We start from the raw sequence: 124,724 nt of genomic DNA, 5'->3' as shown, positions 1-124,724 counted from the left end.
GCCACCTCGGGGTGTCGGCACAGGTGCACGTGCTTCCGTAGGCACATAGAATTTTACCGCCAGTCTTCTCTCGATCGAGTACCAGCCAGTATCCGTGGGGACCGACTGTGGACCAGGCGCCGCTCAGCTAGGACTGCATATCATCTCATCTAGACCCCACAGAACCCCACGGCGGTGGCGCGGTGACAGCCCCCTTTCATGCCAGGGAGCTGGGGCGTGACCGCAGGCAGTGTGGGAGCACCTGCCCCTAGCTGCTGCTCATCAGGGAAAACAAAGTGATCCGCGAGCGGCCCACAGGCTCAGGCCAGAGGGGGCCACACGGTGGCCCAGCCACCGGGGGACAAGGGCGCAGGTCCTGACGGGTCCACACCCGGCAGCCTGGAGTCGGGGACCAGCTCCCAGACCCGTGGCACCAGCAACTCACGACCTTCTGGGCATCCGCTCTGGAACAGAGGGGGGGCCTGCACCTCCCTCCCTCGCGGCTCCGAACTGCGGCAGTTACTTCGGGCCAAGGCCTGAGCCCGTCCCACTGGGCTGCCGGCAGCCAGAACGCGGGTGGGGGCGCCGGCCCCTCTCCTGCCCCGCGTGCTCGGGAGGGTGCCGGCGGTGCTGGCGGGGGGCCGAGGCCGGGACACCCGGCCTGGGCTCGGGCTCTGCTTCCGCAGCTTGGCGTCTCCCGCCTTGTCGCTCGCATCTGATGGACGAGGGCGGGGTCACCAGCCACCCCCACTCTGCAGGGCTAGCGGAGACCAGGCGCGGTGGCGGGTCCACACCGCCCTTGAGACTGCGGAGAGTTGGGCGCGAGGCGAGCCAGAGGACACCCAGACGCAGAACCGGGTTTTCCTGTGCTGACTCGTCGGGGCTTCGAAGGCAAAACCTCAGGGAGCCGACCCCGGAGTGACGGTTCATTCGTTTGACAACGGGCTTGTGTGCCCACCGCGCACCGGGCGCCGGAGGACAGCGCACTGCGGCACGCCCCAGGAGGAAGCCGCTGCTGCACCCCGGAGCGCCCCGAACCCCTAGAGCCGAGGGGCCCTCTGGGCCTCTCTGGGGACAGGATGCGAAGAGAGGCACGTTGGAGCGACAGCCAGAGTCCAGCTAGGGAAGCTGGGGAGCCAAAGTCCTGATGCAACACGAGGCCACTGAGCCGGGACCAACGGCTCAGCCCCAGGAGGAGCCGTGCTCACCTCAGAGCCCCAGAAATCCCACGAGGGCTAGTGGCGACAGCCGGAGGCCAGGCGTCTGGGCGCGTCCGTGGGCGGAGGACGCTCAGCCCGCAGCTCTTCCGCGAGCCTCCACCGTCTCCCTTCTGGAATGAGGCACCTGCTGCGCCGATCGCCTCCGGCCTCTGTGGGAGCTTGCTTGCCCCGTAAATTAAGCATTTCCTTCTCAGTGTGTGTTCCCAGTCCACTTGGGCCAGAGGCTCAGCAAACATTTCTAACCATTTTGCCAAAGTTTCCGCTCTCAGCCTACGCCACACAAGCAGCGACTGAAGTGTCATCAGCTAGTCCTCAAGGCCAGGCCCTGGCCGGGGAAACCCAGGAGTGCCAGCGAGGCCCTGCGCTTAGGAATTTGTAACCTAGTTATTGAAACCTAACGGCATGAAGATGCAGCCTGCTGGCAGCCCCGCCACGCAGGAGCCGTGTGGACACCGTGCCGGATGCAGCTGGAGGGGGCGAGGTCACGCCCGGCCAGCGCACGCTTCTTGGAAGGGGTGGCACTAGATCTGACCTTGAAGGATGAGCAGGACGCGAGGGAGGGGAAGGACAGGAGGCATTCCATGGACGCCATGTGCAGAGTGTCACCCATCGGTATTGATCACTGTGGCTGTGAGCCGCGTGGGAGGAGAGGAGGCTTTGCCAGGTGCCCGCGGAATGGACGAGGCCACACACATCCCTGCGTGAAGGACGGGACGTCCTCGGGCCCAGAGGGCTGGGCCTCATGTCGATGACGCGATCTGGGATCTAATTCTGGGCATGGCAGCCAGTGCCACAGTCCCTTCCCCCGTCAAATGAAGGGACTAGGCAAGATGGCCTCTGAAGCTCTCTGCCGTTCTGGAGCAAGGGGAGAACGAGAGACAGGTGACTCCGGACTTCGAGGACCAGTCCCCGCAACGGGAGGCGAGGAGTCAGGAGGGGAAGCGGGTCTGGGGCGAAGACCTGAGTTTTAAGTAAGTCAGACGGACCCCCTCCGTGACCCTTCCTTCCACTGGTTCTTCAGCTTGTGGGGCCTCGGCCTCTTCCTGCCTCCAGGGGACCGTGACCCTGGCCGCATCGAGGCCAGGGCACAGGAGGAAGTGGCCTTTGCTCCAGAAGCTCCGTGCAAACACTTCCTCATCACCTACACTATCTCGGTGTGCCCGCAGGTGAGGGGGAACTCCCCTAAACTGAGGAGTTTCCATCGCCCCAGGGGAAGGAGCGCTTGGAAAGGAAACTCGCCAGGCTGAGAACTAAACCGAAGCTTGCCCCCTGCTCCTGTCGGGGACCCAGCTGGGCGGGGGGTGGGGCTGTGAGCCGAGAGGCGAGGCCCTGTCCCGCACCAGGAGCAGGGTTAGCCCCTTCTTCATCCACGCAGGGGTCCGAGGTCTCAGATGGGCCCGGGCCTGGGCCCGCGGTCGCACGGGCATGCTCGCACAGGGCCAGCCTCAGCCTGTGGGGCCGCCACAGGCCGCGTCTGACTTCAGGCCCTTGGTATGCACGACGTTCTGGCCTCTCCTTTGGCTGCCCTGCCCGCCTCTCCGGCCACAGTTTCAAATTTTGTGTCCTGATTCCTACCCTGTTATGTCGGCCCTTCTTAAGCCTGGAGCACAATCTGTCAAGAGTAAGTTGACACCAAACTGGCTTTCTCTAGAAAGCACCTAGAAACTGGCTTCCTCGGAGCGCAAGAGCAGGATTTCTATGGGGAGGAAGGCCCCGCACGGGCGGGCCTGAGCTCACAGTCCTCGGTCTCCAGTGACAGTCCCTGGAGGAAGAAGCCATGTCTTCAAGCTCAGGTGGTAGAGGCAGTCTGCTCAGCCCGGCCCATGGAATCCGGCACTTCACCTCCTCTTCCCCGCCCTGCTCTGAAAGGGGCGCCTTCCTCCCGCCACAGGTAGGCCCCCATCACCTCCGGAGCCTGCCTTTCCGTCTACCTCTGCTCCGCTCAGAAGAAGTCTTCACTTACTTCTACTTCCAGAGTCAGGAGAGAGTTTGGAAACTGGGCCCAGTTGTCTCACGGACATATACTCTCTCGTAGGAGCCTCTTTGGGGAGGGAAGATGGGCTTCTGTCACCTTTCTTCCTTACTTGGGACAAAATGCCCTGTTTCCTGTTCTTCGTTCGCATCTGCAGTTGATCTTGGAAGTGGTCACAGTGCTTGGTGTGGCCAGTACATTAAGTGCAATTCCAGACCCAGGAGCGAGACAATGGTTCACTCTGTTTTCTCAGCATTCTCAGTGTGGAGTCCTAGGCCTCGCCCGCCCCCACGGGGCCTCCCCTGCCCTTCTTCCTGTGACCTGGCCCGTCTTCCAGGAGCATCTTTGTCCTCTGCAGCTCCTCAACCTGTGCCAGCCCACAGCACCTCACATCCTGGTCCAGCACCCCCAAGGCACAAGGAGCCTGCCAGCCTGGGAGAACGTCACAGAACTCGGTCCTGGTGGCCCAGCTGCTGCCAGGTTTCTTAGCAGGAAAGACAGGTTGTGCCCAGATAGCAACCCCTGGCTGGGCCGCTGGCATCAGCCTGCTGTGAGGGCCCTTTACGTGCCGTCCCTGGCGCCCCCCTGCGGCATCTTGCCGGGCTCTGAGGGAGCAGAGAGCTGCGGGCACCACCTCGGGGCAGCGGCGTCCTCGCCCGACACGGCCTTGGCCTGTCCGGCGCATCAGCTGAAGATGAGCTTGAACAGCATCGTAACCGCGACCCGAGCTTGCTCTTCTGTGTGACGCCACAGACTTCACACACCTGCCGTCGTTTTTTATTTTGGCGTTTACCGTGGCCGAGAGAGTAGACGAGCCGGGTACCGTTGTTACTCTCCGACACCCTTGAGGACGGGCCGAGTGGAGGTTTGCGCTGGAGGGAGGGGTCCTGGCTAATTGATCCCCATCCCCGGTGACAGGTACCATCCTGTTAAATCTGAAAATCAGTTATGTCAAAACTATAACAAAGGAAGAATGTATCTGAGAAATCTTCCCAAGTTAGCAGACAGTGAATATCCTCGAGCATTCCGGAGGCTAAATCCAGAAGCTCCAGCTTATGGCCATGTTTGCCACACACATATGTAAGCAGCTGTGTGCACATGGGCTCAGACCACTTAACAGAGTTGTCATAGTACTGACGGTTTTGTAAACTTAATGGCTGCCGAGGTTATGGCCCATTCAATTCCATAAACATCTACTGAGCACTTCCTGTTTTCAGAATGCTGATAGACAGACATGGCTCAGGGCGGTACCGAGGCAAAGCCTGTCACCAAGGACCCCAGGACCTGCCTGAGGGGCACCAGTAGATTGAAATATGGAAATCAAATCAAGAAGAATTCTGGCTTTGGGAGTTTCTGACCAAATTTAGCATCTCCAGAGCAGTGACAGGGAGACCGGAACGGCCCATCTCATCTTGGTCCTCATCTTACCAGACAGGTCACATCCTGTTTCTTCATCATCTCATAGCCAGCTCAGCTATGACGGGGCGAGACAATAACCAGACAGCGCTGGCACGTGGCCAGAGCTGAGGCCATGCTCGCCGTTTCCCGTTCACGGGCTCGCCCCGCCCCCCACCGGCCCAAGCTTTATTAAATGCCTACTATGTGCAGGGACGGGTGGTGGATACAAAGGTAAACATGGCCCGGTGGCCCCCACCCTCCAGGTTCCTTGTAGAGAACAGGTCACAGCAGGCTGTTCTCCAAATAGCTGCGGGGTGAGCTAGCCAGGCCAAGGCCAAGCCGGATGGTCAGAAGAATGGCAGCAGCGAAAGAAAACAGTGTGGAACCGCATGCCGGGACAGCGGGACTCACCGGCTGGAGACCAGCCTGTGTGCAGTAACTGGGACCAGAGCGGCTCTTCTGGAACAAAGGAGCTGAGCGAACCATGATTCCGGGAGGTGGAAAGGCAAACACCAGGCTCTCGGAAAAGGGTCGCTATGACCACAGACCAAGAGACGGTCCCGTTAGTGTCTGGCCCCACCTGTATCCGCCGGTATGAGCATCCGTGTTATCTCGGAAAGGGGACAACGTCTCACGGGAAACATTAGTTTAAAAGGTTATTTAATTCAGCACAAATAAAACTTCCTTTGTTCACTACCAGAAATTATTAAGCAAGCTCAGGTAAATTTCTCACAAATTTCACTTGCACACAACATATACCTAGAATAGCTGCTAATTGTGAGATTTGGGGCAAATGACTGAATTTCTCTTTGTGTCTTTGTTTCCAAGTCTGTTACAATGAGGATTGCACACAAAGTGCTATGTACATGCTTTATTATTATTGTTATTTATTATTACTGTATCACTGTGTTAAGCTCAAAGTCAGACGAATACTCAGCTTGTCCCTGCTCTTTGTCCTTAGCTGTCCTATCCCTAGAGATACTTTGGATAAACATCTACTTATTACATAATCTTTTTTTTTTTTAAGTATTAATTTAAGTGTTTATTTTGAAACGAACGTTAACATGAGGTCAGGTTTTGTTTCATAGGTTGATGTAATCACCTGCTATTCACTGCCTTTATCACATAATCTTTGAAGAAGCTTCTTTTTATCCTTGGGACATTGTGCACAAATGCTATCTGCTACTTCACAGGCTGCTGAGGCATAGTAAATGCTTCACTTTATACAGTATTTTCAGCCCCCCAAGTCGGGGGAGGCGACAGCTGTAGTGTATCTCATGAGCTCTTTGGTCCGTGGCCACTTCTTAATAGAAGGGACTATTTCTGACCTTCAGTCCACTGCAATCACAGATGTCAAAGGCACTTTTTCCATCCTCCCAGGCTCCCTTCCTGCTCTGTTCAGTCCTACCTTCCTGTCCTGCAGCTTGTCTACTTGTAGATAAGCGAATGCCGATGGGGTGTGACTAGGGGGCACTGAAAGGTCCGGGACCTAACATACTGTCCTGTGCCCTGGGGCTGGGCATCTCCTCACCGCATTGGACTCTGAGGTCTGAGCAAAGGGGCTTCCCGCTCCAAATCCACGACTATAAATACGCCTCTGGGTTAGGACTGTGCGTCACCAACCATCCCTCGGTAAACTGTCCCTCCTGGCAGGGGGACATTAACCTGTTATCTTCCCAAGCTCTACAGGAACACAGGACCAAGACCGAGGACGTTTTGAGAGGCACAAACTTGAGGCCTACAGACAAATCTGACCAACAGCCATGTTTTACGGGGTGTGCTTGGTGCCTTTGTTGTTGTTTTAGTGACTTTTCAATATTTTAAAACCTAGGTATTTCAGAACTTCCCTCGAAAAATAAAAACAGAAAAACAGCAGCTCCAGCAACGTCGTCCCGCAGCCCCGCAAAATCACAGTGGTCTCAGGTGGCCCCAGTCAGCTTAGCCACCTGCCAAGGGGGCCTCTGAGCTTGGGTGGGGGTCTGGAGGGCAGGCCTAGGGACCTGGGACTCATTTGTCTGTTCTATAACATTCTAATTCACATATTTCTTTTACCCCACAAATAAACACACACAAACACACACACACACACACACAAATGCAATCTATGAAAAAAATATAGATGATACAAAGTAGCATAGTCTGTCTTGAAAGAACTTAGGGGTTTATTAAGAAAAAAATATGCATATTAAACATCAAATAGGCTACAATTCTTACATTTTCAAAGGCTTTAGTATTTTCACCTGCCCCATCTCTCAGAGATGCCGTTTGCTTCTGCCGCATCCAGCACTTGCCTCCCCATGGCTGCCTGTCTTCAACGAGGCCTGTTCCCGGACGCCACAGATTGTCATCTAACTGCGTCTTCCGCACCAAGTGCAAAAGGCGCTCAGGAGTGTCGGGTGGGAGCACCTGAGACCCTGTTATTTTGTGGGCATGCAGGACAATGTTGCTAGAACTTCCATTTTTATGTTTTTATTTTCCAAGAGAAGTTATAAAACATCCTGGTTTTAAAATATTGACGAGTCTCTGAAAAAAACAAAAGCTTTAAAATACTGAGTAGACCCCAAAATTACATGCCTGTGGCTCATTTTTAACTGGTAAAGTTTTAAATGGTAGTGACCATTTATTATCTACTTTATGTCAGCAATTATATATATATGTATTACTTTAAAATATAAATAATAATATAATAAAACACAGATAACACTTATGGTTAAAAATTCAGACATGGAAATCCTATTTTTCCTGTCCCGAACCCCGAACCCTTCCCCAAGTGTCGCCACATAGCCCGAGTTTGGGGGTGCATTCTTGCGGATGGGAATAGATATAAACGTTCTTCCAAGCCCGCCATGCACGTCACATCAGCCCCATTTCGCAGATGAGATAAGATAACGGCAGCACAGACAGGCCGGAGCCTTCATCCAAGACCCCAGAGCGGGCAAGGAGGTACTCGAGCTGGGATTCAAATCCAGATCGTGACCCCTAAGTCGGCGCATTCGTCCCGCTGCGCCCCGTGTACCAAGTTTTATGGGTGAGGAAACGCGGCCCCTGGAGGCCCCGGAGCTGTCAGAACCGCGGGGCGCACCGCCCGGCTGGGGGGAGGCAGAGAGGCCGGGACGAGCGCGCGAGGCTGGCGGAGAAGCTCGACCCACGCGGGGCCGGGGTCGCGCGGGGCCGTCCCGGCCGGGTGCGCGGCCCCCGCCGCCAGCCGGAGACCTGGGCTCGCCCACGCCCTGGGGACAGGCGCCACCCGCCCCCGGGCGCCCCTTGCGGCCGCCCGCCTGGGTCCCGAGGCCGGGGTCCCCGAGTCCGGAGCGCGGACACTGCCTCGGACCGGCTGGGGCCGCCTGGTTTCGCCCCCTCGGGCCGGCACGCAGGGGTGGCCGCGGCCCCCAGTGGGTGGCCGGGGAGGGGCGCGGGAGGGGGGCCGCGGAGGGGCGCGGGCCGGCGCGTGGCGGGCGGGGCGCGGGCGGGGCGGGGGCGGAGCCGCGGCCGGAGGCGGCGGTGTCCGGAGCCCGGCGCAGGGGCCGCAGTGGCCGCGGCGGAGCCAGGCTGCCTCGAGAGAGCGCCCGGGCGCGGAGGGCTTAACGGGCCGCCGGGGCCGCGCAGAGCAGGTACAGACCCTCCCTGGGACCCCCGGCCCCGGCGCCCTCTCTCCCGGGTCGCGTTCGGCCACCCGCCCGGCGCGCCCGCGCCGTCCCCGCTCCCTGCGCCCCGGTCGCGCCCTGACCACGACCCCGGCCCCAGCTCTTACAGCCTCGGAAGATCTTCCAATCCCTGGGGTCGAATTCCTGGGGAGGGGGCTCCGATCCCGTGGAGCTGTGTCTCTGTCACCCGGGAGGAGACTCAGCCAAAATTCCTACTAAGTCACATAGTAAAGTTGGAAAACATGCCCGGGACCTCCTCGCACGCGCCGGCGCCTCCTGCCCTTCCCGGAGGATGTGCGCGCCCCGCCACCCTCGTCGCTCTTAGAGCTGGGGGCCAGGGGCGCTGAGAGGGACACAGGTGGGTGCCCGTGACCCAGCTCAGCCCGACGACTGGGAAGGACACCTGTTGGGATGGTCCTCCAGGACCCAGGACTGGAGGGCGCAGTGCGGACCGAGGAGTCACGCTCCCTCTCCAGCCAGCCCTGAAACATGCTGTCCAGCCCTCGCCGCCCTGGCGGAGTCTCCCGTTCCCCAGAGGTGGGTCCCTCTGGGGGTGAAGGCGTTAGCCCTGCCCAGGTCTCTCATCCTTGATCTCCACTGGCCAGTGCGGAGGTGTGGCCAGGAGGAGCCCAGGTTTGTCCAGACCAGTGTCCAGCCTGGCACCGGAGTGACCACTTCTGACCTCTCCTTTCCTCAGCCTGGGCAGCGAGACACATCAGATGTGGGACATGAAAAGGGGTGAACAGGACAAATGTGTGTTCTGTTTCTGCAGTGGAGGGGGTGTCGGCCCCCTGCCCAGCTGTGCAGGGGGGCCGGGGTGGGACTTTTCCAGAGAGGGAGCCAGGCCTGGCCCCGGCCCCAGGAGCTCACGTCACCCCACCCCCCACCCCTCACTTCTCCAGGGAACTGCCAAAGCCAAACCCAGCTCAGGACGGGATTATGTGTACTGGGCAGACCCGTGGAGGGAGACAGCAAGATACAGGCCCGGGGTAGCAGAGAAGCCGAAACGGAGCGGGGACCCCATGGCAGCGGAGGGGCGGGCGATGCTTATGGCCCTCATGTCTCCTTTCCTTCACCCTAGAGTAGCTGAGTCAGGCAGACAGTGGACGGCGGTAGGGGTGGGACCCTGGCCCTTCCCCGGTTAGCACCCCCCCACCCCAGTCAGGGTGGAGTTGCTGACCTCAGTGGTCACCCAGCCAGGACAAGGCGCAGCCATCAGCAACCCCCTCCCCAACCCCAAGCATCTGGGGTGACCCTGTGGGTCAGGCTCGACCACCGTGCTCCGGCCAGCAAGTCCGCAGGTCCTGGGTCGCAGGGAGGGGCGCGGGGCTGAGTGCCGCCCTCCCCAAGCACACCCCGCCCTTCCCTCTGTCTTTTCCAGCCCCCGAGCTGGCCCACCTCGGCACTGGCTCCTTGGACTCCTTTCCCGGGTGCCTTTCTGATCCAACAGAAACATTTTTTTTTTTTTCCTGGAAAGCAAAACTAGGAGTGGGGTGAGGAGTGGGGGCAGGAAGGGCTGGCACTGGGCAGGAAGGGGCTGGAGGGCAAGGGGGAGCAGAGGCAGAGCCAGGCTTTGAGGCCAGGGAGGGTTCTGGCCCGTGCGGGACTTCGGGATGGACTGAGTGCTGAGTTCTTCAGGATGACAGGCCTGCGCCTGGGGTGACGGCCACTCTTGCTGCACCTCTCGTCCCCAGCTACCCCCAGTGAATACAGTTCCCCCAGTGGTAGCTGTGTGTCTGAAATAAGCCCTCGTTGAACCACCACTGGCCACCGCCCCGTAAGGGACGCTCAGTCGCAGTGGGAAAATCACCTGCTTCTCTAGAGATAAAGCCATCAGCCCACTCAGTTTATCCCTTGGCTAAAAAGTGTTAATGCGGGCAGACATGTGCCTGAATGTTCCAGAAGCTGCCTAGCAATGAAGGGCAGGAAAGGCTGGGAGGCAGGTAGGAAACAGAAAGCCGAAGGGGCTTCTCCTCACCTCCTCAAGGGGGCGTCTGGCATGTCCTCACCTGAGCCTCCCTCCTCGTCGGAGGACCAGATAAAAACCATCCTAGGAAAGATGCCTGGGCCGGCCTAGAAACAGTCCCTACCCAGACCAGGCCGGGCCGGGGGGTGGGGCCACGCTTGGGACCCCCGACCTCCAGCATTTCTTCTCCCCCACCCCTCCATCCTCACTCTGAGATGTCCTTCCGAGGAGTCATCCCTCCCAACCCCAACTTCCTGGAGACTGGAGGTAACCGGGTTTCTGTCTCTGCAGAGCGCCCCGGCTACGTCCAGATGCCCGAGTAGAGCGTTTACTTCCGGTCCCCTCCTCCCAAGCTAGGAGGAGCGATGGAGAAGTGGGCGGGCAGGTGAGAGGTGGGCTGCTCAGGAGCGCTGGCTCTGTCCCTGGAAGGGAAAGGAGGTCACTGGGAGGGGCGCGGGGAAGTGATGAGGAACTTGTGCTTTCGGGGGAGTTGGCTTCAGGATGCGCAGAGCCTGCTGGGGGTGAGGGGTGGTGTCGCGACGCCACCTCCGGCTCCCGGCCCACGTCCCCGTGCCGCCTTTGGTTTCTAGGCCCCGGCTGTGTCTGATGCTGCTTCTGACCTTCCCTCGGCTCTGCCTGGACCAGGAGGTGAGCCAGGGGCCGAGGCCGTGATCCCCTGACCGCCATCCAGGCCTGCGTTTCCCACAGCCTCCGATGGGCCGTGGACGCCCCCCGCGCCCCCTTCTCCCCAGCTCCCCTGCTCCTTGCCAAATAACATCAGGTCCCACCTGTGCCACTGAATGCGACCTTGCGCTGAGCCTCGAGCACTGGACTAGAGCCTCCACACCTCCCTTTAAGTCGTTCTAATTTTGACCTTTCTGTCTACATAGGTGTTGTCTGGACACGCTCTTCAGACGCCCTCTGAGGAGGGCCAGGGCCCTGAGGGCGTCTGGGGTCCTTGGGCCGCGTGGGCCTCTTGCTCCCAGCCCTGTGGGGTGGGGGTGCAGCGCAGGAGCCGCGCATGTCAGCTCCCTGCAGCTTTGCTCCACCAGGGCCGACCCCTCCCGCCCCGGCCCCCGAGACATCCAGAAACCCTGCTGCCCCGGGGTCAGGGCCCCAGACCTCAGACTTCCCGAGAAGCCCTCCCCCTGTACAGGCCACAGCCTCGAGGCAGGGGCGGCGCGCTCCGAGGTCCTGCTTCCCCATTAGCGGGAGAGGAGGCCCAGGAGTTTCAAGGAGCCAGGAGGTAAGGGGCGGGGCTTTGAGAGAAGGGGCGGGCCTTGGGCAAGGGGTGGGACTTCAGGGGAGAAAGGACCTATGGCTTAGGGGGGCTGATCCCCGGTGCTAGGACTGGCGAGGCAGGGTCAGAGACCGCCAGAGCTGTGACCCCCCATGTCTGCAACCCCTTCTCAGGCCCCGGATTCGAGACCCCATCAAGCCCGGAATGTTTGGTTATGGGAGAGCGCCCTTTGCTTTGCCACTCCATCGGAACCGCAGGCACCCCCCGAGACCGCCTCGGTCTGAGCTATCCCAGGCCTCAGAGCTTCCACCCCTGGTTCCAGAAGCAGCGCCATCCTCTGCGAATGACGCGCCTCTGACTCAGTTGCCTCCCACGGAACTACCTGCCCACGCCCTGTCCCCCTCAGCAGAACCCCCAAGCCCCGAAGCTGCTCAGACAGAGGTGCCCCCTAGAGCCAGGCCTGTCCCCACACAGCCCCTCCCCAAAGCCCAGGCCTCTGGCACAGAGCCCCTGTTGCCCACCCCCTCCCCACGAGAAAGTGGCCCCTTCCATGTGTCCCCTCAGCCGAGAACACCAAGTTCCCAGGGGCGGGCCAGTCCCCGGGGGGCAGAGAGACACCCTAAACCCTTCCTTTCTGTCCCTCGGGGCCGAGGCCAGCAGAGCCTGGAGCCCTGGAGACCTGAGGGGAATCGCCACAGGCCCCTCTCAGAGTCTGCCCCTCACTACCCAGACGGGTGGCTGCCTCTGCTGAGGCCTGGCCCCCAGTCCAGCGCCCAGTGGAGCCTCTTTGCTCCCAGTAGCCCTGTGCCGAGATGTTCTGGGGAGAGTGAGCAGCTGAGAGCCTGCAGCCAAGCGGTGAGTTCTTCCTTGGGCCCCCTCCCCTTCCATTTCTGCCTCCCCGAACCCGAGTCTGTGTCCTCAGCTTGTCAGGTCTGGACCTAGGGGCAGGGGCCTTGCAGCTCTTCTGTAGACCTGACTTCCTCCTTACTCCCCAAATCTAGCCCTGACCCACACCCCCATTTTCCTCCCCAGCTTTGACCCCTCTGTATCCCCCACCTCAGCCCTGCCCCCCTGAGCAGCCAGACCCCCGGGCCCTGCAGTGTTCAGCCTTTGACTCCCAGGAGTTCATGGGCCAGCTGTACCAGTGGGAGCCCTTCACAGAAGGTGAGGTTTCTAGCCCCCCGCCTGGACGGGGCGCTGCAGATCGGGGGCTGCTGGGCGGGGAGACACCCAGCCCCTCCGTTCCGCCTCTGCGGGCCCTTGTATTTCTGCCCTGTGTGCTTTCTCATTTCCCAGGGCCGGGGTGAGGGGCCAGCAGAGGCTCAGAAAGGGGCGGGGTTCAGACGGGGTCAGAAGTCGTGGATGGTCGGCAGAGGGGTCGGGCTGGGAGAGGATGTGCCCAGAGGTGCCCGCTGGCCGGCTTCCTCTGGGAAGAAGTCCATCCCAGGAGGTGGAGGAGACGTGGCCAGAGAGGGGCGTGGCGGAGAGACAGTGTCCAGTGGTGACAGCGGGGGGGGGAGGGGGACCATGATCCCGGATGGCGTCACGCCACTGGCTCCCTGGTCACCGTCCGCTCGATTTTAGGCCCGCGTCGACTCGATACCAGGAAAACCTCTCATGAGCTCTGAACTCAAAAATCAAAAATTTCAAGCATCCCTCCTCTGGTTTCAGTGACCTCAACTGACCTGACCCAACTTCCGTGTGACCCGCAAACCAACTTTTCAGAGTACAGGCTTGTCATGTTCCCTTCACCCACAGTGACTCGGGCAGCCTCCGGATGCCCCGTAGCTAATACGAGCCACACTTCTGCAGGGCCCTGGGGCCTGTCCCACCTCACGTCCCGGCAGGGCCCCCAGCTAACCGCCGTCCTACCTGCCCCCAGTCCAGGGCTTCCAGCGCTGCGAACTCAACTGCCGCCCCCGTGGCTTCCGCTTCTACGTCCGTCACACCGAAAAGGTCCAGGACGGGACCCTGTGTCAGCCGGGAGCCCTGGACATCTGTGTGGCCGGACGCTGTCTGGTAAGGGAGGGTGGGATGTGTGTGCGTGTGCGCCCACGTCTCTCACACACACACACACACACACACACACACACACACACACACACAGTCTCCTCATTCATCATTACAACAAACACCAGACCGAGCTCACAAAGGGGAAAGTTCTCGCCTGCCAAGCGGGCTGAGCAGAGCAGAGAGGTGGACCTCTCCTTCCCCTCCCGAGCCCCCTGGGGACGGTGGAGTGGATGAATGGTGGGGCTGGGGGCCAAACACAGTCCCACTCGTGTGAAGATCAAGACCCGTGGTGAGCAGAGGGTCCCGAGAGGACCAGGCTGGGGCGTGAGGCAGCGTCTGGCTTCGAGCAGCCCCCGCCTCACCCATTCCCCCCAGAGCCCCGGCTGTGATGGGATCCTCGGCTCTGGCCGGCGTCCAGACGGCTGTGGCGTCTGTGGGGGTGATGACTCCACCTGCCGCCTCGTCTCGGGGAACCTCACTGACCGCGGGGGCCCTCTGGGCTACCAGAAGGTCCTGCGGATCCCAGCGGGGGCCTCCCGGCTCCAGGTCGCCCAGTTCCGGCCCAGCTCCAACTACCTGGGTGAGCTCCTGGGTCCCCCGAGTCTCACGTCCCCACTGCGTGCCTGGTCTCTTGGGTCTGCCCTCCACACCCCCCGTGCAGCAGAGCAGACAAGCCCAAGGGAGGGAGGGTGGGAGGCAGCCAGGAGGGCGAGGGGGGTCTGGGGCGAGGACAGAGGACTCACCTGCCTGTCCTGGTCTCCAGCTCTCCGAGGCCCTGGGGGCCGGTCCATCATCAACGGGAACTGGGCCGTGGATCCTCCAGGGTCCTACGCGGCCGGCGGGACCGTCTTCCAGTACAACCGGCCTCCTCGAGAGGAGGGCGCCGGGGAGAGCCTGTCGGCCGAGGGCCCCACGACGCAGCCTGTGGACGTCTACGTGAGCCTGGGCCGGAGCAGCGGGCCTGCCGGGTGGGGGGCTTCCCCCGAGGCACAGGTGGGGAATGCCCCACCACCACCCCACACCCTCTGTGTCTCCCCAGATGATCTTTCAGGAGGAAAACCCAGGGATTTTTTATCAGTACGTCATCAACTCGCCTCCTCCAAACCTTGAAACCCCCACCCCAGAGCGGCGTGACCCGCAGCTGCAGCCTGGTGAGACTCTGGTCCCCAGACCTGGGGGCAAGGGAGGGGGCGGGAGGGGCATTCCCACAGTGGGGAGCATCGATTTGCCACTCCGCTTGCCCTGCACAGAGATTTTGGGGGTGGAGCCCGCACCTGCGCCCGCGCCCCGCCCGGCCCGGACCCCCGGCACCCTCCAGCGTCAGGTGCGGATCCCCCAGGTGCCCGCCCCGCCCCACCCCAGGACACCCCTGGGGGCTCCGCCGGGATTCTGGAAACGAGCGGGACACTCCGAGTGCTCTGCGTCCTGCGGAAAGGGTGAGCGTCCGCCGCCGGCCCGCGTCCCTGGCGCCCCTGATCCCGCCCTGCGTGGCGGGTCCGCACCTCGGCTCTGCGCTGGGCCCCCTCACACCCCCAGCTCCCCTCTCGCCCCCGTCAGGTGTCTGGCGCCCCATCTTCCTCTGCATTTCTCGCGAGTCAGGAGAGGAACTGGATGAACGCAGTTGTGGCGTGGGCACCAGGCCCCCAGGCTCCCCGGAACCCTGCCACGGCCCCCCGTGCCCCCCATCGTGAGTACGACCCCCAGGGACGGCTAGGGTCCTAGGAGCACAGCTGTCGCTCTGGGCACGCACATCCTCACTGCCCAGAGGGTCCCACGTTGACGCGACCCCCGGCTGCAGAGGGACAGTGTGCGATCAGAAAGGCTGATGTTGGCAGGCAGAGGACGACCCACGACCCGGACTCCAATGCCAGACAAGCCCCTGTCCTCTGGGGGTCCCCCCCCTCCACCCCCCGCGTGGCCCTCTCTGCACATGGCAGCCCCACGCACCTCTGGCTTCGCCACCCACGTCTCCGTCTGTCTCTTCCCCGCTCTGCGCGTGCCCACAGCTGGGAGGCCGGCGACTGGACGTCCTGCAGCCGCTCCTGTGGCCCGGGCACCCAGCACCGCCAGCTGCGCTGCCGGCAGGAGTTCGGGGCGGGTGGCTCCTCCGTGCCGCTGGAGCGCTGCGGGCACCTGCCCCGGCCCAACAGCACCCAGCCCTGCCAGCTGCGCCTCTGCGGCCACTGGGAGATCCGCTCCGCCTGGAGCCAGGTGAGTGGGACCCGACGGACCGGCCCGCGGACGGCGGAGGGCCCGGCGGGGACCGTGGGCTGGAGAGGTGGCTTTCCGACCCTTTTTAATCAGGAGAAACTTACAAGCACAGCCCATGTGGGACCCCAATCTGTAAGTCAGGTGGGAGGGCCGACCAGGACTGGGCCCAGGGTCCCCTGCTCACCCCGCAAAGCCGTGTAGCCGCTGGGCCAGGGGTCAGGGTGCCCTGCCGGTTCTAAGGCCACCGCCGGTCGGCTGCTGGGCAAGCCTGGGCCCGGCTCGGCCCGGCTCGGCCCAGCTCGGCCCGCCTCGCCCCCACAGTGCTCCGTGCGGTGCGGCCGCGGCCAGCGGAGCCGGCAGGTCCGCTGTGTGGGCAGCAACGGGGATGAAGTGAGCGAGCGGGAGTGCGCGACAGGCCCCCCGCGGCCCCCCAGCAGAGAGGCCTGTGACATGGGGCCCTGCACCACGGCCTGGTTCCACAGCGACTGGAGCGCCAAGGTGGGCCCCGCGCCCGGGCCGCGCTCCCCGAGCCGTCCCGAAACCGCCCCGAGCGAGCGGACCGTGAGCTGGCCGCTGCCGGGCTGAGCCCGGGGATGGGCGCAGACCCTCCCGGCAGGGTCTGGCCCGCACGGGGTCCCCTCCTCGGGCTGCACCCCGGGGCGTCCCCCCCCCCCCCGCCAGCCCTGACCCCGCGGCTCGGCGCGCAGCCCCCTCCGCCCCGCCCCCGCCGCCGGGCCCCGCCGCCTCCCTTCACTCGCCGCCTCCGCTTTGCGCTTTGCTTCTCAGTGTTCGGCCGAGTGTGGGACGGGCATCCAGCGACGCTCCGTGGTCTGCCTCGGGAGCGGGGAGGCCGCCGGGGCGGGCCAGGAGGGAGCGGGAGCAGCGGCGGGCGAGCAGAGCTGCGCCCCGGGAAGCCGGCCCCCTGACATGCGTGCCTGCAGCCTGGGGCCCTGTGAGATGACATGGTGCTGGTACGCGGGGCCCTGGGCTGAGGTGAGCCGCGAGCCTGGGTGGGGTGCCTGTCAGAGGGGTCCCCGTTGGCCGTGGGGAGCGATCTCTGCACCCCCTTGCGCACCAACGCTTCCTGCTCATCAGTGCTCTGCAGACTGTGGCCCTGGCACGCAGCGTAGAGACATCATCTGTGTGTCCAAACTTGGCGCTGAGTTCAACGTGACTTCTCCCAGCAACTGTTCTCACCTGCCCAGGCCCCCTGCCCTGCAGCCCTGTCAGGGGCAGGACTGCCAGGACCGGTGGTTTTCTACGCCCTGGAGCCCGGTGAGTGCCTGCCTCCCTGACCCTGCTCAGCCGGGACTTCCGGGACTGGGAGGCGCCTGTCACTGTAACCCACTCTGTGCCCAGGGACAAGGCCAGCTGCACTTTAACATTGCCCCACTTCCTGCACACCTGGAGCACAGGTGGGTCCCCTCCACGTGGGATGTCATAATGCTTCAGGACAGTCCCTCTCACACTCCTTTCAGAGGAGGAGGGGGCCTGGGGTTCAGGAGGAGGCACAGCAGGGATCTGACTTGGTAGCGGGGTCTCCCCAGTGCTCTCGCTCCTGCCAGGGTGGCGTGCAGACAAGGGAGGTCCAGTGCCTGACCGCCAACCAGACCCTCAGCGTCCGATGCCCGCCGCACCTGCGGCCCTCCAGGAAACGGCCCTGCAACAGCCAGCCCTGCAGCCAGCGCCCTGGTAAAGAGCCGGTCCCCAACTCCTGGCAGAGCGGATTTAGCCGCAGTCCGGGTGGAGGCGAGACAGGACCAGTGGGAGTGGGCGACGCTCCTCCAGAGGGATGGATGGCGCTGACCACCTTGTGCACACTGGCCTCTTCATCCTCAGATGATCAATGCAAGGACAGCTCTCCACACTGCCCCCTGGTGGTGCAGGCCCGGCTCTGCGTCTACCCCTACTACACAGCCACCTGTTGCCGCTCTTGCGCCCATGTGCTGGAGCGGGCCCCGCCGGAGCCCGCCTGAAATGGGCCCAGGAGACCCTCACCTGACGGTTTCTCACGCCACCATCAGTCACCCAGCCGTCAGCCCGCTCCGTACCCTCTAGCTCTCCAGCCTGTCCTGGCCTCACCTGCCCCAGGGTGGTTGAAGGTGGCGGAATGAGAGACAGTGACTGTCAGGACGTGTGGTTGGGTCTGTGCGGTGGCGTGGTGGTGAGCGTGCACACGTGCCCCCGTGCGTGTACCTGGGCCTGCATGGATGTGTGTGCCGCTTCTCGCAAGGATGTTAAACAGACCGAGGGGGAAGGGGGAGGGGATAACGCCCGCTTTCCTGAGATTTGTCTAGGCTGAGAGCGGAGCTGGTTTGCAGCTCCTTAGTAGCCTGAGCTGCTTAGTGACCGGCCCCCCACCAACCCCAGCCTTGCGCCCCAAATCTCATTTCTCATGGTCGGGCCTCACATCTTCTAAACCACCCTTTTGTCCTCCGCCCCCCTACCCTTACTTGGTCTCTCTGCCCCTACATCTCATAATTGGCAAGGGGTGGCGGCGGGCCACGGCCAACCCCACCTGACCCCGGGAAGAGAGGCCCTGCAGCCAGTGGGGACCAGCTGGGCAGAGGCTGGAGAGAGACAGAGGTGAGAATAAGGCAGCCGGCCCCGGCTCCCACCTCCCGAAATGCTTCCCGGCCCACAACTAATTTATTTTTTATTAAAGAGGATTATGACTAATGAGAAAAGGCTCTTTATTGTCTTCGTGGGAACCCAGCCGTGCAGGCCATCTAAATGAGCAGGGTGTGGTCAGAATGAAGGGTGGGAAGGGAACAGCGCTCAGAGCCCGGGCGGAGAGGGTTCGGGCGGGCGGGAAGGCTAACGAGTGAGCCGCATCACCGCAGATGGGAGGGAGAGGATCCCGGCTGGCCGTAGGCCCTGCAGCTTGGCCACTGACCACTAGAGGTCGCCACTCCCCCCAGTTTAGATATGGAGTCGGGAGCTCGGGTAAAGAGCGGGGGCGACGGGGGCCGGCGCGGGGGACGGCCAGGCCTACGGCCGTTGGGTGGCTTTCCTAGTGGGCCGAGCCTGCCTGGAAAGTCTCTTGTCACCTAGCAGCGGCGGGGAGACTTTCTTCAGTTTGGGGCTGAGCTGAATGGCAGCTGGCTTTTCCAGGCTCTTTTTTTCGTTTCCTTTCATTGGCCCCGCCTTCCTGCCGCCTCCATCCGTTCTGCCCTTACGCATTTCCCTATTAAGCTGTGGGTTTATTGCTCGTCGTGGTGCGGTGGAGAAGGGAAGCGATTTCCGCCCCCCCCCCCCACCTCCCCGCCCAACCGACTGGAGGCAGTACAGGATGTCCTGCCAAAGACATTCTTCTGAGATGTCTCACCCGAGTCGCCTCCCTCCTGCCACCCCCACCCATTTCATCTCTCAAGGTAAATAGCCTGCTGGAGGTGGTGGAGAGCCACAGCCCTCTTCATGGCACAGGTCCTCGCCCTGCTCCCACGGTTCTGAGGGCCCCGAGACCAGACCTCCACTCACGGAAGCCACGCTTCCCAGGGGACCCGGCGCCTTGGAAAGAGAGCAAGAGAACCCGACTCCTCTCCTGCCCACCCACCCCTCTCTGCACCTCTAATAAAGGCCTGCAGAAAGAGGTGACCTCAATGCCTACTGTGTCCTGAGCCCACCCCCACCCTGTGAAGGACAGGACTTGTCCACTCTAGCAGCTGCCTCATGTCATACTGTCCCTTTGGGAGTCAGGCTCTCCCAGGGCTCGGAGTGGCTGAGAAGAAAGACTTTGGACATCTCGAGAGTGCAGGATGCAGAAGGGAATGAAGGGAAAGGGAAATGCAATTAGCCCAGCGCAAGGGGCGAGTGAGGAAAAAAGGGGGTACAAGGAAACCCCAGTCTGCCTCGGTGTGTGCTCAGCCTCAACAGGAACACTAAAGAGACCCGTTCCTCTCTGGTGGCCCTGCAAGGGGATCAGAGATGTGGGGGACCAGGGAAGTAGACCTGAACCAGCACAGCAGATACCATGGTCTGAGGGCGGAGTCCTCAGCGAGGGAGTGGGTGGTGGTGAACAGCAAGCAGGGCCCTCCCAGCGATTCCTGGAAGCTTCTGGGCTCAGCTGACTTCTCCGAAGTTCTCCTCCCTCGCAGGCCTGTGAAGGCTGTTGCTGGGCAGGTTTGGAGTTTGGAGCTGAGGACCAATCACAGGTGGGGAACGCAGCTGCAACCCTTCTTAGGGCTCCCCCAGCTTCAGCGCCTCCCTTCTCCGCTCCGATGGCCTCTGAGCTCCCCTGAGGTCTCCAGTGCCTGACTTCTCAGGAAGTGGGCTCTCATCTGGGGGTGCCCCCTACCTCTCTCATTTTAAAGCCAAGATTCAGTGCAGCCCCTGAGGGTCATTTCCTCTGGTCCCTGAGATCACTACAGGTCCGTGTGGAAGTTTTTAGGATGAGGACCTTAACCTCAAGTCACCCCTCCTGCTGGGCCCTGACAGGGAAGCGGTGTGGCCAGACACCTCAGAGTTGACCTCCGAAGCCCCCTACAGGGACTTGTGAGAGAGGAAGCTGCAACCCAAGGCCAGTGAGGTGCGGTGGAGGGCCCCCGAGGTCTGGTGCACTGGGGGGCATTTAGGGAAGGACTCAGAGGAAGTGCACCCCTGAGAATGGAGGTGGGGTCGGGCGGCGATGGGAACAGTCTCGATATGCACCCCGAGGCGTGGCCTGCAGAAGGCCAGCAGAGCGCTGAGGACTGCTCACTTCTGAATGTCGGAGGGGACCAGGGCTCTATGTCACTGTACTTGGGGGCGAACCTGTGAGGTCTCAGTTCAGCTGGGTCAGAATTCCTCTCTCCTCCCCAGAGTAATTACCCAATTAGGCTGCGGTCTTCAGACTAAATTTAGCTCCTAGACTTCCCCAGCCCCTGGGCCTCCCCGCGAGCAGGTGCTCACAGCTGCAGGCTGGGTCTGTGGGGCGAGTCACTGTCAGCTCTGTGGTCCAGATTCGGCCTCTGGTGACCAAGAGTGGAGCAGAGCGCAGGGACGCAGTGGCTGGCCAGGACGCGGGGGTCTCGACCTTAAGGCACCTCCCTCAGGGGCCCTTTGGAGGCTCTCGAGGGCCCTGCGGACGGCAGAGCGGTTGGGTGAGGCCGCATGCCAGGAGCAGTGCCCCTCCAGGCTCCAGCCAGGTCCTCTCTCGTTTCCCCTTTTCCCCTTTGCCCCAGTTTTACGAAGAGGGACTTCGTTTTAACCCAGCAGCTTCCCGCAGCAGAGTCAACTGAGTCAAGGTGCTGTCTCCTCACCTCGAACCCTGGAGAATCATGCGAGACTAGATGTTGTAGTTTGCGGCTGTGTATGTGTGTGTGGGGGGGGGGGTTCCTGGGGGACCCCCACCGTCTCTCCTACCAACACGCCTCAACTCCACCATGCCTGGTGCCAGGAGTCACTGAGTGGGGAGGTCAGAGCAGAGGGAGCTTATTTGCGACAGGCAGGTGATGAAGAGGTGTCAGCTTTAAAGGGTTGAAGACGCCTTCTACAGGAAGCAAAAAGCCTCAGGAAAGTACCTAAGTCTAAGTTTGTCAACAAGGGTGATATTTGTGTTAACCTCAAACTAGACAGCACAGACCATGAACCTGACTTTGGGCTCCTCGAGCCAAGACTGCAGAAAACTCGAGGGGAGGGCATTCCAGGGCTGAGGGTGGAAAGAAAGGATTTGAGGGAAGGGTGTGCAAGACTAGTCCCGACCAGGTGTGAACCCCGCTCCTGAGGGGAGGATGGTTCCATTATAGGGAGGTCTCAGGTTGGGGTGAGGATGCGTCTGTGTTCTGAGGTTTGCCTGAATCTCTGTGATGAGACAGCTCTACAGTGACAAGGAACAGAGACTGGGGGAAAGAGTGTGGGGTGACCTGTAAAAAGGAGCAGACTTATCCTGGGGTCCCTAGGCTAAAAGGCAAGGGCCCCGCCCCGCCCTGGAACCAGAGTACCCTTCTCTCCTTCGTCCCCCTCGCTATTGATTCTTGGCTGCCTGCCTCTTTCATCACTTAGTAAGGCTCCTTTTCAGCTCCAGAAGAGGAGCGGGCAAACTTTGTCTCGAAAGGACAGGGAGTAAGTATTCTGGGCTCTGCGGGCCACAGCACCTGGTGCGAGACTTCACCTCTGCTGTGGCAGGCGGCCCAGAAGCAGCCGCGGCCGATACGCGAACGAACGGGCGTGGCGGCCGTGTTCCAATCGGACATTCTGATGCCAGAATTTTAATTTCATATACACATGTCACAAAATTTAAGTATGGAAAAACCGATCTTAGCGCGTCGGCCATACGAAGTGGGTGGCGGGGCCGATGTGGCGGGCAGGTGGTGTGCCGAGCCCTGGGACTTTGCCCACCTGGCTGAACTGCTCTGCCCAGCCCTAGGAAGGCCTGTTCATGTCCGCTCTGGGCTTCGAAATACAGCTGTAGGACCTTTTAATTCAGCCTCTTACATCTGTATGGTGCTTTAAGGGAAAACTCTTCCATATATTCTCTCTTCAAATCTTCGCAACAGTAAGACAGTTCAGTGCAGTTTACAGGGGAGAAACATGAAGGCCTGAGACCCCTGTCCGGTCTTTTCACCTTTTAGATTGTCGGGCTGGGGAACTTTCTGCCTTACTCCTTGAGCTCTTCTGGCTGCTTGAATAATTCAAATGACATACAGCAGATTAACAGGAAGAAATAGAATTTTAATACGTGCGCACGGGAAATTCCCGTAAGCACGAAAATTCTAACGAGAGTGAAGTAAAATGAGGTATACATGTCATTTTGTCCTAAGGAGGTGGAGGTGGCTGAGGAGACCAAAGTTTTCCCACCACAAAATATGCCTTTTGGAATATTGATTTTAAGCTGGTTTTTTTTTTTTTTTTTTTAAGAAACAAAAGACTTAGGAAAAAACGTTCACCTTTCAACTGCCTAAAAGTACACCTATAATCAACTTTGGACATTTTGTCCATCCGTAATAATTCTGGACATCCATAATAAATTCTAGGCATTTTCTCCTGTTAATCTGTCTGCTGACTGGATTATTAGCCTAGCCAGAAGAATTTTAAAAGGTAGGAAGAAAATTCTTTTCACACCTCCACATCGGCAATCCACAGGTAGCTGAGAAAGAGCAAACATTTGGAAAACAAATAACTTCTTGCAGGGCCACCCAGAAACAATGGGACCAAGGGGGACTCTAGCGAACGGATTTCTGCTGGGATCCTCCCAGCCCGCTACACTTGCTTCCTGTGCGCCGAGGCGCTACCGCTCGGGTCCCCTTCCAGAAGCAGGTTTTCTGCCTGGATCTCTGGGCAGGTGAGGGGGCGGGAAAGCTCTTTCTGGGTTCGTTGGGCTTTATTCCCGGCCGGAAATAATGTGAGAGCCAGGGTGGCCACGTTCTGGGGAGCCTCCCTTGCGACCCCTACAAAATCCTACCTAATTCCTTTGTACTGTTTCTCAATTTCACCCGCACAGCCGCCCGTTATCAAAACACTCAGTAATTTGGGCCACAGTGATCCAGACCTTGAACGGGTTTTAAGTGTTGTTTTGAAATGTCTTTCGTGACATTTCAGCATCTTAGGAAAATCCTGTCTAAATTTTGTTTTTCAACCCAAGGTTGTAAGGAATTAAAAATCCTTTCAAATGTATTCAGTATTTGGGTCCAAGGAAATGAAAAGAAATACAGTTGGTCTTCGTTTAAGGTACACTGTCACTTAAAACCAGGGCAGCTGCATTTCTTTTAAAATAATCCTTATCAGGGATTGCTTCCAAATCTTTTCTTTCATTCACTAGCATTGATAATAACCTCATGGGTCCCGATGAGGAAAGGAAGATTCAGGTGTCTCTATCCTTATGCGGGCCTCACCCCAAGCACCACATTTGGAGGTGGGGGGAAGGGGCATGGAGGCAGGAACACGTCTCCCCACCATCGGCCAAAGCCGGAAACAAGATACCTCATTTCAAAATACACAGACGTAGACAAAACTTAGTTCATTTCAACACAAAGTTGTTTCCCTCTTTCTGTTTCTCTACTTGCCTCATGAGGGATTTCTGAGAAATGAAAAAAATGTCACCTCCCACAGCCTCGAGTCTGGGTTTTTTTTTACATTATGAAAGGAGAGCGTTAGGGGAAAGGAACTGCTTAAACATGTGGTATTAACCCCAAACTTAAAGAAAAGCCCTTCCGGGCGAGGGTGCGGCCCCCCCCTCGCCTTAGATCTGGGCTTTTGGGGTCTAAGGAAATAAACAAGCGATCCTCCCAGGAAATTTCGGTGACCAGCAGCGAAACCGAACAGCTGCTCCTTGCAGAAGCCCAGCTGTCCCTCCTCTTCACCCCACTGCCATGGCTAGGAGTTGCTTGGGAACTGTTCCTGGCAGTCTCAGGAGCAGAGGTGTGAGCTAGGGATGGAAAGCAAGGGAGAGCTGAGCATACAGATTTAGGAATAAAATGCAAATGAAAGAGGTTTCCTGGGAAAATCTCCATTCCCCTCCCCCCCCCCAAAAAAAACCCCGAACACACGAGAGTCCTCCTACCAGCCTGCTAAGGGACACTATGAAGGGTGCAGCAAAATTTTGCAAACCAACCCCTTCTTCTTCTAGACAAGAAAATGAATTCTTAGGGGGCACAGAATTAAAGCGTTCCTTAATCAAAATGAAGTGGAAGGTCATCGAATCCAGGATGAAACCCGAGAGTTAAACATTCTTTTCCTCGTTTGTGTCCTTGGCTCGCTTTCCTAGCACACCTTGTCCCAGGCTAGCTTGAATAAACATCCACATGTGACCACATGAGGGCGGGAAGAAAACCAGGGGATGGGGGGCGGTGAAATTCTGAATGGAATGCGGCCCCGGCTAGTTAGGGCCGGGGCTGATACCTCTCTCTGGCTCTGGCTGTGGATTTAGACAGGCAGAGAAGCCAAAACAATGAGCTCACAGGCAACAAGGCAGCCGTGGGGAAGTCTGGGCAGTCAGAGCAAACCAGTTTTTGGAACCAGGATGGGACTGGCTGTAAGTCTCCCACGGGAACCCCACGGGAACAGGATTAGGGAGAGGGGATCCAGTTAAATAAGTTGCTTGTTAGAACTCTGTTCTGAGAGAGCACAGCACTCAGGCCCAGATTAAAAATCTTGGTTCCTTTCCCTGGTAGCTGCACCTGGGCGGGGCTATCCCGGGTGATGCTCTCAAGATAACTTTATTCAAAGCAGGTCTGCCAGTGCCAGCCCCTGCACATGAGCTCCCGTGGTGGCTGTGATCCTGAGACCGTGTGTGTTCACAGTCACCATTTTGAAATGATAAAGGAAACAATCTTTGAAGTCTACTCTCTTGACTTCTCAAATAAACACCGTGCACCCAGCTTGGTGCTGTCTGTAGCAAATTCTGACCTCGAAGACCAAAGAGACTTTTTTTCCTACCAATGTTATCCAATTTTTTTATATGTCGGGTCCCAACAGGAAGAAACTGAAGAGAGCTTTAGTCACTGGCCATGTATGGTGAAGAGAAAAGAAGTAGGAAGAGAAGATGAAAAAACTTATCTACAAATCTCCCCTTCCCCCAGCTGCCGGCCGCAGAGGCGCTTTCCCAACTCCCCCTGTTAGGTGTGTCCTTTCTGCTGGTCCTTTCAGATCCCATCTCAAATGCGTCTTTCGAAGTGTTCTGGGCCACCTTCTGCTTCCGAAGTTGTCACCCTGCTTTGTCCCACCCCTCACAACACCTTTACTATGGCACTTTGTGCACTGCATTCTAATTATTTTTATCCACGATTATCACTCTTGGATCGTGAGCTTTATTTAACATTTTGGCAGGAATCATTCTATGGATTCGTCATCCACACATTCTTCCTGATGGATCTCCTAAAAACAAGGACGTTCTTACATAACCACAATATACTACCTTCCGAAACTTAACACTGAGATGGCGCTACCTAATATATCACCAAATTAAAACATCCATGTCCTTTATAGCTTTTTTTCCATCCGGGATCCAAAGATCACCCTGCATTTAGCTGTCATGTTTCTTTCGAGTGTTCCCTAGCCTTTTATAACCAAATTTGAGGGGAAGAAACATTCTTTATAATTCCAGCATCCAACAGTGCACGGTATCCAGTAAGCTGCCCACTGCCATATAATGAAGACATTCAACATCTGGCTGCCTACGGCTCATTAAATGTCCCAGCTCCCCAGTGTTGAAGAATTCTTAATCAACTAAGGTAATCCCTGAACAGAGAATGAGGAGAGAAAGTGCAGTAAGAACACAGAAGCCAGTGGCAGAAACAAGCTGTGGGAATGGATACCTGGAAGGGATAAAATCCAGAGCATTCTTGGCCCCAACACACTTCCCAATGGTCAGGAACTATTATCCTATTATTCAGGTAAGGAAAGGAACTATAAGAGAAACCAGGTACAGTGTGGGGACGAAGCCTGCCACACGTGTTCTTTTTTTTGCTTCACAAGACTCTTTAGTAAGGAACACTGAATTCGGAGAAGTGTGTTACAGCTGCCCAGAGGCAGAGTCCCAACTCCCATCTTCCCACATGCTTCACATAACCAAGATAACACTGTAACAGCTTTGAAACAAAAGAGGGACAGTTTTCAAATCTTGAAACTGAGAAGCCTTTGAAGAGTGTGGGAAGGTTCAAGGAGTTCTGTATCACTGAACGAGCCTAGCCAGCAAGAACTAGGATCAATTAAGACTCAGAGGATCATCCTGAACCCCAGCAATGGCCTCTGCTCTGGGCGTCTGGCTGGAGATAACTGCTACCCATCAGCCGTACGAATTATTTCACTTTAATTTTGCAAAATCCTCCAGCTGTCACCATGGCTTTTAAGAAAATCGCCTCAGACAGTATGAAAGTTGGATGCTGGCTCTAAAGTTGCAAAACAGGAACTGAAAGAAAAAGTCTGCTTCAGTCAAATAACTATTTTGACTCCCTCAGCGACTCATGTTACCTGCTAATCCAAGTTTTGGAGAAGCCCCACCAAGGAGCGCTCACTGCCAGAGCTGGCTTCGTGTCAGAACAAGATCAATGGGGGCAACAGTAACACGCAGAGTTGAGCTCTGGCCAAGATTTGGGCCCTTGGGTCCTGTCACTGTCCCCTCCAGCAGGAGTGCGCTGGCACAAAACGGCCTCCTTCATAATGTCAGAGGTGCTGTCTTCTGCTATAAACGGGGGAATCGTGGGGGAATCGTGGTTGCATGATTAGCATTGGGTGCCCAGGGCTTAAAACCAATACGCAAATGTTCGTATTTGCACGTTTCCATGGTGACTCTGCTCCCTTTCAAGGAAGCAGAATACAGAGAACAGCGTTCCTGAGATTGACTTGCTTATCATGCTCACCTCCTTTTTGGCAGAAGAAAGGGGAACCAAGTACTGAACCATTAGTACCAAGAACTTTATCAAAACTCATCTTTGGCAGTTAATTCTTCTAGCTCCATCTCAAAAAGTTGAGTGAGACGGGGAGATAGAATCAACTGCTGTGATGAACCCTCTTACCTCAAACTTAAAACACCACTTGGTGACTGAAAGAAACTTTAGCACAGGGGTTTTGATGTTTGCGCTAAAACGTGCAGGACCTACTCCAAAGTCCAGCAGTGACACGTTCTATTAAAATCCCAGCACCTCGGATTTGAATGAAAGGAGTTACTCTGAAGGGAACTGTCCTTTGCTCAAAGGCAAATCAGCTTGATGGGGCTGCTTCTGCTTGTTAGCTCACCTATTATTTGCTCAGCTGACTTCCCTAAAAGGCTGGCCTAAGAGGGGGAAGGAAGACAGGCAGCGATTAGAAAACACCAGTACCACACCTTGCATTTGAATAAAAGATTTATTATTTTCTTCTCTGGAAAAAAACAGGAAGTTAGGGAAACACACTATTTTACAGCCCACAGTAACTGGTAATTGGTCCTCACCCCTCCTGGCGCAGCTGTCGACTGCGTTCGCTGTTTAACCAGAACCAAGCTGTTCACCCCCCACAGAAAGTACGCGGACGGCGCGAGGACTGCAGGTTTTTCCCTGAGAGAAGCTGCCAAGAGCCACCTTCCACGCAGCCCCTCCCTCTCCACTCGGGCGGCTCTGCCTGGAGCTGCAGCTGGTCAGCACTTAGAACACGTGCCTCCTCTCCCTATGAACCACGAAGCACTAGGGCTCCCCCCTAAGCCTTGCAGTCCCTGGCCCCAATTGCCGACTTAGACTCTTGTCCTTCCATCAGTCACACCCGGTAAGTAGGGACCCGGGGCCCCTCAACTCCACCAGTTTACTCTATGCCCTTCTGGATATGGGGAGACAAGCCTTTCTTTCAGTCACCTTAACCAGATCTTAAGATTAATTTAAAAACTACATAAAGTGCTTTTAGGTCCTTAGAGACAGAAGTGATATAAATAAGTGGTTTATGATCAAGAACGATAAATACATAAGCAAAAATAGCTCTAGCTCGATGACCTTAGGGAGACTGCGGGCAGGGCGTTCTTCCCCAGCACATTCTTAGTCATTTTATTCACGCCTATTTTTATCTGGAGTCCACAGACTAAAGGTCAAGTTCTGAGGATGAAGCTTTCAAACGACCCTGGTTCCAACACTGGGGCTTTCTTCAGTTTACCCAGTAGCTTTGTCATAGCACTCTGAGGCTTAACAGAGCCCTCCTTCTGTAATTTTAAGTGATCATATTCAAATTCAAAGGAACCTAGGGAAAGTCACTTAAGGTCAGGTCCCCTCTGAAAATTCCTACGGGGATTTTTTTGAACTTTCCCCCTAAAGGCAGGATGATAAAGCAACAACGAAAAGGAACACCTCCGCCTCACAACTGTTACTGTCACAGAACCCAATGTACCACCACTTCCCATACAATCCCTGAAGGCTGAAGGTCTGTGGACTCCTGGAAGGGAGTTACTCAGTTCCTAGTGCCCAAAGGACGTGGGCTAGAGTTCAGGGACGGCAGGGTTGGGATGTAGGGACTGATCTAAGTTATCTGTAGAGGGAGACGAACAAACAGCAAGGATTTCAAGAAAGGACAGGAAATGGTAAGTTCAACAGAATATCGAGTCTGAAATCCGGAGAGATGCCAGTGCAGAAATCTGAAACGAGGTTGGGGAATCATGAATAGAGGTGAAAATAAGTATTTACTTTATTGACGTACTAGGCTTAGACCTGTGTTTAACAAGCCAGCCTAAAATAGCACCATGGTCAGACTGTATAGCCTGCTTTTCCAAGCCATCATTTTACAACTTACAAGCAAACAAGGAATCAAATGTCTCTCACACACCTGATGTGATCTTTTTATACACATACTGCTAAGAAGTCCCATTCGGAACAGCTGAAAATCTTTTAAAAAGCTTTGCAGATGAGCTCAGGGAACACCAATTTCACTACATAAGTTACGTCAAAGGGAAAGAACTCAAAGGAGTAGTTGCCCAATCAGAGCCCATTATTTGTCAATCATTGGCCTGGAGCCCCAACCCTTAAAATGCCACCTTGACTCAATTATTGAAAACCTATGGGTAACGAAGTGAAAGGATTACTGTCCATTCCTCAATTTCTCAGCCCCAAATTAAAACAAAACAAAAAAAAAACACCTATCTAAGGAATACTTACCAAAATCAGATAGGAAAATTAAAGACTGCATAGTTATGAATCAGACTTGTTCCACTACAACCAGGGTTGCATACAATTACATCAGTTAGTTCTGTATACAATCTAGAACTGACCAGGATAAAGTTTAGAATAGAAAAGCTCTAAGAAACAGTTTCCTAACTAGAGAAGTGGTAAATTTCAAAAGGGCATGAAAAAAATAACAGAATTCAATTTTCCTCACTTTACATTTCAAAGAAATAGACTTTCTGTAAAAATATATACAATTTTTACAGACAAATACATTTATAAGCTGTTATCTTTAAAAATTGAGGCTGCTTCTACATTTGTAATTGCAATTATTGAGCCATAAGTCAAGTATTCTTGGCCTTCCTAGGCTAACAAACTACGAATCATTCAATCCATGCCAAAGTAGAACAGGTATAATAAAAGTCCTGAGCACTTGGACTTTGCAATCCTCAAGAAGCATACCTGGGAAAGCTAATAATAAAGAGGAAAAGCTTTTCTTCCTCTCTGTTGTACAGTACTGAGGCTTCTAGTCATAGTACTACTGTAGCTTAAATCCACCTTATACTCATCACTGGCATTGTTAGTGCTTCACTTTTAACACTCTAGGAAGTTATCGAAGTCAGTGGGCATACTTAATGAACTCTATGACTAGCCTGGCTACTGGCCACTCTCCTGTTCTAGACAAGGCTATCAAGTCTCTCCACCCTACCATCTCCACTAAATCTAGTAAGTCCTCCTCCATGGCTACCCAAACAACTTTGCCTGTTGCTGAAACTGAACTTTGCTTCTTTCAGACAGTGACTCTCCAAGGGCGACCATTTCCCCATGTATTTATTCCTGTTAGCCATAATCCTCTCGCCACTTGCTCTTGTACGTTGCTTGGAGGTTACAGCCTGGACAGCTTGAAGTCCCACTTCATAAATACATTGATTTCACAGTGGTCATATGTGGACTTGGGGCCTGGAGTGGGTTAAGAGTCAACTGTTTCACTTAAAAGGCTATCTTATTAGATATGCCAAACCAGCTCCCACGCCAGCAACACCTGCAAAAGCCAGCAGCACATTTCTGATGCCGCCTTCTAGGTCCTCTACGTGAAAGAACTCCACAAACCCATCCTAGAAAACAAAACAGAAAAGCACATTTTCAAGTACGGGGTTTCCACCCACTTAAAACCACTATTTACAAAGAAAAGATTAATTATCTTTAGCCCCCTACCCCCACCCCTATGCAATCATGAACCAATTATTTACCCTGGGCTGCAAAAGAGACACTAATTCGGTTAAAATTGGGGGGGGGGGGGGAAGGCCGGGATCCACAATGTTCCTTACTATTCATTCCTTAGGTGATTCTTATCTCTTCATATGAATCCACTGGTGTGAAGAGTATCCAGCTTAATTACAATAAAATACCAAAAGCAAAAAAAACCTCAACGACCAGTAAGATAGCCTACAGGAAGCCAGGATTTTTGATGCAACAACTGAAGACAGTCATATCACTATCTCTACTGGACTCGCTACTTAAATCAACATCAAGCAACCAGAGCCTGAAAACTGAGCTGTGAATCATGAAAACCTTCAGCTACTCTCACTTCTCTATAGAGTCCTCTCCATTCCCTTAGCACTCCACGGCCCCTCTTAGGCCTTGAAACAAACTTACCCAGCCTCTTTGTTTGACTAGCCAGTCTCGTTTTGTCCTTACGAGAACATCTGTGATGCTTTCTGCTAATGGTTCGATGCAGCTTTCTTGGTTTATACTCTTCAAGTGTTTGGCCACAAAGGCACCAAAAGAAATAAGAGTCACAATCCTGCCCCAGTTTGTTACTCCGTCACTAAAAACGTGAACCATCACTCGAGATAAAGATTTGACGTCGTCTTCGTTTTTGATGTCCAGCTTCCGAAGCATGCCTGGGGGGGAGAGAAGCACGCGGGTTCTCACGGCCTTTGTCTGCACCGGAGCGCGAGCCGCCTGCCCACCCACCGCGGGGGACTCGCCGCCGCGGCTCTCCGGCGCTCGGGCCGACCCCACTTGAAAAGTGACATCCCACCCTTTCCGGGCTTTGAACAGAGCTGCTATTTCCCAAAGAATCGAGTGGGCGGAAACAATGACTCACGGCCAGAATACTCCGGTTTCAGAAATGGGATGAGAGTCGTTTCAACACTGACTCGTTTCGGTTTCTACCCACCCCGCGCCCAGAGGGCGAAAGACGACAAAAGGCCGCGCGGCCCGCGCGACCGCCCGCTCACCTTGGAAGGCCGTCTCGTGGTTGCGCTGCACGCCGTCCCCGACGCGCCGCAGGGTCTCCAACGCCTTCCGGCTGGTGGCCGCCGGCCCGCCCAGCGGCTTCGCGTCCTTGGCGCCGGTCGCCTGCTCCCGAAGGTACCGGGAGATAATCTGCAGCGACTGCCGGTACAGCTCGTCCTCCTCCTCCTCTTCTGACGGGGGCGGCGTGGAGGGGAGCGAGCCGTCCGTGCCGGGGCCATTACTGGGCTCCCCGACCAGCTCCAGCAAGGGCAGGACAGCCGGCCGCTTCCCGAGAGGCTCCGGCTCGTACCCGTCCAGCTCCTCCTCGGGCGACATGATGGCGTCGGCGGCCGGGGCTTCCATCTCCTTAGGCGGCGCGGCGCGGCGGGCGGGCGAGAAGAACAGCAGCCTCGCGGGGGTCGCGGTGACGTCGGGGCGCTCGGCGCCAATGGGCGAGGGCCGCGCGACCCTCCGGGCGTCCGGCGCGAGGGTGGCCGGGGGGCTCGCGCCGGCGCCTCCGCCAATCGCCGCGCCGGCCTCCCCTCCCCCGGCCTCGCGCCGCGCCGCGGCCTCCTTGCCCGCGGCCGGGAGCCGCTCTCCCGGCGGGGAGGCGCTGCCGCCGCTGCCGGCCGCCAGCCCGGCCCCGCCGCAGTACAGGTTCAGGCCGATCACCGCGTTTCTCTTGAGGGCGAACATCTCAAAACACCGCCGCCGATGCCGGGCTGCGGAACTCCGGGTGGGCGCTGACGTCCGACTTGAAGGAAGCGGAACTGAGAGGCGAGCTCCTTCTGCTCGGTTCTAGGCGGTACTGTGTGACTACCCTTGAAAAAAAACAAATGTCCTCGCTTAAGAAGACGGCCGCTTCCGGAGCGGCCGCTGCGTCCAACCGGCCGCTGCGGGGCGGGCCCTGGGGGCGGGGCCTGCGACGGGGCGGGGCCTGCGACGGGGCGGGGCGTGCGGCGGTGCGGGGCGTGCGGGGCGTGCGGCGGTGCGGGGCGTGCGGGGCGTGCGGCCGTGCGGGGCGTGCGGCGGTGCGGGGCCTTCCGGCTCGTGGAGGCCCTGGCGCCCCGCTGCGGCCCGCGCTGCTCCCTGGCGTAGACCCCGGCCGGCTGGCGGCTCCCCCAGGGCAGTCTGCGCCCCGACGCGCGAGCCCCTGCTGCTGGCCTCGTGCCGGAGGGTTTTCCATCCCGGAGTCCTAACCGGGGAGCCTCTCAGGTTGACGGAAGGGGATGAGGAAGCTCTGCCGTGGAGGGAGGACCGCAGTCTTAGATAACGTGGGTCAACGAGGGCTCTGTGGGGGGCCGTAGTTATTTTGCATATTCACAGCTCTCTGCTCTCACCCCGACAATGTTTGGAAATGGGGACGCTCCAGAGACTGCTTTATAGAGTCATTTATATGTAAACTGACTAAATGAAATGGTCTGTTCCAGCTAAATTTTGTTCCTGTCTCCCTATTAGCTTTGCCCATCCCCCATCTCTACTCCATAGTGTCTGGTGCTAGTGCTATTTTACATATAAACCTTACTCTGTTAGCACCTCCTCTGAGACTCTCTAACACCATTTATTTTCGTACTGATGACACCCTAAAACAACAGCCTAATAAGGACGCCCATACCACACAATTAGGTGTTTTGAGCAGGACCTAGAACCATGACGATTTATAATACGTGGCAGAGAGGTTAGAGAGAAACATCCTGTGGTTGTAGTGAATAAGAAATGGTTTAAGGAAGAGATTCTAATCTTGCACAGAAACTAACCATAATGTGAGATGGAATGTATGCTCTATAAGAGACATCAACAACTTAATATTGGAGTTGAGAAATTGAAAAATACACTTTGGGCTAGGAGAGATACAAGAAGACTATGGGAGAGAGAGCTTTTCTGCTGGGCTTTCTTTCTAGAATAGTTTTATCTGATAGCAAGGAGAGAACGAGGAATAAATTGCAAAAGATTTTCAGCGGCTGAAAAAGGAAATGCACTGCAAGTTTCACTTTAAGTTTATAGCCAGCAGACCCACTGCATTTTCTTAGTTCACTCTCCTGTGACCCAAGATGACTTTCAACAACTCTTTAGTCTTTCAGCCTTCAATATTACCTCCTGCCCTTCCTCAATCTCAGCTGTTAACTTATTTCACTAAGAAAATGGAAGCAGTCAGAAGAGAAAAACCACCAAATTTACTAACTTACTCCTATTCTGCTTTTCCTGTGGTTGAAGCGATTGAACCCTCCTTGCCGTCTCAGATCACACTTCCACTCCTGCACTGGATCCCATCTGCTTCGCTTACTCATCCATTTGCAGTTATCCCTTCATATTCTTGCATTCCCACCAACAAACTTAGTGCTCTCTCCCAAATCTTTAAAAAGTCTTCCCTAGAACCTAAATTGTTTGATGCTCCCCCTTACGGCAAAAATCTTCAACCACCTTACCCCTTTTCCTCAAACCCACCCCAATCAAGCTTTCATTCCCACCACTCCGCCAAAACCATCCTTGTCAAAGTCATCAGCAACCTGCATGTGGCTAAGTTCCAGGGGTCAATTTGCAGTCGGCATTTTACGTGACCTCTCAGCAGTATTTGTTGTGGTAGATCATTCCCTTCTTGAAAGACTTCATGTGCCTTTTAGGGCATCGCACTGTCCTGGTTTCCCTTCTTCTACTCTGGCTACTCTTCAGTTTTAATCATTTCTTCCACTGGTGAGGACACTTGATGAGAACACTTAACCCTGTTTTCCTTCGTAACCCTAGCCAAGCCTGACCCATGGCAGACACTCCATCGTTGAATGGATGAATTTGAATGTTTACTAATATGGGCTACACACAAGTCAGGAAAGAAGGGTGGAGCCATATTATTTAGGGCTTTGAAAGTCAATTGAAGAGGTGTGAACTTTTCTAGGCAGTTGAGAACCGTTGAGCACTACAGGACCATGACAGATACTCTACTTCAGGTTCATTACTCTAAGTCTGGGTTTTAGAATGGCTCAAGGCAGAAAGTATTGGAAGCAAGAAATTAGGAGGCTACTGCAATATGATAGGCAAGAACTAATGGTGATTTGTACTTGGGCGGTGGTAGTGGAAACTAAAGATAACATGGAGAGATACTGTGGAGGCAGAGTCTATGAGCTTGGTGACTCAGAGGATGACAGAACAGAATGTGACATTATCATAAAGTAGGCGTCCATATTAATTATGCAACCCTTTTATTCTTCAGCCTGGCAAAACAGTGGGGTTTTTTTTTGTTGCTGTTTGCTTTTCTTTTTTAGGTCCTATATGTAACTCCAGTTTGGGGAGGCTCTCCAGCCTCTTGATAGAAATTTCCAGAACTACTGGAGCACCCTGTTCTCTTCGGTGAAGCTGAGACTAATCTTTTGCCTTTAGGCTCTTTCTAAGGCCTCATCATGCCATACCCTTTCTCTTTTTTCACATATATCAACATTTTATTTACCTCAACAATGAAGGAATGACAAGGTCGTTCAGTAAAGATGTGAGAAATTGGGACTTATTTCATTAACAGGGAAAGAAATGCTGAAGAAGGATGCTAAGTTAGGTACGAAAGCAGTTAATGTCCTACAGGGCAATAAATTACAAGCTTTTGGGGTTTTCTTCTTTGGTAGACTAGAAGAAATTCACTGTACCTTATTAGTCCTACACATTAACCTCTAAGTTTTGAGAGTTGTAAAACTGGGTGCTAATCAAACAATATTACATTCCCTAAGATGACCTAGTGACTCTCAGGCTTTCTTATTTGAAAATGCTCTAGCATAACACTAAAAGATCATGTGGTCATGTTTTTGCCTTTTTTCTAAAATGTGCATAATTTTTCCCAAACAATCCCCCCTGGCCATAAATAATCTCTAAAGATTATTCTTGATCGCATACTAAAAAGGCCAATTTCCTGTTTTAGTGTTGAAATCACTCACTGAACTTCCGGGTTAGTTGGCCGTTTTCTTCGCGTCTTACTTCGCAGCGTGCCCTCATCCTGTGCCTCCAGCAGCAGTGTCTTCCCACCCGAGCGCCACATCGCCATAATTGTCATCTTTGCCTACGAGATCATAATTTCGGGCCCTAGTCTCCCTAAGTGACAGCTAGGGTTCAGTAGCCTCTGAGGAGGTGTGACAGACATTGCAGGCTGTCTTATCCAGTATTCATTTTTCTTCCTTTCCGACAGGACCCAAAATTAGAATGGTAGTTCCATAATGACCAGGAAGTCAGATTCCTTCTGTTATTTTGCTGTTATCCTCATACATACTTTTCTACCTGATGGTCCAAGATGGCTAGCTTCATCCATGTTATCTGCATTCCAACCAGCAGGAAGGAGAAAAGGGAAGGCAAAGGGCACCTAACTTCCTCTGATGACACTTCCCAGAAGTAGCATACCATTTTTGTTCATTCTTGTTACCTAGAAATTAGTTACGTGGCTCCTAGCTGCAAGGGGAAGCTAGGAAATACTGTCTTTACTCCAAGGGTCTGTGCGCCCAGCTAAAAACTGGGGGTCCTGTTACTATGGAAGGAGGCACAACCAGCAGTCTCTACCACTACGTGTAAAACTACATGGAGAAGATTATAACACTCTCTTGACAAACATTAAAGAAAATTCAAGTAGAGACATAAACCATGTTCACATATGAGAAGACTCATATTATAAAAATGTCGGTTCTTCAAACTGATGTATAGATTGAATACAGTTCCAAATAAAGAACTGGACAAGCTGATTCTAAAACATACACGGAGAACCAAAGGGCCAAGACTAGCCGAGACACTCTTCAAAGAAAAAGAAAAAGAACAATGTGGGGACTAGCTATGCTGGACACCGTATCTTTTTTTTTTCCTCCTAATGAATCACCATTTAACTCCCATATAGCACTAAGAGGCATAAAGAATTTTCAAAGAAAAACTGTGATAGCAAAAAACTGGAAACACTCTATATGTCCAACAACAGAATGGTTAAATAAACTGATACGGCCATATTACAGGATATAATAGTGAGATTGTATGTACTGATATGGAAAGTTCTCTGAAACATGTTAAGTGCAAAGAAAAGATGTAGAATAATACAAACCATCGGATACCATTTACATGTTTAAAATTCCATACAACTGCATATTCCTACATGTAAATATATACCCATGTAAACACACAGAAAAAGTCTGGGAGAACATATAACCAAAATGAATCAGTGTTTACCTTTGAAGGGAAAGGACTAAGATTTGGGATAGGTCAAAGAAGATGATTTTGGCCTTCTGTTTTTTTTTTTTTTGAATGAACATTTTAATCTCTATTATTTACATGTTTTAATTAAGTAAATGCATTTATATATTACTTATAAAATCAAAGCAAATCAAAACAACCATACCACACCCCCAAAATTACAGCTCTAGGTTTTAGTTCGCGTCTGTTTTCATGAGTCAGTGGGGTGATGGGGTGGGTAGTAAAGAAAGCTCAAGGTGGCCTCAGGCTCTCGGACAGCCCAGGTCCACAACCAAGCAGGTGATGTTTTAGCTCTGCTCACAGGCCACATCTGGATCCAACTTAGAGAGGCACATGGACACACGTCAGCTCACCCAGGAACAAGCCGAGAACGCCAGGGGTCCACACCGCATCGAGGAGCAATAATTGAAGGAAGGACTAGTGAAATGAGATCTAGAGACAAGGGGTCCTGAAACACTTGAAGAGTTTTAATGAGGGGGAAGAGAGTAATAAATTCTAAGATGGTGGAGTTATTCAAGAAAAATCTAAAGGATCACTTGCCAGGGATGCTGTGGAAAAGATTAAATCAGGAGGAATTAGTTGGAACTGGATGATCTTCCAGATTCCAGCTAACGTTAAGAGTCCATTAAAAATCCCTTGGTCTCAGCCAGATTTACCAAAACCTAAAATTCCTTTCTTTTGAGTTGTTTTGTTACAGAGAAGATGTTAACCTTGAAGGTACTTTGGTGCACTACAAACTGGAAGAAAGTATCATCCCATGAGTACCAATTAAATGCCTCAGAGAATACGAAGATAACTGAAATGCTTAACAAGTACCAACTGAGGGGACATAATAAAAATTACAGTTTAATTTTGTCTCCCTTTGCTTCTGCAAAGTTTATTTCACTGGGAGAGGTCTTCCTCTGACCTGGGTGAAAATTCCAGCATCCCTCTTTTTAGGTAACAGCCTTGCAATCACTAAGTAAAAAAACACACTCTTGATTCAGAAATATATTAACAAACTCAGGCTTCCTCACGTGTGAGGACAGTGTGAGGACAGTTCTAGCCCGCAGCTTGCCCTTGCGGAAGAGACGGGTAGTCGGGTGGGGTGGTCGGCTTCTCCTCTCCTGCTACAGTTCCTCCTTTCCTTCCCAGATGCTGACTCCGATTCCTCCAAGAATGGAGAAGGATGAGGAAGGATTGTTTTTGGTGGCTTCGTGCTGTCTAGGCCTGGCTAATGTTGAGAGCTGTCTCATGCGTGTTCGTATGGATCCATCAGAGGCTTCCCTTCCAGACCCTTCCAACAGCCTCGTCAGCTTCCTTGAAGTGAGATGATGCACTGCATTTCCATGGCTACCAGTCTGCCTCTCATCCTTTCATTTGGCAGAGGTCCACTCTACAGGGAACCCTTTGTGAAGAGACCCACTAGGCTTCCAGTGGGTCTCTTTCCACACTTGTTCCCCAGGATTCATGTATATTTGACCCTTCGTCAGAGAGGGTGCAGTCACTTCCAAGATGCAGCTGTCTGCTTTACCTCAGACTCTGTCCTTGGCCAGCCTTTACCTTGAAATTCCTCTGCCTTGAGTCACACACAGTCTACTGATCACCCCCTACCCAGGGCCAAATATCAAATGCTTTAGCCGGCCCTTGAGGCCCTTCTTTCTTGAGAGAACAAATAAACTAAAGATTAGATAGATCTAGGACTGGGGAGTGATGAGGTAGTTGGGACAACAGAACAAAAGACAAAGGTGACGGAGGGTGTGGTCAAAGTGCCTTGGGACCATTGTGCAGGGAGCCTCCACGGACAGGTAAGGTGAAGCCACAAAGGCTCTGGGACACTGGAACTGCGGCTGGGCCAAACCGACGGGCGCTTCTCTTGAGAAGGAAGTTCTCCCCGACTCTTCTTGAGACTGGATGAGGCTCGTGACACGGCAGTACCTCTCTCCGAAGAAATCTCTTTTGTACACCGTATCTCTTTTTATACTCTTGAAATGGGGCGGGGGTTCAAGAATCTCAGAGCTGGTCCTTGGTAATTTCTTCGAAACTTCTGCATTTCTGTCTGCTGTCTCCCTTTGGAACGTCATATCTATTACATCTTGATGCCCTTGCTGAAATATTCAATTTTAAGTCTCGTTAAGTATAAAACATAATCGCCTTTATCAATCTTGCTTTATACCCCACCTCATTTCCTACCTGGACTCTATGTGATTTCGTTATATGTCATAGGCCAAGTCATAGGACAGCCATCAAGTTGCTCTGACATACTTTGGATGTGTCTTCCTTTAATGATAAAAAGCCAACTCAATGCTCAGGTACTAGTACAATGGCCCCAATGCCCACAAAGAGGAAGCCCAGGACTTCCGCTTGGCTCCAAGCCCAGTTCTCTGTGAGATGTGCGCAGGGGATCAGCCTGTGGACTTGAGTCCGTCATTCACCGAGTGACCTAGATAAATTACCTTTTCTGAGTTTCACTAAAATTCTGTAGAATAGTCTTACCTTTCAATTCAAAATTCAACTTTTAATTACACAATTAATGCATATTCTCCTTAGAAAAAAGCAAAACAGATGAGACTGAATTTCCTCCGATTACCACCTCCTCCACTGAGACTCCCCTCCAGATAGAACCACGATTAGTATTTTCTCTCTCCAATTTTTTTTTAATCAAACCTGTTCTTATTTCCCCTGTAAAATATAGGATAGTAATATCCATTCTGTGAGCCGGAACATGGGGGAAAATGCAAGGTGCCTATCTCCAGGATTGGTACTACCTGCCCTCTATGAGTATTAGAAAATACCTTCCCTCCCCTCCCCCCCAAATTCAACAGATGTTATACGCAGAATCTACAGCAGGAACGAGCCCCAGCCTGGCACACGGACCTCGCTCGCCTCCCCCGCATAGAGGTCTGCTGGAGCCAGAGGTCCGGGGAACATTCTGCCTTTGCGCTCTGCCATTTTCGCCAAGTGAGGATTTTGTGTCATGTCTTCTCTTCCCCATGGCTTTCATTTCAAATTGCAGAAAGAAAGAGATCATATGCCCAGATTTCCACCCCAACACGGCTTTGCAGCTGAGAAAAAACAAAGACGAAATACAAAGCAGCCCTCCCTTCCCCCACAATTCTGTGCTTCCATCACTCCACGGGACAAGGGACACTCCTGCAATAGCTTTGTCTTACTGTCAGAGAGGACGCACGAGCCAAGTTGCAGAGGTCCCAGTGGTCGGTTCTCAGGTGTCTCGGAGCAGGAGTTTATCGTAGCATAAGAACAAATTCCATTTACTGAGCATCTACTTTGCCAGCCGTGACATGTTTCTTTATGTATACCTAATTTAATTCTAAAAAAAGCCACGTTTGCATTATGATTATCCTCATATTACAGATGAAAGAAGAGATGACTGATGAAGGCTCAAAAACACTAAGTAATTCTGGTTTTTTAATCTTTTTACACCTACAGAACCTGGTCTTCCTAGATCGTCTCCCATCCATGTACTAACCAGGCCCGATCCTGCTCAGCTTCTGAGGTCAGATGGGATCAGGCTTGTTCAGGGTGGCGTGGCTGCAGGCACTAATCCTGTTCTTAAACTGACTTCCTGATACAAAGGAGCTGTTTAAAAACAGTACTGGTCAGTGGGAAGTAGCATCAGGGAGCAGGAATAAGCAGTAAGAAAACTTGGGGAGGCTGGGAGAGGTGGGGTAATAGCAAATTAAGAGAAAGACAAATCATGTCCCATCAAGAAATGCGATCACCCGAACCACTCGGTCTGGGATGTACTCTGGGGTGTGTGTGTGTTTGTGTGTGTGTTTGTGTGTTTAAACAAATCTCTATAGCAACCATCTGGTTTCTATCTATGACAGCGCAGGCTCGTGGTATCTAAATATGGGCACTGGTGAAAATGAGCGAGGGCTGGGGACGGGAAGTGAGACAGCTGAATCAACGGGAAACTATGCAGAACAGGCAGATTCCTCGTCTATCCCTCCCAGCCCACCCTCAAGGCAAGAAAGGAGCTTAAGGCCACGACTCTCCCTGATTCATAGCAGAGCTGCATACATTTTATCTTATTTTAACCAATTATGTAAATTTCTATCCCGTCAGGGGGATAGCCTTGGTGCAAGAGGCAAAGGACAGAAACTTTTGCTTCCTATTTTCACCCCAGGTGCCACTTTCAGGTGGCGAGGTCAGAGGATCCCCCCTGATGAAGGTGTGGCAGCCCTAGAGGGAAAGACAGGAGAAGCCCGGGAGCAGGTTTGGAGAAAGGACCAGGCATTGCTGGGCTGACCGAGGGGGCCTGGACCGGGGTGACGAGAGCCCCTTCCTTAAGGCAGCGCCGTGGCTCTCAATCAGGGAACTCCAGGGGACATGTGGCCGTGTCTGGGGACTTCTTGATTGTCTCGGCTGAGCGTCTCATGGGTAAAGGACAGAGATGCTGTTAACCTTCTGAAATACGTAGGACATCCCCCACGACAAAGAAGTTTCTGGCCCAAAATGTCGGTGGTCTCAAGGCTGAAACCCTGAGTTAGAAGGTGCTGGTCCTACATGAGTCCCTTTTCGGTCCACTGCAGGAGCACCAGGGATAGGTCGAATGAGTTGAAGGGGATACTGTACGTGCCAGTTTGTTCCCTTGGGCCCCGAGTTCCTCCCAAACTTCCAACCCAAATATTTATTTAGTTTGTTTACGTCTAACAAAAATAAATCTAAGCCAGAGTCCCCAAAATGCTGTGAAATCAGCTTCTTCTAGAGAAGAGGGCCTAGGGTAGAGGAAAAGCTGCCTAACAGCCTCTGTACCTGAGCAAAGGGCACATTCTCTTGGCCTCAGTTTCACCTTCTGTAAAATGAGTACGCTGAACTCAATGATCTCTAATGCCCTTTAGTTCCAAAACTCTACTTGAGGACATTTCTTGTACGTAGGTCTACCCAGTTAGGGTCAATGGAAAAGGAAATGACTCAGAAATGCAACGAAGGGAAGTCTGAGGGTGACTGACTCATGGGACTTCCGTAGTCGTACGAGGCACTTCACATGGACCTAACATCAAACCAGGACTCATGGTGGCTGAAAAATGCCAGGACTTTCCTTTGTCTATCGAGGAGGTGGTACGCACATGGCGGGGAGGGGTTAGCAACGGTAAGTTTCCTCTGCCCCCCGAAAATAAAAATTCCCCCGTATTGCTGCTAATGTTTGACTGTCTACCATGAGAGCTTTATCTCCAGTGAAAAACACAAACATTCTAGCATATTCTAGGAATCGGTCTGACGTTATCGACTGAGTCTGGGACTTTAAGGTAGGGAGCTGGCGCTAGATCATGAATGATGCTTGTTGGTGTAGTGGTTGCCGTTAAGATGCGTAATTTGAGAAAAGTTTGTGTGCCGTGTATATTATGTTCAGTTCAATCTTTTCAATCTAAATATTATAATAAAGATTTAATAAGTGAGAGTTCATGTTTTCAGTAATCTCTAGTATCTGCCTATAATAAATGTATGTCAGAACAAGGTTTTAAAAAGTCTGTCTAAATACACCAGATGGTCTATGGCCATGCCACCCTGAACAAGCCTGATGCCGTCTGATGTCGGAAGCTAAGCAGGGTCAGGCCTGGTTAGTACTTCGATGGGAGATCACCTAGGAAGGCTAGGTGCTGTAGGCGTAAAAAAAATTAAAAAATAAGAGATCGTAAGATGACAAGGTCCTTGCAACCTGTGAGGTCAACCAAGGGTTGCCTTGCTGAAAAAAAATAAAAAAAAATAAAAATTAAAAAATAAATACACCAAATGCCTCCATCATTAAACTTGCATTCACGCCAAAACTTTTCTCCTAATCAAAGGGGCCACATTGCCACAGCGTGCTTATCAGCACTGAGCGCTGTCACAGGGGACACGTTCACATCTTACAGAAAAAACTACCCCTGGGTGATAATCGAGCACGTGCCTTTACTTGGCCTTCGTCATGTGGCTCATCTAAAAGTTTTTCGAAAGAGAGCCCCAGCGTCGTTGGGGGAGTCACCTACCAGCGTTGTTCTCCCGTTAGAGGTTCACTTCCCCGTTTACCCACTACTGCCATTCAGAGGCTGTTGAAAGAGTCGAACTCTTTCATTTTTTCTGAATACCTATAATCTGAAAATAAGTCACTGAACAATTCATTCCTTCAACAATTATTTTACTGAACACACATGTGCCAAATACCATTCTGGTGCTGGGGATACAGCCAGGAACAAGACCAAGCTCTGGTAGCTCAATAAAAACTTGTCACAGGAGTGAACGAAGGACCCTCCAGTGGTTACCCTTCTCTGCTCACTTGCTCCTCTTTGTAGTCATTGTTCAAACTATGCTTCATTCTTCTTCCTAGAATGTCTCAGGGGTGGGATGCTCAAACCGCCACCCAGCTCACTGAGAGGAAGGCCTGAGACTGGGCTCCATAACCCTCAGGCGCCTTCGGTCAAGACTGGAACCAAAACACTTTTAAACTCAAATTGGGAACCTTCAGGCTAATTCACTGCCCAAGTGGGCTCCATCCCTAATGTCTGGACAGGCCCCAGATGCTGCGCTGTCTTCCTCACTTGGCTTTCCTCCCGGCCCCCTCGTTTCTCTGATTCCCTGTTCTGTAGGGAACTTCCTTCAACCCACTCAGTCGAAAGACACCTCAGCTTCCCCCAGGACACCGTTACTTCCCCTCCTGTGTCAGAAAATGGGGGAAGTGAGATACTCCTAGTCCTCAGAGTTGTTTGCAGGCCATTACTCTCCCCAGACATTCGCATGCGACTCCTGCTTTGGAGTTCATTTCATCAGGCTAAACGCGATAAACGCGCCTTCGCATCCTGCCGTTGCTGCCCTCGTTTCTAACCCCTCCTTTCCTTTCAGAATCCCGCTTTCTGGTTATCATCGTTCTGATTGCTAATCTTGAAAAGTACAGGAAGTAGACACACACACCGCTTAAACCATATTCCTGACAAAGAATGTTATCCCCTATTTTGGCACATTTCTTTCCCGAAAATTTGTGGTACTTTTTATCATACAGGTGAGATGGTCTCATTTTTTACTTCATTTAGTCTCCAGTATCATTTTACACTGGTGACAGATCCATTCAACTCGGTCCTTGGCCCCACATCTTCCGATCCTCCTATGTTGGGCCCTCATCTCTATTCCCTTCAGGCGTTACCGGCTCCCCAATCTTTCTGCTCTATATGCTTTCCCTTTCATGGCTTTACTAGTACATCTTAAAGTCCACAGAATCGATTATCTTGACTTCTCCGCCAACCTCCAGGCTCATAAATCCAATACCTCATGGGTCATCTACTCCTGGATGTGCCACAGGCACCTCAAATCAACCCTTCCGCCAAACAGAACACATTATCTTCCTTGCTAAACGTGTTCTTCCAGTTGTATTCTCAATCTGGGTCATGGAAACATCATTTACTCGGAAACCTGGGATTTTTTTTTTTTCCTAGTGGAGATCTGTCTCTTCTCAAATCCTACACCCCACATCAGTGATTGACTGTACTTCCCACGGGAAGGGTGTACTGTGGGGTGCAGTACAGAAGTCTTCACTTGGGTGTTCTGTTGTTACTTCAAACATATTATGCTCCAAACTGAACCATCATCTTCCTCTTCAAACGGCCTGACTCCTTTCTCAACTTTTCCATCCGTTAACAGCACCTCTAATACATCAACTTTCCCCTCTCCAACCTCTTCCCCATGCTGCAGTCAGTAGAGTTAATGGCATCACGTCATGCCCTCTGTCAAAATCCTTAAGTGGCAGCTCTCGCTGCCTCCTGCCTCCGGATGAAGTCCAAGGTGCGCCTTGTGATCTGGTTCCTGCCGCCCTCCTCCCCCCCCCCCCCCCCCCGCCTTCCCGCCTCGGCTGGTCTCACCCATTGCATGCTATGCTTCGGCCACTCTCCATTATTTTAAGTTTCCGGAGTGTAATACCGCTGGATCTTTTTACATGTTGTTCCTTCCTCCTAAAGGCCTCCATTCTCAACTGGACCCTTTTACTTAATGAGATGCTACTACTCCACCAGATTTCAGTTTAGAAGCTATTTCCTGTGAAAGGATTTTCCTGTTATTCTCCCATCTTCCCAAATTAGATAAGTGTCCCTGCTCCGGGCTTCCCGAGCATTTTGTTTATCCTTGTATTGTAATCGTCTGTCTACCCATCTTTATTACATGCCCCTGGTCCTCTCTTGAGGGCAGGACCGTATCTTACACGCTGTTGTAGTCCCCCGAGCAAGGGCTTTACATGCCTTCTCTTGCTTAAGCATCATAGTAGGTACCACATCATTCCAAATTTACACGTGTCAATTGAGGCAAAGAGAAGTTAAGAAACTTGTCCTGAGTTATCAAAAATATATCAAAATCGGGATTTGGAACCAGGCAGCTTGACACTAGGAAACAGCCCATCACTAAACCCATCGCCTCTAAATCCCTCCTCTCCAGACATGGCAGTGACCGGTCTCAAACCCGGCTCTGACGAGGCCTCCTCGTAATGTCCTCAGCGGGTCCTAGGCCCCCTGCCACGGCCTCCTCCAGGACCGACTCGCTGCTGCTGCTGCAGACACACCACACATTCTACCCCGGGACCCCTTCTCTAAGCGCTGGTCCCTCTACCAAAATGCTTTTTCATTTCACCTTTCAGAATTACTGTTCAGCTTCGGAACTCACTCCGTGACGCCTTTCCTGACCACTGTTCCCCAGCCCTCTGCAAGCAGCGGAGTGAACCCTGCTTTCGCTCTTAGAAACTGTGTGACTTGGGCAAGTTACTGTTTTAGTTTTCTCATTTATATAATGGCAGTAGCGTGACAACCTGCTTCATAGAATTGCTGCGGTTAAATGAGCTGGTGTAAATTAAGCCCTTAGCACGGGACTTGACACATAGTAAGCACTCAAAACATTTAGCAATTATTACCTGCCCCTACTCCTCTGGATTTTCCCTTCTCAGAATTCTTTCAAGACTCACTAATCACATGCTACCTTGCATTACATGTAGAAGTGTTGTTGCAATGAGGCTTCAAGTCCCTCCAGAGCAGACACCTCTTACGTCGTTTATCTGCCCAGTAACAGCTAATATTTCCAGTCGCAGAGTGAGCATTCAGCAATTACTTGTGAATTAAAATATTCCTGCCCAGGCATGAGAGGCCCCACCTTGTTTTCACTAGTAAGTCACCCACCTCTGAGAAATCAGCTCTAACGATTCCCCTCCTCCCTCTCCTTCCCTTACTCCTTGCAATTCTGCTCAGAGCTACGTTTATTTGCTTTTATTTGTATGCTACTGTCATGTCTTCGCTTCCCAAAGGAAATCCTCCTTCCTGGCCCAGCAGATGGCGGTGCGCACGGGAGGGTCACCCGTGTGAGCGCACGGGCTCACTGTAGGCATCCTGGATGGCAGCTGAGTTTTTTTTTTTTTTTTGCCAGCATTTTCAATGCCTGGGCCACATCAGCTTAAAATAAGTGCTGCTAGACAATAATGGTGACTTCGCCCCTGACACCCTGCATATCAGATGACTGAGAGCCTCGTCAGCACAATCATCACTCAGCCGGGTCAGGAGGAGTGGAAGAACCTTTGATCTGCTCTATGGAGCAAAGGTTTTAAAAACCACTCAGCGAAAATGGGAGGAAGAGCTTCCTGAACTCCGCAGAACCGGTCTGCCCCGGCTGCCCTGCCCTGTAGAAGGAACAGCGAGTTTTAAGCTGAAACAGAGAAAGCCACAACCATTTCTGGGCACTCTGGGGATTCCTAAGGCCACAGCTTAAAACTAAGGATCAGTGGAGACAGGAATAATGAGCCGAGCCTAGATACTAACTCAAGCTTGTCAGTCGACTAGCTTCGCCACCTTCGAAGTGACAGTTCTGTACTTCGACTCCCTTACCTGTATTAAAATGAAATTGCACTAACTGAAGGACCCCACGTTCAGCTTCACCGACCTCATTCCCCAGCTGTACCCCCGGCAAACACGCACTAGGGCCAACGTACTCGGAGAAGTCACGGGATTGGTTTAAGGGGAGCAGGATGAGAAGGCTCACTAACCCCGCAACAGCACTCTGCTGACGCGTGTGTGTGGCCTAGCTTTGAGTTTATACCTTTTGAAGTCTATGAACTTTTTCATGTATTTTCTTCCAGCTACACAATAAACGCCACGAAGGGAGGGAATGTCTTCTATAGGTCTCCGCGCCACCTGGCTCACTCGACGTCCAGCACGCGGTTCAGAAAGGCCGAGGGTGAGGAGGCATCGCAACATCCCGGGCGGCTGAAACTGACCGGGAAAGCGTCTGCTCCAGGAGGAAGTACGAGCGGGATGCTGAGCACGGCGTCCCTTCTCCAGTTTAGAAGCGGCCCCCCCCCCACAAGACGGACGTTTCTCTGGACTATCTGTCTCCTGGACCTTGTCTGGCTTCCTTGACGCTACCTGTTTTGAGACGCCAAGCACATCTGGGAAGGCACTGCGATAAACTCTCACAATCGAACTGGGGCAAAACGGGCAAGCGGTTTCGGCCTGCCACGTGTGCACTTCGGCGGGGACAGCGGGGACAGGTGCGCGTCCGCGTCTCCTTCGGTAACACTTCTTTTGCACATCACGTTCACATCCTTTTTTACTTCTTTCAGTGGCAGGCTTCCAGGGTGGTTCGGAGGAAAGAAGTCACTCTGCCTCCTGCTGGCCACAAGCAGAAAGGGAGCTCCTTCCGGCTTGTGACCGTCCCTCACGTCCCTCACGGGCCTATGAGGTCTTGTGAAAGGGAAAGAGGAGGATTCTCTGTGCTTAACCTAGACTAAGCTTTAGGTGTCAACAAACCATTTCCGCCGAACGCCCTCAACTCCCTCGCTCTGTGAGCCCAACCTGAGGCCGATGCATCCGCATTAGCCACAGCAGCAAGATGGCCAGGGGTGAGGAGAGCCCTGGTCAGTGTGCCGCCGGCCCTGCTCCCTCTCCGAGTGCCGGAAGTGGGGGCCCGCACACATCCCGCATTAAGCGCCCCTGTGCCTTAGAAACTGGGGGCCCCAGGCCAGCTTCTCCCCTTGAATGGTGTCTTCGGTCTTTGCTTCCCTTTCCCCAATCCCAATAAAACACACCAACTGCTTCAGAGTATTTCTGGGTTGGGTTTTTTTGTGGGTTTTTTTTTTTTTTTTTTTTTTTATTTCAAATACTGAAAAAGTCCCCTGGGCTCTGTGGGGCTCCCCACGCTCATGGCCCCCTTCCCCTACACTCACTGCCCTTCTCCCACCAGCGAATGTTTCAAGGACATTTTTCAAAATGAATAACTTACATTAACTGCGTCCCCAGCTTGCTCTGCAGAACCAGAGGAGCTGTCCGCGTCTGTCATATTTAGATGGACAGTTTCTTTTATCTGACACCAGGGCCCCCGGCCACATCCAAACAGACACGGCACTTTCCCAGAGCTGCACTGGAACCCCCATCTCTAGCCGACTCCATTCCCGCCCCTCACACCGAGCCCACGGCGGCCACGCGGTTAAGGAAGAGGGCGTCAGGGATGTGTCCAGCAGCTCCAAGCCCGAACGCACGTCCCCCCACATCGCCCACCCCCTCCGCTCAGGCACCACCCCCAGCGCCCCCGGGATCTCACTGAGATTTCTCCCAACAGTTATGTGGAAAAAAGGTAAAACAGAAAAGGTTCAAGGTCTTGGTGCTCAGCCAAGGGGCTCCATGCGCTGGGACACCGACGGGCAGAGGGGCTTCTGCCTCTCCAGCCCGCGCCCGAGCCACCTCCTGGCCCCTGGCTGCAAAAGCAGGGAGGGACAGGAGCCGGCACAGGACCCAGGGGCAGCGTCTCAGGATCTGGCGGAGCCCCGGGCAGCATCACTCAACGTGGCCGCTGCGGACGAACACAGAAGAGAAAGAAAACACTGTCAAGTAATAAGGGAAAAAGCCCTAACGTCCATCCCAGCCTCTCCCCTGACTCTTCCACACTTAACACTCATCAGCTACCTGGCACATGCCTCATCCTACCCACGAGAACTTACTATAGAGAGCGTGAGCGAGAGCGAGAGCGAGAGAGAAAACGAGATTTCGGTCTTATCCACAAAACAAAACGTTCTCTGCCTTTTTGGAGATACCCATGAAAACAGAGACAGGAAAACAAATTGTTAGACAGGATCGGAACAGCTGGAGGCTCGCAGGGGGGCAGCTGCCCCCTGGCTGAGAGCAGGCTGGGCCGCGGCCGCAGAGACCGACGGGGGCACACAGCGGTGACGTGCTTGCTGGCTGTGCGGAGGCCAGGGCCAGACAACGTGCCTGCTGCTGCGACTGGATTTAATAACCTGGGTATAATCAAAGCAATTGGGGTTTGGATTTTCAAACGAGCCCTCGTGGTCACGGGAGTTATGTGCTTTGTGCAGTGGAAACATGTGGTAAGTGCAGAATGTAGCTGGCTCCTTGTTTTCTTGGCCTTGATGATGACCACGTGCAGAGCGAGCGAGACCAGCAGCTTCCTGATTTCCCTATTTCTTCTATTCCTTCCTGAAACCAGTTTCATTGTGACCTCAGTTGTGAGGATTCAAAATGACCAATAGAGAAAGCAGCTCAGACAGAAAAGAAAAAGTACAAAATTCGAGAAGATCGAAGATGGAGAAAACGTACAAAATTATATATATATTTATATATATAATAACATGACATATCTATGTACAACATGGCCGGGACAGTCGAGGCAACTATACAAGGATGTTCGGCACTTCCCCTCCCCACATGGACTGGACTAAGGAAGACAGCATGAGGAAATGGAGCAGGAAACACAAACGTTATATACAATTACAAGTGACAGTCAAGGAGTTTGGGGGCCGGGAACCCAGGGACCCTGCTCTCTCCGTTCCTTCCTCACCAGCTTTTGCCTATGGATCTGAATGACAGCCTGAGAAGCGAACGGCCGGTCGGGAGAGCGGCCTGTACACGTCCCGCCTCCCCCGCCTCCCCCAGTGCGCGCAGCGAGTTCATCCCTCGTTCATCGCTCAATCGCACGGGCCAAACGCCTGGCGTACTGGAACCTGAGCGGTGAGAGGGCAAGAGAGGGTTCCGGAATCCTGCCCCCTCGAATGGCCGGATCTCGCCCTGACCCTCTCCGTGGGAATCAGCAGTGGCGTTCACCAAGATTCGGGCCGTGCTAGTGAGAACCAGGTCGATGATGTCGGCCCCCTGCAGCCTTTCCTCCGCCTGCCACCTCTCCTCGTCACCCAGGCACTGAGCTCTAGGGGAGCAGAGACTTCTCGGTGCTTCTCTCGCCTTAACCACTTCCCCAGCTTCCCGCAAGGGGAACCTTCTCCTGGGGACCTGCTGCGCCAGCCCTGCCAGAGCACTAAGCCCCGGAGCCCAACTCAGTTCACCCCTTCTCTTCTCGTCTCCCTGACGATACGCTGGCATCTGGTTACATCTGGCAAGTCGGGCTCCGTGTGCGCACGACCGAGCACGTTCCCTCAGGCCCAGCGTGGCTTTTTAGCAGCGAAGGCCCAGACTAAAGGCCAAGCAAGCAGGTCAGGACAGAGGCTAGAAGCTTCCATGACTAGCTTTTTCGAATTTTGTTTCTTGACCCTAAGACTATGACACTTATGTGGCCCTCTTGCCTGAATGTACAACCCCAGATCTCCGCTTCCTCTCCCTTCACATAGTCTTCAAATGGTCCCCTCTGTAGACTCACCCATGGATGGCCCTTCCTCATTTTTGGTTTTACAATGAATAGCAGAGTTTTTTTGGGTGGCAGTTACAGGATTTTAAAATCAAGATCAATCCTACCCATTTTCAATTCTATTTTACAGATGAGGAAATAAGAAATCCTGAGAGGCTGAATGACTTGACCAAGGCTACACATCACTTCTGCCGAGACAGAATGGGACTAGAACCCAGAGATCTTGATTCCTAAACCTGTGCTCTTTCCACTATCCCATGATATTTTCGAAATGCCAGGCGGGGCGGGGGCGGGGGGAAGGTGCCCACTTTATGTGAATAATGTTTTCCAATCTTTACAGTAAGAGCGAGGGCAAAGTGTGAGAGACACTGACTCAGGTAGGTTAAGAGGGCATCGTAGTTCTAGGCAAGCAAATCAGTTTTTCTCTTTGAGGATTCTCTAAACCTGCCATAATGGAAACATGAAGCAAAAGCAGCCTAAGGGACAAAAACACTTAGAAGCACAGAAAACAGATCTTATTCAATCTACCTTTCCCAATGATGTCAGGCTAGTCTTGGGATATTACACCTATCACATTAGTCCCAAGGCTCAGCCTAACCTGTTTCAGGATATTCTCTTCCAAAAGGAGAAATCGTATCTCTCCCGCTTTTCGTACAGAAGATAAAAAGAGCCTGTAGTATCATCCAGTCCCAGTCACTTACTTCTGGGCCCCCACCTGGGCTGCAGCGAGAGTGTGGAAATCTCAGTTTAAACGAAGAAACGAACTCGGGGCCCCTCTTCAACACACAGCACCTTCTCGGCGGAATCGCCGGCATTTCTGGCTAGCAAGCTGAGAAGCTCTAACTAGGTGCCCATCCCATCCCTGCCTGTGATACACAAAAGTCCAGTGGGTGAGGAAGGGGGGGGAGGAGGGGGCCCAGGTTACCCCGCAAGCTTGCTGGTGACGAGTGAGGACTTTCTCTGGGGCAGATCCTGTGGGGTGGGGATGTGGTCACCAGTCACCAGGTTCTTGTCTGGTCCTGCACTTGGCAGCTGCTTATTCTTCATCTTGGCTTTGGCCATGTTGTAGTCTCCTGAGTCAAAGTACTTTTGCTAAGAGACAAGAGAGAGGTGTAGGTGAGTGAGGAGCGCTAGCCTTCCTCAAAGCGAGGAGACCCACAGCCACTATAAACCCCCCTCCACATTCAGAACTTCCAAATCTTCCTCGATTGACCTCATGCACACAGAGCCTGGCATTAACTACATGCATGCATGTCTCCTCACACGTGGTCTGACTTTTTCAGGTATGTAAGCAGTTTCCCAGCTAGAGTATAGACTTTTGGAATTAAGAGACTGCCCCTACATTCTCTGTAGCCTCATCAGTACAGGATGGTTCAACAAAATTACTGACTTTATTCATAAAGGCACACTGAGGACCTACTAGTCTCCGATGGGTGTGGTGCTGGGGAACAGAAAGGAACTAGACGTACAGAAGGCTCAATCTGGGGCCAGCCTGGCCATCAGCAGGAGACCCACATCCAGCCAATAAACTCAAAACTGAAAGCCATTCTCTCAGACCAGGAATAGAAACCGGGCTTGTTCGTGAGGATGCTGTATCTTCCCTCTGACTCCCACTGCTCCCACACATGTTCCATGGCTGTGACAGCCTGCCCAGCCTGCCTACGCCTGCCTTGCCTACAGCAAGGTAAACTGCAGATCAGCATCACATCATCTGTGACTAAGACTCACTACCCAGGAATCTCCACAGGATGTGTCGCTCTCCTTTCATCTGCAGAGAGGAACACACTCTAGTTTAACGACCGACAGTCAGTCACTCAGCTTTAGGTACCTCTGGGGATGGAGAAACCTGATCAGAAGCTAGGTGGCCATGAAGGCAGCCTCTCCCTTGGTGAGGAGTACCAAGAAAAAGTAAGTCTCCTGAAGGGGTAAATGGCCAGTGCTAACTTCAAGGATCTGAAGGAATCTTTTCGAGTTGCGGAAATCTATAGGACAGATGGATTGATCTTCCAAAATGAGGCACCCCAAAATTTAGCTCTAATCCTTAAAACTGCAGTTCTAAACTCTCACCACTCAAACAGACAAATGCGGATAGTCAGCATTCAAGTCTCCAACATCCTTCCCTCATCCTCCCAACCCTCATACCCAAATGCCCCTACATGAAGCCTTAATGTCCAATATGGGACATCAGAAGCTTACTGACACCGTATCAGAGATTTCCAATAATTTGCCTTGCTCTTTACATCTTCTAATTCCTTTTCACTGCTACCCAACAATTAAACTTCTAGGTCAGCATTCAGTAGACTCTCCACAGATCTTATCCCCTTTGGCTCCAAAGTAAGAGGATCAGAGATTGTACCCCATACCCCTTTCTGGAGTCTCTTCATGAGGAAGTCGGAGCCTCCAGGCTTTTGTCCTAGGCTTGGATATTTGGCCTTTAGCTTTGCCTCCTCTGCTCGCTCAGGGAGAATACCTTCTTTCTCCTGTGTGTCCTGGAGGAATAAATGGACCAAAACAATTAAAGATTGAGAAGCAACTGTTTCAAATATTTGATAACCTTTATTACTATCAACTTTCCTGGAGAGCTACACACTTATAAACATGCTATCTCCACTCTACTCTTAAAGCTATACCTTTGTTTAAATTTCTAATGTTCAAAATGACTGTATTGTTAGAAGACAAGGTGTTTTCCACACTGCGCCCAGGGAACTACCTCTGTGACCTGTGAGTACTGGGTTAAAGGTAATACCTAAACACAGTATTTTTAGTCACAGAGCAAACCGCAGGTCACTCTGCATAGAAGCTAGCAAAGACGAAGAGAGAAAAGTGCTAACCAGCCTTCTGGTGATATATGAGTGGGCAAGTTCCCTGGCTGTCCCTGACACACAGTGCAGGAAAGCAGAGGGGATGATTCCGCCGAGATGTTCCCTCCTTATTCAGAGTCTCAGACAGTCACCTGAGAAGCCCTTCTGTGGAGGACGTTAGAGCTGTGTGGCCTTCTCCAAAGATCCCCACCTTGGTAATGGGACAACATTGCTTCGGCATTTCCACAAACACGCGGTAGGAAGGTGAGAGGTAAAGAGATGACAATGATATTATTTTTAATCACAGGAAGATTAAGATACAGCAGGTTCACTGGTGCTTCTCCACGACTGCTGCCAGAAAGTCAACACCTTCCCTAGTGGGGCAGCTGATGTAAATTTGGGGAACGTGCCAAGAGCTCACCGACTTTGCAGGGGCCGTGGTTGTCGTTACTCTCTCCTTGCTTGTTGTGGGCCCCGCTGTCCTCTTCCTTAGTGACTTTTTAGAAGGACCAAAAGCCAATTTGTGGCTCTTTTTACTGGAATTACATTCCATTCCCTTGGAAATCCGGCCCCGATATAACACCAGGTGGATTTCATGGATCCCTGAGCCCAGTACTCAATGTTATAAGTCAAATGCAAACTCCAAGGTTTATTTGGCCTGTTTTTACGACAGTATTGCGGGTGAACTAAGTCCCACTGCCTTGGAAGTCTGGGAAGAATAGGGTGGCATCCTTCTTGTCACGACTCTCTCAGTGGCTTCTAGGTGTAGCCTCCATTATTTGGTATGGAACCCTAGTCCTCTTCAGTCCCGTTCGGTCCTCACTGAAGGTGGGCTACAGCCCATCCCCGATCGTCAAAATAGGTTTCTTGAGAAAGTTGCCGCCTTAAACTAGCCACGATAATAATTACTCTTCTCCCTTCCCCCCATGCTAGTCCTTTCCAAACGTCTTTACCTCAACCTGTCACTTTCGGAGGATTTAGGGTGCGGGTCCCCGCTCGGTTGTCGGGTTATTCACCCCTGATAACCGAGAACGCACAACGCATCCCGGGACCACCAGCCCCCTTTCATTCACCCAGTCTTTCCAAACACCCGCCCCCGCCCAGGCTCGGCCAATTATAGCACAGCTTCCAGGCGTTGAGCGGTAGGCCGATTGGCCAATCAAGAAGGATACCGCACTGACTGACAATAGACCCAACCAACCGGCACCAAAGCAGCAAGCCGCGTAGAGGCTCGCCCCGCGTGACGCAAGAAGTGGCCAACCCCTGCAGAGCCTGAGACCATGGCGACCAATCCGCACGGGTGGGAGACCGTCTCCCGCCCCATCACGGTCGCCCCCGACTCGCCCGCCCGCACCCCCTCCATTTCACCTGCTTCTCCTCGCCGGTCTCCTCCGCAGGGTTCTCCTCTTCTTGTTTCTGGGACATGGCGGGGCCGGGGCTGTGGAGTGTAGGGGGCCCGGGAAGTCAACCGGAGAAGGGAAGGGGGAGGGGAAACGGGGACAACCTGCGCTGCTCCTTCGGCTCCTGTCACTAGGGTTGCTCAGTCAAAATGGCGGCCCCTGCCTGTGACGTTGCGACCGCCCCTTCTTTTGGGAGCCAATAGAAATGGGGTAGATGGGGCAATGACGTAACGACCTACCAATAGTCGCTGGCTAAAGGTGGGTTTTATGAGGGCGACGGGCAAGCTGAAATACCAATCCGGAAAGAGAGTGAGCCACAAGAGCCAATTGGAAGCCCGTGGGGGATGTTAGGGGGCGGAGCTGCTAGCTTGGGCATTTTTGCTCTTTTGGTGGGATCAGACTTCAGCTCCAGTGCCCCGCAGCCGCGAGGCTTTGCTGGACAGCGAGAGGATGTAAACCTTTTATTTTCAGGTGGAGACGATTAAGCTTTGAGCAGAAAACTGAGCCTTAACAGGAAACTACTGAGCTCCAGAAAATAATTCGGAGGTCAGAGTGGACTTTAAAGTGGTACTTAACACGATTTCCATGTGTCACTTGGTGTGTGGCACGGAGAGGCTGAGTCCCGACCCCGAGTCGGCTTGCAGAGCTCAAATGGCTTATGTTCCATGATTTAACTCTTATGTACAGTCTTATACTTGCTCAGGGTCATCCGTGGACTAAGCTCCTTGAAACAGCGCAGTTCTAGGTACACGGTAAGCATTTAGTAAATACAGTTATCACTAGTTAAACTATCCTGAGTCACACAGTTCAGCAATATTTCTTGAGCGACTGTAGACGGTACTGTATTAGTTTCACAGGGGTTACATATGTAGCAAGGCAGTCTCGGCCCTTAGAAAGCTTAGTTTAGTGGTCGTGTGAGGAGGGTTTCCACAGAGTGCCAGGTGGACCCTAAAACCCCAAGATTAAATAAATAGATCCATCTTCCTGGACTGATAGTCATGTCATTTTTATATTAAAAATGAACATTAGTTTAATACTAATAAACTGCAAATTTTCTATTAAATTTTAATTTTGCAGGCAGTTTTTTTGTGACAGCCTTGGCTATCTTGTCCATCTTTTTTGTATATTTAGGTGCACTTTGAATGGAAAAGTTTGAGAATACATGGCAAGGTCTGGTACACAGTGAAATAAAAGTGTTGATAAAATTTTATATAGGTTCAAAGGAAGGCTCAAAGTCAGTTTAGGGGAAAACAGACTTTGTGATGGAAAGAGTGACAGAGAAGCTAAAGGAGGAGGGGATGAAAGCTAATTGCAATTGTTTACAAAGCAAAGAAAGAAATTAGGGCAATGAATTGAACAGGAAGCAGCAAAGGATTTTATTTACCTACCGGATGGTAGGCAAAGCTCAAGCTTGTTTTCAGAAAAGGGGAGAGCGAGGCTATGGCCATGCCACCCTGAACGTGCCTGATCTCGTCTGATCCCGTCAGTTAAGCAGGGTCGGACCTGGTTAGTACTGGGATGGGAGACCACCTAGGAAGACCAGGTGCTGTAAAGACTTTAAAAAGGGCGGGGGGCGGGGTTAACTGAGAGACAAACTAAAATTGTAATCCTCTGCTTTAAGGAGGAGATAATGAAAGGTCTCAGGAGATCAATGGATCAAGAGGGAGAGGGGCAGACAGGCTGGCCTTGGCAATGCTAAAAAAAGAGTGGGAAGGGACTGTGCAGAGAGATTTTGAAGTGGCTAAACATTGAAGGAAGTCACAATATCATGGAATGCTCTCCTCCTCCTCCCCCCTCCTCCTCCTCCCTCTTCCTTTTCTTCCCCTTCTCCTTCCCCTTCCCTAGTCTCCTTCTTGTGCCTTGTTTTCCTGAGGTCTAGCTTTTGAGAATATAAAAGATAATTGGTTGAGATAGAAGGCCCTAGGAAAAATGAGGGCAAAAACAGCACTCTAGAAGATAGCAAGAAAGTTCCACCCGAGATTAGATAAGTATGAGTTTGTGGCAGTCGCAGTGAGCACGGCTCTGTGACTTTGGTCAGGAACTCCTGGCTGCCTTGGAAAGGAGAAAACAGCCAGCCAGAGTTAACCGGGCCGAATGACTGATAGAGAAGGAGCAGTGGAGGGAGGACGGCTGGTACGCCGGCCTGATGGAATAGCTGACCACATCATCCAGGCTCTTTCGGAACGACAGAACGAGATGGATGAGCTGGGAGGATGGAAAGGGATTGACAAACTGGTCCTGAGACAGATGAAGCTCAGGTTCCAGGGGAGGCCTGGGCGAGGCGGAAGAGGAGGAGGCTGCTGTGAGGGGAAAATTTCAGTCTGTATCTTGGAAGGTGGAGAAACGATAGGTTATGATAAGCTGTAGCCTAGGCTAATCGTAATTGGTGGCAGATGTGGCATGGCTATCAAAGTCACTGGTGTTGATGTAATCGAGGTAATGTGAAGTCATAAATGTCGATGTCTCAGAGAATAATGATAGGGAAGGAGGTTAGGGCAGGGTGACTGTGACCCATATATTGGGAATGAGCTGTCGGTCTCTGACATATTTATGCCTTACACTATTAGGTAACGTATGACACTTGCCACACGTGTGTTTACAAGATCATTTCTGACTGAGCCAGTCAAGGAATGTTTCGGATGGGACTGCAAGGGTACACAGGGGGGTTGGAAGTTGGCAGGGGCGGGGGGAAAGGTGGACAGTTTAAAGGACCATGCTACCTTATAAAAGGTTAGAGGGTGGCTGCATGGCTGAGGACAATGCAGAAGGGAGACAGAAACTGCCAAGAGGAATAACGACTTCCCAGAGGAAGCGAGATCCTACTGGTCCAGCAAGGCTCCTCTTGCATCCAGCAAACTTTCCTGAGCACTCGTTGCGTGCTAGGTATCGCGCTGGGCACTGCGGGTGCAAAGATGGAGGACGGGCTCTGTCTTCAAGGTCAGAGATGAGTGAGGAGATAAGAGAGGAGGGGAGTTTACACTGGAGCAGTGTATCAAGGGCGGCTTCCTGGAGGAAATGACATTTGAAGGAAGTATGAGAATGTTCAAGGTAAGAAAGAGGGTGGAGAAACCCTTTTCAGGTAAAAGGAACCTAGTATGAAAAAACAGAGAACCGTAAGAAACTCCATGTACTAGGTCCCTAGTTAGTAAACTTAGTTGATTAGAAGTTCCTAGGGAACTTTATAAAAATGCAGATTTCCTGAGCCCAGTCTCCCCGCATATGAATCAGTATCTCTGGACGGGGGCCTGGAAATCTGTATTTTTGAAAAGCTCCCTCAGGAGACACTGCAAATAAGGCCGATCTGGGAACCCGTGTGGAGGAGCCAGACGAGAGACAGTTCAGGCTGCTGGGGTTCTGAGGAGATTTATAAGTCATGCTGAAGTGTCGGGGATTTCGTGAAGACGGAGGGGGAACCTCTGATTTCGGGCAGGGAAATGGGATTGCTAAATTTGGGATTTGGGAAGATTTCACTGTGGAAGCCGTGTGGAGGTCGGGCTGGAGAGGGAGACCAGCTGGATCTCTGTGATCGCGGAAGTCCAGGCGAGACTCGGGAGGCCTGGTCAAAGGCAGAGGCCATGAGAATGGAGAGGAGAAGGAGAGAGAAGTAATATTGGATGTGGGGAATAAAGGCGAGGGGAGGAACAAGGACGAATCCCAGATTCCGGAGTGAAGGGTGGTACCATTTGCAGAAAAGCAAACACGGGGACAAGAGCAGATTGGAGGGGGGACGTACAGATAGAGAGGCCCTGAGCTTCTCACACACTTATTCCTGGTCTTAGCACTTTTCTCTTGCGTGTGTCTGAACTTTTCAGGGTAGAACCTAAATCTTTTGAGAATGAGATGAGATACCTGGGAATAACAATGTATAACCCATCGGTGCTGGAAGAATGGCCATAAAAGAATCGAGAACTGGAGAAATACCTGGGCTTAAGACACGTGCCGTTAGCACCCCCTGATGGGCCACACGGAGAACACCAGTAAATAACCAAGCTCTGTTCTCTCCTCGCTTCCTTGACAAATTTATACTCTAGGACCGGCCTGAAGTGTAGCCTAGGGAAAGTGTAGCCTAAGTGACCAGGACAATACAGTATTAAAGACAATTTTCAAAAGTAAAATCATCCTCATACAAAGTATGAGGGAACTATTAGGACATTGAACTGGTTCAAAAGAGAGTCTGAAGGCAGACACGTGGACGTGCATTTAAGAACGCCGAAACGGATTCGCTAACAGACGCGAAGCTGGTCAGTATCTGTAGGGCGTAAAATACAACGTTTAGATCATCTTCTCACTGGACAACATTCACTTGTCTCTCTCCGTGTGAGAATCATTAGCATTGCCATTACTTTTCTCAATTTACAAACTGCGAAATAGTCCAAAGATAATGAAAGGCATGGATCAGATAACTTCGAAGTCTCTTCTAAACAATACCCAACAATGTTTCTGCTCATTTCAAAGTCTTTTATAGTTTTTCTCCTGAGAACAGGAAAGACTCTCTTTTCATAAATATCTCACCTCTGCCTTCCATTGCACTGAAGTTCTGGTTAAAATGCAAATATTTTCCCCAAAGATACCGAATCAATACTATCATTTGCCATTTTAAACTTGGATTAAGAAATCAAGATCACCTTTAATTAACAGCTACACTGTGAAATATTGGTCCAGTGAAGGCCTTAGAAAAATCACAGAAGGGAAAAAAATTTACGTGGCATCTATTACGTGTCAGCCGCTGAGAACTTACTTTGTGTCGTAGTATTTGTATTTTAAAAAGAACCCAAAAGGGGGCAATGTTAACCCCAAAGAATGGACCACTAATGAAATTTAATGTGCCACCCCAAGACGCGTGAGGGAGAGTGGGAGCAGAGGGCTTCCGATCTCAAAATCATGTCAGCGGGGTGGGGGCGGGGGACGAGGCGGGAGGCTGGGGTCGGGGGAGTGGAGGGGACACACTTAGAGAGACTGTCGCTGTTGGTTTCCCAGGCAGCCGACCAGGCACCCAGATTCTTTCTCTCCAAACGCCTCCTTCCTCTCCCTCCCCTCCTCGCGCCCTTCCCTCCTCCTCCCTTTTCAGACTGTCTACCTGTCCCCTTCCCAACTTCTTTTCCTTTTCATTTCAGGCTTCTAAGATGTGCTTCAGATATTCCCCCAGCTAAGCCTTTTCCACTTACCTGAAAATTCCTGTTAATGTAAAACTGGTCAGTGTCAACTGACGTCAGGAGGCCGCTCCCCACGGAGGGCAGCGACCAGAAAGGGGCACAGGGGGTTCTGAGCGCCGGTGACGTTTGGCTCCTTCATCTTGCTGCCAGGTACATGGGCGTGTTCAGTCTGTGAAAACCGAGCCGTCCGCTGGTGACATGTGTACTTTTCTGTATGTGTATATTTCAATAAAAGGCTTAAGCTAAATCAACACCGTCCTCTCCTCCCTCCCATTTAAGTTTTAGCTGCTTCAGGGAGATGAGTGGATAATAAAAGGCAGTACAAAGGAGTATAGAAAATTATCTTCATATTTTTGCCCAGAATCCCAACCATCACTAATTTTCCAAGGTCTCATGACTCCGGTTTGGGCTTATTGACAAAGAGCCGGAGTGACAATAGGAACGGAAGGACACAGAAGAAGGAGACATAATAACTCAGGCTGGCAGAACTTGGTAACCGGTTGAACATAAGACTCAATTTGGACAGTCATGTGGGCAAAGAAAATAGACACTATTAGTTAAATCAGGTTTGGGCAATTATGGTCATAATATATATCAAATGTGTTTAAGAGAGTAAATATCTAGAAGATGGATAAGTTCTTTTGGAAAACACTTTCTGATGCAAGCTAAGACATTTCTACCTCCAAGCTCTGGTCGTTGTCAGTGCGTCTTAGACACAGCGAGACGGCGAGTGTAGCTAGAGCCAGGATCAGATCGCTTTGGGCTTTCGTGGGCATGGTAAGGGCTTTGGGTTTCACTTTGTGTGTGAGGGGCAGCCGTCAGGGGGTGTCGAGCAGGGAGTAACACAGGTTGGTCTAATTCTTAAGACTCAACACTGTGGCAGCTCCGTGTGGGGCCGAAGTGGCAGCAGCAGCTGGAAACTAATGGGGCTTTTGTCACAGTTGTAGGAAGAGATGAGAGTGGCTTGGATTAGCGGGGGGCGGTGGCTGTAGAGAAGGTTGAAAATGGCTGGATGTAGAATCTACTTTGAAGGTGCAACCCACAGAATCCGCTGTCGTGAGATTCAAGGATAACGTCAGAGTTTCTGCCCTGAGCCAGTGGGTGAACGATGGCGCACCATTTACTGGTATGGAGACACCTGAAGTAGGAGGTTTAGGAAATACAGATTTTGTTTCGGGCACATTGTATTCTATACAGAATCATTTAAAATGGTAACCAGGTCCATCAGCTGGTGGATAAATAAAATGTGATGTGTCCTTCAGTGGAATATTATTTGGCACTAAAAATAAATGAAGCACTGATAAGTACTACGACATAGACGAGCCTTGAAAACATGCCAAGTGAAAGAAGCAGTTGCAAAAGGCACATATGGTATGAACTTTATACGAAATGTCGCAAGTCTATAGAGACAGAAAGTAGATCGGCGTTTGCCTAGGGCTAGGGGAAATGGGGAATGAATGCTAGTGGGTATGGATGGGTTTGGGTTTTTTTTCCTAGGGTGATGAAAAATGTTCTAAAATGGATGGTGGTGATAGCACCCGGCTGTAAGTATACTAAAAACCACAGAATTCATTCATTTTAAATAGATACATGGCATGAGAATTACATCTCAATAAAGCTGTTATAAAATTATAATCATCGAAACACTGCGAAGCTGTTTTAAGAAAGGGTTTAGCCTAGTTAAAATAAAAGGAAAATGCAATGGTCAAGTGTGTAGTCCCCCGTTAAAGGAAAACTGGCTGTTCAGGCCGTCCACATGTCACTACCCACCTAGGACAGTGTTCGCTGATGGCAAGCAAAGCGTTTCTGAGTAATAACGGCTCCTCGGTTGCTGGGTGCCCATAAAGCAGTCGCGTTTAACTTTTTTTAGGATTGGATTGTGCTTAGCTTCATATATGCTGCCACCAGTTTTCCAAAGCATGGAAATCTGATCTTTGAGAATCTGATGCAAGCTATGTTTCTTCTCTTCCCAAAACTCACATATGCACATGCAAAAGTATGCGCAAAAATATCGTATATATTTTCAGGTGTACAGAGACTCTCTGAAGCCTACCCAAGAAGTCCAGTTTCTATAAATGAAAGCACTGGTACAGGGATTAACAGTGGCTTTCGTTTATTCAGTTTTGTGCTCAGCAGAAGTCATGTGCCCAAATTTATGACTTGACGATTCAGAACACCTGGCTGGGGGTGGGGGGGTGCGCGTGGGTACAAACACACTTTGGAAAACTGGTGGCGCGATGTACTGAAGCTGAGCAGAATCCGAACCCCGTGGCCCAGCAGCTCTGCTCCCAGGGTATGTCTCCAACGGAAATGCATTCTATGTCCACCAGAGCACGCATGCATACGCAGCTCTGCTCACGATGCCTCAAACGAGGACCCAAATAGTCAAAGAAATATAAATGATCACAAAAAATATTGTATGGTTTCATTTGTATAATGCTCAAAAGCAAAACCAATCTATTGTGTTAAAGTCAGGATTGTGGTTACTTTTAATGGGGTAGCCAGTGACACAGAGGTATGAAGGGGGCTTTTGGGGAGCGGTAATGACCTGTCTTTTGACCTGGGTGCTGGTTACATGGGAAGGCTCACTACTCATTACTGAGGTGCACGTTTTCATGTACTCTATGTACTTTCTCTATGTTATGGTTCCAGAAAAAGTTTAAAACAAAAAGGTAATATGAAGAGCAAGACAGAGCAGAAGAGGAAAAGACTGAATTAAAAGGAGACATGTAATTTTTAAAATGTCTCGTATTACTTTGAGCATTTTAAAATAAAAATATTTGTTTAGTCTTTTAAAGGTTCATAACGTTCTTAAGAATCCAGTTAGCTATTCTGTTACCTTCTCTAGTTTTCCCCTCTTTGATCATGACCATCTCTTCCTTCCTGTTCCCAGAGATCTAATTTAGTTTAATATGTCAGTTTAACCTAAGCTGTCTGAGACCTTTTGGCCTCCACCTGGGGGTTCACAAAAAGCTGTGGTGACAAAGCTGAGGGTGGGGGAAGCTTTGGTTTATTATTATTGTTGTTGTTGTTAACCCACAAATATTGTGAGGTATTATGGCTTTAAACGTCCAGAAATCTTTGAAGAAGTATTCATCTTTAGACTGGGGCAGGGCTGGGGTGGGGAATTTCAACATCTCTGAAATGCAAGAAAAACTTTGGCTTTGAATTTTTTTCCCACCAAAAAGGGCCTATCTATGTGGCAGAAACATGAGAATTTGGTCAAGAAACCCTTCTGAAGGAGTAGAAGCCCCTAGATTCCTGGCTGAGTTTCTAACGTAAGTTCAGATAAAATGTGTTATTATACTTAAAGCAGTTCAATTTGGTTGAGAAAAAGTGATGGTTAGATGATTGATACTCGGGGAAAAAAAATTCGAAAGGAGGAAAACTAATGGCAGTGAGTTGGGCTGCTTGAAAAAGATTTCTGGCAGGAAGTGACCCTCACTTTGCCTGACTTGCTGCTTTCTGGAAGAGATGGCTCCCTTCCTCACTTATCGATGAGGAGTTGCGTCTGGTCTGTCTCTTTCCAAGTTACGTAGACACCTGCAAAACACTGAGGAGAAAAGCAGACAGACCACGGCCTTGAGAAGAATGGGGCACATAGGAATGCAGATCCATGTACATGTGTCGTAGATAATAGGAAAATATAAGAAACTACTTCTACCTCATTTCAGCATTAAAACAATTTCTCTTCTTTAGGGAATAAAACACACTTTGAGAAATTATACAAATATACGTTTATGGGCATTTTAGTTGTGTAGAAACGGGGAAGAACACATTAAAAAAAAATTAGAATCCTTACAGTTTTGTTAAAATTTGATGTCAGAAAACACGCATGCAAGAAGAGTAGAATGGAACATTAAAAGCACTGTTAAAATACCCCACAAGCGAAAGTAACCCAGCAACCTAGAATTCTATATCCAGTGAGATCATCCTTCAAAAGTGAAGGATAAGTAAAGACTTTCTCAGACTAATACTGAGGGTATGTATGTCCAGCAGATCTGCCCTGTAAGAAATGTTATTCAAGAAGAAAAAAGGATATGTCAGAAACTCAGTTTTATATAAAGAAAAATAGCAGAGGAGGAATAAAGAAGGTAAACAGAGTTCATTTACTAGTTTCAAAAAAAAAAAACCCTTTTAGTCTACAACTTGAATATACGTATTCTCTTAGAATGGTATCTTTTGGAAACCTAGAGATATATGAAAAGCACACACATTCGTGAAATTCTAACACATTACAAGTTATTCCACACACATTGTTTCCCCTGCCTGGAATTGCCTCAGCTCTCTCTTCTCAATTTAAAAACATTCATTAAAACTCACTACCTGAATTTTCTGTAAAATAACCTTATAGAGTTTTTGGTGTAGAGGAATAAATGAGATAATGTACAAAGCGGTCAGCATAGAACCTCACAAGAAAAGTGATTAATATGAAAGCTTCTGTAAACAACTCCTCTAAGTCTTTCCTATGTTCCCAGGAAGGATGTTACTTTTCTTCGTGCGTCCACATTTTAAGCTTATGCTTCTACTTGAGCACAAATACGTTTCGCAAAGTGATAACTTAAATGAGTTGGGCTGAAATTGCATCTTATACAACTTTTTATTAGCATCTAGCAAGTGCCAGTTAATTTGTTAAGTAATAACTTTTGGATGAATGAATTATAGGCAATAAAATATAAAGCCGTGTTCTCAATTTTTAAGATGCAAGCCCTGTGTTTAAAATGCAAGTTCCTGGGGGATGAAGCACAAAATGGTAGTCACAAAATAGTGGTGGGGGTGTAAAGCGCAGCATGAGGAATAGTCAATAATATCGTAATAACTATGTATGGCGCCACATGGGTACTAGATTTATCGGGGTGATCACTTTGTAAATTATGTCTAATCACTATGTTGTACACCTGAAACTAATGTGATTTTGCATGCCAATTGTAGATGAAAAAATGAAAAAATATTTTTTTAAAAAATGTAGGTTCCTAAGCCCCCAATCCCAGAGGCTGATTTACTAAGAACCTGTGTTTTGGCAAGTTACCCCTCCCTGCACCCCCGAAAAAGGTTGTTTTGGTGCAGTGGTCTCTGTACCACGGTTTGAAAAACATTTATAAAGGATGAATTATGGGAACAAAGCTTTGATTGAGGTAAAAATAACAGGGAAGTCTAAATAGTTCTAGTAACTACAGGTCTTATTGTCCCTTGTGCTGTAGATATTTCAAAGAAGGGAATAAGCTAATTATAAGCACACTCTCTTCACATGGTAACTGTTATAGTTAGGTATGTCATCCACCATTTGGAACTGAAGACTTTCAGCTCTTAGGTAAGTTTCAGGTGTCACTTGCAAGTAACTATTAGTAGGACAGAACATACTCATTCTTTTCATGGTAATAATGGTATAATTGGGTAACTTATTTTGACACGGATGGAGACACTATTTTGATTTTACATCGGCCTTGATGTGCCCTGTCCTCCAGTCTATATATGTGATAATTAATTGTTGTGTATTCTAATTTTTTTTCACAGAATGAAACAAAGGCTGGTATCCTAGTGTAATGGGGGAGCATTACTGGCCTTGTGTGGAAAGTTCGTATTTCCCGTTAAAATAACTGAAGTTCTAAAACTGCACAGAGAGACCAGAGAGCCAACAAGTATCTTTATTACATGGAAATGTGAAGGCCATGTGCATGAAATCAGAAGGTGCTTTGCAGTGAACATTACGCAGATTCAAACAGAAGACATCCTCATCTTACTGAGATACAGTAAAAACACGACCAAAAGTTGGAAAAAAGAACTCGCCTTCCATACCCCCGACCAAGCTACAACCCTCCACAGGAAAACTAGGTTTCAATTCACGCCTCATTGTTCAAATGGAAACAAAAACTAAGTCAGGTAGAGACAATACATGGACTGGTTTTTGTATTTTTAGAGAGCCAGACTCAAGCTCTATTCAACTGCACACTGAGAATTTGTTTCACGTTAAAATTTCTATCTCTAGTTACCTAAGTGATACCTGTTGTGAAAAATGAAAAAAAAAAAAAGTAAATCGAGTTGGAGAATTTTCTGGGGCTAGACTGGTTTGGGGAGGGGATGAAAGTTATAATCATTCATTTAATCATTTGATCAGGAAGATTTAGTATCAGGTCTGGGTCACCTGCATTAGCCCTTTGACAGCCTATTTCTCTCTAATGGTCAAGAGGCAGGATCCACTTCAAGTACCAGCATAATAAACGCCTGACATTAGTATAGCCTGGTGCCTGTCCTCTCTGTTCCCAAATACTGAACTTTGTATCAGCACACTTTTGACAAAATGACTCTCCAAATAGGATTTTTCTTTATAAGCTTCTCTTTGCACTACTATTATAGAGATTTGGCTACAAAATGGTTGAGTTGAAACAAGACTAATGACTAATGAGGGTATCTGTGGGGTAAATACAGACAAAACTACTTCCAGAACCCTTAAATACAGACAGAATTTATTAATTTATGTAGGAAGCTAAAAATAGGGAACAAGAAGATCTGGAGTTTAGATACACTATCTAGATGGAGTCTGCAAGCTGCTAACTCAGCAACTGAAATTTACAACCCTCTCAATTTGATCAGAGCAGAGAGATTTAAAGCAGTCTGGAGGATCGGGACAGTCACATGCCAACAGGTGGAAATTCTGAGGCCACCTCCTTGCCTTACAAATTGTAATGCTGACTGTGTGAAGGAGGTGGCTAAGAGATAGACACATTTTTTTTTCCTACAGACTTCCGTTGTAATGAATGACAGAGTAGGATGATGCTAAGAAAGAGTATAGAATATACTTCTGGTTCGATGGCTATGAGAACCAGATACTCAAATTTGGAATATTCTCATTAGGCTAGAATAGGAAAGTGAGGAAATCTCTAGTGGGACATCAAATCCCAGAGATCACCTGCTCCAAAAATTAGTTCTGTTTCCACTGACTCTAATCCAGAGATAGTTGTTTCAATAAGCTACAATACTTAGCAGAGTCTGAGACAAAGACGGAAAACATGTATATAAGATAGAAAACAGACTTTACAAAGTAACCGATGGTTTGCTCTACATCTCTTTCACATTCTGTGCCTGGGGAGCTCCAAACCCCACTTAGATAGATAAGCTTGCTTATCCAAAAGCACACTGGATGGAAGTAAACCAAGAAACGAGAGAAAATGTTTATTGGGTGTGTGTGGGTTCATTCGGTTTATCCACCTCTGGAGTAGAAGGATAGGGAGAAATGTCTGCTTGTAACGGTCAGGGTCTATGGAGAAGCCCTGGAGTTGCTCTCCCCCAATCACAAGTCTGATTCAAGAGAAGGAAAGGAAAATGATGAAAAACATCCCATCACACAAAACTCAGTGATGGTGTGTCTCTGACAGTCACCAAGCCAGCAGGGAAAAAGGAGAAACCCACCTGCTGGCTTTAGGATTTATTGAAGGCTGCCAGCACAGCCCAGATCATCTCTGTGGCACTGTGCTTTGTCCCCTCCACTTCAGGGTCCAGTTCTACTAGGTCCTTGGCTCGATTCATTGCCACATCATACCTGTCATCTGTCAGAGAGGAGAAGACATTCTCTAGCACGTCGGAGGAGTGCGCTAGAACCAGGAGTGCTAGTGTTCGCTTGTCCATACGCTGAGGGTCATTTACCCACCGTTCTAGGACACTATCTTGGAGTTTTTTCACCAGTCGCTGTTTCTCTGTTGTATTGGTCACTGGATGAGTAGTCATGTCAAAAAGGAGGAAATTCTGCTTCTCAGTGGTTAGAATACCCTTCTCGACGAGGTTCTTTGCAATTCGTTCTCTTACGTTTCTCAGCTGGTACTGTAATTTGAACGGGTTCCAGGTCTCGCCTACGGGGAAAAGAAACAGAAAACTTGGAACAACATTATAAACCAATTAGACCTAACAAGACGTCTATAGAACATTCCACCCTGTAAAAGCAGAATACACATTATTCTCAAGTATACACAGAACATCCTCCAGGATATGCTAGGCCATAAAACAAGCCTTAAGAAATTTAAAAGGACTGAAAACATACAAAGTATGCTATATCCAACCACAATGGAATTAAATTAAAAATCCAACTATATAATACACTATACCAATAGAACATAAGTTTAAAATCTAGTATTGGGTGATAGTGGGGAGACAAAAATAATATTTGAAGTGCGCCCTAATGACAAACTGGATAAGTTCCTTTAAATGTTAATCACTGAGGTATGACGTCAGGAATGATGGCGGAGGAGGAAGGGCCAGAAATCCATCCCTCCACTTAGACGACAGCTGTACAAGTAGAATCTATCTTTTAAATAACTAGTTTGGAACTCTGGCGTCTAGGTTCCAGGGAAAGGCTTGGCTGGCAGACTATGGTTAATATCAGTCAATTTCAGCCTTGGTGCAGTAGTGGCTACTTAGCTCCTAACCCCATGACAGCAATCTGTGGTTTTGTTGCAGCTTGCTGGGGTCAGGGTAGGCGATAAGGCCCTGTCCTTGAAATTATCAAGATCTCTGCTCTGATTATGAATTGCAGCTTCTCGTGGCTGACATGCTGGTGAGGGTTGGCTGCCACTGTTCCAATCCCTACCAGCTGCAGCAGCTATACAGGGAGATTCAGAGGATAACATTGTGGTTTTTCTTTTACATTCAAGAACAAGTGCATTTACATTGTATATTAGGAAGCCACTGTGCTTGCTCAGGAAAAGAAATAACTTCAGAAAAGACCTGAGTCTGAAGCTTTCACTGCATCTGATCCACAGCATGGAGACACTGTATAACATCAACACCAACGCCCCCGCTCCACCACCAACAATAGAAAAAGCAAACACTGGGAAGTGGGGATCTTATTTCCAGAGATTCCAATGTCCAGTTTTCAACAACAACAACAACAACAAAATCACAAGACATACCCCAAAAGCCAGGAAAGTATGACCCATCAATGGAACAAAAGATAATGACATAATATGTATCTGAGAAAGCGCAGATGTCAGACTTACTAGGCAAAGACTTGAAAACAACTGTCTTAGAGTTGCTCAAAGGAAGACATGGACCAAGACAGAAAAACAATGTATAAACAAAATGAGAATACTAATAAAGAAAGCAAGTGAAAAAGAATCAAATGGACCAATATTTATACTGTGGAAGTCACAGAAAAGAGAAAAAGGGACAGAAAGAATATCTGAAGAAATAAAGGCAGAAAAACTTTCCAAATCTGATGGAGGATGTGAAGCTACAAATCCAGGAGGCTTCCCGAACTCAGTGTTGGATAAAACATCCATACTTAAGAGACATTATAATCAAATTGTTGAAAGTAGGAAGAGGGAAGTGAGTTGTCACATACTAGGAACCCTCAATGATTATCGGTAGATTTCTCATCAAAAACTTTGAGGGCCAGAAGACATATTCAAAGAGCTAGAAACAACATCAATAACAACACACCAAAACCCTGTGAACTGAGAATTCTATATCCAGAAAAACTGTCCTTCAAAAATAAGAGAGAGATTAAGACTTTCCCAGATAAACAAAAACTGAGGAAGTTTGTTACCACTATGCTTGCCTTATAAGAAATGCTTAAAAGGAGTCCTGTGGGTGAAATGAAAGCTAGACAATGACTGGAAGCCATATGAAGAAGTAAAGATCTCTAATAATGGCAAATATATGGACAACTATAAAAACTAGTATTGTAATTTTGGTTTGTAACACCACTTTTCATTTTCTATTTGCTTTAAAAGATACACACATTAAAAACAATTCTTAATCTATGTTATTTGGCACACAATGTATAAAGATATAATTGGTGACATCAGAACAGAAAGAGGATGAAACAAAGCTATATAAGGGCAGAGATTTTGTATGTAATTGATGTTAAGTTGGTATACATTCAAATTAGGTTGCTATAACATTAGGATATCAATTCCCATGATACCAACGAAGAAAACAGCTATGGAATATATGCGAAAGAAAATGAGAGAAAGTAAAAATGCTTCATTACAAAAAAATCAACTAAACACAAAAGAAGACAGTAATGCAGGAAATGAGGGACAAAACAGCTGTAAGACATATAGAAAACAAGCAGCAAAATAGCAGGAATGTTTGCTTATCAGTAATTAAATATAAATGAATTAAGCTATTCACTGGGACTGGAATGGACTTAAAAACATCCAACTATATGCTGCCTATAAAGGACTCACTTTAAATCACATTACACGCCAACAACCCTTATGAATACAAATGCAAAAATCCCTAATAAAATATTAGCAAATTGAATCCAACGGCATGATCAAGTGAAATTTATCCCAAGATTGTAACATAAGACAATCAGATGTGCAAAGAATCAGAACAGACATTTTTCCAAAGAAGACATACAGGCGGCCAACTGATACACGAAAAAGTGTTCAGCATCACTAATCGTCGGGGAAAAGAAAATCAAAACCCTAATGAGCTATCACTTCACACCTGTTAGAATGGCTATTATCAGAAAGACAAGAAACAACAAGCGCTGATGTGGACGTGAGGAAACTGGAACCCTCGTGCATGGTCGTCAAGGATGTAAAAGGGTGCGGCCTCTGTAGAAAACAATTTGGCAGTTTCTCAAAACATAGAACTAACATATGACCCAGAAACTCTACTCTTAGGTATCCTAGGTACGTATCCAAAAGAACGGAAAGCAGGGACTTGAACAGATATTTGTACACCAATGTTCACAGCAGCATTATCCACAATAGCCAAAAGGTGGAACTAGCTCAAGCGTCTATCAATAGATGAAATGGATAAACAAAGTGTGGTATAAAGAGAATGGAATATTATTCAGCCATAAAAAGGAAGGAGCTTTTGATATATTCCACAACATGAATGGACCTTGAAAACATGCTTAGTGAAAAAGCCAGACATAGAAGGACAAATATTACATGATCCACTTTTGAGTTATCTAGTATAGGCAAATTCATAGTAAGTAGATGAGTTGTTGCCAGGGAATGAGGGGAGGGAGGAAGAGAGATGTTTGGTATGATGAGAAAGCTTTGGGTAGAGAGAGGTGATAGTTATGCAACACTAGGAATGTATTTAATGTCACTAAATTAATTGAACACTTACAAGTTGATAAAAGTTAATCATATACCCAAAAGAAAACATGTTTACACAAAAACTTGTACATAAATGTTCATAACAGCATCGTTCGTAATAGCTAAAAAGTGGAAGTGACCCACAAATGTCCATCAGATGAGATATGGATAAAAAAATGTGGTACATCCACATGACAAAATATTATATTCAGCAGTATAGAGGAGTCCAGGTAAAACTGGGGAAAGTCTAATCGGATTGGTGGCTTGCATCAATGTCAACATCCTGGCTGTAATATTATACTGTAGTTTTATAAACTGTTATCGCGGAGGGATTCTGGGCAAAGTATATCAGAGATCTCTCTAATATTTCTTACAATTTCATGTGAATCTACAAATATCCCAGTAAAAGTTTCAGTTAAAAAAATTTGTTCTAGAAGGTAAAGTGGCTATGACCTCAAAGTGGCCTGTGAAAGATTCTCCTAAAATTTTATGCCATAGACCTAGATATTGGCATTAAAGTTTTTGAACTCACCCTTAAGAAAGAAAAAAGGAATGAAGTATTGATACATGCCACGACATGGATGAACCTTGAAAACATTATCTGAAGAAGCCAGTCATAAAAAACTGCAAGTTATATAAAATATCTAGAATAAGCAAATCTGTAGAGATGGAATGTAGATTAGTGGTTGCCTAGCGCTGGGCTGGAGGACTGGGGGAAATGGAGGGAAAACTGTGAATGAGTATGGGGTTTACTTTGAGGGAGATGAGAATGTTCTAAACTTAAGATTGCGATGGTTTCACAATTGTGTGAATATACCCATTTATTTGCACGCATTAAATGGGTCGATATATGGTACATGACTTACATGTCAATAAAGGTGTCCCAAAATTTCTTGTGAAGAATACTGTCAAAGAGCTCACGGGGTAGGGTGACAGAAAGTAAGGTGATGCTTTGGAAAATTTTAGGTATTGATGAACTGTGATTTTTCTGTCTCTCATTAGTACTACTTTTTCAGACTGTAAGAGTAGGAGAAAGATTACAAAGTGCGGGGTTTCTGAATTTTGAGCCACCTTACCAGTGAGTAGCTCTATCCATGTTTGGACAGTTTCTGTGGGTTCAGTGGCTTTGATGTGTTTGAGAGTTTCGTCCAGCAAAACGTCACCTGTTGGGCTGTCTGACTTCAGCAGTACCTTTTAGGAAAGAAGAAATAAGGGCCCATGTGTCATTTGCTTCATTCAAATTAAAATCTTTCAATATACCGTATATACATTATTGGTTAAATGTTTTAAAAATGCAAAGCAGCATAATATACTGTCCTTGTTCTTAAGACGTTAAAAAATCTAGTATGGAGTGATAATAGGTAGACAAAAACAAAATCGTAAGTAGGCCTGACAAACTGGATATAAATGATAATGGGAAAAAGATTCAGCAATAACTCTTTAAGTCTGGAAAACCTATTTGTGAAACAATAAAGGTAAGACAGTCAGCAAAAGCAGCCAGTTTTGGGGGAAAGTTAAGTTTGGTTTTAACTGATATGGGGTAGCCAAGGTGAAATGTCTAGCCAATAGTTAAATGTGTTCCTGGGGTGAAAAAAAAAAGAAAAGAGGCCTGGGATTTGTGACTTCATATCACAAAGGTGACAGAAGAAACTGTGATGGTAAATGATGTCCCTAAGAGGATACTGGTCATGCAATGGGATACAAACTGGGACGTAGATGTTAAAGAACAAGGAGTACAGGAAATAGGGACAACCAGAGAGACAAGAGCATGTATGACAGACAACACAGGCCACGGATGAAGGCTCAGGCAGGAGGAGTGGTCAAAAGTGTCAAATGTAGGTTAAAGAGAAAAACAAAGACCAAAACGCTGGTGATACCTAAGTAGTTTCAGTAGAGTCTTGAACATGACAGGGAAGCTGTCAGTGGGAAAAATGAGTAAGAAAATGGAGACAGGAGGATGCTCACACGTTGGAGAGGACTTGCAGTAAATGCGAGGAGAAACTGGTTATCTGAGGATGAGGAGAGTTAAGCAGAGACCACCTGACCCATGCACGCGTTTGCATCCTCCTTAGTAACACTGTTTCATTGGGTTATAGCTATAGCTATAGAGGGAGGAATAATTGACTGCACCCTGAATGTGATTTTTTGGCATAAACAAATTTTAAAAAGTATCAAATCCTTGTAACTCTTTAGACTATGGATCCTTGGATTTCTCCCTCTGATATAGAATCAAACCTGTTCGACAATGAGACAGTTGAGTCAATGATGTTTATCTCGTCTCACTACTGAAATCTTCCTATTTCTTAAAAATGGACCACAGGCCCTATCCCTTTCAAAACCTAGAGGATATCTCCAGAGGACACTGTACCTTTCTGTCTAGTAGTCGCTTCTTACGCATGGTGGGCGGTTCCAGATAGATCCGACCCCGCATGGCCAGCTCTATGAGGATGCCCCCTCGCAGGCCAGATGAAATGCAGTCATTCCAAAAAGATGTGTAACCCTAGAAAAGGGGAAAAGAGAAAGAATGTTCTGAAAGAGATATGGACTTGCAGCAAGCACCCTAAGGAGCCACTTTGTTGTGATTTGTTTCATGTCATGTTACATGAACTCAAAGCAAAATACAGAAGAGAAAAAAATCTCTCTTTAATTCACCTCCTCCCTAATATGATCTTCTGCCTGACTTTAAGCTCTTTGTGTATTACTGTGGTTTGCTGCTAGTTAGTAACTGGCCAAATTTTAATTTTTGAGAATTTTGGCTTCTCTGAAATCTCTTTCCTTACATTCTAAATTTCAGTCGGATACAAATAAGTCAAGTTGAAACATGTATACGCCATTTGAGCCTTTTACTCCTCTAAGATATGTATTATTTACAAGCTATTTTGACGGATGGTATAGTAGGACCCCAGTCCTGCCACTGACTAGTTAAGAGCCTTAGGTATGTTACTTAACCTTTCCCAAGTGCAATGTCCTCATCTGTATGATGAGGACACAAATATCTATCTTTGTTTACTCTGAGGCACAAATGAGATGTTATACATAAGAAAGCATTTATTACAGTGCCTGGCGTATGACAGGCACTTATATGTTATTCTCCCTTCCCTAGATTATATAGAGGATACAAAGACATGTAAGAAATAGCCAGTGTCTTAAAATCTAGCTGGAAAGACCATACAAACTTGAGGAAAGTTCTGTGACACTATAAAGTTTAAATAAAAGCTCAATTGAAAAAGCAGAAGACTAGACAGGCATAGATGATGGTTGGAAGTTTGGTTCAGATGATAGTGTTTCAATTATAAATCGCTTTTGGGCTACAGCAGTCAGAAACTCCTAAGGGACCCATCGATTTGGGGTTTGAAGAATAGGTTGAATTGACAGAGAGGGAGGGTTTTCCAGATGAAGGAAACTGTCCAAATTCTACCTGCTCTTCAAAAGGGCATTTTAAACTAAAATGTCAAGGACAGATACCTAAGATATGCTTAGAGAGCTAACTCAAGGACTTAAAGAGAAATTATGAGATGAAGTTGGTAGTGGTCAGTCTTGTGGAAAGCCTTGATGTTTTGAACTTTTTACTGAACGGCAAAGTCGAATCCTGAAGTTTCTAAGCAAGGGTTTCTGATTAACACAAGGAAGACCCATCATGGTTCTCAAAACTGTTTAACACTCCTTAGCTAACTGGGGGGAGCACTCCTTCTCACTGGAGAGAAGTTGGGTGAGATGCCGGCAGGGAGGATGCAGCGTGGCTTTAAAGCATCACCAAAACTAAATCGCCATTGAGATCGGTAATGTCTCTAATATTTACTGAACACTCATTATGCAGGACATTTTTGCAAATGTATTATCTGACTGCATCTTCACAACAACCCTATAAGGGGGCACTATTATCTGCATTTTAAAAATGAGAAAATTAAGGCTTATGGGGGTTATATAATATGACACAGGGCACAAAGGTAAAGAGAGGCAAAGAATTTTTTATTATATTTTTAAATTGCATTTAAAAAAAATCTTTACTGCTTTGGAATTATACACTCCCTTTTCTTTAGGAAAGTTATTCTTAACATTTAACATGCATGGTGGTTTAAAATGAATACAAGATCCAGTTTATTTTTAAAACAGATTAATATATTAACCACTCGCCTAGTTGACCAATATTTTCTTTTTTTAACCTCACAAATTAGACATTAGCAGTACCATCATTGTTCTATACAGGTAGCACTTGTTCAGATTTACTCGGATGCTTACCAATCTCCTTGCTCACCACTGGTTCTTGCAGCTCAGACCTCCTTTGTGGTACCATTTTCCTTCTTCCTAAAGTAGAATTTCCTTAACTGAAAGTCTGTTGGAGGCAAACTCTATTTAGTTTATCTGAAATGTCTTTATTTTACCATCATTTTTGAAAGACAGTTTCTCTGGATATAAAATTCTAGGCTGACAGTTTTCTCTTATCACATTGAAGATATCACGCCTTCCTCTTCTAGCTTCCACTGTTGCAAGTTTGGTTCAGATGATAGTGTTTGTGGTTTCTTTGTCGGTGATTTGCCTTTTTCCCTTGGTTCTTTAAGGTCTTCTCTCTTCGTCTTTTTCACTTTGACTACAACATGACTGTGTGAATTTACTTATCCTGTTTGGTATATGCTTCATGTATCTGTAGGTTCATTTCTTAGTTCTTAAATATTCTCAGTTCTTATCTCTAAGAATATTGGCTTTCTTCCAGTTTCTTTATTCTTTCCTTCTGGGACTTCAATCTTTCTCATTCTAATCCCCATGTCTTTTAGCTTCTTTTAATATTTTCCATTTCCTTTGTCTCTGTATTTCTTTTTGAAAAGTTATTTCATGCGTGGCTTCCAATTTACTTTCTGCACCTATATCTGATACATTAAAGTAACCCTGAGATTCTGATTTCAACTATTTTTCATTTCTAAAAGTTCTATGTAGTTGCTTTTCACATTTTCCTGGTCATTTGTGATTTTTGCTGTTGTTCATTCTGTGATTCTTTCATTTCTTTAAAAATGTCATAGAAATGTTCTATTGTCTGATCTGAGGTCCTTGAATGACCTATTTATTATTTCTGTTGATTCTTTCTCACGGTTGTGTCTTTGTATGTTTGATGATATTTGATTAAGAGGTCCATTTTAATTTTTTGTGAATGTGCAAGATTTTGGAGGCCTAAATTGAGGCTGTTTTCCTCCAGGGAGAGAGATCTACATTTGTTACTCCCAAGAGTCAGATACGGGGGTTTAGGGAGACTGCCACATAACTGGGACCACATTTACGCCTAGCTTTCCCGTTTTATCTCAACCCCAAGGTTTATTCCTGACCATCCAATTCCTGAATCTCTGGACTGGTTTGGCAATTTGCTTCAGGGCAATCTGTTTTACATATTTGTTTACTGCTTGCTTCTAGGACTTTAATTTTGGTGTTTGTTTCCTTTGGGAAGTAAAGATCTTTATTTTCCGAGGGTCTAACGATACATTAAAAATGAAGTTTACTCAAAACTTACAACCTGACCACTACACTGTCAGAGAAAGGCAGAGGCTTCTAGTTCCACTTTTCCCATGGTCAGGGTGAGCTTGAAGCTCAAGTCTAATATTGACCCCCTTTCCCTATGCTTAAAACTCTTCAAATGCTCCTTCCGGTCAAGTCGAAATTCCTTAGTATAGCACTCAAACCAGGATGTTGCTTACTAGTCTCTCTCTGGCCTTTCCCCCCTGGAACGCTATGCTCTAGCTTTCTGGAACTATTCTAAGTACTCTGATGCATCATTTTTACCTACTGGCTTTTGCATACACAGTTCTGTCTAGAAGAACAAATACTTTTTTCCTCAACTCCTCCTTGTTCTTAAGGATTGAGTACAGAGGTCACATCTTCCACGTAACCCTTTCTGACACTGTCTTCCCTCCACTCCACCCTCTGGGTTAGGATCCTCTCCAGGGTGTGGCTAGTGTAAGTACTCCCCTGTCACTTATTATATCACATTGCAGTGAACTGTTCGTCCTCAGTAGACAATACATTTTTAGAGTATCTGACTGACACACAGTATTTCTCAAAAAATGTTTCTTGAAAGCATAAATTTATGATTGAAATACATGAACCTGGCAAAAGCTCAGCTTTAACCATAAACGTCCCTAGACATATCTAAATTACCTGAGGGCCTGATCTTAGGCTCAAAGCCGGGTTTAGTTCCCTCCACTGCCTGTCTCATGGCTACTTTGTCCTCTCTGTAACTTCTCTTTAAGGAAGAAGTTTTCTTATTTTTTGGGGGGGTGGGGTGGGGTGTTAATACTTTGTTTTATACAACTTCGTTGCCTAGGTAAGGTTAAACTATAACTTCAGAATGTATAGTTTACTTAGACATAACTTTTACATAATCCTGGTGACTATAAATCTCGACAGGTGTACAAACATTTCAGCTAGTATTAAAGTGGCTAGAGGAAAGTTTTCTTTTGTTTTTCCATCTCTTCCTGACCTTACAGCTTCTGTTTCAGTGACAGTGGTGTCAGATTTTCAACAGAACTGAGAAGCATTGTAAATAAACAATTGGAGACCAGGATATAGAAAATGTATGTTTTTGAGTATCACCCTTTCCCATTATAGTATCTCATAATACATAAAACTCTTCAAATGAGTTTTTAAAACTCATTTCTTTTTATTAAGTCAAAAAAGTACAAAAATACACATGCAGAGTTTTAAAAAATAATTATAAATCTAAGGTCTGTTTTCCCAGAAATATGTCTAGCTGCTTTGATGAATTCTCAAACCATCCGTAATGAAGATTCTATTAAAGGGCTAATGCTTTCGTATGCAGAATGATCTAGCATATATATGATATATATGAAAATTCACCACTCGAACATCAAAGTTAATTACCAAAGGCTATACACATCAGGGAAAAGAGAAAGAAAAATTTTAGAATCTACTAAAACAAATGGAATTGCACATTGCTTCATGATCAACAGAGAATCTTGGAGGAGTAGTAGAATGAGATCTTTGGTTAATGTGCTTTGTTCTGTCTTAATTATAAAGTAATATATATATATGATTGTAAACAAAAAAAGAGAGAAAAAAGATCGTATTATAGAAATATATAATTTAGAAAGTAAAAGCCTCCTATGACCTTATTCCCTCAAGATAACCGTTTAGTGGGTATTTTCTAGATTTCATATACATATTCTATTATGTGTTTATTAATATTATTCATAGAAATGAGATCATACTGAGTGGCAACTCTTTCCCTCACCCATAATTTCGGGTATCTTTCCACATCAGCAAACACAGACCTACCGCATTCATTGTAATGGCTTCACAGTATTGTATTTTAGATGCACTATAATTTATTCATCTGAGCTCTCACTGATGTACATTTGAGTTGCTTATAGTTTTTGACCATTATAAAAAATGCAGTAAAGAAATACTCATGTGTGTGCATATTTCTGTTGAATAAATTCCTAGAAGAAATAATGTCATTTTGCTCTTGTAAGAGGCTAGGCAATGAGATTTCAATATTATAAGATAGTCAGCACTTAAAGAAGAATTTCCACCTAGTCAAGTATTCCTTATTCAAACTTCCTTGAAGACACACCTTAAAACAACTCTGAAGCTTAAAAATTTTAAAGTTAACTGCTTAGGGTAAAAAGAGGTAGCAAAGCAAAGAAGCTTAAAGCTTAATTAAATCCATGCTTATAAGGAGTTTTTAAAAATCCTTATAATAAAATTAAATGAAAAACAGCCAGATACATAATTATGTATTCAAGATTTTCATAATTATTTAAAATACTACTTTCAAAAATGGTTTTCCAATTTTTCCAAATTAGCTACACTGAGAAAAATATCATTTTATTAGGAAAAATCTCAGAAAAAAATAACCCTTCTAGAACTTATTGCCATTTAACTTTAACTCCAATAAAAAGAGCATGATATATGCATAGAAAGGTCAAGAAGAGAAAAGCATAAAATATTTTGAAAACTCAAATTATACAAACACAACATATGAAGGAGACAAAAAGAGATGAAATGTCTCACATCAGGTTTACAGGCTCAGTGATTTTGGCTGAAAGTCCAAATTCAAGTGGGTCATTTTTGATTTTATATCAATACCAGATATTTCATATGAAAACAGTGTGCATCTGGGGGGTTGGGAGAAGTAGGGAAAGGCAGGCTCTCGATGAGCTGGCTTAAACTCCATTTTCCTCCTGTTAAAATAAGACTTTGATCTCTCAGTTTATTTCCTTTTGTACTGATAGTAAATAATTTTTTGGAGTTCTATGACTGGATATAATAAAAAAAGTTTTCTTTTTAAACAGTCTATGTTAATAAAAACCACAAAACCCGACAAACGAGTCCTTCTGACATACTTGCCCTATTCACATGGCCATAACTACTGACAAGAGATTTATTGTTCATTTTGTGCAATCAGGAAGCTAAATGACCAGGGAGTGACCTAAATCAAACTTTTAATCTTTTAATTTTAAGATCATGTTTTAGGACTGAGCAACTTTGCAATTCTCTCCATCTATAGCCATTCACTGACAAGTTGTGTACTAACTTACTGATTTTTAAAACTTTGCTTTAGTTTGCTGAAAGTTTTTTTTTGACCAGCTTTAAAGAAGCTTGCATTTTCAATCTCCTATTGCTAATAAATTACAATGAATGAATTATAAAGGATGGGAAATCATTAGTAGCTTGAAAAAGCTCAGCATTAACATACTTTGTAATTTAAAATAAAAGTTTTATCCAACCTGCTTTATATTTTTCTATATGTATGAATAGCAGCATTGTTTGAGAAAACATAACTGATAAGTACTAGAATGTTCTCAGCACCAGTGCTGATAATGGACTACTGAATGTCCATTGACCAGCAGAATGAATGAATAGTGGTATATTCAGATAATGAAATGCTACATTGCAATGAACTGAATTAAGTTATATGCAACATGGATTAATCTCAAATATTATTATGAAAAAAATACATAACAGTATTAACCCAATAACATAAAGTTTAAAAACAGACAAAATTAAACTACCTTGTTTAGGGATATGCATACATGTAAACTACAGGGATGTAGGGCAGCACATGATTAGGGAAGGGCCCAAGAGGGTGCCTCTGGGATGCTGACAGCACTCTGCTGGTGGTGGTTACATGAGTGTTTGCTTTAAAATTACTTGGCAAACGGTACATACATGTTGTATACACTTTTCTGGATATGCTATATTTCAAAATTTTAGAAAAGTAAAACCCATAACTGGATGTCTAATTCTGTTTGGTACTCAAAACATCTGAGTTCATGTAAGAGAGAGGATGCTTTCAAATATCTGTAGTATTCCAGTTGCAAATCACTGAAAATATTACAAACATCCAGCTGACGTTCTTTTTACCTAGAACCCGTCTCTCTTCACTAACCCTTGATCATCTGCAGAATTCAGGTTGAGTTATCGCCTCCCACCAGGCCTCCCTCTCCCACTGCCACTTTCCACCACCCACCTGGGCCAGGTATCATTCCTCTCCGTTCCCTCAGTACCCAGGACAGTTACGCATTCACCACACCTTCCTGTAGTGGTCTGCTGCCTGTCCGCATCCCCCTCCCACCTTTCCAGCCACTCCAATGGCACTAGACTGTAAATGATCTCGAAAGCACCGACTTTGTTCTCTTTTAATATCAAACACTTGACAGATATGAGACATTCAATAAATTTCTGATGATCAAACAAACGAATGAACATATATTTCCGTAATTCCAATAAACAACACTTCTCGTCAATTTTTACCCAAGTGACATGAGAATATGATGAGAAGCTTTTATATCCCAGTGCATAGGAAGTATTCAATAAATGGCATGAGTATGAGAAAGCTTTGCAGGAAAGGAAGAGGGTTAAAAAACACTAGCCACAAACTAAGATTATTGCCAAGTCAAAAGCATCAACGGTCTCGCTTCTCTTACAGATAATTTAAAAACAAAGATTTTTATAAAGAAATTTTAAACACACTAGCAATTCAATTAAAGTACTATTTCACAAGAAGTTTTGACTATATGACCTACTGTCATTCCTAAGCCTACAATTCTTTAAGTATCAATCTCTTTGTATTATCTTTTACTTAGATGTTTTTGAAACAGATTTAATATTTTTCAATTATAGTACTGAGTTCTAAACAGAGAATCTTATGTAAATCTTTAGCAAAAGTTAACTTTAGGAAATAAAGTTTAACATTTAGGATCTTTTTTGACATGTCACAAACTCAAATGATGCAAAACAAGAAAAAAATATATATATATATATAAGCATATACTCAAAAAAAAGGGAACAAAAATACCATGAAGTCCTTAATTTGGACACAAAAATGAAGTGAGCTTGGCTGTTCCCATTAGGCTGATTGCCTTTTATTTAAAGGAAGGCGTCTAAATGGCTCTGCCTGGAACTCAAAATCCTCCATACTCCAGTCTGAATATAATTTGCCAATTTTGATTCTCACTGTTCTCCAAGAACACCACCTACTTCAGCATACTGGTTACTCAATTATCTCCCAAATTCATCAAGCTCATGATGCCTTTGCTTACTCAGGTTCGCTCATCCAGAACTAGTCCCTTCTCCACATTTCTCTTAATCCTACTTATTCTTAAAGGCCCGGCTTGCTTACTCCCTTCCAATCTCCCCCAGGTTGTTCCAACCCATAATGATCTCTTCTTCCTTTAACTCCCTCAGCAATTAGCATTATAATATGAAAATACTTGCTGTTTTTTGTTGTTTACTTCTTTAAAAAACCTTTTGAAACAGAATGTATACACAAGAGAGTGCACAAAAGTGAAAAACTCAATGAATTGTCCCTAAGTGAATATCCATGAAACTTCCCCCAACTACAGAAACAGAAAGCTGTTAGTCAGTGCCTGAAAACCCCCCTTTTCTAATGACTAACATCCCATCTCCCCTACAAAAAGGTAACCACTATCTAACTACAGTAACCAATCTCTTCCCCGCTTTTCTTTATAGTTTTACTATCTAAATATGGCATCTCAAATTCTATGGCATTTTGAATTTTATACACATAGAATCATACAGTATGTATTCTGTTTTGCCTCACTACCTCTCCTGAGCATTATGAGAACTATACATATTTTGTAACAACATTCATTTTCATTCTGTACAGAATATATATTTACACTCGTTTACATAGACGATCCATTTCTATCCATTCTGCTGTTGATGGACCTTTGGGTTATTTAAATTTTAAAAAGTATGTATATCTTGTCTCCCTAGCTAAAAGGCAGGGAGTGTATATTATGCTATTTTATGTTTACCTTAGTATTTGCATAATGCTACTAAGTACAAAATGGGTGTCCCCAATCACATTAAATATTGATTAAATAAATCTACAAGTAGATTGGGAGATGAAAAGAAAATAAGTAGGGCTGGAAATCAATGTAATATTTTAGAAATAGTGATGTAACTGGCATTTTGGAAAACTACCACTACTACTTTATCAGAGGTTTGAGCTTTCCTACTTATTTACATCTAAAGATTTATCAATTACTACTTTTCCTGAGCCAACCAAAAGGCAAAAAATTTATTAACTATCTTCAAAAATAAAATTAGAGCAATTAAAAAAGGCAGTTAATTATTATCCACCCATCTCTGTGCAGTATTCACCAGTATATTGAGCACCCACTATGAGCACAGCTCTAAAAGAACTCCTTTATTTCTTTATTCTCTTTCCTTAAGTTTATGGTAACTATCATATATTTGGAAACACACAAAGACAAACCCAAAGGTAGTTTCTCTACAGAACGGAAGCAAAAATTCTAGCATCTAGGGTCAGCAGGAAATTAATCATTTCTATTCAAAACTAAAATGAACAAAATATGTTCTTCTTCCACAGTCAGTGAGTGTTTCCTTGGCACTGTATAAACATCTCAAAACATTTTATACCACCTAATCTTTGTACCTACTCTGACATCCTCATGGAGAGTCAGTTTTGCTTTTTCATTTATTTGACTTTTATAAAACTAGAGCCTCATCAACTTTTTCAGCAAAGAAGACAATACACTTCCAGGCAAGATTTTCTGATATATCTATGTCTTGGATATAAGGCATGTCGCTAATATCAATACACAGGCTATAACAAATCTTGTATATTTTGTTCAAGTTGGTAATTTGACATGGCAAAAATAAAGTGGTAAAAAAAAAAATGTACACCCTAAGATAAAAGAGTATTTCCAAGGTGAAGAATCAATGTAGAAAAGATGTTACAAGATGTATGTAGCCAACTCATTTCTACCTAAGGACAAATATCAAAGCCAAATGGAGTACCTTTATAATATTAAGTAACATTTTAATTTGATAAGTTTTCAAAACTAAGGCCAACGATAAATATGCGTTTATTTATTTACTAAAGACTTTCTTGGAAAGGAAGTAGATTTTTAAAAATATTACATTTATATAGCTTTATAAGCTCTTTATGAGAGAAGAAAGTGATGGGAAAACAAAAAGTTAAATTACAAATAAAGGATAATTATACTAATAGTTAGAAAAGCTATGAAAATATTAGGTTATATCGGAAAAGTTGTTGTCAAGACTAATTCGATTATAAAATAAATGTTCTATTAATGAAGAAAAACTTAGAAAGAGCTTAATTTTAAAATATTTTGTAAAATTATTCCTCGATTGTTAATATTTCACTTCTAAAGATCCACAAAATAGAAAAAAGTTACTTCCTTATAAGAAATCTACCTACTATTTTTGTAAGACAGCTAATCAGACATGTTCTTTATCTTATCATTTAAAAGACTTTTTTTCCCCAAAGCTCAAGAAGACTTCAATGTGTGGGCCTTCTTTCTTAGTTTAATAAGAGGTTATTTCAGCATCAACCTCACTTGGAAAACAGTAAGTACAAAACTACACTGTGTTATATCCTCTCTTGGTTCCTCTAAACTTTTGGAGTAATTCTGTAATTAAATTACACTTCAAGTAATTATACTTCTGGATTTTAGCCTTCCAAGTGTCAGCCACCCTCTCAAACTCCCCATCCCCCAGATGACTACAGCATAATTCTAAGGCTGACCCAACATTAATCAAAATATTCTATCACATTACTTCCTAAAAACATTGCAGGATTTAAGAGTCTTTGAGATGGCCTAGCAAACTCCATTACCTCTTTATCTTTCAGTCCCAGGAGCAGCACTTCTTCCATGAGGGTGAGGCGAATATCCTTAGAGTCCCCAGAATCTTCACTTTCCGGAGTCCTGTCTTGATTAGCGTCTCCCTCACTTTCTACCTTCTTTTCAGAGTTCCTGCCTACTTCAGTGCGACGGGCCCGGTGAGTTAAAGTGGTCATTCTGAGCTGCTTCTGGAGGGGTGATGAAAAAATATCTCTATGTGTGCTCATGTAAATAAATGCATATGCTATTCATTCGTGCATCCTAAAATGTATACAAATAAAAAACATTTATAAACTTAAACACAGAAAGGAAGGAAGGAGTAATGACCAGGAAAATTAGGTGACACAATATCTTTCCAAAGAATAGCTTAAATTCACAGAAGGCACTGACGAGAAATCAAGTCAGTAATTTTAAAGACCAGTAGAAATGATCACCTTTTAAACTTGTCGATTTCTTGTATATAATCTATAAACCAGGGGCGCCTATCACTGTGACTCCTCTTTCACAAAGTGGGTCCTCCCTAAGTTAAACGATAAGGGACAGCAACAAATTGTGAGCATCCAGCCCCCAAATGCATATAATTTATATATAATTTCTATAAATGTTCAATGCTATATTATAAAACATAGACAATAATTGTAAAAAAGCTTGTAAAAAAGAAATAGAAATACGTGTTCTAATATTTTATGCACTCACTTAGGAGATCACTATTCTAGAGAATAATGCTCAGATCATGTAGAGTAATTCCATAGTCTGAAAACTGTCATCTCTATCCCTAGCTAGCCAACTTGCAAATACACAGTTGCCGAAAAAATACTAGCAAGACAATGTTAAAAGATTAGCAAATTCTTCTTCAATTATAAAAAAACTCGAAGCATGTGCCCTTTTATACACACACTAGTTTTAAAAATCTATAGTCGAAATTACACTCTTCGTCTTTGATTAGTTAGCATACTTTATTTTAGATAAATCTAAATGCTAGTTTTTAAAATAATGTACAATATTTTAAATCAGCAATCATTTAAGAATATCTTTTTCTACATCAAAACAATACATTCAAGAATCTCTGTGACTGCATCCCATTCTACTTCCTAGCGATTATTTCCCATAACTTTCAGTTATGTACTGTGAACAAACCATTTCTCTCACATGTCCCATGTCTTTCACCTCTGCTCCTTTGTACATACTGGAATTCTCTCCCTTTTCTCTTACTTTTGAAATTCTACCCATTCTTCAAAGACCTATGGAGGGCCCACTGTAAAGGTTTAAGTGAATCTCCTTCTCTATTACCCCTATGCCCCATGGCCAAAATTGGTCTCTCCCTCAGCTGTACTTCCACAGAACTTTATTTATACTTACTTCCTTTAAAGTATTTATTATAGTCTTTCTTTTGGTATGGCTGTCTCTCAACTGTAAACTTCTTGAGGGTAGAGATATTGTCTTCTTGGGTTTTTTTATTCTCCATAGCAACTAGCACAATGTCTTTAACGTTGTAACTGCTCAATAAATATATACCGATTAAAATGAATTCTCAGAAATGCATGTGAACATTTAAAATAGAAATACAAATGAAGTGACTTACAAAAGACTCTTGTACAACGCTGTATTTCAAACAGAATTCTTGGTGGGAGGTGGGAAGAAGAGTGAAGGAGGAAGAGAACCATGAAATAAATGCTTACGGGCACTACTGGGATCTGGCTTATTTCCCAACCCAATCCAAGAAACTTCAAATTTTCGGGGAAAAAAAATAAAGGAGGCTTTTCTTTGAGAAATGAATCTGCCCCCACCCCACGAGACATTTACTAGTTAAAAATCCTAATTGAAAAAAAAAGGCCAAAAAATTACTTTAGAAAACCTCCCTCTCCACACACACACACAAAAAATTGTAGGGTGGGTTTTTTTTTTTTTTTTTTTGGACATTAGGAAACGTATTTCCCCCGTTGCTTACCTGGCGTTACTCCTGGGTTATGGCCGGACGTAGGCTGCAGCTTGCGCCCTATTTTAAGAGGAAGCCCGTCCCCCCACCCCCCACCCCCGTCCTAGTAGGTGAAAAACTTCTCAGGCTCGCAGAGAGCACAAACTTCCTGATCCTTCGATGCGGAGAATAACACATCAGCTTCTTCAGGATCCCTAGGCAACCTACCTTGGTGTTCCTTCATTAGACCAATCAGAAACCGCCAAGGTTGAGCCCAGCCAATCGGAGCTTACAAGAGGAGGCTCTCCCGCGGCTATTGTGCTGCGATCCAGACAACCACCAAAAGGAGGCAGGTTTGGGTTCAACCTGACAGCTGGTCAATCCAATGAAGGAACCTTGGTAGAGTAGAGGAAAAAGGGCTGCGCTCCCCACCCCTACGAAACCGGCCAATCCAAGCGTTCAGTGAGCTAACAGCAGCTGCGGTCGACAAAGGTTTCGGTTGGTCAATCCTAGTTGCAGCAGGTGTGTTACTGTAGCAGTGTATACTGGGACAGTTAGGTAAGATGTGTTGGGATGCAATAAAGCTAAGCATACACATTTTTACAGGTGGGTACTGGATTTATGGGGGGATCACTTCCTAAATTATATAAATGTCTAACCACTATGCTGTACATCAGAAGCTAATATAAAATAATCCTGAATGTCAACTGTAATTGAAAAATAAAGAGTCAACGTTTTTTAATTGGTTGTTTTTGATAATTAGCTTATCCCTAACTTTCCTGTTTTGGAAAAACCTGATCTGGGTCAGTTTGTGGACGTTCATTTGGTTTACATTAAACAGGAAAGGTACATTTCTACCATCACATACATACCAACATTCTCTCTTAGCGCTTGTTACTGGCAAACCCATGGATAATGTATGTTTATAGAATGTGGCTGCTGAAACCGCAAAAGGCAAACAGACCAAGTTTTAAGTCTTCCTTTTCTAAAGCAAAGGAAACAGTCAAGGCCAGAAACAGTCCCAGGTTTCTCATTAAAAACACAGTATTTTTCACATTACTACTCTTGCAAAGTTAAGTACCAAAATGATCTCAAAATTAGTGTTTAAACATTTAATGCTAATTGAAAATTAGAAGCCATAAAAAAGTCTAGGTGCTGAACAATATTTTATTTATGCTCCCCAAAATGCCAGACTTTCAAAATCAGTCATCATTTTGTCTTGTAGTAAAAAACGTTTTTAAAAGAGGTAAAGTACCTATGTTTAATTGTACATTATATATTATGTTAATATACTATATTAAGGTACTGAAGAACATCGTTTTAATAACTGCAAACACAGCCAGGTAATGGTATAGTTTTAACATAAGTAAAAGTGAATTCCTTCCACAATGTAATACCAAAATGAACATTATTTGTTTCAAATATGGCTTTAGAGGGCCTTAAAAATTACCGTATTTTTAAAGGCAGTGTCCACCAAAATGGAAGATAGATCAATATTGAGTAGATAATTATGACACTAGTTCTTGTGGTTTTATTCAGAAGTTCTCTTGGATTTATCTCAGATAATGTTAAAGATCACAATGTGATAGCTAAAAATTCAATTTTAATTGCCTTAGACTACATGTAAGTTTTCAGAAGTAGGGCAAACACACCTTAAAATAGTAATACAGTGTCCTTTAAATGTTGCAATGAACTTTGCAAACATGCAGAAGAAAAATAATTTTTATATATGTTCTTTTGGTTCACTGAACTTCCTTCTTTTGGGCACTGATTCTTGACTAGAAGAATCAAAGTGATGAAGGACCTGTCAAAAGAAAACAACTACTAAGAATATTTTCTAGTTTAAATGTCTTTAATTTTAGATCTTTTCCATGTTTCTAAGGCTTTTTTCTTCTTTTTAAAAAATTATACCTAACATAACTATTTCCTACTAAGATAGGTCACCTGGGTGCTTTAAAAGTAGGGTAAATTTTATTACTGACATATTTATATCTTCTCATGGCTGCTGAAAGTGTATACTTACAGAGTATAAGGTCTTCACTAGGGTTGCTGGAGTAGATAGATGTGAGATTATGCCCTCAAAATAGTAAAATATTTTGGGGGGATGAGAGTAGAACAAAAGATTTAAAAAGTAGCTGCAAACTGAGAAACATTCTACCTTGGCACAAGGTAAGATTTAAATCATGTTTTGTTTTAGTATCCCTGGTACGTGGCAGCGCCTATAGTGACATTCAATGTACACTTCTGAAGGAATAGGAGGGTGAACTAGGAAAATTCCTAACATTAGAAAAAATTAAAGAATCTAATATATTAATGCAATGTCAGGTTATCCCATTCTCTTCTTGAGCTACATAAATTGATAACAGAATTATCCAACTATATTTGAGATTACCCCTTTAACATTTGATTTTTAAAAAGTCTTAAGGTTTCAGTTGTCTAATTTTAACCTAATACTAAGAATCCTAGGTTAAAATGACAAATACATTATCTGATTTAGTAAAGTAAGGTTCCAAATATAAAACAATTGTTAATATGATTTAGGTCAGGAAAAATTTTTTCTCCTAAGGGAGGAGGAAAGGCTATATTTTTAAGAAACATGTGGTTTTGGTAACTTATCAGTTTCTCCTTTAGTTTTGATCTATAGAAAGTACAGATCATATGTATGGCCCAATTTTAGCTCTATAGATTGCTTCAATCTATTCATATTTTCCTGACAATGAGTTTTATTTATTTTATAAATTCCTCAACTACTACAAATCATTCATGGAATCAAACATCAAATATTTACATAGAAAAAATAATAAACTAACAAAGCACATCTTATTTTAAAGTCTCCCCATTTTTTAGAACCAAATATGTTTTTAAGAAATTTGGATATCAGAGTTCTGAGGTATTTCCCAAGGTATTATCATATTTATCATCTTACATTTAATCTATAATAATGATATTCTGATACTTGTGATTTCATTCAACCTATATATGTTCATAAGACTTACTGTTTTCCCAGATTCGAGGTGACTTCTCTTCCGGTTTTCTTTAGAAGATTTTACTGGTTGATTTCCATTAGCCTCCACAAAGATAGAATAATTAATAATTGGTTATTTCGCAAAGAACCACCAACACTTCATTTTTAACCATGGGTAACTATATGAAGGTTTTGTCTCTCTTTTTTTTTTTTTTAAATAGCTTTACTGAGATGTAATTCTGATGCCATACAATTCACCTATTTAAAAGCATACGATCAGTGATTTGTAAGTATATTCACAGAGCTGTGCAACCATCACTACAGTCAGTTTTACAACACTTTCATCACTCTAAAAACTTTGTACCCTTATAGCTATCATTCCCATATTCCCCCCTCCTCCCACCAGCCCGATGACTGTGTATCTCTATAGAAATCTCTTTTCTGGACTTTCATGTGAATGGAACGATATAATATGTGGATTTTTGTGACTGGCTTCTTTCACTTAGCAAAATGTTTTCAAGGTTTATCCAAGTTGTGTGTACTGGTACTTCATTCATTTTTATGGCTGCATAATATTCCATTGTATGGATATGCCACATTTTGTTTATTCAGTCATCTGTTAATAAACATTTAGGTTATTTCTACCTTTTGGCTATTCTGAATGCTATATATTGTTTTTTAAATGAATATTGAATGATGACAAATTATTAGATGACATACTACTATTTTCTAAAAGAACATACTTATACAACTGAAACTGGTATATTATTGTATGCCAACTATAATTGAAAAAAAAAACTCATTGAATTGTACAATGTAAATACAAGCAACTAATTGTTTCAATAAAGCCAAAAATAAATAAATAAAAGGACATACTTATTTTCTGATGTTTGAAATGTACTCTTCAATAACTTCCTTGGTATATATACTACTAAATACTTTCATTTCTTGTCCTTTCCTAACCATAATTCAGTCACGATTCTTAAAATCAAGAGTACTTTGGTGAAGAGTTCATATTCAAAAACATGGGCAATTTCAGAAGTGAATTTAGGTTACCAAAGTATCCTAGTGTTACATTACAAGGAAATCTTGCCTAATAAGTTTTTAATGCTTGTTTTTCTCCCTATACCCTAGTGAGGGATACTCATCCTAAGTAGAAGATGCCAAAGAAGAACATTTTACTGCTTAGGGATACTAATTTTTGAAATTCTTTTATCTCTTGCTTTCGTCATCATACTAGTTTGAATGCTGCCTTCTGCCACTTCGAACTTCCCACTGAGAATGTGAGGGGAAAAAGGACACCTAAAAATGGCACTATAATAGTGGTGTGCTGGTAAAGTTTAACAACCAGTTCTCTGAGAGAAACAAATCCTGAGTTGAGGCATTTGCTGATTTCCATGCTGTAAATACTCTCGTCAGGTCCAGTTTCAAGCTACCTACGTGGGTCACTGAATGAGGACCTGGGAAGAAATGCTCCAGCATACTGCTATTAGAGTATGCTCTTTGTTTCCTATCTTTGGCTACAATGTTTTGCATGTTTTATAGAATGCTTTTTCTCCACCTCTAAACTTTTGAGATTAATTTAAAGGCATAAAATAAAATACAAATTTATACGTACTACAATTCTGGGTACTAAAATACTGTTGTTTTTTTTTTATTGCTTAAGAACATGAGATTCATTTTATGCAAGATATATATAAAATATTCATTTTTAATGTCTTAGTAAAAGATAATCCATTTACAAGATAGAGCATGGGAACATATTGGCATTTCCTTGGGAGTCTAGATAATGGTGTCACTTGTCAAAGCTTTTCCTGGATTCCCCACTCTAACATACCTTCAGTAAAACCAGTAAAAGCAACCATTCCTTCCTTTGTGTTCTATGTAGCCTATCCGGACTGCTATCATGGCCTACATCACTGCTTGTTGACCTACAATTATTAAAATTTTAGCTAAAAAACAGTAACTGTATGTTATTCATGTTACATCTCCAGCACCTAGTAAAGTACCTGACACATAATAGGTGCTTACTAAATATTGGTCCAATAAATAAAGTGTTAAGCAAAATAAATTCACATATGGGGGATAATTATAACGTTAGAATGGAAAACAAATCTAAAGAAACACTGACCATTTTATTCTGAAAGATTTTTCCACTTCTTGTTTTGCTTTCAGTTACATCGAGTTCAGATGTTTTACTGACTAACTGCTCAACCTAGAAAATAATTACACAAAACCATATAACAATACAATGAAAGCTTCTCATAACGTAATAATGAGTTCAAAAATTCAATCACATAAAATTCAGGGTACTGTCGATTTAATGAACCTAATAATTGTGAGTTGGTTCTTACTGTCACAAAAAGCAGAAAAGTAAAGATACTGAAACTGGCACCATACAACTAACATTCTCTGAACTGAGAAAGTCTCAATGGATCACCAGGCACTATTCTTCCAGAAGATAAAAACTTACACCCACTCCCATTGGAGAAAGGGGCTGTGCCAAGGGGGACAATCATCTGTCCCATTATTTTTAAGTTCATTTTATCTAAATGTTACTTCAAGATTTTACTGTATATGGAGAACCAAATTAAACATTCTGCGGCAAGGCAATAAAAATGTATTATATATTCCATTTATAAATACAAAGGGTGGTGGAATAAATAATTGCTTAAGATGAACAGTATTTAGATTTATTACTAAACAAATCCACCAGTAATATACTTAAAACTTTTCAATGTATAATTCCCAGATTTTGTTAATAAGCATTCTTAATACCTAATTTTGTTCTAAAAACCTAGAATATAATAAGAAAATCTGAGAAATAACTAAATAAACTTACAAACAACAAGTCTTTGGGGGTAGGGGGGAACAAGTTAAAAGCAAGACGTAACTATTAAGTTTATACCTGAGAATGAGAAACTGAAAGATCTGGACTTTCTTTAGACCTCATAATTTCATCTTCCTCACAAACTATACTTGGTTCTGTTAAAAAAAAAAAAAAAACTTAAAATAGTATAAAATAGAGTTGGAAATGAATTCATCTATATTTTCATTAACTTCTTACCTCCAAGTTCAGAAGATTCAGGGTTTTTTTTCTGCTCTTCCATTTTAGGTTCAATGTCAAAATCATCCTAATTACATGAAGGAAAAAATGGACACTTTAAAAAAACTAAAACAACTTGGTAGAAGTATTTATGAAAAGATTTGTTTTCACTAAAACTACCTTATGCCTGCTAGAAAGAAAGTGGTCCTATAATTACTATATCAAGGCAACTTATTTATCCAGGCAAAGTATAAAACACTTTATTTTGCAGGGTTGCTTTAAGGACAAATGATAAAAATGTAAAACTTTTTCAAAAAGTGTGATGGTTCTAAGAACATTTAGATCTTACTGTTTGAGGACACCAAATTAGACACGTTCTCACAACAAGCTGCCACTTCTATAGCTCTGGAATTTCCATACAGATGTTGGCATACACTCTGAATATTGCCCTACCCTCTTCAAGGAGTTAGTGAAGGATAAGCTCAGTCATGGTATGGTAGAAACAGCAACAAGTTTAACGTATAATTAAACTTCTTTTTAGGATGTGTCAAAGAGCTTTAAATATTTTAAAGAATGCTATATAAATCACAGACATTTGTTTATAAAACAAGACTGGGATTTAGGTTTTAGGAAAAAGATTTCTCCTTTGATTGTATTGGTCGAAAACTGAATTTTCTATCTGTGAGGATGTGGCCACAGAGCCCCAATCAGAATCCTCAGTCTCTAGATATTAAGTACTGTGGTCATAATTTAGCATAACATGAGCTGAGAAAACAACGAAGATGAGATTAAAGAACAATCATGTTAATAATGAAAGATTTCCTGGGAGTGAGGCAACGACAAAAGCTTTTTATATTTAAATTCATCCATTCATTCAACCAATACTGAGAATGCACACTTGTGATTCTAAGCGCCAGCAGGAGGACAATAAGACACTCTCTGCCTTCCAGGAACTTCCAGGTTGCTTCAGGACAGTGACTTTCTAGGCCCTGAAGAAATCCAAGCACAGTTAGTAGGCGTGTAGTGACAAGGGCTCCAGCATTAGCTGGGGGATTGGAGTAGGTTTTCAAACTATGCTCCAGACCAAGGGGTTTCCTCAGAGTCCACAGTGAGAGCAGGTCGGGTGGTGAGTGGCTGGGCCTCTAGGACCATTCCCTACTTCATTCGGAATAGTTGTTCTTTTAAATATCTGAAAATAATGTTTGCACCAATACATAAAGCTTTTAAATTTTTTAAAGTTTTAAATCAGGTTGGGGCATATTTGGAGTGTATGCTCTAATGTCTACATGGAAATCTGAGAGCCACAGAGTGGCAGCTTGTTATGTGAACATGTCTAATTCGGTGCCCTCAAACAACAGTAAGACCTAAGCATTTTTAGAACCATCACACATTTTGAGAAAGTTGTATATTTTTATCATTCATCCTTTAAAACAAGCCTATACCTTCTTTAAGGTCCCTTCCGACCTTGAATTTATAATACAGTATTTATATAAATAAGTGCTTTAAAGTCCTTAGAACTGAGTCAAACATTTATTATTATTGTACTTTGTATTTCTTTAAATATACTTACACTTATATAATGCTCCTGTTCATCTTCTACATCATCCTTGTCCATGAGAATTTTTTGAAGTGGTGTTTTTAATGGCTTTGGTAATAATATAGCTGAATCAATATTTTCCATCCGTTCTTTTTCAGTGGTCACTTTTACTTTGAAGGTATGAAAAGGTGTTGGGACTTCTCCCACATTTAAGTACATAGGCTCCCCTTCAAATATCACTCCTTCACAATCACCATCCTTAAAACCAGGAGGCTGGTAATCTGGGGGTGTAACTGTAAAAAAGTATAAAATTGTGCTGTTCATGAAACTGAAGAAAATATTATTATAAAAATATATGTGGATTGAAGAAATTTCAAATAGTACTTCTAGAAGAGCATACAATAAAAAATATTTTTATTGTGCTATCTCCTACTATCTGCAAGTTCTTATTTTATTCCCTAAAGGTAACCTTTTGTCTCCTTCATAGGAATTAAACTGTGCAGAGTGCTCAGAACACAACTGGCATATAGTAAGTGTTCAATAAATGTTAGTTGCTTTATGTTCTTTTAGAAAATACTGTACATGTAAAACATGTAATTTTCATGTATAATATATATATATATCCTTAAAAAAACACTAATTAGATCATACTATTCTGTACCTAGCTGTTTTCAACACCTCTTTTTAACCTGTTTTAATATTTTTTTTTTGGATAACTTATCAATATGTTCCTTTTAATAGCTTGCACAGTATTCTAGTACATAGATGCACCATAATTTACTCACTCCTCTAATAAGGACACTCAAGGTTGTTTCTAGATTGTTCCCATTTTAACCAGTGCTACAATGAAATCCTTACATACACATAACCTTGCATATTTGTGTAAGTACAGTCCCAAGATACTTTTATAGCTACAGAATTTTTGGATTAAAGAGAATGTAAATTTAACATTTTGATACTGCCAAATCATCCTCTAAAAATACCGTACCTATAGACATCCTCTCTAGAGTGTCCAAAAGTGCCTGCTTCCCCTGATCCCCTTGCCAATAATGAGTTTACAAGTTTTACTGATCTGATTAGTGAAAAATGGTATCTCACTGTTTCATTTCTTTAATTATGAGCAAGACTGTACCTCTCATGGATATATTCACATCACTGCAGAAGTTTGTATGTATTTTAAAGCCTATTTTTTTCAAATCTTTCTTTTTCAAATACTGATATCCTATGTAAATTTTATAATTTCAAAAAATATATAACAATTTATTTAGTTCCTTAAAAACATTTGGGATAGAAACCAGCTGTTTCAATAATAATAAAACATACAGGCACCAACTGAAACAAGATGTATTGCAAATAGTACCTTCATCATAGTAAAAAAGTTTCATAGTCAAACAAACATCATTAGGTAAAGGTCCCAGATTCTGCATTAGAACATAAATCTTGCGAATGAGGAGAATACTGGCTTTCTTGGTGTCAGCAGATGACATACTAGATTCACTGCTTTGGTTTTTACTAGAAGAGAATCACACATTAATTTCTTTTATGACACCTCTGGCTTCGAAGAACATAACCGCATTTTACTATTTGAGATTCTTATTTTGATTATAGCAGTAAGTTGAAAGTTACCACGTATTTTGATGTCACTATTACAAAAAATTTAATATCACTAATATCACAGTTAATACCATTATTATAAACAAATAACAATTTCACATAAGTGAATATGCATTTTATATAAGATATTTAAAGGAAACAAATGATGCATTTTAATTATATTTACATAATTAAATGTAATTATATATATTTATAATCACTGAAGCATGCAATAGCTTTCCTACTCTTTGGCTGTATTTCACAATTAAAATAGCATATAATTAGCCACAGAATTCTAGCTTGCAGCTACTCCAAGGATATTTAATACATCCACACCTTGATGATTAATTGGGGATGTCCGGGAAGTTTCAGAAGTAATCCTGAAGTCCAGCTATATAGTATTAATATGTATAAATGGTAATATGTTGGAAAAAAAAAAAAACCTATAGAGCAATACCTGATGAAGTCCATGATTGGTCCATTACTGGTGTACTTGAATTTAAATTGGTAACATTCTGAAATTGTCTTAAATAGAAAACAGTGCAGTTATGTATCTGATATGTTACTTTTATATGACTCTTAACATTTACTTAACATTTTTTTTCTGCTATGTTAATCCCTACTGGTCCACTGAAACTTTTACATCCTAATAGTCAACTCCCATGGTTTGGGATTTGGGGCTTCGCTCTTGGAGGTTTATTCTCCTACTCATTGCAATGTATGTCACATATATCAGAGAGAAGGAACTCCTTAGCAGGCAGGTAAGGGAGGCAGCATACCTATTACTTTTAGTAGAATGACTAAGCACAGGGCTTAAATCCTGGCTATACAATAACCACAAGCAAGTCGTTTAAGCTTTCTGCCTCAGTTTCCCTAGCTAATAAAAGGGGTTGAAAATAGTACCTATCTTATTAATGGTTGTGACTATTTATCAAATGGAATAATTTATACAGAGCCCTTAATAAAGTGCCTGGTATACCAAGCATTCAATAAAGGGTCTCTTCTACAAAAAGAAAAAATGTGCAACTATAAAATAAATGAACATTTCCTGAAAAATCAGTTTCTGAAAAATCAACTAATTCATAGTTGTGATTTGCTAATGTGATTTTCTTTGTCACCATGGACATATATTGAGCATTAATTGCAAGCATGAGTATCAACAAGACACATTCCCAGATCTCTTGAGGCTCTGATACTTTTACTGCTTTCTTTACATTTCAATGCTCACATAAGAATGGGGATCAGCTTTCTTTCTTGAAAATCTGCTTCTCCCTGACAGAATGAAATACTGTATTATAACAGCTATACAATAATGATTAAGCAACCAGATCACAAACTGGCGGCCTTAGGTCTAAATTCTGGTTCTGCCACTATGAACACAGGCAAGAAAACTCATATCTAGGTTTCCTTACCTATAAAGTAGGGATGATAATGATAGTTACCTCATGAAGGCTGTGATGAATTATTGAGGTAATGCATAGAAAGCCCCAAAGAACAAAGCCTAACAACAGTAAGCCCTTTGTTTCTTCCTGGGTTTTCCTTTTATTTCTTGTAATCCTTACTTTAGTTGTCAGATGAACAGGTAGATGTGACTAGACTGGGATGAACAGTCAAAGCTTAAGGATGAGTTTCTAATTTTTCTCAAACTCAACCCCCTTCAAAATTCTATAAAAAGAATATTGTAAAGAACCAGAAATCAGGAGAGTTAGGTTATTTCTAATAGTCTGTGGCTTTGTGGCCTAGGATCAGTCACATAATCTCTTTTGTAGGAAGTGTTTAAAGATAATAAGACAAGCCCTGTCTTATCTCAAAAAAGTCTTTATGAGGTTCAAATGTGAAAATATATTATGAGAAAGTACATTAAAGCCCAATTAAAACCATAAGATGTTATAATTTAATTTATTTTTAAATATTAGAGGCATTATGTTTCTTTACTAACTTAAGCACACTTACCTGGGGGTCTTCTGGATTGGTGTATACCTATTTAAAAATAATTTACAATTGAGTTATACAAGGCTAAATATTCAAGGAGAACTAAATTAGACGTTTAGACTCAACTATTAAATGAACTCAGCAAAATAAAATACAAAATAACCCCCAAAGTACTAATTTGTTACTTTTTTCCATTCAATAGATCAATTGTTTGAATAAAGTAACGTAATTAATTCATGGTTTTAGCATATTTAATTAAACAAGGCCGAATTTGACAGTCTTTAAAAAAAAGAACATACAATTTAAAAATACTTACAGCTAGAACAACCATCCTTAGCTGAAATACAACAAAGAACAAAAATCTTACTTTTATTGTATAAAATATTTTTTCATGATGGATCATAAATATTCTTTGTCCTATTTCAACATTTATTCCTAATAAGAAATAATCTTACTTCATATGATGCATATAAAGCAACATATTCCTTAAGTATCCTTCTCTAATCCCCAAAGCACGTATTTCTAGTTGACTTACTAAAGGTTGAAATTCATGTCATTTACTTAAGCAAACAGGGAAATGACTGCCAGTTACAAGGAAAATATATATATTGTGAAAGAAGACATTAAACCTTATAAATATGAGAATAAATTTTGAAAGGAGAAAAAGTAGAGTTCAGGGCTCATTTAATAAAGGGAAGAGGCTTTGGAGCCCACAGGAACAGAGAATCACAGGAATTCACTCAAGTAACGTGCCAAAATCTAAGTCATCCTTGATTTGGATCTTTTGCTTATATTCCACGACCAATCCATAGACAAGTCCAATCAGACCTACTGCCAAATATAGCCTAAATCTTTTCTTTTTTCTTCTCCTCTGCCATCCTGCTCTAAGCCATCCCCATCCCCCGCTTTTCTGACCTGTACTGCAGTAATGGGTTAAGTGTTATTCTCCTTAATTCCCACCTTGTTCTTCCACAGTATATTCTCTAAATAGCAAACAGAGTGATTTTTCTTTTAATTTAACACATAAATCAAATGATGTTATATTTCCACTCAAAACCTTCAAATGACTTTTATTTGCACCTAAAATAAAATCCAGTCTCCTTATCTCTGCAGCCCCAGATGCTCTGGCCTTGCCTATCTCCCCAGGCTCATCTCATGCCACTCTCCCCCACTGCTCATTGCACTCCAATCAATCGTAGTGACTTTCTTTTAGCTCCCTGAACTCTCCAAACTTCCCTCCAACTCTAGGCATTTGCTGCTCCCCTTGGAATATTCTCTCCCCCAAATTAATACCAGGGTGGTTTCTTCTCATTTAAGTCTCAGCTTAAATGTCACCTCCTCATAGTTGGTCCTCCGACCACCCTATCGAAAGATACCCCACCTTTCCCTTTGCCACACACTTTTTCTACAAATTTTAATGTGATTTTAACACTATTGGAAATTATGACTTACTTGTTGTATTGACTGACTCTCTTTCCCCTATAGAAGGGACCCTCTTTGTCCTGTTCACTACTATCAAGCTTACCCAGCTTTTACCTAGATTATATACTTAGCACATAATAGGCACTCAATATTTAATGAATATTAAATATTTAATGCCTTAAGGAGGGAGGTTACTGACCATGGATAAAATTCTATCTTTTTCACAAATTTGTTTAACTTCTTTATATATGTTGATATAAACATATACCACGTATACAAAAAGGCTTACGATCTATAGTAAAACCTTATTAATTGAAATTTCACTAATTCAGAATTCATGACAATTTAACCGAGACTACATGAAAATTTATTTTTCAATGCTCATGAAAAAATAATTTATTAAGTTATTAATATAAATAAGTTTACAGAGGCATGTAAAACTAATGACTAAAGTGTTCTAAGACTTTAATTCATTAAGTTTTTGTAAGTTAATATGTGTTATTAATAAAGGTGAATTAAAAAATAACCAAAACTATCTTGGCAAAATTCATTAAGTATTAATTCTATTAGCTTTAAATGAGTTGAATATTAGTCTTTGAAATATTCAAATATTCAGACTTTCAGTAACTTGGGTTGACCTATGACCAAATTAGTTTAAATTAATGTTTTACTACATGGTATGTGATATCACATCTGTAGAATTTAAACTGGTAAAAAAAGATAAAGAGATACTGACTTACATATTTTTTCTGTAAAGCATCATAGCATCCTAGCATCCTAAAAAATAATCCAGGATTCATTTTTAGATTGAACGTATTTCATTTCCAGAAAATAGTTCTTTTAATAAATCTCATATTATTTCATTACTAAATAATATAAAATTTTCTTATTAAAGTTCCTTGTTATTAACTAAATTAAAATAATAAAACAAACAATGAGGCAGAAATAGAAAATGTTGACAGTGATGGAAGGGAGGATATAAAATATCTGACAGCTAGTATTCGTGGGGGACAATAACAGGAAAATAAAACCTGCTCACATGGAGCATAAAAGGAAATTTTAATGCAAAAATCCAGAGACCTGCAAAAAATAGTATCCAGTGTTAAAGGGGGAATCCCTAAAACTGTGTTAAATACTGAAACGTATCTGATGAACAAAAAAATGTGCCTTAAGAGAAAAATAATATTATATTGTTAAGTATTCTTTCACTTACCACTTCACTAATTGTGTAGATCCTGGACAATTTTTATCTTCTCTCAGAATCTTGACACAAAGATCTAAACACAAAAATGATGATATAAATGTAGAGCTACTTAAGATTAGTAAATGATTAGAAATTTAAAGTGAAGATGACTTTCTTTAGCTGTGTATTATTGATATATTATTAATGGAAATGAATTTCCAGATGATTAGGATTAATATAATTAAAAGAAGAAAGGTTATATGGAAGCGACTAACCTTTTTATCCTTATTATAAAATGACTTCATAATGAATAGGATGCATTTTGATGGATAGAAAATTTTTAGTTTTAAAAGCTACAGAATACTTAAAGTTAGATACAATGTTTTTATGCCCTTATTGTCCAAGAATCTCAGAATATTTGCTATGCACCAGTAAAATACTTGTAAAGAGCCAAGTTAACTAGATAGAGCCCTGCAGAGAAGGAACATGTAATACAGTAGAAAGAACTGAGAAGATTTCTCAGTCTCAGGTCCTTTATCTGAAAAACAAACTATCTAACTCACAGGCCTGTAATGTGAATTAGAAGATATCATACATAACATAGCGCTTTACATATCACCCAGCACATAGTTGGCATATAATATTATGCATGATATTATGTCCATTAATATGTGCTGGGCAACAAATTACTGTAGAATAAACTATTTTTACATAAGAACATATAAAACCACTGTAAAAAGTTATAAATGATTTTTATCTATCTACTTCATCACTGTAAGAGTAACATCAGATGAAATTATACTTGAGAAAATGAGGAAAAATTTTATGATTAAGTGCTTTCAAATGTATTGAATATACTTTTTAAAAACTACTTAGATGTCCACATAGGGACCTGTACACAAATATGGCATTATTTACAATAGCCAAAAGGTAGAAAAAACTAAAATGTTCATCAACTGATGAATGGATAAACTGTGGTATATCCATGCGGAATATTATTCAGCAATAAAAAAGGATGACGTACCAATCCATGCTACTGTATTGTTGAACCTTAAAAACATTATGCTAAGTGAAAGAAGCTAGTCACAAAGGGCCAAATATTGTATGATTCCACTCCTATGAAATGTCCAAAAATAGAAAAATCCATTGAGACAGAAAGCAGACTGGTGGTTGCTTAGGACTGGGGAGGTTAAGGGAAGTCAGAGTGACCTAATGAGTATAGGGTTTCCTTTTGGAGTGATGAAAATGTTCTAAAAGTGACAGTGGTGATGTTTGCACACCTCTCTGAATATACTAAAAATCACTATATCGTGCACTTTAAATGACTGAATTGTTGGGTGTGTGAATTATACCACAATAAAGCTGTTAATAATAAAACAAAATCTCTAAGTCAAAAATTATAGTTTTAGAGAAAGCCAAAGTAACTGTTTAAAGAAGTTTAAAAATAAACATTATATTACCATCTAGATATCTTGTTCCATAAGCACATTCTGGAAATATTCCTCTCAAATACGTGATGCAGGATACTGAAACTGCTAGGAGCCTCTTCACTAATACCAAAGACTGCTGCTCAGTTGATATCTTATTGGGAAACACCAAGGCACTCTAAATTCAAGGGAAATGAAAATATTTTACTTAGAGTTACTAAAAATAAAGTCTTCATGAACTTCCTCATCTAATTTTGTAAAAGCATGGTACTCTCCCCTCAAAATTCATAACCGTATTGGTTAGTAATCCCCAGAAGGTCAGTGTGGCTTCTAAGAGGAGAGGGTGTTTCCAGGGTAGCAGCCTAAAGCTAACATGCAAATAGTACTTAAGAATCCTTTTTAAAATCATCTCGTAGATCATAATACATGGATAGGTAACACTTTGTATGCAAGATTTGTGCAAAAATGACAATGTTATCTATCTGTGGGGCATAGACATTCATTTTCTAGAAATGGACTGCTATGAATAATAATTTCATCAAAGCAACAAACAGCATTCATTGACATCTAATGTAAACTGAACCCGAACCAGCGATTTAATGCAACGCATTAAACATCCAATAGACCTCTCCATTCATTCAAATTAGTTTAGCAGAAATCGCCACTTCTTAAGACAGTGTTTCCTGATATCATTAAACCCTCCAACAGTTGACTCTAAATCGCAGACATAAAGACAACTGAGACTTCATAAACCAATACAGTTAGTTAAATCAAAATGCACTCAAACACAAGAAATCCTACCATGGAAGTTCTCTGCAATTGGGCCGTGGCCATCGTCGGGTAAAGTATTTTCTGTAATTCCACCTTGACACAAACACAAGCTTTAACTTCAGATCTTATTTTTATCCGTAATATTCTATTTTACAACGTGTCGAGTCAAAAGGAGAGGACTCCTTCACTTAAAATGGAATCTTCAAAAACATACTCATTTTACTGTACGACTCTTTTGAGTAAGAGGCTAATTTGAAGCCATTTGACTAGCAAGCTTCACATAAGTGGGTTATTAAGAAAGCTCTTTAAAAAAAAAAAAAGCTCTTTAAAAGATATTTTTTTAAAAAGTATAATCTCCTATTTTCCTTCACGGTATTCAATCATTAACAACATCGCTCATTTCAGTATTAGGTAATGAAAAACCGCCCCTGCCAAACCCTTTAAAATAATCTTTTAATTGTTTTAAAGCTGTTTCAAAACAACCGAATCGGATCACTTTTCTTCACTGAACTTGAGCGTGACTCTGGCTATACAACATATTGCCCGACTCCGAAGAACCACCAGAAAAGGACAACGGAAAATATTCGTTGTTGTTGTTGGTTTTTTTCCGACTGAGTCTGATGTCTCAATTATAGCTTTGATAGTTCGATAGGTTTCCACATTTTTGCGTCCCAATTTCAAGTTTCTTCATCAGACCCTTCAGCTAGAAGAGTTCACGGAAGAGTCTATTTACTCGTAAATGTTTAAATTCATCGTGAGGCAGCCCGGACTAGATGCCAGAGCCAACCTACCCTCAAGAACCTCTTCCGAAAAGATAACTCGGTTCACACTCCCCACCCCGCCCCCAATGTTTCGCCATTACGTCTTTTAAAAAACTTGAAAGTAGCGGAAGGTGACAGAAAAAGAGATTCACAAGCAAAAAAATAATAATAATAACAATAAAGTTAAGAAAGGAAAAAGAAGGAAACACATATATTACGTAATGTCTGAGGGACGGGCGCCGGCGACGAGGACAGCAGCACGGCGCAGCACGCGCTCTGCCCGATGCGCATGCGCCTTCCGTCAACGGCTGCCCGGGGAGGCGCGACAGGAGCCTTTTGACCCCGGTCGAGGTCGCCTTTCCCGCCAAGAGCAGCGCAAGGCACGCCGGGAACCCCAAGAGCCCGGCCGCCATGTCTCGACTGGAAAAGCCCGATGCCCGCGAGGAAAAGGTAAGTAATTGCAGGTGTAAAGCCTTCCCGATGTACACGGATTTCCTACGTGACCAAAGTATCCTCAGTCGTCAAATAATTATTCACATTAATTTGTGATCGTTTTCTAACTTGAATTTTGTTTTTGGTTCTATCATAGAGGGCGTTCCCGCCCGACAGTCTCACGTCTTCAGAAACGAGTTGCTCTGGCAGAAGTACTTAGGTACTTCTACCGGGCTATGTCTTCAGGGTCAGCGGACAGCTTTCAATTAATTAACGTCTCGTTTAGAAACAAAATAATTAAATTACAGGTAGTAGGAGGTGGAGACTCTCTAGCGATACAAGCTTCTTAGTTTACAGATTGTTACATATTCAAATAACATCATTATTATTCATAAACATTGATACTGTCTGCGTTACCAGTTAGAAAACAGCCCCTCAGATATGAAAAGATTTGCCCAGAGTCAATTAGAAGAGGAGAGAAGAACAGGGTCAAAAATAGTGAAAATAGTGAAAATCCCCTGGTCTAATAATTATTTTGTTTTATATTTCTCTCATACTTAGAGTTTACAAAGAGGTTTCACATTCACTAATGTTTTTTTTAAAGAGGATCGTTTATTGATTACGCATGATAATGGATGATACACAAACTTCATTCTCATCTATAATTTTATCTGGTACCATAATTCAATTGAGATATATTGCATAGAATGTGCCAACAATCATTAATTACCAAATAAACTCCATGACTCTGCTTGGGTGACTGTGTTAATGGTGAACTCCAGGTCACAACACAGTAGCTGTCAATTCAACTACACCAAGGTTTCTGAAGACAATGGCTTCTGTGTCCAAGCAGGTTGTAAATAAATTTCAAATGGAACTTGGCAACACACTGAAGGAAATCTAACTTCACACCGATGGGGTAATTAACCAAGATGACTTGAGGGTAGACTAACTTTACACAGCACATTTTTAAAAAGACACATTTATTCAGCGTCACAATCAGACTATTACATTTAGCAATCAATGGCGTGGGTGCAAAAAAAATTGGACATTAAAACCCTTTGTCGGAATGCTTTACACTTTGCACAGAATGGAAACTAAAATAACCTGTTATACAAGTCACAAGTACAATCTTCGAGTCCTTAGCTCATGTACACACGAGTATTGTCTAAAACGTGTCGTCTTTGTAGGAGCCAGGCCCTGCCACCACTGTGCTCGGCTGAGTCCACAGATCTGTAGTAACCTGTAGCTTCCCTGTCACTGCTCTGGCTCTCCTCTCCTGCTAAGCTCTGCTTCCTGCTGCTGCTGCCGCTGCCGGAACCACCACAGCCACCTTGGTTTCGTGGTTTGGCAAAGCTCTGGCCTCCGCCGCCATAGGAGCCAGAGCTTCTGCCTCCAAGGTTTCCTCCTTTCATGGGTCCAAAATTTGAATATTAGTTTTCATCACCAAAATCACTGTAGCTTCTACCACCTCCAAAATTACTTCCATCATTACTAACTCCATTATAGCCATTCCTATGCCATCATGCCCTCCACCACCATGGCTGCTGCCAAAGCCACCTTGACCACTGAACTTTCCTCTACAACCAGAACTGTCACTACCACCAAAACCACCTTCCACGACTACTCCTGAAGTTTCCAGAAGCACTTCAGCCTCTTTGGCTGGATGAAGCACTGGCCATCTCTTGCTTAGATAAGGCTTTCCTTCCTTCATGGTCTTGGCCGTTTGCAAGGTGCTGTTTCTGAAGGACAGTCTTGTCTATAGAGTCATGGTCATCAAAGGTTATACAAGCAAAGCCTCTCTTCTCGCCACTGCCCAGGTCAGTTCTGTTCAAAATAACCTCTTACGTGATGTTCTTCTGTGCCCTCTTTAATACCAACAACAAAGGTCTTCTCACAGTTAAGAGAGCACCAGGTCTTTGAGAACCTTCTCTTGAGACAGTCCGCTTTGGTTCCACAGCCCTCCCATCCACCTTGTGTGGCCTCGTATTCACGGCTGTGTCCACCTCCTCCAAGGTGTCATAAGTGACAGACACAAAGCCTCTGGAGCCCTGGTGTTTGGATCTCTCATCATCATCACACAGTCTGTGAGCGCTCCCTGTTGCTCAGAATGGCTCCTCAGACTCTCATAGGTTGTTTCAAAGCTCAGACCCTCCAGGAAGAGCTTCTGTGGCTTTCGGGCTCTTTGAGAGGCTCTGACTTAGACGTGATGTGACGATCGTTGGAGTGGCAACTTTAACCATGCTAGCTCTGCGGGTATCCATTGACAGAAAGGAGTGATCTAACGAATGTATCTGCCCTCATTGTCTTACTTTTCTATCTTACTCTTACTTCTTTCAAGAACCTTGTGAGGAAGACACTAATATTACCTGTGTTGTAGAAATGAGAAAATCGATTCTGGTAAAGTTGGTTGCCCCAATTCACAACTAATTTCAGTGTTGACAGAAGGAGAGTCATGACACCACCTAACGATGACGTACTAAGTTTATGACATGGTGATTCATATTAAATTTATTTTGAGTCATTAGCAACTATAGAAAAAAAAACAATAAAGAGAAAGTAAATACCCATCTGTGAATCATAGAATAATGCTGTAGAGGAGGAATAATTTCTCTACTTTCATGGAGTCTCTGGCTACAAGTTAAACTGATGGAAGACACAGGAGAAAAGCATACAAATTTTAATTGCATGTATTTTTACATGTACATGGGAGTCTTCACAAGAAAAATGAAGATCCAAAGAAGTTGAACGCTTACATACTGAATTGGATAAAGAGTAATAAACTGAAAATGTGACTAGGCAGAAGGGTTTGGGCTGGGAAGTGACAAGGAAGATAAGGGTTAGTTAACGTTTGTACAGGTTCATCTTGGCCTGGACTTCACGTCCTTGGTGATAAGAATGTCCCTTTCCTTCTGGTATAGGCAGGACCTCTTCACATGGGAGTTTCATCTGCTTTTCGGAAAAAGAAAGAAGATCAGAATGTCCTTGCAGCTGCTGTTTTTCAAGTGCCTTAACTCGAAATAGTCAATATGCCAGAGCAGCATATTTTGGTGTAGTGTGTTCAGAGCTCCTTCGATGTAATCACTAATTACCAATTTAAGCAACTATATCACTGACTATAATTTGAGGATGAGAGTGGAGAAATGGGTGGTGTTGGTGCACGTGATCTTAAACATCAACTACTATAATAGTATTTAGAGACCATTTAAAATTTTTAAGTCAAAAAATAGCAATACAAGCATATAAGAAACCTGAAGGTAAATAAATACTAGAAGAAATAGCTGGAAGAATTATCATTGATTTAAAAATATTACCGATCTTTAAAACTGTTCATTAAGAGAGCGGGACATGAGGCTTTTGCAGAGGAAACAGAACCACCTTCAGTTACGCCCGGTGTTAATGACAGTACCATTTGGAGGGTGCCCCTGAGTTGTTTAACAACAGCTACTAGATATAGTAGAGAACATTTTTGCTGTCTAAACACTGGTAAATTCTTGGTTATATTACACAAGTGCTGCCAAGACACACATATCTATCTATATACTATGGATAATTTTTAAGCAATTTATCTTTTGCTGTTTGAAATTGTTCAAGAGGAAAAACTTTAACTTTTTAGGTTTAGTACTTGGAGGCCTGCAAATTAAACTGACAACAGATTAGCAGGAGAGTAAAAAATTTAATTATGTACTTATGCATAGGAATTCACAAAGAAATGTGACTCAAAGATGTGGTTAGAATTTGGAGTTTATATGCCATCTTAATTGGAGATGGGGAAAAGCAGAGGGACACTTATGGGAGAATAAATTATTTTTAGGAAAAATGAGATAGATGATAGTTTTGTGACAGTATCTGCTTAGGTGTTTTCTTATCCGGGTGTTGACGTATGCTAACTTCTCATGTTTGGTAATAAAACTCAGTCTCCCCTTGTGAAATTCCTCGGTGGGTGATTCATAATGGTTGAATTCTTTTTGGAAGCTTTGCTTTTAGGAAATAAGAGGAGCTGAGAAAAAGCCTCTTCCTGCAGCTATTGATCTTCAGATATCTTCAACTCAAAATAATCCTTATGCCACTGTGGACCCCTTCAAAATTAATGATAAAAAAATAACACATATATGTTTAAGTTACCTGTATATGCATAATAAATTCTAGGAAGATATACAAGAAACTAATAATAGTGGTTACTTCTGAAGAGGAGGGATCTGAGCCTATAGGGAAGGAGAGTGGTATGGAGATTTTTCATTCTTTAAATACATACGCACATATATATTACACACACACATATATATACACACATATTCGCACATATATACACACATATATAAAATCATTATGCACAGACTTCATTTTGTGAATTTGCCTAGTTACTAAAATTTATTCGTAACCCACAAATTAATAATCAAGTCAGTGCAGCACTTTTGCAGTCATTTGCAGACATGTGTGGAGTGGCAAAAAGTTTGAGTCTCCCTACGCATGCATTCCTAGCAGAGGCTGACCAAGAAGATGCTCTCTACCTTCTTGTTGCAGCTCTCGTATAGTAAACTGCAGGAGCTGATAGCTACCTGAATATTATAAAATTTTAACTTACTGTTTTATTAAAGCAATCTCACTAATTATCTTTCTCTTAGTGAAGCAAAAAGGATAAAGAACAAGATCATTTCAAAGTATGGGCCTGGGAAGGATAGAAAAGAGGGAGGAGAGGAGAGAAAGTTTTGAATAATGGCTTCCTTTAGATTTTAACAGTTTTAAAACAGCTCCTGAAAAGTGTTAGATGTCCATTACTGTGAACAAACTATTAGAACATATTTTTACTTCTAAAACTTAAAACGTGTTGGTCATTCATCTGTATTCATTCTTCCCTCATTCATTCTTTCAACCATAGCGAGTACTTTAAGGCAAGCACTGTGCTACGTTCTAGGTATGATGTGGTAAGCAAGAGTCATGATTCTGCCCTCACTGAGCTTCCAATCTAATGGAGAGAGATGTTATACAAACAAGCATATAAATACATATATAGTTAAAATTCAACATACGCTTATGAAAGAAAATCACCAGATTCAATGAGAAAGTCAAAGTGTATAAACTTAATTTAGATGAGAGGGTGAGTTATGGAAGGCTCTCCAAGGAAATGCCATTTTGAATTACAACCAGAAGGTTGAATAGAAGTTACCAGAAGAAGAGCTGGGAGTGGGGGAGTTTTCTGGGCAGAGATAACAGCACTTCCCAAGGCCCTAAAGGAAGAAGTGCTTAAGAAACTGAAGGAAGGCTGGTATGGCCAGAGTCTAGCAAATGTGGAGAACTGACTCCAGATGAGATAGAAAAGCCAGGATATGCAAAACTCAATGTTTAGGAAATGGTATTTTATCTCAGATGTAGTGGGGATTATTCAGTGGTTACAATTGGGAAAGATATTATGGAATTTATATTTTTAAATGATCATTCTGGCTATTGGTTGGAAAATTAATTGAAGGTTGGGGGAGTACATCTGCAAAGATACATTTGATTCATCTTAATTATGTCCTATAAGGCTTGCTTTTATTTTTGTTTTTAAAGAGAGACATTTTCTGATTAACATAGCTCCCTAGTAACTTAGAGTATGCATATTTGAAACATCATCATCCAGAGCAGTGATGAGGAAGATCAGTCTGAATTAGATGAAAACAAGTAATGGAATATTAACTACTAAATATTAAACGGAATTCAGTTTGGTTATTTTTTTCAGGTTGACTTAATTATTTGCCCCCAAAAGGTCCTGGCCAAATTGTTAAAGACTAGGTAAGAATAATTGAATTAGCATATTAATTGTTGGTCATTAAAATAATTCTTCCAAAGTGTTTGAAAACTCATTGTCTCTTAAGCATTTGCGTACTTTAATATCATTAATTTAAAACATTTTATTGAATCCTTTTATGTGCAAAGATACACTGTGAACCACATTAATAGCTTAGTTTCTTCCATTGAAGTTGCCATAGCTCATCACAATTTACATTCTCATGACTATAACAGCAACCTAAGAATAAGAAAAGAATGTTATGTAATAATGGGACAAGGTTGAAAAGACAGGTATTTATTAAGCATTTATATGCTGTCAAGTTACAAAAGGACATCAGGGGACTTAAAAAGACGTAGAATGTAAAATAAGACAAAGATAAACATGACAGATTGTCTTAGGTTGACCAACTCTCATACAGTTATATCTACAGTAAATTATTAATTTTTACTTAGCAAACTTTGTTCCAAGATCTGCAAAGTTAAAAGTAGAAGAGTCAAACTATATATTCTATTAGTACAGTAAATATACATTGGTCATGACACATTTATGTCTACTGGATACAGCAGGTAAAATTAAGTGAAGAGAAAGTGTTTCATCTTTCTTAACCCGTTATAAAATGAAGAGATCCTCTACATTTCTGGATAAGAGGGGTAACTGGCAATCCCACAGTGATTTCCACTATTTCTTGCCATCCGAATATATCCTTTGTCACCAAAGGACAGGCCCCAGCTTTAGAGAGAGAAACAACACAAAATTACAAATGATTACAATCAAATCACATTATCAACTTTTCATCTCTTAGATTGTTTTTCTCCTAAAGTGACTATATATGAAGAGCTGTTAAAAAAAAAAAAAACATAATATAATAATTTCCCCAGAGCTTTTAGGCAATTGTCAAAGGATACTTTGGAAGGTTTTAGTGCTATACTTGATGAATAGACTTAATACTTAAGGAAAACAATATAAAGTCCATTCCACATCTTTAAACCTCTTTCTTTGTAAATATCTCTCATGCAGAGAAAGACTATTATTATTGTTCCAAGGCTCCATCTCTAAATGGAATCATAGGTGATGATTTCCTATCAAACTTAAATTCCTCTAGAGAATGTCAATTAAGAGATATTTTTGAGTGACTACTATGGAAAAGGCATAGGACAAGGAATTCTAAAGTAAGCAACAAAAAGTGCAGCTCTCAAACAGCTTTTTGACCCAGCAGTGGAGCTGAGATGAGACTTTCTCATAGTTTAAGCTGTCAAATAGAATATGTTACCTGGGGGGAGATGAGCTCCCTGGCACTGGAAGCATTCAATCAGAGTTTTGTGTAATTTGTCAGAGATGTTGCAGAGAGAATTCATGTGTAAGATAAAGGTTAAGGAGATCAGTGGTTCTCTTTCCTTTTTATTTCATGGGCTTTGAGAATTTTTTTAAAATGTGCAGATTAACATAATTACCACTTTTTAAATTAGCAACAAAAAATGATGTACTCCTTAACATCACCATAATGTAGAAGAAAGGACATTTCAAGAGCAAAAACAAAACTTAAGAGGATATAATCTCTAATTTAAGGATACTCCTTTAATTCAAATAAATTTAGATTTATGAAAGATTAATGTAAATATTTTTTTCCCACTTTGCCATAGACTAGTGGGAAAAAAAAAAAAACCACACAGACGAAATTCCTGTGGGAGAAATGATTTCCAAAGTTCTTTACGATTCTGTAATTTAAGATTTTGTAATTATAGCAGGGACAGATATGAGGTAAAATTAGCTTGATTGGATCAGGAGGGGTCTAGGGCACATCCATAGTATCCAACTGGGTAACTATTGTGTGGTTTTACCATTTAGTGAGATGGGAAATTCTGGGGAAGGACAATATGGTGGAGAGGGTGCTGAATTCCTTGTACATGCTGAGTTTGAAGAAACTGAGATTCATGGTGGTAGACATGTCTAGGTTAGTGAGTCTGAAGTTCAGGGCAGAGGTCAGAGCTAGAGCTAAAGAACTGAAAGCCATTAGCAGATAGGTTATAGCTAAAATCACAATGGAAGGATGGATATATCTCAGAGAAGTGTAGAATAAGAATAATAATGGGTAAAGGATGGAGCCTTGGAAGGAAGACTAGCATTTGGGGGCTAAGCAGAAGAATAGCTATTCATAAAGGAGACCGAGAAAGAATGATCAGAGGATTGTTGTTGTTGTAGAAGATAAATCACGAAAACAAAGGGCTGAAGGCAAAATAAGAAGTAAGGAAACGGTACCAAGTAATTTAAAATGTCACTGTATAAAAAGCTATAAATGTTATCATTGTGAATATCATGATTATTGTCATCATAATCACAAGAAAGCATTTGTCAGGGTTCCCTCTGATTCCTGATTTTAACTAAATATCCATTACAGTACAAATAATATATCACCTGTTTTTCACAAGCCAGTAGTCTTTCCCATCCAGGTTACCATAGCCAACCACTAAGACACCATGATTCACTTTCAGAGTACAGGCCTGGTCATAGTAGACACCTGAGAACACGAGATGGGTAGAGAGAGAGTGAGTGGCATGTGACGACATCTGAAAACGCTGTTACTTTTATTAGACTTTCGCATATGTGGCCAGGTTAATTCAACTTTTAGGAACATATACTCCAACGTTTAAACTCAAGTTCGTAATGCTTTGCCATCAGTACTGCATTTATCAGTTTTCTTGCCAAGTTTGGCATCCATCCAGTCATGGTCCCCTCAGAATCTTCTTTGACAAACTGCCACCTTTTCCTAATAATTTTTAACTTATACACAGTCAGTTTTGATATTTCTCTGTATATATTCCTAAATTGTTCTGTACTTTTTTTATCCTTTACTGGATTAAATGATCTTTACACTGAGGTTTAAAAAAAGATTATGGCCTTCTACGTGGTCTCCTATGATGCGGCACCATTGGTGGGTGGCCTTGTGCATGCCTGTGCGACACCTACAGTGCCCAGTGGCTGCAGAGGTTAGGGGCACAGGCTCTGGAATCAAGCGGCATGGTTTCTCACCCCAGCTGACCACTTTCAGGTGGAGTGGCTTCGGGCAAGTTCACCTACCTAAGACTTAGTTTTTACGTCTGTAAAATAGGGTTGTTGTGAAGATTAAATGAGATAACGCATGGAAGAATTTATTATACTACTTGGCATGTAGTGTTAGTAAACTTTAGGAAGTATTACTTTACTAATTACAACTGGGTATAAAATGGATATATGAAATGGAGGGTTCTGTTTAACCTAATCTAAATAAATTAGGGAAGGATAATATTCTTATAGGGCGAGGGCAGCATATAATGAGGATAATATATCTGAGTTTTTACCACTTTTGTAGAAGAAGAAAGAAGAATGGCTCGCATCTATAGCAACAGACACTGGTCCTTTATTGGCCACAGCTTCTTTCAAGGCCTCTTCACTGCCGAAAGGAAGTTCAGTGTACGTTGAACATGTGGCAGCTCGAAATTTTGAGTCATACTGGCACTTTCCATCCTGCAAAAAAAAAATAAAAAATGTGTATAAATGTATAAATCAGATAAAGAAACATACTTCAATTTTCTTTATAAATCACCAATATCTAGCTTTCTCAAGTGTCTAAGCCTTCTTCCTCTTTTTGAAGAAAAATCACGTCTTCCAAACCCTAACATTTCCATGTTTCATCAGTAATAGAGAAAATACAGAACTATTCTATTGTTTTAAATTGCACCTTAATACATGCAAAAGTTGTGGGATAATGTCCCTCAGACTCTGGGGTGGATTGTGGGGGTATACTACATAAAGATCATAAACTCTAGACTAGAGCTTTAATATCTTTTTGATGATCTGAAGTCTACAAGATGATCTGCAGTTTAAATGATGGTTTATAAAGTCCAGATAATATGGAAACATTTAGAATATATTTCGAGTGGGAAAGGAGAGGTTACCAACTATGCTTTTAAACAACTATGCTTTTAAAATGCTTAGTGGGAAAAGAATTTGAAAGAAATAAACCAAAATAATAGTGGTAAGGTTAGGAGGTTTTTGAGTGATTTTTAAAAATCCTTTTCTAAATATTCTGTAATATACTTTATTATCATTCAGTAAAATATATAATGAACTTGCGAGGAGAGGACGAGAGCATTATTTAGCTTTTCAGTAGATGGAAGAATGATGTCGTTGATGATCTGAGAATAAGGCTGAGCACAGGAGGCCGCAGGACCACCAAGTTTAAATACTGGGCAGATACAGAGAAAGAATTTTATGGAAGGTTTGTTGATCCGTTTTTAAGCATGAATTCTACTTGCTTGTTTAAAACCAATATGCCGCTGATAAATGAAGAAGGCTGCTGCGTAAGAAAGCGAACTCCTGAGAATTTACGAGTTCTTCATTAGGATTCTCACACACACAACACTGTTTCTCAAGCGATTGGCTTGGTGGTGAGTTTAGTAGAGTCAGTCAAGGGTAGCATCAGTTCACGGAGTAGCACAAAACCTTTGCTTGTGACACACCTTGGCTGTGTAGGGATAGGAAGCGTCCGAATCGATGCCGTTGTTGTCAATGATATATTGGAAAGCGCTCGTCATGAATCCGCCTTGGCAGCCTTTATTGCTGTAGTTTCCAGTTGAGCAGTCCACCAGGTTCTGTGCACTCAGAGACACCAGCTTCCCTGTTTTCAGCTTCAGCTGTGCTTCTAGGGCCCCGACAGCACTGAAAGCCCAGCAAGCACCACAGAGACCCTGAAGCAGAGAAAGGGTCACAAAGGCAATCACAGAAAGTCAGTAAGAATGACACAAACTGGGCAACACCCAACATGCCAGCCTTGCTGGTAGTTCTGGGAAGAGCGCCCCTACTACCATTTCCTCTGCTACACAATGGAAGTGAAGACTAAATACTTGATTGTTCTCTGTCCAGCCTTGATTAAGATTTGCAAGGGCTGAGCTCAGCATGATTTCCATATTCAAATATACTAAGAAACAGTTCTTACTAAGCATGTACGAAATCCCAGCTATCTTCACCCATAAGGAAGGGAGAGAGATCCTACAGTAAAATGATTGTGAGAGGAGCTGGGATGATTCACTTGACCTAAAATACTCTTCCTCCTGCCAAATGATGCCTGAAACATAAGGTTAAATTTGCTTTTAGCTTCGGAATTTTTTGACCAAAAATTAGTTTACAAACAGAAAAACACAAAGCTGCTTTTAGTTAAAAAGGTGCAGAGGGCGCAGAGCCCTATCATAACTGCTCCCTCTCTTCTCCTCTCATCCCGCCTTGCTTTCTACCCAAAGGAAGCAAATTGAATTTGCTTTTGGTTAAAGCAAAATTACCCCTCACCCAATAAAATGCAAGCATCCAGGGAAAGAAGTTCATTAAATTATTTATAGTCAGCACCTAGACAGGTAGTTTATTGGGTCTTCCGAAACTTATATTTAAGAGAAGCTCCAGCAATAAGCCCAAAACTAGTTGAAAGAAAAGTACCTCGGTGGAAGGAGATTAGAAGTGCCGTTCACTTCTTAATGTTTATGTTCTTCACTGGTCACAAGCTGGGGCGGCAGCTCAGCAAACGCTGACTCTTCTCCCTCACCCTCCTGGCCGCTAAGGCGGCCCGTGTGTGTCACCCTTAGTTATCCCTAACTAATTTAGGATTTTTGTAGTTTTTTTTTTAATAGGCAAACTAAAGAAATACAAAAACATAGGAACAAATGTATAAAGCCCATACTTCTTATTTTAATGCAAGTCTAGTCATGAATCAACTTGACTGGTACAATTTATAGGCCACTCTGAGTTCTAATTCCTTCCTCGCCTTCAAACCCAAATTTCATTAATGAGATGGAGGAAGAAACTTCCTGATCAATATTCTCTCACATGTAATAACTTTCTCAAGCAGTTGGCTTGGTGGAGGGTCCAGTGCCGTGGACGGATAGCAGGAGCATGGAAAGTGTGCTCAGTCGACAGTTTTTGTCTAATGTGGCTCTAACCATTGGTTTCCAAGCATTGTGGGGAGTACAAATAAAGTGTGACATGTGCTTCTTGCCCTCAGAGAGCTTACAATTCAGTTGGGAAGACAAGGATAACAAAAATAATAGAAAGTAAAAAAAAAATTAGAAAGTAGCATAAGGGAGATTCACTGCCGAATTAGGCAGCTAGGCTAAGCATGTAAGGAAGAGAGAGCTCTGCCTGGGCAGAGGCTGGGATGGTGACACTCACCTGGTATTTCACCTCGGTGACACACCCCTTGTCTCGCCAGTCCAGAGAGTCAGGCAATTTCTGATTAGGGTTTGACTTGTAAGTGACATTTCTCTGCCCTTGGCTGGGAACTCTCAGGGAACTCATCAAAGACATCACTTCTTCACTGGTCTACAAGGCATACAAGGCAAATACATATGTACCTCCTTTCATTTTTATCCCACTTCTCAATGTCCTTATCGAATTAACAACAGTGAAAAACTAGTGGCAGTTATGACCAACGTCGGTACTGCTGACCATCTGGTAGCTTGATTATCTTTGCATTAGTATCCCAATTAGGCATTGGAAAGGAGAAAAAGAAAATGGTAAAAACTAGAGGTTTCTGGTTCAAAGCAAGGCAGAATTTTATAAAAGGGCTTTCTAAAAAGTGGTCTGAATTGATTTTCCTTGTGAAAAAGAATTACAAAGGAGATGCCTGCATTTAATTAGGAATTTAATCTACCTACGATGTTCCCTTCTAAGGGGTACTATGATTTTTAATTTTGGCCACAGTGGTAAATGTTGATAGGGTAGGATAGAATCTAAAAACTAATGGGAGATTATTTGTGATATTAAATACCCGCGCTCCCCCATTGCCAATTTAGACTTACATAAGTATGGTAGGTCTTAAAGATTGTGAGTAGTCTTTAGACAATGATTTCTAGACTTAATAAATAAAAGCAATAGTAGTCTGTGAATTTAAAATGTTCCTCTAAAGAAGAGATTTGTTAAGGAAAGTGGTCACAGTAGGACTAAAGGAATCTACAAATGCTTGCTTGTAAATTCTACATTTTTCTAACTTTGTACACATAGAAACAGTTCTTTCTTGTTTACCTTCAAAAGGCCTTTGGAGAGAAAGAAGTCGTGCTTTCCTAGAGGCGAAAGCAGGGTTGTTTGTCTTTTACCTACCATGTCTCCCAGGTGGTTCATGCCGAGGTCATATGAGTGCATTCCCATTGAATGCTCCAGGTTGTGAAGTGTCACAAACTTCAGGTTTTTTTCCCAAATGAGACGCCGTGCCATTTCTTCATTCTAAAATATAATGAAAAAGAACATAGTCGTGCCGAATCCTGCTTAATAAGTGTTCAATAATGAAAATAGACTGGTAGCATGCAAATAAATGAATATATTTTATATAACTGGTAAGATTACATATTAATCTTAATTCTTGCTCTTAATTGCTTTGATGGTGATTAATATTATTTTACGATATACATAATGAACTTCCTTAGTGTGCTAAAAAGTATTTTTTAAAAACTTCCATTTGCTGAAATATACCATTTGTAGGTGATAAACTCACTTAATCTTTACAGGCCTTTTAAAAATGTCCTTTTTTACCGTCAGTCTTGAAAAATTGTTTAGCTAATTGTAAATTTCTAGCTATTTCTCTTCAGTCATTTGAAGATATTTCTCCATCATCTTCTGGTATCTATTATCACAGATGTCGGTCTAATTGTACCTCTGTTTCTTTTTAAAGACATATATTTAACGTCATGATCAGACTATTACAATTAACAATCAATGGCATGAGTGGATGTAAAGCATTCCGACAAAGGGTTTTAATGTTGATTTTTTTTGCACTCATGCTGTTGATAATCGACATTAAAACCCTTTGTCGGAATGCTTTACACTTTGCACGGAATGGAAACTAAAATAACCTGTTATACAAGTCACAAATACAACCTTCGAGTCCTTAGCTCATGTACACACGAGTATTTTCTAAAACATGTCGTCTTTGTAGGAGCCAGGCCCTGCCACCACTGTGCTCGGCTGAGTCCACAGATCTGTAGTAACCTGTAGCTTCCCTGTCACTGCTCTGGCTCTCCTCTCCGGCTAAGCTCTGCTTCCTGCTGCCGCTGCCGCTGCCGGAACCACCACAGCCACCTTGGTTTCGTGGTTTGGCAAAGCTCTGGCCTCCGCCGCCATAGGAGCCAGAGCTTCTGCCTCCAAGGTTTCCTCCTTTCATGGGTCCAAAATTTGAATATTAGTTTTCATCACCAAAATCACTGTAGCTTCTACCACCTCCAAAATTACTTCCATCATTACTAACTCCATTATAGCCATTCCTATGCCATCATGCCCTCCACCACCATGGCTGCCACCAAAGCCACCTTGACCACTGAAATTTCCTCCAGACCAAAGCTGTCACTACCACCAAAACCACCTCCACGACCACCACTGAAGTTTCCAGAAGCACTTCGACCACTTTGGGTGGGTGAAGCACTGGCCATCACTCAGGGCTCTCCTTCCTTCACGGTCGTGGCCGTTCGCAGGGTGCTGTTTCTGAAGGACAGACTGGTCTAGAGTCATGGTCATCAGAGGTTACAAAAGCAAAGCCTCTCTTCTCGTTGCTGCCTCGGTCGGTCCTCATTTCAGTCATTTCAATTTTCACATGCTGTTCGAAATAATCTCTTAGGTTCCTCCATGTCATCTTCTTCTTCTTTGTTAGAGCAACTCAGCAAAATAAAATGAAAATATGGAACACTTCATAAATTTGCACGTCATCCTTGTGCAGGGGCCATGGAAATCTTCTCTGTGTCGTTCTAACTTTAGTACATGCTGCCCACACGAGCACTTCCATGCCCTCATTAATACCGCCAACAAAGGTCTCACAGTTAAGAGAGCACCAGGTCTTTGAGAACCTTCTCTTGAGACAGTCCACTTTGGTTCCACAGCCCTCCCATCCACCCTGTGTGGCCTCGTATTCACGGCTGTGTCCACCTCCTCCACAGTGTCATAAGTGATAGACCCAAGGCCTCTGGAGCCCTGGTGTTTGGATCTCTCATCATCATCACACAGTCTGTGAGCGCTCCCCGTTGCTCAGAATGGCTCCTCAGACTCTCATAGGTTGTTTCAAAGTTCAGACCCTCCAGGAAGAGTTTCCGTGGCTTTCGGGCTCATTGGGAGACTGACTTAGACAAGATGACCACGGGGTCGGGGGGCAGGGACTTCGACAATGTTTACTCGGTGGCTTCCTCGATGGGCTGTACCTCTGTTTTTAACTCTGGTAACTTTTGTGATTTCCTCTTTCTCTTCACGGGTCTGGGTGTGGGGTTCTTTTTTTATTTTTTAATTTTTTCCTCTCTTGGGTCTTGCTGATTGAAAGACTCGGGACCTTTCTTTTCACATCTGGAAAATTCTCAACCAGTTATTTCTTCAAATATTGCTTCGCTACCATTCCATCTAATTCTCTTCTTCAGAAACTCCATTCGGATGTATCTTAGCGCCTCAAACTCTCCTTCAGCCCCTTTACTTGCACTTTGAAGTTTTTCCCTTTTGCCTTCTGGCTGAATGCTTCACTCCTGTCTTCCAGATTGCTGATTCTATCCAACTCTTAATATGTCTGGCGTTTATGTCCTTTTATCGGCTTCTCATTTCAGTGATTACATTTTTTTATTTCCAATATTTCCAATTGGATTTCTATTTTATTTCACGATTTCTTGTTCATTTGTATGGATGGTACTCTGTTACATATAGTTTTATTTTAAAATCATTTTCAGTTCTCTTATTTTAATTTTATCCAGAGTGAATCCATAATTCGCCTGTTGATTTTGTTGCCCTCCTGAAACTTCGTTTACCTAAAATCCATAAACACGATGTTCACGGTGCCACCTAGAACTGCAGACCCTCTCCCCAGCCCCCAGGGCTGTGGCTTCCAACAGCAGCTGCGCAGCGAGCAGCCAGTATCCACTCTTTGCTGCCTGATTTCATTGCTCCCAGGCCCAGACCCTGGTCCTAGGGAGCCAGTCCGGATGCAGCCTTCTCCCCCTTGGAGCGAGGCTTCACTGTCAGCCCAGTACTGGACATGGACAGACAGATTCCAAACCACTAGAGGGGAGATACTGGAATAAAGAAAAATAAATCTTGAAGTACAGGAAAGGAAAAAAAATGAACTTTCGGGTAAATAAAGTTAGGATAAATTGAATAAATAAAAGTAGGACACTAATCAAAAGTCATTTTCATTCCTCCTTAGGGACCGAAATCATTAAAAAGAAAGATAGCTTTTGTTTAACGTTTAACCAGACAGTGGTGCTCCTTGCACTTCTAACTCTAGTTGACTTTGAAATTAGAGGTCTGATCTAAAAGGGGAGTAGGTAAGAGTGAAGCTCATCGCCACTAAAAAAAACAACACGTCCTATTCAAACGTTTCATTTCTATACAAACATCATACATCGAATAAATAAAAACATAATGTCTGCTTACAAACTCAAAACTATTATGTAGTTATAGGAGATAGTTATTTGAAGCACAAGGGTTAAAGTCTTAAAATCAGTAAGTATGCTTTGAGATAAAAACAAAAGTATGAAGTAGGAAGTGAGAGTCGTGAACCTACATCTGGTGGCAGTTTTATAGTGCCAGGGACTGGAATCAGGGTTCTTTGTCCCCGAAACACGTACTCTTTTCCCCTTGGCCTGAGACCTTCATGCGAGTTACGTACTTTGCTTGCTTCTTGGCTTCTATCACCTTTCTGCTCAAATGTCACTTATATGTGAAGCCTTCCCTGACCATCATGTCTATATAGAGAATAATCACTCCCAGCCTTCGTAGCCATCACCCAGGGCCCTTCCCACCTCCACACCTTGCTTTATTTTCTCTACTTCACTTATCGCCGTCTAATATACTATATATCTACCCATTTATTTACTTATTTCCTGTCTCCCTTACTAGGAAATAAGCTCCATAAAAACAGGAGCCCCATTCGTTTCCTGCTATATCTCTAACACCAAGAACAGAATCCTGCAAGAAATGAGAGCATAACATTTGTTGAAGACACTGCTTACAAGAATATAATTTGAAAGGGGGGAAGTGTAGGGTACTAGAGTAAAAGCAAACCGCCCACACGAGGACCGCACCAACCTCTTCCCTGTAGCGCTTGCCATAAGTCTCCTTCCAGAGGTCCCAGTGACGATCCAGCGTGGGGTCCCTGTGCAGCTGTGCCACCGCTGCGTAGCACCCCAGGAGCACGCAAGCCAGCCATTTCATGCTGTTAAAGGAAAGGTCACACAGGAAGGGTAGCTATTAGCTACAGATCTGTGACTGTATTTTTTTATAATGCCAAGTCTATCAAAGGGACAGGATATTACAAATCAGAATTATACAGGAAATTTTGGGGGATATATAGTTACAGGGAGTAACTGCAGACTTATGTCTGAAATACCATTGCTAATGCTTAGGAACTCTTTAAAGCATGATTTTCAGAAATGTCCCAATATCTGGTACCAAACTTACAACCATGGTCAGGGGGCCACTGGGGGGAGGGAAGCAGAGACTTTCCAGGATTTGCCAACAAACCTAATCAAGGAAAATCCTTTCCTCCTTTCCAACACACACACGCACACACACACACACACACGCACACATCCACACACACAACAATTATATCATCCTTAAATCAAGGCAAACTTTTGAAAAATCATTTCATAATTTTTGAATGTATGACTTCTTAACTGGACTGTTTAAATATCCACAACATTTAGAGGTGGTTAAAAAACAAACCCCCACGTATTGCTTTCACATCCATTTTTTTTTTTTTTTACTTTTTTCCTTAACAGTCAAAACATCGATTACAAATGACACATTTAACTATTTTTGAAAACACAACTCTAGTATTTAATACAAAAAGACTTTAACAGAAATTTAGTGACTAGCCCTCCTTCAAACTGGATTTTACTTTCCTTTCTGTTTCTTTTTCATTCAAAATACCCGGAATGGTAACCACGTAAATCTTCAAATTATATTCCAAAGAAAACTGGGTTTCAGCCTCAGGCTTATCTGTTCAAGCACACAGTAACTTTTCAAAAACAGATTTTTATTTTTAGTCAAAAAAATACGAGGCAAATTGAGCGACATCATTTTTTAGTTTACTTCCTGAAGCCAAAGATTTAAAACCTGGCAGGCAGAGCGAGCTACACACACACACAGGGTTTAAAGACCAAATGGGAGGGAAAACATGGGCAATACGTACATGCTAGAAACAGCAGGTGTTCCCATCCTAGGAGTGCTTGAAGGTGGACCCTCTCCAAAGGTTCAAAGCCAGCAAAGAGACTTCAGCTACATTGGCTTCATGGAGAAATTAGAACTTGTCACATGGGGTATCCACAATGAGGAAGTGAACTTTCATTTCAGTTTCATTTGAAATTTGACCTGATCAGCTGTCTCCTGCCCTCTCTCTCTCTGGTTTTAGAGACAAAGTGGATATACTGAGCATCAAGAAAAAACCCTCAGTAGAACCAACTCAGCAACATAAGAGCAGTACAAGTTTACCCTTTAATCCCTCTTCATTCTGATAACTCATTTTACCTAAAAACACCAACTTTCGGATGGAAAAATTTAGTTATGAAGAGATTAGGAAATCCCAGCTTCCTCCAAGATTTCCCAGGAAAACTTATCCTACTTCTTTTAACATAACTCATCCATAATTCACTGTTGTCTAATTCTCACCCAGCTATTCCTTGGTTTATCAATTCAAATTAGCTTTGTCGATAGTAATATGTTAGTATATCCATGGAAGAAAAGATACACCTATGCACAGCTAACCGCCGAGTGGATACCCGGGTGGAGGTGGGGCCAGGATGAATGAGCATCTTTTATAACTTGATTTTCCTAATTACTAATGAGGTTGAACATCTTCACACATTTATTGACTATTTGAGGTTGCTGTGAAATGGTTGTTCGTATCTTTCATTCATTTTTCTATTATATCATTGCTTTTTAAAAGTGATTTGTAGGGTTTTTTTTGTTTTGTTTTGTTTTATGTTCTGGCTACTAATCTTTGACAGCTATGTACACTAAAAATGTCTTCCCCCTGTCGTTCACTTGTCTTTTACCCTGGCTTATACTGACTTTTTCTATACGAAATTTTAAAATGTTGATGTAGAAAGTTATTTGACTTTTACTTTATGGTCTACATATCTGTCTTATTTAAGAAAGTTTTGTGTCTTATTTAAGAAAGTTTTCTGGATTCCAATAAATAAAAGTACATTCATTTAATTCTCAGTTTTAGAGTGTATATTTTTTCCCTTTCAGAGATGTTGCTTTGGGTCTTTATTTCATTGGGAATTTAGTTTTATGTATGATGCGAGGTAGGGAGCTTATTTTATTTGTTTTCTCTTTTCGATGGGAAACTTCTATTGTATCCCAAATTCCCATATATCCATGAATCAGTTTCTGAGCTCACGGAGCCGTTCTTTTTATCTATTGCTCCTTCAATACCACATGGTTTTAGTCAAAACAGCTTTGTATATGTCTCGATGCCTAGTAGGGCAAGTCGTCCCTGCCACTCCTATGTTTGTTCTTCTGTTTCAAAGTCGCCTTGGCATTTCGTGCATGTTAACTTTTCCATATGAGTTTGTTAAATCAGTTAATCAAGTTTCCTGGAAAACTCTTGTCAGTTTTTATTTGAATTGACACAATTATATTGAATTGCTATGTATATATAATTATACATATATACATATTTGGGGAGACTCAACATCATTACAGGGTAAATCGTCTCATCTGTAGTGGACATTTTCCTGTTCCCAGATTATTTTGGAGTAAATCTTAGAAATCATATTATTTCATATGTAAATATTCTGGTGCATATCTCTAAAAGATAAAGACTCTTAAATAAAACCACAGTACCATATCAGATCTAACATAAAAATAATTTCTTAATTTCATCAAACATCATGTCAGGATTCATATTTTCCTATCTTACACATTTTAAAAAATAGTTTGAATAGAGATCCAAATAAAGTCCATACATTGCAAAACCATTGAAAGATTTTTGTATCGTTATAAATTTATGGATTTAACCATATCTTATGTGTTTCAATTGCTGCAGTTTTGTCTTTATTGATACTCGTATTGTCCCATATTTGGTCAATGGGAACTTACTCATACTGGCTCCTGAGTCAATTTGGGGAAACAAGGGCTGGGTCTCACAAGGTAGATTGGAAAGGTGTTTTTCCAAGATTGTGACCAGAAGAAATTAAGAAGAAAGCTATTGTGGGACTCTCAATTACTTTGGATCATCTTTTTCTCTGTCCTTTTACACAGCTGATATCATACCTAAATTTTCACTTTTAGCTTTGCTGCTGTACATGTATTTGTACCCTCTGACATAAATAGTTCAATTTCCTTAATGAGGAAATGTGCATAAAAACAAATCTCTTTCAACAAGATGAAAACTGCATAACTATTTTGAGAAGGCTCCGTGAGTTTTCTGTCATCATTTCTCTGCCTCACAGAGTCCATAAACCTACCCTCAGTACAGAGTGTGAACATGGTGACAGATAACACCTGCCTTCACTACTGCTGGCTGTTGCCTAAATGAGACTTAGAGAGGCTTGTTCAAGATCCACACGGAAGTAAGTGGTGGAACTGAAACTCGAAGTCCACGCTTTCCAACACCCCTTACTGCTCGGACTAGATATTGCATTTCATACTAGGCTGGAGCAGTGGTGGCCTGGAGCTGGCTCTTCCTGGTCCTGGTTCATGGGAACTACTTGTTTTTCCTAACTCCACCTTCAGTGGAATTACATTGGTACCTTGAAATTGGCCATTATGGGCAAAATAAGCAAGCTGTACAAATCAGGGTTGTTTTCAGCCCCTTTTTCTGGAAAGCCAGCTAAACACCAGCTGCAGCTGGGCTGGCCTGACTGACTCAGAAGTCATTGAATATGCTTATTTTGAGTTCCTTTCTCTTTGAATCTTTCTTATTTTGTTGGAGACTTGCATTACAAGAAGTCATGATACCGGTATGAATTAGTATAGTTCCCAGTTTCAGATTTCAGAGTCATAAAGTTTGAAGAAAATATTAGAGGGCCAACTTAGGGTTGCTATCTTTTTAGTTTGTTGAATTTGGACATTTAAAAATTAGTATCTACATTATCGTTTCAAAATTGAAGGAGTATTTTAATACCAAAAAAGGGTAGGAAGGAAATAATCTCAGAATTTAGAAGTTGAATTTATGTACTTTTATGAAAAACCCACTCTATTGTCTATATTTTAAACATTTAACTGAAGACTAATATTGCTAAGGACAAAGATCCCACAGGACAGGGATTTTTTTTTTTTCTCCAAAAAATGTATCTCAAGCACCTAGAATAATATCTGGCACTTAGTAAGTACTCGGCTAACATTTAATGCAAAGAATGAAGGACTTACACTAATCTGAAGCCCAAAGTTTGGCCACCACTGGTGCAAGCTACCCAAGTTGGTATCTTGGATGGAAGTCAGCTAACATATTTGAAGCATTTAAGGAGAGATGAAAGGGGGGAGGGGGGAATGCACGATTCCTATCTTAGGTTGCTAAAATCTGGGAGGTATAGAAGATACATGCCTAAAGATGACTTAATATAAATTAGATGCTCCAGACTTTTAAGACAACTGAATAGTTCCTTGTTTAAGGCATTAGATATGACTTTGCTAGAAATTGGAGAACCTTTCCGTGGTTCACTACTTTCCCCTAGGAATCAGGAGTACCCATGAGACTGAAAGCTTGCAAAGATATGATGAAAGGGGTAGGATTCAGAAACTTCCATTTACTGTAATTCTATTGTCAGGGACATTTGAGAACATCACCTGCAGCTGCATCTATGAGGTGGCGGTAGCGGTAGTAACCCTTTTCTGTAGAAGAAGAAACTGGCACCAAGGGAGGCAGGGCCAGGATCATTGTGGAGTAAGCAGTGGGGAAGTCGGGGCACTGTGCAATGAACGCTAGAAACAGGAAACGTGAGCTCAGAGCCCCAGGGAGTGATCAACTCTCCTTAAAGTCATTTCTCCTTTTCACATCCTGCCAGATTTGGTAAATCAGCAGGATGTGATTTGCCTGTGATTTGAGGGGGGAGGGGGGAGGTTGCTTGGTACTCATAATCATTAGTAATAAGATAAGGCAGAGGATGTGAAGAAGCCTAAAGTGTTGTTAAGATTGAAGATAAATGACAATTGCTTCATTTTCTTTGTCAAGTTCAAGTGCAAGCCCAGTAATAGCCTTCTTCAATAAAGGGTGTTTTTGAGCCTACA

General features: G+C 44.4%; 6 protein-coding genes, 2 long non-coding RNA genes, 1 other non-coding gene and 5 pseudogenes across 20 annotated transcripts; 4 read left to right on the top strand and 10 right to left on the bottom strand.

Moving 5' to 3' along the window:
• Positions 1-6,252: 6,252 nt before the first annotated feature.
• LOC118612888 lies at positions 6,253-14,288 on the bottom strand. The gene is made up of 4 exons (XR_004955225.1): positions 14,176-14,288; positions 13,292-13,435; positions 8,321-10,601; positions 6,253-7,521 (listed from the first exon to the last, which is right to left on the bottom strand). It is a non-coding gene; the product is annotated as an uncharacterized LOC118612888 (long non-coding RNA).
• ADAMTSL4 (ADAMTS like 4) lies at positions 10,471-18,322 on the top strand. Of its 6 annotated transcripts, XM_016122771.2 has the most exons (17): positions 10,471-10,564; positions 10,770-10,827; positions 11,070-11,425; positions 11,593-12,274; positions 12,481-12,583; positions 13,302-13,438; positions 13,808-14,012; positions 14,196-14,368; positions 14,472-14,583; positions 14,683-14,868; positions 14,990-15,119; positions 15,439-15,643; positions 15,965-16,141; positions 16,430-16,636; positions 16,739-16,918; positions 17,191-17,335; positions 17,483-18,322. In XM_016122771.2, exons 1-17 carry the CDS (start codon positions 10,545-10,547, stop codon positions 17,617-17,619), a joined length of 3,213 nt encoding a protein of 1,070 aa, XP_015978257.2. In that variant the 5' UTR covers positions 10,471-10,544; the 3' UTR covers positions 17,620-18,322. The 6 variants fall into 6 exon arrangements, 5 of the variants coding, with proteins under 5 accessions (XP_015978257.2, XP_015978255.2, XP_015978258.2 ...); XR_001594185.2 differs by lacking the exon at positions 17,483-18,322 and having other exon boundaries at positions 16,430-16,614; positions 17,191-17,331; XM_016122769.2 differs by having other exon boundaries at positions 16,430-16,918.
• Positions 18,323-27,384: 9,062 nt separating this feature from the next.
• MCL1 (MCL1 apoptosis regulator, BCL2 family member) lies at positions 27,385-32,283 on the bottom strand. Of its 2 annotated transcripts, XM_016122775.2 has the most exons (3): positions 31,416-32,261; positions 30,829-31,076; positions 27,385-30,287 (listed from the first exon to the last, which is right to left on the bottom strand). In XM_016122775.2, the coding sequence occupies exons 1-3, from the start codon at positions 32,107-32,109 to the stop codon at positions 30,171-30,173; spliced, it is 1,059 nt and encodes a 352-aa protein (XP_015978261.1). In that variant the 5' UTR covers positions 32,110-32,261; the 3' UTR covers positions 27,385-30,170. The 2 variants fall into 2 exon arrangements, with proteins under 2 accessions (XP_015978261.1, XP_036090831.1); XM_036234938.1 differs by lacking the exon at positions 30,829-31,076 and having other exon boundaries at positions 31,416-32,283.
• A 7,752-nt stretch (positions 32,284-40,035) lies between these two features.
• LOC118613146 lies at positions 40,036-40,154 on the bottom strand (annotated as a pseudogene).
• A 1,446-nt stretch (positions 40,155-41,600) lies between these two features.
• Positions 41,601-47,657, top strand: LOC118612887. Its single transcript, XR_004955221.1, has 2 exons — positions 41,601-41,710; positions 46,694-47,657. It is a non-coding gene; the product is annotated as an uncharacterized LOC118612887 (long non-coding RNA).
• On the top strand, positions 42,109-42,227 carry LOC118613132 (annotated as a pseudogene).
• A 4-nt stretch (positions 47,658-47,661) lies between the features above and the next one.
• Positions 47,662-54,608, bottom strand: ENSA (endosulfine alpha). Of its 2 annotated transcripts, none has more exons than XM_016122853.2 (4): positions 54,375-54,608; positions 52,569-52,694; positions 51,131-51,297; positions 47,662-48,402 (listed from the first exon to the last, which is right to left on the bottom strand). In XM_016122853.2, the coding sequence occupies exons 1-4, from the start codon at positions 54,429-54,431 to the stop codon at positions 48,387-48,389; spliced, it is 366 nt and encodes a 121-aa protein (XP_015978339.1). In that variant the 5' UTR covers positions 54,432-54,608; the 3' UTR covers positions 47,662-48,386. The 2 variants fall into 2 exon arrangements, with proteins under 2 accessions (XP_015978339.1, XP_015978337.2); XM_016122851.2 differs by lacking the exon at positions 47,662-48,402 and adding an exon at positions 49,153-50,925 and having other exon boundaries at positions 54,375-54,574.
• A 1,234-nt stretch (positions 54,609-55,842) lies between these two features.
• LOC118613065 lies at positions 55,843-55,961 on the top strand (annotated as a pseudogene).
• Positions 55,962-65,181: 9,220 nt separating this feature from the next.
• On the bottom strand, positions 65,182-85,866 carry GOLPH3L (golgi phosphoprotein 3 like). 3 transcript variants are annotated; one of them, XM_016122722.2, is made up of 5 exons: positions 85,701-85,866; positions 83,746-83,940; positions 72,979-73,110; positions 71,687-71,801; positions 65,182-67,403 (listed from the first exon to the last, which is right to left on the bottom strand). In XM_016122722.2, the coding sequence occupies exons 2-5, from the start codon at positions 83,926-83,928 to the stop codon at positions 66,976-66,978; spliced, it is 858 nt and encodes a 285-aa protein (XP_015978208.1). In that variant the 5' UTR covers positions 83,929-83,940; positions 85,701-85,866; the 3' UTR covers positions 65,182-66,975. The 3 variants fall into 3 exon arrangements, with proteins under 3 accessions (XP_015978208.1, XP_015978210.1, XP_015978209.1); XM_016122724.2 differs by lacking the exon at positions 85,701-85,866 and adding an exon at positions 85,112-85,247; XM_016122723.2 differs by lacking the exon at positions 85,701-85,866 and adding an exon at positions 84,187-84,274.
• On the bottom strand, positions 85,138-104,005 carry HORMAD1 (HORMA domain containing 1). Of its 2 annotated transcripts, XM_016122715.2 has the most exons (16): positions 102,523-104,005; positions 101,574-101,636; positions 100,806-100,950; positions 99,376-99,439; positions 98,903-98,939; positions 97,057-97,077; positions 96,762-96,788; positions 95,266-95,333; positions 94,576-94,727; positions 93,249-93,508; positions 91,700-91,766; positions 91,541-91,617; positions 90,764-90,847; positions 88,664-88,735; positions 85,896-87,471; positions 85,138-85,248 (listed from the first exon to the last, which is right to left on the bottom strand). In XM_016122715.2, exons 1-15 carry the CDS (start codon positions 102,715-102,717, stop codon positions 87,391-87,393), a joined length of 1,413 nt encoding a protein of 470 aa, XP_015978201.2. In that variant the 5' UTR covers positions 102,718-104,005; the 3' UTR covers positions 85,138-85,248; positions 85,896-87,390. The 2 variants fall into 2 exon arrangements, with proteins under 2 accessions (XP_015978201.2, XP_036090828.1); XM_036234935.1 differs by lacking the exon at positions 102,523-104,005 and having other exon boundaries at positions 101,574-102,262.
• Positions 103,879-105,601, bottom strand: LOC107498987 (annotated as a pseudogene).
• Positions 105,513-120,818, bottom strand: CTSS (cathepsin S). Of its 2 annotated transcripts, none has more exons than XM_016122717.2 (8): positions 120,682-120,818; positions 119,574-119,700; positions 115,626-115,748; positions 114,699-114,848; positions 113,003-113,230; positions 111,842-112,007; positions 110,919-111,021; positions 105,513-105,685 (listed from the first exon to the last, which is right to left on the bottom strand). In XM_016122717.2, the coding sequence occupies exons 1-8, from the start codon at positions 120,705-120,707 to the stop codon at positions 105,682-105,684; spliced, it is 927 nt and encodes a 308-aa protein (XP_015978203.2). In that variant the 5' UTR covers positions 120,708-120,818; the 3' UTR covers positions 105,513-105,681. The 2 variants fall into 2 exon arrangements, with proteins under 2 accessions (XP_015978203.2, XP_015978202.2); XM_016122716.2 differs by lacking the exon at positions 105,513-105,685 and adding an exon at positions 108,613-109,235.
• Positions 115,825-119,567, bottom strand: LOC107498994 (annotated as a pseudogene).
• LOC118613214 lies at positions 117,187-117,289 on the bottom strand. The gene has a single exon (XR_004955348.1). It is a non-coding gene; the product is annotated as a U6 spliceosomal RNA (small nuclear RNA).
• Positions 120,819-124,724: the final 3,906 nt, after the last annotated feature.

This window comes from Rousettus aegyptiacus, unplaced genomic scaffold, assembly GCF_014176215.1.
Source record: "Rousettus aegyptiacus isolate mRouAeg1 unplaced genomic scaffold, mRouAeg1.p scaffold_m13_p_17, whole genome shotgun sequence".
Lineage (NCBI taxonomy): Eukaryota > Metazoa > Chordata > Mammalia > Chiroptera > Pteropodidae > Rousettus > Rousettus aegyptiacus.
Note: the sequence above shows the minus strand (reverse complement) of the source record. Positions and strands in the feature narration are given on the sequence as shown.

Excerpts from the sequence above, each read along its gene's own strand:
- ADAMTSL4 (XM_016122769.2), top strand. The coding sequence starts at position 10,545 with ATGGAGAAGTGGGCGGGCAG. Across the intron at positions 11,426-11,592 it reads GAGTTTCAAGGAGCCAGGAG|GCCCCGGATTCGAGACCCCA; the intron begins GTAAGGGGCGGG and ends ACCCCTTCTCAG. Across the intron at positions 13,439-13,807 it reads GTGTGGCCGGACGCTGTCTG|AGCCCCGGCTGTGATGGGAT; the intron begins GTAAGGGAGGGT and ends CATTCCCCCCAG.
- MCL1 (XM_016122775.2), bottom strand. The coding sequence starts at position 32,109 with ATGTTCGCCCTCAAGAGAAACGCGGTGATCGGCCTGAACCTGTACTGC. Across the intron at positions 31,077-31,415 it reads CCACGAGACGGCCTTCCAAG|GCATGCTTCGGAAGCTGGAC; the intron begins GTGAGCGGGCGG and ends TCTCCCCCCCAG. Across the intron at positions 30,288-30,828 it reads TAGTCAAACAAAGAGGCTGG|GATGGGTTTGTGGAGTTCTT; the intron begins GTAAGTTTGTTT and ends TTTGTTTTCTAG.
- ENSA (XM_016122851.2), bottom strand. The coding sequence starts at position 54,431 with ATGTCCCAGAAACAAGAAGAGGAGAACCCTGCGGAGGAGACCGGCGAG. Across the intron at positions 52,695-54,374 it reads AGACCGGCGAGGAGAAGCAG|GACACACAGGAGAAAGAAGG; the intron begins GTGAAATGGAGG and ends TTATTCCTCCAG. Across the intron at positions 50,926-51,130 it reads GTCACCAGCAAGCTTGCGGG|CCCAGGTGGGGGCCCAGAAG; the intron begins GTAACCTGGGCC and ends CTCTCGCTGCAG.
- GOLPH3L (XM_016122722.2), bottom strand. The coding sequence starts at position 83,928 with ATGACCACTTTAACTCACCGGGCCCGTCGCACTGAAGTAGGCAGGAAC. Across the intron at positions 73,111-83,745 it reads TGGGACTGAAAGATAAAGAG|GGTTACACATCTTTTTGGAA; the intron begins GTAATGGAGTTT and ends CCCCTTTTCTAG. Across the intron at positions 71,802-72,978 it reads AGCGACTACTAGACAGAAAG|GTACTGCTGAAGTCAGACAG; the intron begins GTACAGTGTCCT and ends CTTTCCTAAAAG.
- HORMAD1 (XM_016122715.2), bottom strand. The coding sequence starts at position 102,717 with ATGGCGGCCGGGCTCTTGGGGTTCCCGGCGTGCCTTGCGCTGCTCTTG. Across the intron at positions 101,637-102,522 it reads GCCCGTCCCTCAGACATTAC|GTGGAATTACAGAAAATACT; the intron begins GTAATATATGTG and ends GTTTGTGTCAAG. Across the intron at positions 94,728-95,265 it reads CCAATCATGGACTTCATCAG|TAAAAACCAAAGCAGTGAAT; the intron begins GTATTGCTCTAT and ends ATTCTCTTCTAG.
- CTSS (XM_016122716.2), bottom strand. The coding sequence starts at position 120,707 with ATGGGAACACCTGCTGTTTCTAGCAT. Across the intron at positions 114,849-115,625 it reads TGAACCACCTGGGAGACATG|ACCAGTGAAGAAGTGATGTC; the intron begins GTAGGTAAAAGA and ends TATGCCTTGTAG. Across the intron at positions 109,236-110,918 it reads TACTGGCTTGTGAAAAACAG|CTGGGGCCTGTCCTTTGGTG; the intron begins GTGATATATTAT and ends CTCTCTCTAAAG.